General features: G+C 40.8%; 3 protein-coding genes across 9 annotated transcripts; all 3 read right to left on the bottom strand.

Moving 5' to 3' along the window:
- Nucleotides 1–39,509: 39,509 nt before the first annotated feature.
- PPEF2 (protein phosphatase with EF-hand domain 2) lies at nt 39,510–71,886 on the bottom strand. 4 transcript variants are annotated; one of them, XM_042984369.1, is made up of 17 exons: nt 71,088–71,886; nt 68,281–68,415; nt 63,455–63,582; nt 63,247–63,304; nt 61,854–62,029; nt 60,421–60,535; nt 57,798–57,844; nt 56,630–56,796; nt 56,128–56,164; nt 55,888–56,037; nt 51,967–52,350; nt 49,995–50,180; nt 48,748–48,890; nt 45,345–45,451; nt 43,873–44,036; nt 43,061–43,148; nt 39,510–40,193 (listed from the first exon to the last, which is right to left on the bottom strand). In XM_042984369.1, exons 2-17 carry the CDS (start codon nt 68,333–68,335, stop codon nt 39,955–39,957), a joined length of 2,244 nt encoding a protein of 747 aa, XP_042840303.1. In that variant the 5' UTR covers nt 68,336–68,415; nt 71,088–71,886; the 3' UTR covers nt 39,510–39,954. The 4 variants fall into 4 exon arrangements, with proteins under 4 accessions (XP_042840303.1, XP_042840302.1, XP_042840304.1 ...); XM_042984368.1 differs by lacking the exon at nt 71,088–71,886 and having other exon boundaries at nt 68,281–69,870; XM_042984370.1 differs by lacking the exon at nt 71,088–71,886 and having other exon boundaries at nt 63,461–63,582; nt 68,281–69,870.
- Nucleotides 71,887–79,566: 7,680 nt separating this feature from the next.
- NAAA (N-acylethanolamine acid amidase) lies at nt 79,567–109,775 on the bottom strand. Of its 3 annotated transcripts, XR_006216940.1 has the most exons (12): nt 109,542–109,775; nt 108,694–108,858; nt 106,391–106,517; nt 102,244–102,334; nt 98,908–98,984; nt 94,359–94,531; nt 94,154–94,216; nt 92,876–92,942; nt 92,186–92,214; nt 88,401–88,478; nt 87,016–87,070; nt 86,565–86,612 (listed from the first exon to the last, which is right to left on the bottom strand). XR_006216940.1 is itself a non-coding variant. In XM_007086982.3 (11 exons), exons 1-10 carry the CDS (start codon nt 109,742–109,744, stop codon nt 88,403–88,405), a joined length of 1,071 nt encoding a protein of 356 aa, XP_007087044.3. In that variant the 5' UTR covers nt 109,745–109,775; the 3' UTR covers nt 87,122–87,800; nt 88,401–88,402. The 3 variants fall into 3 exon arrangements, 2 of the variants coding, with proteins under 2 accessions (XP_042840301.1, XP_007087044.3); XM_007086982.3 differs by lacking the exons at nt 86,565–86,612; nt 87,016–87,070 and adding an exon at nt 87,122–87,800; XM_042984367.1 differs by lacking the exons at nt 86,565–86,612; nt 87,016–87,070; nt 88,401–88,478 and adding an exon at nt 79,567–80,031.
- Nucleotides 109,776–116,598: 6,823 nt separating this feature from the next.
- On the bottom strand, nt 116,599–143,374 carry SDAD1 (SDA1 domain containing 1). 2 transcript variants are annotated; one of them, XR_006216939.1, is made up of 23 exons: nt 143,149–143,374; nt 141,368–141,472; nt 140,766–140,864; nt 138,000–138,110; nt 136,329–136,400; nt 136,149–136,249; nt 134,437–134,494; nt 133,746–133,820; nt 132,268–132,369; nt 131,642–131,711; nt 130,917–131,020; nt 128,849–128,906; nt 127,709–127,767; nt 127,035–127,111; nt 126,767–126,864; nt 126,389–126,465; nt 125,804–125,930; nt 124,438–124,532; nt 124,112–124,302; nt 123,918–124,002; nt 121,842–122,003; nt 121,187–121,367; nt 116,599–117,998 (listed from the first exon to the last, which is right to left on the bottom strand). XR_006216939.1 is itself a non-coding variant. In XM_042984366.1 (22 exons), exons 1-22 carry the CDS (start codon nt 143,236–143,238, stop codon nt 117,951–117,953), a joined length of 2,064 nt encoding a protein of 687 aa, XP_042840300.1. In that variant the 5' UTR covers nt 143,239–143,374; the 3' UTR covers nt 116,599–117,950. The 2 variants fall into 2 exon arrangements, 1 of the variants encoding a protein (XP_042840300.1); XM_042984366.1 differs by lacking the exon at nt 121,187–121,367.
- Nucleotides 143,375–144,179: the final 805 nt, after the last annotated feature.

Genomic DNA, 144,179 nt, shown 5'->3' with positions numbered 1-144,179 from the left:
ACAGGTCTCCCGGCATCTGTTTCTAACTCAGTTCTTTGGAGTCAGAAAAGGTAATGTGTATGTGTAAATCATTTACCATTTACATGGTGCTTTCTTGAAATAGCCTGAGCAGTGGTTCTCAGGTACAGCCAGGCCAAATTCGACTTTGATTTATTTGGAACTTTCCCAGGAGTTGCCCACCATTTTGGACCATCATATCACCAATGGCCGCACTTCCCGTCATTTGCATTTGTGCCTGTTGTATTCATGGTGATCTGCCTGGAAGCACAAGGAGCTGACAAATACTGTGTCTTCTAACAGAGTCATGCCTGAGCGTCTACATATTGAGATGTCTATTATTTCATAATACCTCACCCTCTCTTTTGTTCTGCTTTATAGTATAGTCAGAGCATTAAATTAGTTTTTTGAAGGTAAGCATATGGACAGATGGTTTTTATTTATGCATTTCATTACTGGAGACTCACCTGAGCATTATAAAATATTTGTGCTTAAAAGGAGCATAGGATCTGATAAGCCTGGAGAAGGGAAACCAAGCTAAAGAGAATCTGGGAGCTAAAAAGACTGCAGTGCTGTCTGGACTTTCTGCTCTGGAGGTGGATCTTTCTCCTAAGCATCTCCTCCTCCAGGGGCATCTCTGCTGATTCCCACTTTAGAGACCGAAGCAGAGGAAGAACCAGGATGGGTATTAGCCCCGTGACAGCAGCTAGTCCTGGGCAAGTGTCCTGAGGAGGGAATATGGCTCTTTGGCCACCAAAGAACGAGAAGGGAGAAAATGAGGAGCAAAGAGACGTGCTGAGAAAAGGCAGCAGTTGAGAGAGGCAGGAAATACCTGGTAGGCCCAGGGGGGCAGAGGAAGCCTAATGCTCTGTACAGGGGACTGGATATAATGGGGGCAGAAACACACATAGGCACCTAGGCTGGTTCCAGGTCATTTGCTGCCAAGTCTGAGGCCACTGGTGAATGTTGTCCTGGTTAAGGTCAGTGTGGATCCAAGTGCAGAGCTTGGCTTCCACGAAATAAAGTATCTGTTTGCTCCCACCTCCCTGGTAATGATAGCTAATAAGGGGCACCTGGGTGGCTTGGTCAGTTGAGCGTCAGACTTGGTTTCAGTTCAGGTCATGATCTCACAGTTGTGAGTCTGAGCCCCACATCAGGTTCTGCCCTGACAGTGCAGAGCCTGCTTGGGATTCTCTTTCTCCCTCTCTCTGCCCCTCCCCTGTCCGCTCCTATTCTGTCTCTCAAAATAAATAAACTTGAGAAAAATAATAAAAGTAGCTAATACTAAAAATAACGTACACTGTATCTCACACTTGCCATGCTGCAGACACTGTTCCAAGTTCTTTAACTGTATTTGTTCCCTCTTCACAGCAGCGCCCGGAGGTAGGAACTATTTCCATTTCTATTTTACAGATGAGGAAACTGAGGCACAGCGAAGTTAAATAATTTGGCCAAAGTCCTAGCTGTGAAATGAAGATCAGGATTCCCACCCAAGTTCTTAGGCTTCTATGGACTGTGTTGTGCTCCCCCAAAATTCATATGTTGAAGCCTTACCCCTCCATGTGATAATATTTACAGGTGGGTCTTTGGGAGATCATTTGATTTTGATGAGGTCTTAAGGGTGGGGTCCTCATGATAAGATTAATGCCTTATAAGAAGAGACTGGAGAGCTTGCTTGCTCTTGCTTTCTCTCTGCCATGTGAAGATACAAGGAGGAGGCACCCTGGTCTCAAATTTCCCAGCCTCCAGACCCGTGAGCTAAAAGGCTGCTGTTTAATTTTTTTTAATGTTTCTTTCATTTTATTTATTTATTTTTTTTTTTTGAGAGAGGGCGGGGGGAGCGGCTGAGAGAGAGAGAGAGGGAGACACAGAATCCGAAGCAGGCTCAGGGCTCCGAGCTGTCAGCACAGAGCCGGATGCGGGGCTTAAACTCACAAATGGAGAGATGATGTCCTGAGCCGCAGTCAGGCGCTTAACGGACTGAACCACCCAGGCGCCCCTAAATGGCTGTTGTTTAATCCACCCAGCCAATGGTATTGTGCTATAGGAGCCCATGCTAAGACACAGGACCTCCATACTGCTCCCAAGGCTCCCTGAAGGCCCCTTGGTTCTGTGTGTGACACACAGTTCAAGGTGTTGGGACACCTCCACACTTGGGAGCCAGTGTTCTGTCATGGACAATGACACTGACTACTTTCACTTTCCTATGAGGTCAAGGTTCTTCCTCTTGCACACTCCTGACCAGCACTCCCCATATTGGGCCATTCCCCACCCACCATTCAGTCACCTGTATTGAGGAGGGATAGCTGGACTGACTCTTTATAAACAGATTAAACTGCTACTCTGTAGTACTGTCTCAGAAATATTAACCTCCAAAGATTACCTCTCCATCTCTCCCTATTATACAGTGTCTGATATTCCACCTTTTCAGAGTCATTCCTTTTGCTTAAATTACTGCCTCTCCTAATCAATTCAATTCAATAACCATTCATTGAGCACTGTGCAAGATGGCCAGGACAAACAGATGAAAAATATTATCTTTTATAGTGAACGCTTATCAGGCCTGCCGATTATACTGGTCCCTCTGAAGAAAAAGCAGCCTGGCTGGTATGGCCACATTATAAGGGACCAGCTCAGAATGCTCTGTATCAGGGGAGAATTAAGCACTCATGTTTGGTCAGGGACAACAGGAAGTGAAACTAGGTCTGCTTGGAGAGACAACAGAGAGAATATATTCCCTGGGTCCCCAAATCTAGAGAACTACCAGAATTCTAGAGATTTCCCCCAGAAATCTAGAGAACCACCTAGTTAGGCTAAGTGAGGAGGTATGTCATGATAATACAATTTTTAAAAAATAATAACAATGAAACAAATCCTTACTAAACTCATTACAGACGAAGCAGTGCACTGTCTCATTTGATCCATGCAACAGTGTTACAAAATAGGTTTTAAAAGCCAGTAAATGTTTAAATAAGTAACTGGTAAATGTTTAAATTACCTGTCTTAATTTTTTTAAAAAAGCTTGGCTGGGATGACTTTAGCAACGCTACAGTAAACAATCTAAGATCTCCTTTCCATCCAATAGATCCTAATTTTTAAAACAGATCTTACAGGTATATGACTGTTTTTGTTTTCTTCAGCTCTCCCATTAAACTACACGTTCTTCTCGAGTCCAACAAAGGGAAAAACATACATTATGACTACAGTCTTATCATTTCAAGTTTCAGACAACAAAGAAACCTAAGGAAAAATCTTTCCTAGCTATAAACATTGCTGATTCTGTCTCTGCTTTTTCCTTTCAGCAAAACTGCTTAGGGGTAGACCATTAGGGAGAAATCACTAGAAGCCTAGCAGGAATTCATTAACAGAGTTGTTTACCTCAGGTCTCTGGTGATTGTTTGTTTGTTTTCCCATAAGCATAATGTATAAAAAAAAGTTTTGGGGCACCTGGGTGGCTCAGTCGGTTAAGCGTCCGACTTTGGCTCAGGTCATGATCTCGCGGTTTGTGAGTTCAACCCCCGCGTCCGGCTCTGTGCTGACAGCTAGGAGCCTGGAGCCTGCTTCGGATTCGGTGTCTCCTTCTCTCTCTGCCCTTCCCCAACTTGTGCTCTGTCTCTCTTTGTCCCTCAAAAAATAAATAAGTGTAAAAAAAATTTAAAAAAGTTTTTAGCATGTCCCATAGATGCATATATAAATAACATTTATTTATCATTTAATTATTTATCATTTGTAAGCATGCTCTGCTGCATTATACTATGGACATTCTAGGACTCACTAAAACCAAGTTTTAAAGTATGGGATTTAAAATGTAAAACTCCTGAAATCTTGTTCTGTTCTAACGGGTTTGTTGTCCACTCCCAGGATGCTAACACCACTTTACCCTAGTGACCATTTCATGCCACACCCACCAGCAATAGCTTCAGCTGCATCTAATGCCTGAGGGTTCACGATACCCAGAACGAATCAATAAATCAGAGGGTGGACGCTTCCCTGCAGACCCTTCAGCACTTACCTGCTGCCACCGGAGTGTTCTAAGACAAGCAGAAGATTCGATCAGGAGGCGATACCTACGAGGAATGCCCTTAACCCCACGGAATGCTCCTGCTAAGGAATTCTGTGGTTATGTGTGCTTTCTGTGCAGGAGGCCTTATAAAACATGTCAGAGAGGGCGCAACAGTCTGTTTTCAGGATGTGTTTGTGAGAGAATTGCTTACCCCTGGCTTTGCAGCCAACCGCATTGCCCTTCGTGGCACATAATTACACAGAGGCTGGAGGGGAGTGTGTACTTCTGGAGCCGGGCGGGGCCAGGGCCTGTGGCATACATATCGGGGGGCAAATTCCTGACTACCAGAGAACCCCTGAAACAACCAGAACCGATCCTGTAGACGAGACAACATTTGAAACGCTGTGTGTGTCGGTTTTAGTTTTTTCAATCGACTGATTGAAAACTTGTGATTGTTGTCACAGAAAAATATAAGGCAGATGTCTAGTTCTAATTAAGAACCTAAGTGATACCACATCTTCTGTGCTGGCCTTTGTCTCAGACATTATTTTGTTATTCCGAGATTTAAAATCTGGATGGTGTTAATTGTAACAATTCTCCCATTTCAGGAAGTAAACAACACTTGCTCCTCACTTCCTATGTTGCTGCCAACAAATGCCAGAAAACACAAAATGTTATGCTTGGTGGGCACCCAGAAATGCACCAGAAAGTGTACACATATCCCTCCTGCAAAGGAAGCTCATACGCCAGAGGCCAGAGCTTTCTAGAGAGCAAATTTGGATCCTGCACGACTATGCAGAAGTACTCTGATTGCTAGCAGAGGAAGCTGGGGAAACTTCTAGCCAGTCTTGCTTTAGCAGATTTTCCAGCACACTCTCACACACCGTCAAGCCACAACAGACTGTGCCAGTCAGGGGGTCCTGCAGTCACTGTCCCCACCTCCCCCTCCCACAGCTGGAGACCCCCTCCACCCAGTGGGAGACCCCCTCCACCCAGCGGGAGACCCCCTCCACCCAGCTGTGCTCTGCAGGGTCTCCCGGCTAAGCCAGCCTCTGCAGGAGCAGTGAGAAGAGGCACACAGCTATGCTCCTGAGAACCCACAGAGAGCAGTGGTTCTCAAACCTTGCTGCACGTTAGAGCCGTCCCAGGCATTTTAAAAATACTGATATCATGGTTCCTCCCACAACCAAAATGTCCAACTCAGTTGGTCTAGGACAAGATTTTCATATATGTTTCTAAAGGTCCTCAGATAATTTCGTGTATTTTTTTAAAGGTCCCCCGATAATTCTAAGGTGGAGGTGGGGCTGGAAAGTTCTGGGTAGACATTTCCCTCCAGGAACCAGCTGTCGAGATAAATGTAACTGTATCCTTTTTTTTTTTTTTTTTCTTATCAGAGCACTTTTTATTCCAGCATATACTATTACTTTGCCCTTCTATTTTTCTATACTTCACATGAGGAATATTTTCAATTCCTTTAATCCGTGTTGCTTCATTATAAGTCAGTATACGAGTCTAGTAGTTTCTTTTTTTTTTAATTTAAATCCAAGTTAGTTAACATACAGTGTAATGATTTCAGGAATAGAATTTAGTGACTCATCCCCTACATATAACACCCAGTGCTCATCCCAACAAGTGTCCTCCTTAATGCCCCTTGTCCATTTAGCCCATCTCCCCACCCCAAACCCCTCCAGCATCCCTCAGTTTGTTCTCTGTATTTAAGAGCCTCTTATGGTTTATCTTCCTCTCTGTTTTTATGTCGTTTTTGCTTCCCTTCCCCTATGTTAATCTGTTTTGTATTGTAAATTCCACATATGAGTGAAATCATATGATATTTGTCTTTCTCTGAGTGACTTATCTCGCTTAGCATAATACACTCTAGCTCCATCCATGTCGTTGCATATGACAAGATTTCATTCTTTTTGATTGCTGAGTAATAGTCCATTGTATATATTTTTTTTCCATGAAATTTATTGTCAAATTGGTTTCCATACAACACCCAGTGCTCATCCCAAAAGGTGCCCTCCTCAATACCCATCACCCACCCTACCCTCCCTCCCACCCCCCATCAACCCTCAGTTTGTTCTCAGTTTTTAACAGTCTCTTATGCTTTGGCTCTCTCCCACTCTAACCTCTTTTTTTTTTTTTCCTTCCCCTCCCCCATGGGTTTCTGTTACGTTTCTCAGGATCCACATAAGAGTGAAACCATATGGTATCTGTCTTTCTCTGTATGGCTTATTTCACTTAGCATCACACTCTCCAGTTCCATCCACGTTGCTACAAAAGGCCATATTTCATTTTTTCTCATTGCCATGTAGTATTCCATTGTGTATATAAACCACAATTTCTTTATCCATTCATCAGTTGAAGGACATTTAGGCTCTTTCCATAATTTGGCTATTGTTGAGAGTGCTGCTATAAACATTGGGGTACAAGTGCCCCTATGCATCAGTACTCCTGTATCCCTTGGATAAATTCCTAGCAGTGCTATTGCTGGGTCATAGGGTAGGTCTATTTTTAATTTTCTGAGGAACCTCCACACTGCTTTCCAGAGCGGCTGCACCATTTGCATTCCCACCAACAGTGCAAGAGGGTTCCCGTTTCTCCACATCCTCTCCAGCATCTATAGTCTCCTGATTTGTTCATTTTGGCCACTCTGACTGGCGTGAGGTGATATATGAGTGTGGTTTTGATTTGTATTTCCCTGATAAGGAGCGACGTTGAACATCTTTTCATGTGCCTATTGGCCACCCGGATGTCTTCTTTAGAGAAGTGTCTATTCATGTTTTCTGCCCATTTCTTCACTGGGTTATTTGTTTTTCGGGTGTGGAGTTTGGTGAGCTCTTTATAGATTTTGGATACTAGCCCTTTGTCCGATATGTCATTTGCAAATATCTTTTCCCATTCCGTTGGTTGCCTTTTAGTTTTGTTGGTTGTTTCCTTTGCTGTGCAGAAGCTTTTTATCTTCATAAGGTCCCAGTAATTCACTTTTGCTTTTAATTCCCTTGCCTTTGGGGATGTGCCGAGTAAGAGATTGCTACGGCTGAGGTCAGAGAGGTCTTTTCCTGCTTTCTCCTCTAAGGTTTTGATGGTTTCCTGTCTCACATTCAGGTCCTTTATCCATTTTGAGTTTATTTTTGTGAATGGTGTGAGAAAGTGGTCTAGTTTCAACCTTCTGCATGTTGCTGTCCAGTTCTCCCAGGACCATTTGTTAAAGAGACTGTCTTTTTTCCATTGGACGTTCTTTCCTGCTTTGTCAAAGATGAGTTGGCCATACGTTTGTGGGTCTAGTTCTCGGGTTTCTATTCTATTCCATTGGTCTATGTGTCTGTTTTTGTGCCAATACCATGCTGTCTTGATGATGACAGCTTTGTAGTAGAGGCTAAAGTCTGGGATTGTGATGCCTCCTGCTTTGGTCTTCTTCTTCAAAATTACTTTGGCTATTCGGGGCCTTTTGTGGTTCCATATGAATTTTAGGATTGCTTGTTCTAGTTTCAAGAAGAATGCTGGTGCAATTTTGATTGGGATTGCATTGAATGTGTAGATAGCTTTGGGTAGTATTGACATTTTGACAATATTTATTCTTCCAATCCATGAGCAGGGAATGTCTTTCCATTTCTTTAAATCTTCTTCAATTACCTTCATAAGCTTTCTATAGTTTTCAGCATACAGATCTTTGACATCTTTGGTTAGATTTATCCCTAGGTATTTTATGCTTCTTGGTGCAATTGTGAATGGGATCAGTTTCTTTATTTGTCTTTCTGTTGCTTCATTGTTAGTGTATAAGAATGCAACTGATTTCTGTACATTGATTTTGTATCCTGCAACTTTGCTGAATTCATGTATCAGTTCTAGCAGACTTTTGGTGGAGTCTGTCGGATTTTCCATGTATAATATCATGTCATCTGCAAAAAGCGAAAACTTGACTTCATCTTTGCCAATTTTGATGCCTTTGATTTCCTTTTGTTGTCTGATTGCTGGCTGATGCTAGAACTTCCAGCACTATGTTAAACAACAGCGGTGAGAGTGGGCATCCCTGTCGTGTTCCTGATCTCAGGGAAAAAGCTCTCAGTTTTTCCCCGTTGAGGATGATGTTAGCTGTGGGCTTTTCATAAATGGCTTTTATGATGTTTAAGTATGTTCCTTCTATCCCGACTTTCTCAAGGGTTTTTATTAAGAAACGGTGCTGGATTTTGTCAAAGGCCTTTTCTGCATCGATTGACAGGATCATATGGTTCTTCTCTTTTTTTTTGTTAATGTGATGTATCACGTTGATCGATTTGCGAATGTTGAACCAGCCCTGCATCCCAGGAATGAATCCCACTTGATCATGGTGAATAATTCTTTTTATATGCCGTTGAATTCGATTTGCTAGTATCTTATTGAGAATTTTTGCATCCATATTCATCAGGGATATTGGCCTGTAGTTCTCTTTTTTTACTGGGTCTCTGTCTGGTTTAGGAATCAAAGTAATACTGGCTTCATAGAATGAGTCTGGAAGTTTTCCTTCCCTTTCTATTTCTTGGAATAGCTTGAGAAGGAGGTATTATCTCTGCTTTAAACGTCTGGTAGAACTCCCCTGGGAAGCCATCTGGTCCTGGACTCTTATTTGTTGGGAGATTTTTGATAACCGATTCAATTTCTTCGCTGGTTATGGGTCTGTTCAAGCTTTCTATTTCCTCCTGATTGAGTTTTGGAAGAGTGTGGGTGTTTAGGAATTTGTCCATTTCTTCCAGGTTGTCCAATTTGTTGGCATATAATTTTTCATAGTATTCCCTGATAATTGTTTGTATCTCTGAGGGATTGGTTGTAATCATTCCATTTCCATTCATGATTTTATCTATTTGGGTCATCTCCCTTTTCTTTTTGAGAAGCCTGGCTAGAGGTTTGTCAATTTTGTTTATTTTTTCAAAAAACCAACTCTTGGTTTCGTTGATCTGCTCTACCGTTTTTTTAGATTCTATATTGTTTATTTCTGCTCTGATCTTTATTATTTCTCTTCTTCTGCTGGGTTTAGGCTGCCTTTGCTGTTCTGCTTCTATTTCCTTTAGGTGTGCTGTTAGATTTTGTATTTGGGATTTTTCTTGTTTCTTGAGATAGGCCTGGATTGCAATATATTTTCCTCTCAGGACTGCCTTCGCTGCGTCCCAAAGCGTTTGGATTGTTGTATTTTCATTTTCGTTTGTTTCCATATATTTTTTAATTTCTTCTCTAATTGCCTGGTTGACCCACTCATTCGTTAGTAGGGTGTTCTTTAACCTCCATGCTTTTGGAGGTTTTCCAGACTTTTTCCTGTGGTTGATTTCAACCTTCATAGCATTGTGGTCTGAAAGTATGCATGGTATAATTTCAATTCTTGTGAACTTATGAAGGGCTGATTTGTGACCCAGTATATGATCTATCTTGGAGAATGTTCCATGTGCACTTGAGAAGAAAGTCTATTCTGTTGCTTTGGGATGCAGAGTTCTAAATATATCTATCAAGTCCATCTGATCCAATGTATCATTCAGGGTCCTTGTTTCTTTATTGACTGTGTGTCTAGATGATCTATCCATTTCTGTAAGTGGGGTGTTAAAGTCCCCTGCAATGACCACATTCTTATCAATAAGGTTGCTTATGTTTATGAGTAATTGTTTTATATATCTGGGGGCTCCGGTATTCGGCGCATAGACATTTATAATTGTTAGCTCTTCCTGATGGATAGACCCTGTAATTATTATATAATGCCCTTCTTCATCTCTTGTTACAGCCTTTAATTTAAAGTCTAGTTTGTCTGATAGAAGTATGGCTACTCCAGCTTTCTTTTGGCTTCCAGTAGCATGATAAATAGTTCTCCATCCCCTCACTCTCAATCTAAAGGTGTCCTCAGATCTAAAATGAGTCTCTTGTAGACAGCAAATAGATGGGTCTTGTTTTTTTATCCATTCTGATACTCTGTGTCTTTTGGTTGGTGCATTTAATCCATTTACATTCAGTGTTATTATAGAAAGATATGGGTTTAGAGTCATTGTGATGTCTGTATGTTTTATGCTTGTAGTGATGTCTCTGGTAGTTTGTCTCACAGGATCCCCCTTAGGATCTCTTGTAGGGCTGGTTTAGTGGTGACAAATTCCTTCAGTTTTTGTTTGTTTGGGAAGACCTTTATCTCTCCTTCTATTCTAAATGACAGACTTGCTGGATAAAGGATTCTCGGCTGCATATTTTTTCTGTTTAGCACACTGAAGATATCGTGCCAATCCTTTCTGGCCTGCCATGTTTCAAAAGAGAGATCAGTCACGAGTCTTATAGGTCTCCCTTTATATGTGAGGGCACGTTTATCCCTTGCCGCTTTCAGAATTTTCTCTTTATCCTTGTATTTTGCCAGTTTCACTATGTTGTGCAGATATGTTGTGCAGAAGATCGATTCAAGTTACGTCTGAAGGGAGTTCTCTGTTCCTCTTGGATTTCAATGCCTTTTTCCTTCCCCAGTTCAGGGAAGTTCTCAGCTATAATTTCTTCAAGTACCCCTTCAGCACCTTTCCCTCTCTCTTCCTCCTCTGGGATACCAATTATGCGTATATTATTTCTTTTTAGTGTATCACTTAGTTCTCTAATTTTCCCCTCATACTCCTGGATTTTTTTATCTCTCTTTCTCTCAGCTTCCTCTTTTTCCATAACTTTATCTTCTAGTTCACCTATTCTCTCCTCTGCCTCTTCAATCCGAGCTGTCGTCGTTTCCATTTTGTTTTGCATTTCGTTTAAAGCGCTTTTCAGCTCCTCGTGACTGTTCCTTAGTCCCTTGATCTCTGTAGCAAGAGATTCTCTGCCGTCCTCTATACTGTTTTCAAGCCCAGCAATTAATTTTATGACTATTATTCTAAATTCACTTTCTGTTATATTATTTAAATCCTTTTTGATCAGCTCATTGGCTGTTGTTATTTCCTGGAGATTCTTCTGAGGGGAATTCTTCCGTTTGGTCATTTTGGATAGTCCCTGGAGTGGTGAGGACCTGCAGGGCACTTCCCCTGTGCTGTGGTGTATAACTGGAGTTGGTGGGCAGGGCCGCAGTCCAACCTGATGTCTGCCCCCAGCCCACCGCTGGGGCCACAGTCAGACTGGTGTGTGCCTTCTCTTCCCCTCTCCTAGGGGTGGGATTCACTGTGGGGTGGCGTGGCCCGTCTGTGCTACTTGCACACTGCCAGGCTTGTGGTGCTGGGGATCTGGCGTATTAGCTGGGGTGGGTAGGCAAGGTGCACGGGGGCAGGAGGGGCAGGCTTAGCTCGCTTCTCCTTAGGTGATCCACTTCAGGAGGGGCCCTGTGGCAGCGGGAGGGAGTCAGATCCGCTGCCGGAGGTTTGGCTCCGCAGAAGCACAGAGTTGGGTGTTTGCGCGGAGCGAGCAAGTTCCCTGGCAGGAACTGGTTCCCTTTGGGATTTTGGCTGGGGGATGGGCGGGGGAGATGGCGCTGGCGAGCGCCTTTGTTCCGCGCCAAGCTGAGCTCTGCTGTCCGGGGGCTCAGCAGCTCTCCCTCCCTTTGTCCTCCAGCCTTCCCGCTTTCTGAGCAGAGCTGTTAACTTATGACCTCCCAGACGCTAAGTCGCGCTTGCTGTCGGAACAGACTCCATCCGGCCCCTCCGCTTTTGCAAGCCAGACACGGGGGCTCTGCTTGACCGGCAGGCTGCCCCTCTGCCCCGGCTCCCTCCCGCCAGTCCGTGGAGCGCACACCGCCTCGCCGCCCTTCCTACCCTCTTCCGCGGGCCTCTCGTCTGCGCTTGGCTCCGGAGACTCCATTCTGCTAATCCTCTGGCGGTTTTCTGGGTTATTTAGGCAGGTGTAGGTGGAATCTAAGTGATCAGCAGGACGCGCGGTGAGCCCAGCATCCTCCTACGCTGCCATCTTCCCTCCAGCTCCTCCATTGTATATATTTTTATATACCACATCATCTTTCTCCATTCATCAAATGTAACTGTATCTTTAATTAGCCATGTAAATATTTGTTTTATTAAGTACTTTTTTTGTTCTCAGTACTTTGGTCATGAAACTGTAATTCATAGCCTTTAAGGTACCTGCTATACATCCAAATGTATTTTGTTGTTTCTAATAGCACCCTCCTAGGTATAGCAAATACTGCTTCGTCAAAGCAGTGAGATCCCATGAGGACAGAGGCCCAAGCTTCTTCTGTTTCCCCAGGGCCTAGAACCCAAGGAGAAACTCAAAACTTATTTGTTGGAGGGGTAGATGAATGAACAGACAAAGCTGAGACCATATATTGGACAACTAAAGTCAAATATACTGAATGATAGAATCTGGTTGAAACCTATCTTTACGTATGAGATGAGATTTGATGTGAGTCTAATCAGATAAGTGATAACAAAGGTACATGTCAGGTCCCGTTCTTCAGCCCAAGGGCACAGGTACAGAAGACACCAAACACGTTTTCAGAAATGCATGAAAGGAACTTAGTGGTTACTCCAAAAGGTAGTTCCAGTCCCAGATCATATTAATAGATGTGGGGTCTAGAATGTTGGAGGCCATCATTCCATTTTTGTCATTTTCCAGATCACATCTGCAGTGTTATGTGAATTTCTGAAATCCAACATCGAGTGTGGGAACAATGTGAAAACTAGAGTATATTTGGAAAAGACTCCTGGGATATGGGGAGAAACTGAACCATGTCATAAGGAGAATGGCTGGAGAACTGGCGAATTTTTGCTTGGAGAAACTTGGGACTATGAGACTTACCTGTTTAAATGAAGAGTTATCATTGGGAAGATAGGCTAGATTTATTGAATGTGACCCCCAAAGAATTGGGCTAGGACCAAATTTTAGCCCCATACAAAGAATAACTTTTCCCAGATCAAAGCTACCCCAAAAAGGATTATGGAGTGGGCTCTCTTCCTCTGTTGCTGGAAGTATTCTGGTACATGTCTCTATGTCAGTGGTGTTGTGGAGGGCTGCTGAGGGTCTTGTTTAAATGCCGATGCTGGTTCAGTTCACCTGGAGTGGAGACTGCTCTCTTCTGCATTTCTAGCAAGCTCCCAGGTAGTGTTGACTCAATGGCTTTCAAGGTCATTTCTAAGCCCGAGACTCTTGTTTTTGTAAAATAGACACATGTTCTCTCCTACATGAACTCCATTTCCCTTGACTTCTAGGTGTGGTCCTGTTGCAACCACTTGTGAAGAGAGGCCTTTGGGAAACCTCCCTAATGAAGCCAAAGTCCCCTGGGAATGCCATATAATGATATAATGATTTTTTTCCACATGGAGGAACAGAAGGGAATAAAAGTCATTGTTCTTAATTAAGAGCTACGAAGGTTACTGTTCTCTTTCCTGAAAAACGAACTACATGTTTGCACAGATGGAGAATATGAGTAACCTCTGTAAAATCTTTCTTGTTCCTTTTTGCTCTGTATATCTTTATAGACAGATCAGGGAGAAACTTGTAACTTTGCCTCCCAAATAAGGCAAAAGGAAATTTTAAATTCATTTCGCCCTGGCTTCATCGATTTCTGTCCTAATTAAAAGGGTCAGAACACACTCTCTTTTTGCTGGAAACATACCAGTAGCCTCTTCAAGGGCTTGGGCAAAAGCTGAGGACAGAATCCTTCTGTCACCCACCACCTCCCCACGTCTGGCAGACACAGCAGCCGGCATGCCCTCCCCAATATTGTTTTTCCTTTTCCCCCTGGTTACGGAGCCTCTGATTCTTAGCTAGGCACGTGACTTCCCAGAGGAAAAAAGATCCTAGTGCCTAAATTCCTTTACTTTTTTTCCTGACCCCTTTTTCAAATGCCAATAATGATAGAAGATAACGTTCCACTTGAGAACTACAGAGTGATATAAACATCTTTAATGAAGCATTGCCATTTTATCCAGGATATTAAAAAGAGTACACTGTGGTACAAGGAACAGCGAGATAGTGCTCTTTGTTCTTCAGCTGTGGTATCAAATGACTGGGGGAAGAAGAAGCTGTGTTTGCCCCTGGAATTCCTGCAGAAGTTCATGATCATGAATCTCCCCGTCTATCAGGGGTATAAGGGTTGGGATTCAAAGGAGTGATTGGTGGAAATGGTATCATGGGGACTGGAGTAGTTTGTCTGCTCATTGGTGGCTTCCTCTGATAAAGCAAAAATCAAGACAAAAATGTATTTATAAGAACTCAATATATTAACATAACATAGCTGTTACCTATGTAACAAAAAATATCTTAAAATTTATATAGTTAAGGAGGGAAGAATTTTCAACTAACACCAACGGGTTTTTTCAGTTCCATTAACTTATTACCAACTTCCTTTACTTCTCCGTGTGTGCGGAATTTAAAATGTTTTTATTTTTCAATTTTTTTTTAACGTTTATTTATTTTTGAGACAGAGAGAGAGCATGAACAGGGGAGGGACAGAGAGAGAGGGAGACACAGAATCTGAAACAGGCTCCAGGCTCTGAGCGGTCAGCACAGAGCCCGACGCGGGGCTCGAACTCACGGACCGTGAGATCATGACCTGAGCCGAAATCGGACGCTTAACGACCAAGCCACCCAGGCGCCCCTAAAATGTTTTTAAATCAGTGGAATTTAAAATGTTTTTATTTAACCTTTTTTTTAAAAAAAATATTTATTTTTGAGAGAATGCAAGCAGGAAAGGGTCAGAGAGAGGGGACAGAGGATCCGCAGTGGGCTTTGCACTGACAGCAGAGAGCCTGATGCGGGGCTCAAACTCACAAACTGTGAGATCATGACCTGAGTTGAAGTTGGACGCTCAAAGGACTGAGCCACCCAGGCGCCCCTTTATTTGATTGTTAAAAAGAAAATCAAGTATTCTCTTTCCAACCGGGTTGTTCCAGCTAATCCCCCCAAGGAGAACAACTAGAAATTGTACTAAGCATTTCTGAAGCTTGCCGATTTCTAAGGAAGGGAAGTTTCATGGACTCAAGATTGGCAAGAATCTCAAGAAGGCATTTTCTCTACTCTTCTCAAGGCAATCGACAATGCCAAAAGTAGTGATAAAAGGCTGAGAAGCTGAGCAGAACTTTTGACAGGGATGGGTGATAAAAGTTAAAGTTCAGGAGCTGCCAGAGAAAAGGCAACTTAGTAAGCAACCAAGTTTGTGGTTGGAAACCCAGGGACCTCACCCTGGGGGTAAAAGTGAACCAGGGGGACTTGATCTAGTTATCTTAGTCTCCCATTGGAATGAGCTGGTCTGTGAGGGTCATGCCCATAGCTACATGCCCAAGAGAAACAAAAGTAAATCCTCTCTGGAGAAAGACAACTTCATCCAGAACCTCAAGTTGTGTCTACAACTTTTACAAACAATGTTTACTGCTGAATCAAAAATAACCAGGCTTAAAAAAAAAAAAAAAAAAAAGGATCCAAAGTCAGTGTTGTGGGGCAACAAGACTCAACTGACAAGGAAAACAAAAAAGTAGATAATAGAAACACCCCCTCAGGAGATCCAAAAAAAGTGAAGTTACTGGACACTGAGCCTGGGTGGCTCAGTGCATTAAGCTTCCAACCCTTGATTTTGGCTCAGATCATGATCTCATGGTTCGTGGGTTTGAGTCCCAGGTTGGGCTCTGTGCTGGTAGCACAGAGCTTGCTTAGGATTCTCTCCCTCCCTCTGTCTCTGCCCCTCCCCCCATTTGCAATCTCTTTCTGGTAAATAAATAAATATTAAAAAAAAATAACTATGATTAAAGTACTCAAGGAATTAAAAGTTAAGATGGTGACGTTGGCATCAAATGGACATTTTAGAACTGAAAAATATATAATAGCTGAAATTAAGAATTAAATTGAGGGACTCCTGGATGGCTCAGTTGATTGAGTATTCCACTCTTGATTTCAGCTCAGGCCATGATGCCAGGGTTGTGGTATCGAGCCCTGCATCGGGCTTCATGCTGAACATGGAGCCTGCTTAAGATTGTCTCTTTCTTTCCCTCTGCTCCTCTCCCTCACTTGCACTCTCTCTAAAAAATAATAATAATAATAATAAAATTTTTAAAAAGAATTCAATTAATATTTTAATATCCATTTAAATACAATTGAAGAACAGAATTAGCGAACAGAAGATAGATTAGAAGAAAATATTCATACTGAGCAAAAGAAAGGGATGGAAAATATAGAAAATAGCATAAGAGACGTATGAGAGCCAAGGAAAGGTTGGATGTGTATCTGGAGTTTGAGTACAAAGAGAATAGTACAGATGGAAACTTTGATCAGATAATGGCTAATAATTTTGAAAAAACGTTGAAAGATTCAATAAGCACCAAGGAAGGTAAACACAAACAACTACACATCACAGTAAGACTTCTGAAAACCAGAAATGAAAAACAGAGTTTTAGAGATATTTTAAAAATCAAAGCTATGTGGATTTTAAATGAATGTTTTCTTTCTTAAAACAATTTCTTTCTCAAATATTTTTAGGAGGAAACATGCAATGGCAGGTTGAGAGAACTGTTAGCTTATTATCTTCAACATTTTCAAGAAATTATAACACATTTCAAACGGATTCACAAGTTTTAGTTCTTTCATTAATTAGCAATTCTGTTAGTATTTCTGTAACATTCTCAGTTTCCAAATGATTTAAAGTTTTATTAAAAATAAGATATAAGTGGGAAATTAGCCAGTAGTGTGATGACAAAACTCTCAAATACATTCACATTTCCTAGTTTTTCCCCTTATTTTCCTGAACCTTCACCTTCAGTCTCCTTTCAAGTCTCGATAATGACACAAAAGTCACGAATGAAAACTTACACAGATATTCAAGAGTTCATATAAGCTCTGAAGGTACTGCAAGAGAAAACAAAGTTACATGGCATTTCACTGTTAGGCAATTTTGTTTTAGTTCAAATATATTTTTGAAAGTTCTGGGAAAAAATGAGACACTTCTAAGAAGAAATCACAAAATTGCTTGATGGTCTGTGAATAATAAAGGTCTGTGAATAATAAAGAAGCTTGTTGTAACGTAAACTGGACAATCACACAGAAGAGAAGTCAGTTAGGAGTTAGCTGAGATGAATAATGGTACAGAAATGTTCCAGATTTTAACTCTGCTGAAAATATGACCGGAGGCCCTAGAGACACCGTGATTTATCTCTGCCTTTCTAGTCAGACTACAAAGGAAAGGGAGATTGAAAGCCAAAGTGGGGAGCAGAGAGCTGTGTGCTTTGGCAGTTCTCTCTGAGCAAACACCTGAGCTTTCAAAGATACTCCATGCATCTTTAGGAAGCAAGCAATATACCAAGAGGCCACAATCTATAGACCCAAACCTATGCTAAAGACAATTACTGAAAATAAGTATAAATTTATCTCTGAACTTGCTTGGCCAAAGAAGTAGAAATTTGTCAGTTGAGGGGCGCCTGGGTGGCGCAGTCGGTTAAGCGTCCGGCTTCAGCCAGGTCACGATCTCGCGGTCCGTGAGTTCGAGCCCCGAGTCGGGCTCTGGGCTGATGGCTCGGAGCCTGGAGCCTGTTTCCGATTCTGTGTCTCCCTCTCTCTCTGCCCCTCCCCCGTTCATGCTCTGTCTCTCTCTGTCCCAAAAATAAATAAAAAACGTTGAAAAAAAAAATTTTAGAAATTTGTCAGTTGAGATAAAGTCCTCTAAAGGGAATTAATACATGTAACTTTTTATGAGGAGTTTTGAATATTATAATGATGTATTTAAATTAGTTGACAGAAGGAAGCAGTAATAGTCTATATAGGATAATTCTCGATGGATCCTCTGAAAAGTAAAGATATGTTAAGTTGCAAAACAAGATATTCTGGCAGTTTCTGGCTTCTAATTGATCCTATTTTAACCGGATTGTGCTAAACTTGAACACGTTTCACGATTTATGTTATCCCCTAATTTGCAAAAGAATTTAAACAAGTCGTATATTGAGAAGGGTGTTGTTCACCTGGACAAGAGATGGCTCTTGGCTCATGCTGCTAACTTCCACGGACCTGGAGAGGGTCTATTTCTCTGGAGATGACTCTCTCAGCTGGTAGGGACTGCCTACAGACTGCCTACTCCCAGCTATGACAGTCAGGCTCTTTCCTATGCTTTCCCTTAGGTTTTTAGTTTTTACCTTGGAGAAAAATCTTACAATCATACTTTAAGTTCCTGAAAACGTTACTTCTTGAAAATATCAAATATTTTCTCCCTATTCATATCTTTGTGGAGACATCAAACATTCCTAATTCATGTGGTTTTGTTTTGTTCTGTTTTGTTTTTTAAAGAGCAATTACCTTCCAGTTTAAGACAGGATGATAGGGAATTCCAGAATGAAATTCTCGTACCTGTGAAAATGGAGAGGCAGAGTGTGGAGACTGAAGAAATAGTTACGAGAGCAACAGTAACAAATCAGGACGGTTAGACTCTGAGTTCCCTAAAGGCAGGGACTGCGTTCTGTCATTTATGGCATAGTTGCCCTGTCTTGTGGATATTCAGGAAAATTTTGTTTTTAGACTGAGTGAATGAATCTTGCATATGTTAACATCAGTCACTGATCCTTTTCAATACCAGGAATATTATCTTAGATCATCCTCTCAGCCTGCTGACGTCTTTGTTTACAATAACAACATGAGCTGTAGTCTTGCTTAACTGCTTAATTGGCTCGGGGTGGTCTCAGTTTATCAAGGGCTTCTCCAGAGCAACCACAGCTGGATACTGCCCCCAGTGCACTCCGTTGAGCCTTGCTTCCCAAACTTGGCAGCTCCGTGAAATAATCACCTGGGGAGTTTATAATAATCCTGATGCCTGGGTCATGCCCCAGGCCAATTAAGTCAGGTTTTGGGGGGTGGGACCCAGATATCAGGACTTTTTAAAGTTTCCCAAGCCATTCCAAAGTGCAGCCACCATTGAGAATGACTGCTCTCCTTTGGGGCCAGGAGAGCTTGCCCATTATGCTTGACTGAAGTCTCTTGCTTTTCTAACAGGGTCTCTTAAAATAGGTTGGGGGCGCCAGGGTGGCTCAGTCAGTTAAGCATCCGACTTCGGCTCAGGTCATGATCTCAAGGTTCGTGAGTTTGAGTCCCATGTCGGGCTCCGTGCTGACAGCTCAGAGCCTGCAGACTGGTTCGGATTCTGTGTCCCCCTCTCTCTGCTCCTCCCCTGTTTGTGCTCTCTCTCTCAAAAATAAATAAACATTGAAAAAAAAATTTTTTTAATAGGTTAAAAGACCTGCTTTCAGCTCCAAAAAAACTTGAAATGGTGATCGTAGCTTTGACTCCACTGATAGGTTTTTGTTTCGTTTGTTTTTGTTTTAGGATTGAGTATAACCAAAAGTTCAGGATGCCTAAACCAAGGCTGATTTGCAGAATAGACATTAAAAAGTTACTTACTGGTCTACAGTGAGCTGTGGCCAAAAAGAAAGCGATCAGGAACACCACCTTCATCTTTCAGTTCTATCTACAAGTAAAACAAGAGAATTATTTATTTTCTTTTTTTTTTAAGTTTATTTATTTATATTGAGAGAGAACATGCACAGAAGTGCAGGGGAAGGGCAGAGAGAGAGAGAGAGAGAGAGGAGAGAATCCCAAGCAGGCTCCACACTGTCAGCACGGAGCCCGATGTGGGGCTCGAACTCACAGACTGTGAAATCATGACCTGAGCCGAAGCTGGATGCTAAACCAACTGAGCTACCCAGCGCCCTGAGAATTATTTCTTACCTAGAAAATAGGAAGCCCTTTCCTGCTCAGCTAGCATGACACTGGATCAGGAAAGGATACACAGATTAGAGACTCTGGAGAATATTAAACAAGTGGAATACAGATTATGATTTAAGCATCTTAAGAATGGTGTGTGCCCCCATTCAGGATCTATATCAGACACAAACACATATCCACAGACACTCACGCATGCATGCAAGTACAGTATATAACATTTAATGCTTAGTAGGAATATTTTCCCATTAAGTTTAAAATAACATTGGTTTATTCTAATAACTGCTTATAAAAACAGGGTTTTTTTTTTAAATTTTAGTGGTTATTCCAGGTTTTTTTTTTAAGTTTATTTATTTATTTTGAGAGAGAGAGAGAGAGAGCACGGGGGAGGGGCAGAGAGAGAGGAAGAGAGAGATCCCAAGCAGGCTTCTCACTGTCAGCACAGAGCCCCATGGGGGCTTGAACTCTAACAGTGAGATCATGACCTGAGTGGATTGCGTAACCAATGCAGCCACGCAGGCTCATTCTTACAATGACATTTCCTTCTTACAATGACTTTGATAAGTAGATATCGTTAGTGTGATACCCATTTTGAAGTGGGTATTTGTCCTGTTTACACCCATATATCACGATGTAGATTGTTCACTTGATATGTTAGTAAATTCCCATAGTAAGTTCTGTTTTCTCCTGTATCATGGCAACTTTTATTTCAATCATTTTCATTTTTTATGAAAACAAGAAAAATTCCAAAGTGTTAATAATACACCTTTTGGGGCACCTGGATGGCTCAGTCAGTGGAGCGTCCAGCTCTTGATTTCGGCTCAGGTGATGATTCCAGGGTTGTGGGATCAAGCTTCGTGTCAGACTCCATGCTGAGCTTGGAGCCTGCTTAAGATTCTCTCCCTCTGCTCCTCTCCCTTCCCCTCCCCCCAGCCACTCATGCTCTCTCTCTCTCTCTCTCTAAAATGAAAAAAAAAAAAAAACCAAAAAACCAATAATAGGACTTTCAAAAGCAATACAAAATACCTTCTTTTTATTGTTCTGAGGGAAGAGAAGAGAGATCAGGGATTCAGAAGAGAAATATAATTGCTATATCTCTCCATAAGGAGAACACTATAATTTTCATCAAGAATATATTAAGCGACGGGGTGCCTGGGTGGCTCAGTTGGTTGAGCGTCCAACTTTGGCTCAGGTCATGATCTCACAGTTTATGAGTTCGAGCCCTGTGTCGGGCTCTGTGCTGACAGCTCAGAACCTGGAGCCTGCTTCAGATTCTGTGTCTCCCTCTCTCTCTGCCCCTCCCCCACTCATGCTCTGTCGCTCTCTCTCTCAAAAATAAATAAACATTAAAAAAAGTTAAAAAAAAAGAAATGTCATTCTTGGTAAATGCTTATTATAAAAATTCTGTCATTTGAAATTCTTTTTACAAAGAAGGCTATAAATGTAATTTGAAAACAAATCAAGACAGAATAACCACACCTACCAATAATCTTAGATCAGCAAAATATCATAAGAGAATATACCTTGAACAAAACTGCCAACAGTTGACTAAAAATTCCATCTTCAACATTAAACAGTATTTGAAATGGGAACAGAGCCTTCAAGAGGATGATATGAGGACTAAGTTTATGTAAATATTATTGCCTACTAGGAAGACTTGCATCCTTCATGCTCCCCTCTTTTTTTTTTTTTAATTTTTTTTTAACGTTTATTTATTTTTGAGACAGAGAGAGACAGAGCATGAACGGGGGAGGGGCAGAGAGAGAGGGAGACACAAAATCGGAAGCAGGCTCCAGGTTCTGAGCCATCAGCCCAACGCCAGATGTGGGGCTCGAACTCACGGACCGTGAGATCGTGACCTAAGCTGAAGTCAGACGCTTAACCGACTGAGCCACCCAGGCGCCCCCATTCTCCCCTCTTAAAACTGTTCCCATTTTTCCTTATATACATTGCGAAAAATACTGCAAATGCACATTTGCAAAATGACTTTAAAAAGTTCACTTATGCAGAATTTGTGTCACTGTTCTTTTTCTGCAATGTGTTTTCAGTCACGATTTTAAAATCCTAATATAACCCAGAACAAACATCAGAGTAACATATTTCAAGTAAATATACCACGTGATTATATAAGACAATATTTACAGAATCAAATAAAAACATACACCATGACTATAAAAGGGAATTAAAATGTTATTGTCAATACATTAAACTGAATTCTTAATTCTCAAATTTTCCAGTCATCCGTAGCTTTTAGAATATAATATAGTTTATAATTAAAAGGGTATTATAGTTTATAATTAAAAGGGTATTACCTTGTACACCAGAAAAAACTGAAATGTCCAATATCACTAAGATGACCTTGAAGCCTTGCTTTCACATGATCTGGGTAATCAGAAGATATTTATATATGTAGATATTAATGACGTGTAATTAATGACGTGAGCACATTAAGAAAGTGAGTTCTGATGATCCTTATTTACATAGGGATAGGACAGGTATTTCCCTTGGAAACCAATACCTCATTCTTTATGGGGCTAAGACCCTTGTTTCCGATCATAATATATCCTTGTGGTTATTCATGACACATGAAGAATTCTTTCAGGAGAATCTAGGGTTTTGTTAATGAGCAATGAGGATGAATAATCGCAACGACTAGTAAAGTACCATCATGTATTAGTAGTTTGGTTAGGAGATACACCTTGACGATATCTCCTTAAAAGATTTAAAATAAATCCACTGAAATCCGTATGCATCATGCGTTTGCAGAGGAAGTCTTGTTCCACCATCTCATTCACTGGGGAGACAGAGGCTTTTGACCTGGGTAACCCCTGGGTCATTGATGTGTTTTCTGTCTGTGTTTTCTGAGTGGATCTAGACTGGTATTATAAACCACTGGATGCTTACTGGCTAAGGCTGGCACACAGGTAAGTTTTCCTGAGCTTAGGAGACATGACTAAGGCAAGAAGCTGTTTTGTAAAAAATGTTATTAAAAAAAAAGAAGCTGTTCTGCATTGCTAATCTATGTTTTCTTCAAAATAAAAAGATAAAGGTGTACTTAGTTTCTGAACAAAATTCATTTCATCTCATAAAAACAATGTAGGCCCCTCTGAAAATTTGGACTGCATAGAAAAGAGCTCAAATTCAGCAATTTCACTCCTATGTATATTCAAGAGAATTAAAAATTACACATCTATATAAAAACTGGTAAGCAAAGGTTCACAGCGGCATTATTCATAATAACCAAAAAAGCGGAAACAACCCAAATGCCCATCAACTGATGAATAGGTAAACAATTTGTGGTATAGCCCCAAAATGGAGTATTATTTGGCAAGAAGAAGGAATGGCACAATATAGTCAAAAGGCTGAAAGAAAAACACTTCCAACCAAGAATACTCTACCTGGCAAAGTGATTCAGAACTGAAGGACAGATAAAGAGGTTTTCAGAGAAGCAAAAGCTAAAAGAGTTTATCACCACAAAATGAGCCTTATGAGAAATGTTTATCCCAAGGTGAAGAGAATTTGCTGAGTAATATTCAGGAGACCACTTTAGAGTAAAGATCATTCTGATGCTGATATTCCAAGGATGACTTTGGATCATGAAATAGACTCCTTCTCTCCACTTCCAAGGTGAATGATGCCAAATTACTACATTTTCTGCTCTTCAATTCCAGATCTCTCATTGCTTTATTATTTATTTATTATTATTATTTATATTATATTATTATTTTAATATAAATAATATATTGATATATAATGTAATATATAATATAACATATAATGTATAAATATTATTACATTTACATTTATATTATATTATTATTATTATTATATATTATATATTTATTATTTATTATTTATTATTTATCTTTATAAGAAATCCCCACCCCCAACAGCTTACTTGAGTTAATGAGATAGTCCCTTTCAACCAAAAGACCCCGGGCAAAAAGGCTATTTTAAAAATTTGGTAACTCAATTTATTTAAGTTCTTTTTTAAAAAATGTTTATTTATTTGTTTATTTACTTATTTTGTTAGTTAGTTACAGGTTTAGAGCGTGAGCAGGGGAGGGGCAGAGAGAGAGAGGGAGAGAGAGAATCCCAAGCAGTTTCTGCACTGTCAGTGGCCCAACACAGGGCTCGAACCCACAAACCATGAGATCATGACCTGAGCCAAAATCAAGAGTTGGATGCTTCACCGAGTCACCCAGGCGCCCAGCTTATTTAAATTCTTAAACATCCAGACTACTGATACGTTTTCTGACAGAGACTATAGCGAATAAATATACTATTGTATTAACTAATCCCCAGATGGATTATATCTAAAGAGACATTTATTGATTAGGAAGGGCTCATAACTAAATTATTCTCCGGGTAAAACTGGGAAAGTGAAACATAGAGACAATGCACATTTCTGAGAGAATAAACTCAAATCACCTGGAGGTCTTGGTCTCCACTGAGGTGGAAGGTGGAGGTAGGGATGACAATGCACATAGGGGAAAACCATGAGGATTTCAGTAGGACATTGAGGCTGAGACCGAGATGTGGGATATGGAGAGAGTCTTTGACATCCAACAGTTGTTCCCAAGTGATAGTCCAAGAACAAGCTGCCTCAGATTTATCTGGGAAGCTTTCACTAGCTGTCGAGGGGGGCAGAATTATGGTTCTTCCCAAAGATCTCCAGACCCTAATCCCTTGAACATGGGAATATGTTTCCTTATGTGGCAAAAGGGAGTTTGCAGCTGTGATTTAGTTGAGGACTTGAGATGCTGAGGTTATCCTGCAGTATCCAGATGGGCTAAATGTCATCATAAAGTGGAGGAGGGAGGCAGGAGAGGAGGTCAGAGTGAAGTGGTGTCAGGAGGGCTCCCCCTGCCATTGCTGCCTCTGCAGCTGAGGAAGGGGCTGTGAGCCAAGGAATGTGAACAGCAAAAGGCATGGAAACCAATTCTCCCCTAGCCTCTAGAAAGGAAGGCAGCTCAGCGGAGACCTTGATTTTAGCCCCAGTGATACTTAGGTTGGATTTCTGACCTACAGAACGGGAAGGTAATAAATTCGTGTTGTGTTAAGCCACTGAGTGTGGTAGTTTGTTACGGCCGCAATAGGAAATGAACACACCATCTACATCCCATCCTCGGTGATTCTGATTCAGCATTTCTTACAAGACTGATACTTGTCCAGGTTTGGAGGGTCTTGCCTCTAAGCTTTAAATATGTCTTTAAATCCACTTAGGAGAACGGATTTAGGGAATGCAACTGGTGTGCTTTGACATCTTATCTTTTGAGATCTCATTTTTCTAAAGCATGTCCAGTTTTCCTGATGGAGGAGAGTTTGAGCGTGGCAGAGGGACCCGGAAATCCAGAAATCAAGTTCTGTGTAGTCTCATTTTAAGTGAATTTGGCAAATGCGTTATTGCTTCACGGAGTTCTGTCATGTTTGCTTTCTACTTCATGCTATGGTTAATTACAAACTTACCTCTCGTCTAGGGTGAAGAGATTAAGTTTTGAAGTTCTCTTTTCCAGTTAAGACCCTTTTTATTTCACCAGTGTCTGGGTGGCCCAGTCGGTTAAGCGTCCAACTTCAGCTCAGGCCATGATCTCATGGTTTGTGGGTTCAAGTCCCGCATAGGGCTCTCTGCTGTCAGTGGAGAGCCCGCTTCCAAACTTCTCTCTCTCTGCTCTTCCCTTGTTCGTTCACGTGTGTGCTCTCTCTCTCAAAAATAAAAATAAACATTAAAAGAACAAAAAACCCTTTTTATTTCAAAATTCGATGTGTGCCGCCAGTATTTGGTAAGCATTTCCTGTGAGCGAGGCCTACCAAACCCTCCTTCCCTCCAGGTCCTTCCCCTCAGGGACAGGTCAGCAATCCAGGGGTTCCCAAGGTGGCAGTTGGCCCTTGATTCTGTGCTCTTACCTCAGAGCAAATCATCCTCACTATGGGGGTAAACACACTTACAACGTAATTAGTGGTTAAACCTGCTGCTTAGCTCAGACACAAGTGCTCATGTTTTATCGTTAAAAAATCTTGGAGTCTTATGTTTTGATGATTATAGTTCCAGCCTCTTTGTCTTCAACAACAATCTTTGCTCTGATTAAAGTAAAAATAAAACAGAAACCCTCTAAGGTAGAGGTTGTCAATGTGACCACACATTAGACTTACTTTCTTTTTTAATAATTAAAAAAAAAATGTTTATTTATTTATGAGAGAGAAAGACAGAGTGCGAACAGAGGAGGGGCAGAGAGAGAGGGAGACTCAGAATCCACAGAAGGCTCCAGGCTCTGAGCTGTCAGCACAAAGTCTGACGTGGGGCTCGAACCGATGAACCATGAGATCATGACCTGAGCCAAAGTCAGATGCTCAATGGACTGAGCCACCCAGGCACCCCTAGACTTACTTTTTAAAATAATTATTGATGCCCAGGTTCTACCCCCACACATTCTGATTCAGGTGATCTAGGATGGGGCCCAGGCATCAATATGTTGATTTTTCTTTTGCACTCTTCCCTTCACAGATGATTTTAATGTGGAGAACCTCTGTTTTCTTTTTTTTTCTTTTTTTTTTTAATTTTTTTTTTAACGTTTTATTTATTTTTGAGACAGAGAGAGACAGAGCATGAACGGGGGAGGGGCAGAGAGAGAGGGAGACACAGAATCGGAAGCAGGCTCCAGGCTCTGAGCCGTCAGCCCAGAGCCCAATGCAGGGCTCGAACTCACGGACCGCGAGATCGTGACCCGAGCTGAAGTCGGATGCTTAACCGACTGAGCCACCCAGGCGCCCCAGAACCTCTGTTTTCTAAGGGACTTGAACCCTGGGGTGCTTGTCCTGCCTCCTTTCTTTTGAGATTTGAACACCCCTGAGAATTCCTGCTGCTGGTGGTTGTAATAAGGTATATTATTGGAGGAGCCAGCAGCAGGCCCCCTGGGCTCAGCAACATGGTTCCTTCTAGGATTGAGAAAGCTGACGGGCAACTTCCTCTTTTAAATGGAGTTGAGGATTGCTCAGTGATCATGCACTTGTTCCCAGCGGCTCAGGAAATGGTTACATTACTGCAGGTTCCTCCAAGGAAAGATGTACAATAATGGCAGCCCAAAGTTTCAATTTGCATGAACTTCTGGCACAGGAAACAGCTGTTAGCTCATGCACTCACTAGGGCCGTATTTGTAGCTCTCCCGAGAAGAAGAATCTCCAGCTAGCTTAAGTCGGACACACTTGGAGACCTGATGTTTTGGGGGTGACACTGATGGTTCAGCTCGCACAGCGTAGCCGGGAGATCCCAGCTCTGTCTTCACTTGCAGATAGGCAGCAACGACAACTAAACAGAGACAAGAATTCCAGCAAATGCTGTCATGTTCCACACCGACAGATACGACAAAGCTATTTCCCATGTGTCTTATCGGTAAAATGGTAAATACAGAGAAAATGTTTGAAATGCTTCCTACCAGACCGGGAGAAAGGCAGGCACCCAGTGGGTGAAGCCGATGTTCCCTATTTGGGCTGCAGGGCCCATCATTAATGAGTCTGAAGCACAAACAGAAATGGGGAAGACAAGGCTTAAGTTGATGTGGGAAGCGTTTGCTTGGGAGATTTGGCCTAAAAAAGGCGGCAAAGCAGGAAAAAGTGAAGAGGCCCTCTGGTCAGATCCTGTCTGCCTGTATAGAGAGAAGCCCTGATTTGCTATAGAACTACTACCAAGATCAAGGTGCTGTCTGCAGATGAGGAAGAATTGCATTTGTTCTGTCTATGGTACCATGTGCTGTTACTGTGGGAATCACAGAGGCAAGTGATATAGAAATGCCTTATGTAAACTGTAAAGTGCAGTATGAATCTGATGTCAGTGGTTTATTATCTAGAGGATGTTTGCTACTCAAAGTGTGGACTTCAAACCAGATCAGCAGCCTAGGAGCTCGCTAGAAATGCCACTGAATGTGCGTGTGTGTGTGTTTCTTTTTTTAAGTTCTTAAATACTGTCAATGCCAGTAACAAAATTTGCCATGCTATCCCATGTTTAAACGCACAGTTCAGTGGCATTAGAGACATTCACATGGTTGTGCAACCTTACCACTCCATTCCAGAACTTTTCCAGCTTCCCAAACTGAAACTTTATACCCTGAATATGCTTTTAAACAAGGTCTCCAGGCGATTCATATGCACATAGAAATATAAGAAGCAGTGGTCTAGGGGACTTCTGGCAGTAGATCCTGTGATAAGCTTAATTATAGTTTACTATTCAGTGGACACTATGCTAAGCCTCCTTTATCTCATTTACATTGCATCTCTAATCTTCCAGCAACTTTATGAAGTAGGTAGTATCATAAACCCCACTTTACAGATAGGAAAACATTTAAGCATCTTACTCAAGTTTGCACAGCAGGTAAGGGTTGGAGTTGGGATATCACTTAGCATCTGTGATTCCAGAGTGTATATTTTTTTTTCCCTCTGGGCTTCCTCTGTGCACAGAAAGATCCCTTCTGGGTGCTTGCATTCGAGAATGTGTGTTGAGGAAGAAAGGTGCCTGGACAAGTAGAGAAAAGAAATAAAATAAGATGTCACGCAAGTAAATCTTTATTTCCACGGTTTCACACAATTCTACATCTACTACAGAGATTTGGAGGATCTGGGACTCTGCTTTTGCAACATTATTTTATCTTGTCTCTCCAGAAAGTTTACTTTCTTAACCAAGATTTTCTTCCCTTTCTGAGGCATTTCAACTGATTCTGTTTGTCTCTTCTCAGAACCTTCTGGACGAAACAGGAAGTTGCTGCCGGGGAATTCTGTACTGGGTAGAAATGGCGTGGCCAGACTCACTGCTCTCCTACCTTAAGCCCCACAGTTTCAGGGCTCAGCATGACTCAGGGGTGTAAACTCTGGAAGGTCTGACCTGGCATGTGACTCAGGAATTCTGATCGGTCTCCCTTGCTCATATCTGAAACTGAGAAGCTTACAAAACCCAAAAGCTTTTATGATCATAAAAGATAAATTCCCTATAAGGAAGAAAAAGACCATGGAAAATTCCACGGGAAATATCTGAAATTGTCTTACTCTTTGTCAGCAGTAAGGAGGTCAGATGTGGCCAGATAGACCCCATGGCTGTATAGCTGGACAAAGCCTGTCCCTCCAGGAAGTGAACACTCAGAGGATGCCTCTGGTCATTAAAAGTTGTTCGAGAACCACATAAACTAAGACCCAGTTTTCTTCTTCTTCTTCTTCTTTTTTTAGTGTTTATTTATTTCTGAGACAGAGAGAGACAGAGCATGAGTGGGGGAGGGGCAGAGAGAGAGGGAGACACAAAATCCGAAGCAGGCTCCAGGTTCTGAGCTGTCAGCACAGAGCCTGATGTGGGGCTTGAACTCACAAACCGTGAGATCATGACCTGAGCCAAAGTCGGTCGCTCAACTGACTGAGCCACCCAGGTGCCCCAAGACCCAGTCTTCTTAATGATTGTTCATCACTGTTCTAATTGATCACAGATCAATTAGACAAGTGGTTCTCAACCCTGGATGCACAGTAGAATCAATCACTTGTGAAGTTCAAAAAAATTAAAAAACCCTACACCAGGACCCACACCTAGAGATTCTGACTCAATTGGCCTGGGGTAATGTGTATCTAGGCTTGAGAAACATTGAATTAGACAAAGCAGAGCTAATGTTCTATCATCTTTTTTTTAAGTTTGTTTATTTATTTTGAGAGAGAGAGAGTGAGGGAGAGGCCGAAAGAGAGAGAAGGAGAGAGAGAATCCCAAGAAGGCTTTGTGCTGTCAGTGCAGAGCCCAACTCTGGGCTCGATCCCACGACCCTGGGATCATGACCTGAGCCAAAACCAAGAGTCAGATTCTTAACCGACTGAGCCACTCAGGTGTCCCTGTGCTATCATCTTTGTATCTGTAGTGCCTAACACAGCATCTGGTACCCCATAAATGTTTCCAGAACATGTGCATGAATAAAGGAACTAGTGTTATCACATAAATGACTATTAGTACTTGGTTTAGTATTTTATGGGTTTCAAAACACTCTTTTATATGTGTCTCTTATTTAAGTCTCATGACTCCCTGGAAAATATTGTAGAATGCCCCTTTTATAGATGAGGAAAGTGAGGCTTAATGAGATGAGGTGACTCCCCTTCCCCCAATTCCACAAAACTAATAAATTATGTTTATTTAACTCTTGTCCACTCAGAAGTTTAATGACTATGATGGTTCTTCTCTAGCTCCAATTGTGCCCTAGAAATTCTGCCTGATTGTTTGCTTTGGCAGGTATGTAATCTGTTCCTTCTACCTTAACACTGATGTCTAATTTTAAACAATGCTTCTTAGAGAAAAATTCAAACAAAGTAAGTAAAGAGAACAGTATAATTAACTCTCATGTAATCATCAACCAGCCTCAATAATGGTCAACTCAGGACCGGTGTGATTTCATCCATACTCTCACCCACTGCTTCCTATTTTGAGACATATCCCCGTAAATATTTCAGAATGTTTCCCTAAGGATTTGAAAACAAAATAATCTCAAAATCGTCATCAATCCTAAAAAATTAATAGTAATCCCTTAATGTCATCACATATCTGGTCAGTATTCACACATCTCAGAGTGTCTCTTTTTATTTATTTTTTTTACAGTTTCTTTGATTAGAGATCCAAATAAATCCTGTTCATTGCAATTACTTGATATGGCTCTTAATCCTCTTTTAATCTGAGGGTTTCCCTTTCATCTCTTTTTGTTTTGTCTCCTTGTGATTTATTTGTTGAAGAAACCATGTCATTTGTCCTACAGGGTCCCCATCCTGGATTTTGCTTGACTACAAACTCCTGTCATTTAACACATTCCTCTGGGCCATTTAGTTCCTGTAATTAAAAAAAATTTTTTTTAATGTTTATTTTTATTTTTGAGAGAGAGAGAGAGAGAGAGAGAGAGAGAGACAGATTGTGAGTGGGGGAGGGGCAGAGCAAGAGGGAGACACAGAATCTGAAGCAGGTTCCAGGCTCTGAGCTATCAGCACAGAGCCCAATGTGGGGCTTCATCCTATGACCCATGGATCATAATCTGAGCTGCAATCAAGAGTCCAGGGTTCCACCAACTGAGCCACCCAAGTGCCCCTAGGGCTTGGAGCTCCTGTAATTTAGTAGGTACCAGAAGTTTGATCAAATTCAGGTTGGATTTTTTGTTTTCTCAAAACTCCTTTCTAGGTTCTGGAAGGGTTTTGCCTGAAAGTAAAACCAACTGTCAAGGTTGGGCAGCCAACACACATAAATTCATGGCTCTGAATTATCTGCAGGATGGCGGCCACGGTGGTGTGGGTCCAGGTTTAGCCCAGTCTCCCCCCATCCCATGTCCTGACTTCACCTATCTGCATTCCTGTCTTTCCCTTCCACTTGGCGCCAGGGGTTCTACGGGAGGCTTCCCTTCCTGGAAGTCAGCGTCTTCCTGAGACCAGATTACAGTGCTATTTCTAGCTGGTTGGTGATGAGGGATCAACATTTTCTAGCAGCGACTCAGAGTACTTGCTCAGAGTGACATCTAGTGGCTTTAAAAGTATAATTTATTGAGGTATAGAGGCTCTTTTTTGAAGGGACATTAAACTGTAGGTTAGTTTTTAAATACGTATTTTTATTGTATTTCTTCCCGTTCCAAAAGTATCTTATGAGGATAAGAAAACCTCAAAGGATACTGTAATAATAGCCTTGGGATAAGATTTGTTTCCAAAATTTTACTCACAACTTTCCTGGTGCACTATGTGAATAGAAAGTGAAAGTCCCACATGAACACACACCCCAGGAGTGCCACAGCTAATGGTAAATGGTATTCTCTTTAATGGTTGCATGGTATTTAGTAGAACTGGGTGAGGAGGTGCATAATTTATTTATCCCATCCGTCATTAATAGACTTTGGGGTAGATTTAAGGTTTGGGGTTTTTTTTTATTCTTTTTTTTTTTTATGTTCATTTATTTATTTTTGAGAGAGAGAGTGTGAATGGTGAGAGAGGGCAGAGAGAGGGAGAGAATCCTAAGCAGGCTCTGCACTGTCAGGGCAGAGCCTGACGTGGGTTTGATCCCACATATCATGAGATCATGACCTAAGCCGAAATCAAGAGTCTGACGGAAGTGACTGAGCCACCCAGGCGCCCCTTTTTTTCCTATTACAAGCAATGTTGCCACCAACATTTCTTCTACTCTTAAGGGTGTTTCTGAAGATAGTCATCTAGAAGTGGAATTATTAGGTCAAAGAGAATGAGCGTTTTTTCACCAACTTATGCCTTTACCAACAGTGTCTGAAGGTGCCTGTTTTCCTACGTGCTCACAACACCACCATGATATTATTTAAGTAAAATTCTATGTGTCGCTTGTTTCTTAACTCTTTTTGCTTAAAAAAAAAAGACTTTTTGTTGCCATGACTAGGTTGGGTTCAGTGTGACCCAGGTTTCTCTGATCTTTCTAGGGACATTTCATGTTGAATTTGTAACCTGATGTGGATTCCAACTTCAAAACAAGGATAGTTTTGGCCCTTATTAATATTCACTAACTCAAATGGTATTTATGGAGTGCCTAGTGTGTGCCTGGCCGTTTGCCAGAGACACAATGGTGACTAGGACATGAAATCTGCTTTGTATTATTGAGGAGCCAATGAAGGCTGGCATGTAAGCCAATCACTGCTGTGAGTGCTTGATTCAGACTCTTCTGTAAGGAACCCAGATTTGAGACTTCAGAGGTGGGCACAGGCTAGATCATAGAGTTTGGACTGATGTTTCTCAAGGCTGATGTTTCTCAAACTCTGGACACTTTAATTTTTTTAAAAGAAATCATTATCAGGGCACCTGGGTGGCTCAGTCAGTTAAGCATCCGACTTCGACTCAGGTCATGATCTCACAGTTTGTGAGTTTGAGCCCCACGTTGGGTTCTGTGCTGACAGCTCAGAGCCTGGAGCCTGCTTCAGACCCTGTGTCTCCCTCTCTCTCTGCCCCTCCCCTGCTCATGCTCTGTCTCTCTCTCAAAAGTAAGTAAACATTAAAAAAAAAATAAAATAAATAAAATAAATCATTACCTCAGTACTCTACTGTAATTGAAAAGCCAAAATCATTTGCCATGAATATAAGATACCAGAGAAACAATTTTTTTTTTTAATTTTTTTTTCAACGTTTTTTATTTATTTTTGGGACAGAGAGAGACAGAGCATGAACGGGGGAGGGGCAGAGAGAGAGGGAGACACAGAATCGGAAACAGGCTCCAGGCTCCGAGCCATCAGCCCAGAGCCTGACGCGGGGCTCGAACTCACGGACCGCGAGATCGTGACCTGGCTGAAGTCGGACACTTAACCGACTGCGCCACCCAGGCGCCCCCAGAGAAACAAATTTAGTAAAAAGGAAACAAAATCCAAATGAGTACATTTGAACTGTTTAAACATTTTTTTAAAAATAAAATACAATAATCTAATCTGTTTGCAAAAAAAAATGCATGCCTAAGATTATCTGCTTTGGGGAAAAAAATAAAATGGTTTATAATCAGTAAGTAATAAAAAGATTCAGCTCTGTATCCTTTATTTTAAGACTAAGATGATAGTTATGTGAAGATAATTCTGCTCCTGTTTTTGTGCTAATTCACCACCAAAATCTCAGCACACTCTGTAGGTATTTAGGGCTACTCCCTGTCTCCTAACGAGCAGGATCATGAGGAGCTCAGATGACCTCCCAGGCCCACAGCCAAGAGCTGAAATCCAAATCTTCTGACTCCAGATTCTCAGACTAGGCTGTTTGACGCAAGGGAAAACTTCCTAGCACATACATCTCTCCAAAAACGGAAGCAGACAGCCTCTAGGAGTGAGGACTACCTCCCCGGAACATTCCAGCAGACACCGGCCATGAAGTGTTTTTGAGGTTGTACTCAGCATCTGAAGTCCCTTATAATTCACAAGAGTCTCTGAGTCTATAACTGGGAAACAGTCCAAAACAATAACCCAGAGATTGAGGACTTTAGCCTTTATTTTGATCATTAAAATACAGATAAAAGAAGGTTTTGAGTACTGTGGAAATAAACACTCAAATTTTAAAGCAATGATTGTTAAAGATTTATGGCACGTTAAATGCATGTGTGTTCTATGTCCAGCAACAGTAGTATTTAAAAAACAACAAACCCCCAAAAGACTTATTTATGAACTGAAGACACATCGAAAATCTCAAAATAGAAAAAGACTTTCCTATTAGTATATTCTTAGAAAACAATGTTTGGGGGAAGTGTGAGCATTTTCTAAAATTATCCTTCCATATTTTGATTAACATGATGAAATTTTAATTCTTTGGATAGTCAATGTGTTGGGTAATTTGTTGGGTTATTTATTGCAATTATCCCAAAAGTTAGTGGTTTTAAACCACAATAACTATTTATTGTATTTCACAATTCTGGGGGTTAACAGTGCTCAGCAGGGTGATTCTTCTGCTCCATCTGTTATCAGCTGGGGCTGCCATTGGCTGGGCTGGAATATCCAGCAAACCTAACTTTGTTGAGTTATGGGTGTGTCCCTAGTGGTCTTTGGCTATGGTATTGACAGCACAAAACGTTTTTGGATTTGGTTTAAATTACTCATTTCTGCTAACGTTTAAGAACTACCATTTGTCAAGGTGTCTGAGTGGCCCAGTCAGTTAAGAGTCTGGCTTCAGTTCAGCTCGTGATCTCACGGTTTGTGAGTTCAAGTCTCGCATTGGACTCTGTGCTGACAGCTCAGAGCCTGGAGCCTGTTTTGGATTCTGTGTCTCCCTCTCTTTCTGCTCCCCTCCTCCTCATGTTCTCACTCTCAAAAATAAATAAACATCAAAAAAATTCTTTTTAAAGAACTATCATTTGTCAAATTTTGGTGCAGTATCAAAGAAGATTGTTTGATTACACACAATTATCTGAAAGGGCTATTAAAATACTCCATCCTTTTTCAGTTACATATCTATAGGAGGCTAGATTTTTCTTGTATACTTCAACCAACAAAACACATCACAGCAGATTGCAGAAGCAGGTATGATAATCCAACTGTCTTCTATTAAGCATACATTGAAAAGATTCTCAAATATGTAAAACAATGCCACTCTTCTCACTATTTTTTTTGTTTTGTGATAGTTAATCTTCTTTAAAATGTTATTTCTTATCAATTTATTGGTTTTGATAACTCAGTATAGTTAAGTAAGATTAGAAAGCTGGATGATAGGAACATAGGATCTCTCTGCATTATTTAACTTCTTATAGTTTATAATTAGTTCAAAATAAAAAGTTTAAAAATATGTTACTTAACATTTAATAGATATATTGTTATTTTTAATAAGTATCTTATTTTTCAGTTTCAGTTTTTAATACAGTAAATGTCAACAGATATAACCCACATAAGAAAAAGCTCTTTGGGATCTTCAATAATTTTTAACAGTGTAAAAGGACCCTGTGATCAACAACTTTGATAATCACTGCAATATAGGTAACGGAGAAGGTGAGGAGACTGGCAAGAAATAATATCGCTTAGACTAGGGAGATAGCCATGGAGGAGTAAGAGAAGGTTCAATTCTGGATGTGTTTTGAAGGCGGAGTCAACAAGATTTGCTGATGGACTGGATGTGGGAAATAAGAAAAAGAAATCAAGTTTTTGTTTTTGTTGCTTTTTGCGTAAGGAAATTGGCAGGATGAAACTGACACGTAATCAGATCGCAAAGATCATATAAGAGGAACAGATTTTGGGGGTAATATAAAGAGCTTGTTTTGTAAATGTTAAGTGTTGAATGCCCATTAAACCTCCAAGTGAATTATCTGTTTGGTCTGTCTCCATCAGTCTGTGAACACTACGTGGGGATATTTGCAATTTCCTCATCTTAGATCTAAATTGTTAGGTTTCTGAATTGGCCTCTCATACCTACAGTTAATGTAAAAAGCAGGTAAAGTCTTACCAAGTAATCACCCTTCACTATTGCAGGATAAACCAGTTAGTTCAGCAGGACTCAAGCCTGGCTGCAGGTAGAATCACCTGGGGGAACATTTATAACATACCCATAGCATGGCCTCTTAACCCAGAGATTTTGATTTAATCCATCTGGAGCAGGGCCACAGGAATCCTTTGTTTTAAAAGCTCCCTAAATTATTTTAATTAGCAGTTAAGGCCACATGACTGGATAAGAGGCATGATTTTGCTATTTCTTCCTAGCACAATTTAAAAATTCCTTTTAAATTGAAACTCCCTTGAAACCAACTCCCTATTAATCCACTATGCTAATCAAGAAAGGAAATTTTTAGCAGCACTATCAACAATAGCCAAAGTATGGAAAGAGCCCAAATGTCCATTGATGGATGAATGGATAAAGAAGATGTGGTATATATATACAATGGAGTATTACTCAGCAACAAAAAGAATGAAATCTTGCCATTTGCAACTAGGTGGATGGAACTGGAGGGTATTATGCTAAGTGAAATTAGTCAGAGAAAGACAAAAATCATATGACTTCACTCATATGAGGACTTTAAGACACAAAACAGATGAACATAAGGGAAGGGAAACAAAAATATAAAAACAGGGAGGGGGACAAAACATAAGAGACTCTTAAATATGGAGAACAAACAGAGGGTTGCTGGAGGGGTTGGGGGAGGGGAGGATGGGCTAAATGGGTAAGGGGCATTAAGGAATCTACTCCTGAGATCGTTGTTGCACTATATGCTAACTTGGATGTAAATTAAAAAAAACCAAAAAACAGTCGTATCTTAAACTCACTAAGTTGTGCACATTAAATATGTACAGCTTTTTGTATGTCAATCATTCGTCAATAAAGTGGTTTAAAAAAAAAAGAAAGGAAATTTTTTTCTGAGCCTTGAGTGTGCACATAAGACTTGCCCACTGAGGGACAGTGCACCAGAAGGGTGTAAGGCAGCAAATAGTGAGCACCCCTGAAGAAGGAGCCAGGGCAACTGCTTCCCAGAAAACTGGTTAGAATGAGAATAGCCTGATAGGACTCTGTGACTGCTATCTATACTCAAGAAAGGACTTTCGGGTTTAACAATCAACCCATTTTGGATCAACAAGCCAAGGACTTGTCTAAACTGACCCATCACTTGTGAAACTTTTTGGCTTTTGCCTTCATAAGCCCCTTTGTTTGGAGAGTGATCATCTCCATGGGCCATTCTCTGGCATATATCCCTATATACGAGCAAATCCCCAAAGCTCTATTTCATTGTCGCTGAGTTAGTCTTTGCTTCTTTTCTGAGATATTCTCTTGAAGCCTCAGAATATTTGAAGTGGGGGATGTCATGAAATGACACGAAGATAGCAAACCCTTGATTTGTTGATTCCAACTGTTTGCACAAACGTGTCAGACAGATATAAACATGAATTCACTAGTATGCTGGATCTCTTAGTTACTAATTCACACAAGATAAATAAATGGGTCGTATGTATTCACTAAACTATGTTAACTTTTCTTTGGACTGGACTCACTAATGGAAATGCAGACTTTTCTAGAGTAGTGGAATAAGAAAATACAAAGTTTTCCAAGAAGCAAGTTATGTTAATTTTCTATGGTGTGCAGCAAATGACCATAAACTTAATGGCTTAAAACAACACACACGTATTATATAATGGTTTTCGTGGGCCAGGAGTCTGGGTGTGGCCTCACTGCATCCTTAACTCAAGGTCTCACATGCGTGCCACCAAGGTGTTGGCCAGCTGCATTTCCATCTGGAGGGTCAATTACATTTGGAAGAATCTCCTCCCAAGCTAAAATTTGTTTCCTTAGAGCTCCGTGTTTGAATACCCTGGCTTTTTGTAGTCACTGGTTGGAAGCCACCTGTAGGTCCTATAAGCCACGCGTAGTTCCTCACCATGCGGGTTCCTTCAATATAGCCAGTTACTTCATCAGGCCGGCAAGGAGAATCTTTTGTTCCAGTCTACTAACAAAAAGTTTTATAGAATGTACTGTAATCACAGGATTAACCCTCATCATATTTGCCATATTCTCTTGGTTAGAAGCAAGTCACAGGTCCTGCCTGCATTCACTGGGAAGCACTACACAAAGGCATGAACACTAGGAGGCAGGAAATCATTGAGGGCAGGGATCACTGTAGACAGTTTGCTACACACAAAAAAGGACAGGAGAACCAGGACTTGCTTACAGTCAAACCAAACAGACGATATGGTCCTGGGAAAACTGGAAAGAATGCTGGATGGAGCAGGGATCATGGGTTCTAGTCCTGGCTGTGTCATTAACTAGATCATTTATCCAGCTAATCTTTTGGACTCAGTTTCCTTACTTTAAAAATAAAATGAGGTGGGGGAGATACTATATAAGAAATGCATTGAAATACCATCATTCACCTTTAGCAAAAATTACAAATGATCTCACTCAAAGCTCGTGAGTTTATGGGTATGCTCAGTCCTAAAAAGCAAGATGCCATTAAAATGTTCACATCTGGGGACGCCTGGGTGGCTCAACCGGTTAAGCATCTGACTCTTGATTTTGGCTCAGGTCAAGGATCTCACAGTTCGTGATCCAAGCTGAGCCTGCTCAGGATTCTCTCTCTCCCTCTCTCTCTGCCCCTTCCCTGCTCTCACTCTCTCTCAAAATAAATAAATAAAACTTAAAAAAAAAAATGTTCACACCTGTGTCAGCATGGGGAAACCAGCTATTTGTTTAAACGTTATTTCTCAGTATATCTGACAAGGTTAACATTTGAATTGGTAGACTGAGTAAAGCAGATTGCCCCCCCCTAATGTGGGTGGACCTCATCTTTCTCATTGTAGGCCTGGATAGAATAAAAGGCTGAATAAAAGAGAATTCTCTCTCTCTGCTTGACTTTTTTTTAAGCTGAGACATCTTTCCTCTCCTGCCTTTGGATTCAGACTCAGACTGTTACTTAAATCATTGGCCCTCCTGGTACTGAGGCCGTTGGACTTGGGCTGGAACCACACCATCAGCTCTCCCGCATCTCCAGCTTGCCGACTGCAGGTCTTGGGATTTGTCAGCCTCCATAATCATGTGAGCCAACTCCTTAGGGTAAATCTAAGACTAATACAATGCCCTTTGACAAAGTAATCCATTCCTGGGATTTTATCTTAAGAAAATGTAGAATTCAAAAGACTTTTGTAAAACAAGCTATACGCAGAAAGTTATTAACCATGGTATTATTTATAATAATGGAAAACTAAAAACAATGCACGTGATTAACAGTTGGAAAATGGCTATAGTTCACCCATCTGGAAGAAAATTATGCAGCCATTAAACTAATAATCATGAGTACTATGTAGCAACACAGGTAAGTATTTACAATTAGGTATGAATTTATTTTTTAAAAAAGCAAAACATTAAATTATACAAAAACTATAGTTACAACAAGAAAAAGTAATAATGAAAACAATCCATATGTTTCAGTCATGGGATTGCATAAACAATTTTTCATAATTTTCCTTTATCAATGAGCCATTTTTCGGTGGCCTGAGTGGCTCAATCAGTTAAGCGTCCAACTCTTGGCTCAGGTAGTGATCATGGTCCCCAGGTTCAGGCCCCACATAGGGTTTCGTGCTGACAGTGCAGAGCCTGCTTAGGATTCTCTCTCCCTTTCTCTCTGCCCCTCTCCCACTCATACTCACTCTCTTTCTCAAAATAAGTAAATAAGCATTTAATTAAAAAAAAATAAGGGGTACCTGGGTGCCTCAGTCAGTTAAGCATCTGACTTCAGCTCAGGTCATGATTTCCTGGTTCATGAGTTCAGCCCTGCATCAGGCTCTCTGCTGTCAGCATGGAGCCTGCTTGGGGTCCTCTGTCCCCATCACTCCCTGCCCCTCCCCCACTCTCCCTCTCTCAAAAATAAATAAACATTAAAAAAAATAAGACCTTCTTCTTCTTCTTCTTCTTCTTCTTCTTCTTCTTCTTCTTCTTCTCCTTCTCCTCCTTCTCCTCCTCCTTCTCCTTCTTCTTTAAAGTAGGCTTCATGCCCAGCGCATTGCCCAATATGGGACTTGAACTCATGACCCTGAGTTGCTTAAGTGAGCCACCGGGGTGTCCCTCAATACAACATTTTTAAAACAATAAGTTAAAGGTATAAAATGAAAACAATGAGGGGGTTGAATTATCAGTGGTTCTTAACTGGGGTGGACTTCAGAATTTAAAAATATTTATACTTGGGTCTTACCTTGTGAAACTTCTGAGACAAGGATGGGTTACCTATATATTTAAACACACACACACACCCCACACACACCCAAATAGGTGATTCTGATGCACACTGGTAGGCAAATTCTCAGCATAAAAGTCCACATATCTATGGAGAATAAAGGAGCTATTCCAGCGACAAGTGCAGTATTGGTTATGAGGCACCGTGGGCAATGAACACCAGGCTGCTCTTAGTGTGTGCCTGGTTAGCTGCAGCCATTGTCATTAGTGTTTGTGGTTTGTGGGCAATCTGAGGCATTGCCCTCTGAGCAGGATTGCTCCACAAGACGGAAGGCCTCCAGGAATTCATTGATGTCGATGTGGCCATCCTTGTTGAAGTCAATGCTCCGTGCAAGGTCACAGATGCAGTCATCTGTGATGTTGATGTTCATATGAGAGCTGAACAGCTTCCAAGTATGCCTGAATTCGTCCAGTGAGATGAACCCTTACCAAAGAGAGGAAGTCACTTCAGTGAGTCAGTCTAGTTTTCTTTTTTTTTCTATTTTTTTTTTAAAGTTTATTTATTTTTGGGACACAGAGACAGAGCATGGGTGGGGGAGGGGCAGAGAGAGAGGGAGACAAAGAATCCAAAGCAGGCTCCAGGCTCTGAGCTGTTAGCACAGAGCGCGATGCGGGGCTCGAACTCACAAATCATGAGATCGTGACCTGGGCTGAAGTCAGAAGTTTAACTGACTGAGCCACTCAGCTGCCTTGCATGAGTCAATTTAGTTCTCAATGTTCATTTCCTCTGACATTCTTACAAGGAAACCTGCTCCTTACTGTTAAACAGGCAAAGATACCCAAGGTCTTGTAGCTAGTTTAAATTCCCAAGGGAGTGGCATAAAACCAATTGATCACCCCTGGGAGCAATTTTGTTTCCCTTCCTCTGGAAACATTTTTGATGTGGTATCTAGTAGGTAAATGCCAGGGATGCTGGTAAATATCCTACAGTAGTCATGATGGACCCCAAAACAATTACTCGGGTTAACCTTTCAGTAGTGCCACTGCTGAGAAACCATGCATTAAATCATCCCAAACATATAATTTATTTTGCTTATAAAAAGCTTTTGGAGGGGCGCCTGGGTGGCTCAGTCGGTTAAGCGTCCGACTTCGGCTCAGGTCACGATCTCACAGTCTGTGAGTTCAAGCCCCGCGTCGGGCTCTGGGCTGATGGCTCAGAGCCTGGAGCCTGCTTCTGATTCTGTGTCTCCCTCTCTCTCTGCCCCTCCCCCATTCATGCTCTGTCTCTCTCTGTCTCAAAAATAAATAAAAACGTTAAAAAAAAAATTAAAAAAAAAAGCTTTTGGACCCATACACCTATGGTCAATTGACTTTTTTTTACAAGGGTTCCAAGATCATTCAGTGGAGAAAGAATTGTTTTTTCAATATCCTCATGTAAAGGAATGAAGCTAGACCCCCTATCTCGCACTACCAGCGAGAATTAACTCAAAAAAGGGGCGGCTGGGTGGCTCAGTTGGTTAAACATCCTACTTTGGCTCAGGTCATGATCTCATGGTTCATGAGTTCGAGCCCCATGTTGGGCTCTGTGCTGACAGCTCAGAGCCTGGAGCCTGCTTCGGATTCTGTGTCTCCCTCTCTCTGCCCCCCCCCCCCCCAACACACACTCTGTCTCTCTCTTAAAAATAAATGAATAAAAAAAATTTTCTTTAAATTAACTCAAAATGGATAAAAGACTTAACTGGAAGAGCTAAAACTTTAAAACTCTTAGAAAAAACCATAGGTGTAAATCTTTGTGACCTTGGATTACATAATGGTTTCTTAGATATGACACCGAAAGCACAAACAACAACAAATAAATTTGACTTTTTTTTAATCAAAAAATTTTGTGCATCAAAGGGAACTACCAAAAAAGTGAAAGGACAACCTATAAAGTTGGAGAAAATATTTGCAAACCATAGATATGATAATGGCATATATATATACATATATATATATATCAACAACAAAAAGATGAATAATTAAAAAAAATAGGCAAAGGATTTGAGCAGACATTTCTCCAGAGAATATATACAATTTTCCAATAAGCACATGAAAAGATGCTCAATGTCATGGGTAATTGAGGAAATGCAGATCAAAACCATGAAATACTGCACACTCAGTAGTATGGCTATAAAAAAGGGTGGGAAGTAACAAGTCCTGGTGAGGATGTGGAGAAATTGGAACCCTCAAACATTAGCAGGAATGTAAAATGCTTTAGTCACTGTAGAAAACGGTTTGGCAGTTCCCCAAAAAGTAAAACATAGTTTTATGATATGATTCAGCAATTGTACTCTTAGGAACATATTCAAGGGAGTATAAAACCATATGTTCACATAAAAAGTTGTACATAAATGTTCACAGTACCATCATGCATAACAGCCCAAAAGTGGAAACAATCTAAATGTCTATCAACTGTTAAATGGATAAACAAAATGTGGCATATCCATACAATGGAATATGGTCCAGCTATAAAGAAGAACGAAGAACTTATATATGCTACAACATGGATGAACCTTGAAAACATTATGCAAAGTGAAAGAAGCCAGACACCAAAGGCCACATACACTGTGTCATTCCATTTATACAAAATGTCCAGACGAGGCAAATCCTTAGAGACAAAAAGTGGATTAATGGTTGCCAGGGCTGGTGTAGAAGGGACAGGGATGGAGAGTGACTGATAATGGGTATGGGTTTCTTTTTAGGGTGATGAAAGGCTTTATAGTTAGATAGTGATGATGGTTACACAACCTTATAAACATACCAAGAATCAGTGAACTGAATATTTTAAATGGGCACATTATATGGTTTGTGAATTACATCAAAAAACAGGTGGAGAAAGAGTAATGACAATGAAAAAAGCCTTTGGACCACTGGGGGGGAAAGGTGAGGGTATATAAGACCTTCCTATACATTTTTTCATAATTTCTTGTGAATCTGTAATTACCAAAATCAGAAATTTAAAAAGAATATGTTGGGAGTGAGATTGTAAAAAGCCTTTCTGCTCTAGACACTTTTCATTACTTCATGACTATCTTTGATGTGACTATAGGGATATTACATCTTCTAACCACTCTTTTTCCTGAGAAGTTCTCATTCAGTTTGTCTTCATTCTTTTCTGCCCTACCCCTCTTCTATATGGATTGCTCGTATTGTTCAAACACTTTTCTAGTTTCTGCCATTTATAAGCATAATAATTATTTACTTTGTTCCCAAAGTGCTTGAGGAGAGAGCTAAATAGCCAGAAAGGAGACTGAGGCTGGGAGGTAAAGATTTGCTATGGGTCAGAAGTGATAGGATAATACATGCCTTTACCTGAATGATCACTGTCTATGATCCTAAAAATGGTCTCCAGGTTGGATCGGTTTCGATACAGTGTTTCCAGCAAACTTGACTGTATGTTCTACAAAAGAAAAGACATTTTTCTTTCTATATCTTATTGTTTAGGCTTGTCCTAATATATAAGGAACACACAATCGACCCTGACAATAAGATACGGTTGAAAAAACTGAAGATATTTTATCCCCAACCCTTTCAGACTACCAAATAGCCCAAGGGTTTAAGAAGTACCTAGACCATGATGAAACTGTTCTAATATTGACCATGGGGATGGTTGCACATACCAGTGAATATACAAAAAACAAACAAACAACGAATTATACACTTTGAATGGATGAATTATATGGTATGTGACTTATACTGAAATAAAGCCATTTAAAAAAGTACTTAGCCCAAGGCCTCACGTACATTAAACATTCAATATGGATTTATTGAATAAATCCTTCTCTTTATTTTAGTGGGAGAAGCAGCATAATGCCAAGGAAGTCAGCAGACCTGGGTCTGAGTCCCAGTTCTACAATTTAGAAGCTTCATGAGAGCTGTTCTCATAGGTATAATGGTACTGATAATACTAGCCTCACGGGGTAGGTATTTTGAGGATAAACTGAGGCAGCATATGTAAGTTGCTTAACACAAAATGTGACATATAGAAACCCAACAAATAGTTCCTTTTTCTCATCCATCTTCTTTTTTGGGCTCTCAATATTTGACTATTTCTGATTCAAAGCTCTCCATAAGGAGACTCATGGCCCACAGTGTGCCTTCACCCACCATTTTCACACCATTACCTCACGGTTCAGTTGTTCTTTGGCCAAATCCTCCAGCCAGGACTTGTACTCTAATGTGTTATCCGTTGAGCTGTTCACCAGCTGTGGCCTCAGCATCCGCCATGGCAGTCCTAGATGCAACACAGACTCCACGGCTTCTGCCCAGTCACTAAAGGTAATTAAACCTACAGGAAAGAGCTAATTTGTTGACTTGTCACTTATAAGTCTAGTGTCCTGCCCAGAGTGCATGCCTTTCTATCCTGACATACTTCTTGCTGTCTGTAGGTAATAGAAATAATGGGCACTCTCACTATTTTTGTTGGTCAAGGTCGAGTACACTGGAAACTAGGGTTGCAAGATAAAATACAGAATGCTCAATTAAATATGAATTTCAGACAGACCACAAAGTATATGGCTCAAATATTGCACGGGACATTATTAGACCTTAAAATTGTTTGTTGCCTATCTATAATTTAAATTTAATTAGTTACCCTGTTTTTATTTGCTAACCCTGGGAAAACAATTGAAAAGTCACACAACACTCCCATAAATAATATCCTAAACTTTACACACACGCACACACAGCATTGGTTTTTGTTATGTATATGAATAGATATTATACATATATACGTATATATGTATATACATATACAGATATTATACATGATTATATATATGAACAGATATATACATTATATATATATATACAGCATTCGTTGTTGATATGTATATGAACACATATTGCTATGTATTTATGACTGTTACTAATTTTCTAATAAGGCTATGTGTGGTCAATGTATATTAGACATTCCATTAAGTTGAGCAAAGACAAAATTTCTAGCTTTAATAACAGAGCACAGAACAGATACGTACACACTAAATAACAAGAAGCCAAATCACTAACCTTTTTTGCAAATCTTGGATATGTTCTTCTAACCTTCCAAACCTATTGCTTTTTGCTTAGTTCTGGCCTTGTCACCCTCCCCTTGACTCCATTTATTTTTACCATCTCCATCTATATTTAGCTACATTCACATTCTGTTAAAAGCTTGGAATTATAAAATTTAGAAAAGATAACTGGAACATTAAGCTGAATAAAATGAAGAAAGTAGTCAAAGAATGTCCTTTGCTTATCTTAGTTCATTATTATTTAATTTTTTTAATGTTTATTTGTTTCTTAGAGAGAGAAGGACAGAGTATGAGTGGAGGAGGGGCAGAGACTAAGAGGGAAACACCGAATCCAAAGCAGGCTCCAGCTGTGAGCTCTCAGCACAGAGCCCGATGAGGGGCTTGAACTCACAAATCAAGAGATCATGACCTAAGCCAAAGTCAGGGCTTAACCAACTAAGCCACCCAGGTGCCCCAATTAGTTACCACTAATTCAACAAATATTGATTTGATAACTTCTGCAAGACAGATTTGTTGTTGTTGTTGTTGTTGTTGTCGTTGTTGAGCTTCCTTCTTCTATGAATATTTTATTTTCTGAGTCTTACCAGTTTTATCTGCATCATGCTTCTTAAATTCACCAAGAAGATCTGAGGAATGAGCAAATAACTTTTCCCGCAGAGCTCTCAGAGCTGACTCCTCTACTCTGCTAATCCTGGGACAGGAGATGAAAAGAAACATTTTTAAAAAGTTAACATAGAGGAAATAGTGAGGGGTTTTGTTTTGTTTTTACCACATTCCTCCTCTCTCTTTCTTAATGTCTCAACCTTCCTAGAACTCAGTTTCGGGGAGAAGAGCTCAGTTTTTGAACAAAGAGTTTCATCTCTTATTTCTCCCCACTGCCCTCCCACTCCTCCGTGCCATGGACAAATAGGACCTGCTGTGTCCTATCCAGTACAGAAGAGTGGTTACAGCAAAACTTCTGGAAAAAGACCACCTTTGTGGTAAAGTTAGCTACCTGCACTGCACCTCAGTTTCCTCAAGGGAAAAATAGGGATAAAAATGGTACCTACCTCGGGCCACCTGGGTGGCTCAGTTGGTTAAGCGTCCAACTCTTGATTTCTGCTCAGGTCATGATCTCACTGTTTGTGAGTTTGAGCCCCGCATTGGGCTCTGTGCTGACAGCATGGAGCCTGCTTGGGATTCTCTCTCTCTTTCTCTCTCTGCCCCTCCCCTGCTCTCTCTTTCTCTCTCTCAAAATAAATGAATAAATAAACATTTCTTAAAAATGTACCTACCTCACAGGATTATTGTGAAGATTAAAAAAGTAAATTCATATAAAGCACTTAGAAGAAAGCCCAGCACATTGAAAGCACTCAGTAAATGGTATCTTCTAATATAATCATATGCATTCCTTATAATTTATTATTATGTTAAATAGGCACAAGGCCAGATTTTGAATAACAAAATAACATTAATTTAGTTTTCTCATTCTTATTGGATCAAAAGGGTAATTCTGGGCATAGCACTTTGCCCAAGTAAGTGTTCAATAAATATCTGTAGTTGAATCAATAAAAAGATACAAAGAGATAAAGGTAAATATATACTTTGTCATGCCTCATTTATAGCCATTCTATAAATTATGACCGGATATCCTGTCTTTTCAACGGCTAAAAGTTACACACACACATGTGAGCACATACACGTGCACACACACACACAGAGTTTTAATCATGCTTGATGAAAATTTTCCTTGCAGTTTAAGGTGGTTATTGTAATAGACCTTAAGTGGACTCCACCAGACCCCTAGTAGAGTGTGAAGTGCCCAAAACTCATCCCAAATCGTATGGGTACGTGAATTTATTTGTTTTTTTTCTGGAGGGAGTTCACTGTTTCATCAAAGGTTAAAAGCAGTATGGGACTCCCTTCTCTCCAAAAGTTAACAAACCACTGGTCTGGCAAAGCATTTAAACTATCTTCTACTAACTTGCAGTCATCAATCATTATCATACAGGGATGTAGTATAGTGATGCTCTCGGGAGCTGTCTAGATGTATAAGGCTCTTGGTTTCTACATCAAGCCAGAAACATTGAACACTAACTAAGTGCAGAGATCTGCATGGTTATCTTAATCCTCCAACACCCACTGAAGTAGGTCTGATTATTATCCCATTACAAAGTCAGTAATCCAAGGTCACATAGCTGATACAGGGTAGGACCAGGAATCAATCTTGACCTATTATTGTGAGACATGGGTGTAAACCCAAAGTAAATGGATTCTGAATGAGGGCTCTTCTAAGAAAAAGACATGATCTTGAGTTTATGGACATTGAGACATCAATCATAGATGGTCAGAGACATCTAACGTGTCCACTGCACTCCAGGGAGTTGAAGTTGACGGACAAGTGACTTCTGGGTAAATTGGATGATGTTTACTTGCTTTAATATAATCAATGAATATTTCAAAGAGCTCTTTTTTTTTTAATTTTTTAAAATGTTTATTTTAAACATTTAAAACATTTAAACATTTTAATGTTTAAACATTTTAAACATTTAAACATCTGTCTCTGAGAGAGACAGAGAGACAGAGCACAAGCAGGTGAGAGGCAGAGAGACAGGGAGACACAGAATCCGAAGCAGGCTCCAGGCTCTGAGCTGTCAGCACAGAGCCCAACACGGCTTGAACCCACAACCATGAGATCATGACTTGAGTTGAAGCTAGATGCTTAAATGACAGACACTCAGGTGCCCCTCAAAGAGCTCTTTGATTACATTACTAAAACATACTCTCTATAGGATTCCCTACAGTGACTTCATTTGTAGTGATTCCATATGTACCTAAACCATATGGAATTGTGGTGTTCCAGTTGCCTGGGGCCCACCCCTGGAGATTCCAATTTGGTGGGGCTGCGGAGGCTAGGGCGGCTGATTTTTTTGTAAAGCTCCACAGATGATTCTGCTGCACAGGGGGTTTGACTATCACTTAATGAGTTTAAATTTTCATATAAAACTTCTTGAGTGAGGCTGGCCTTGATTTTTTTAAATAACTTAAGTGTTTAATAACTCTTCATATTTAGTAACTCAAGAGTGATTTAAAATAATGCACTTTTATAGCACTCACACAAGGCAGATGGTAAATATTAGTATGTTCTCTTTCCAGGGTTTATGTCAAACTTGTTTTGATTTCTAATTAGTTCCTCTGATAATTAGAGAAGCTTGCTCAGTAGCACTAAAACTGTATCTGTTGGCAGCTTATATACTCTGGGGCCATCTTCCTGGTAGGAGGCAATCCTGCGTGTCTGTTAAGTATGTGATTTCTGAAATAAGACTGCCTGTATCAAGGCTTGCCTTCACTGTGTTATTAGCTGTGTGACCATGGGCTAGCTGATTTCATCTGTGTTCTTTAACGATCTCTTCTATAAAACTGAAATTAGTATGAATTTCGTAAGTCCATTGTTAGATACTACATATAACTTCTTTATAATAGCACTTAGTGTGTGGTAAGCTCACAACTAAGGTTAGAATTCAGAAGCATCTCAACAGAAGCCATTTAAGAAATATTATATGCTTCCTTCCCAGGGAGAAAACGGCATTGCTAACAAATGTGTGAACTGAAACCCATCTGTCAAATCCCTTGAAAGCAAAGAACCTTCGGCTCTGGCTTAGGGAGTAACACAAACCCTTTAAAGATGAGAGAAAACAGAAGAGTGGTCCTGGAAAGACTTAGTGGCCTGGTACATGGACTTTACCCAAGATGTGCCCATTGAGAATAACTCCTGCGGGAAACAAATTTGTTACTCCCATTCATGATGGGTCAGTACAGATCTTCAAGTGTATGGAGGAGAAGGAAGAGGCCCCTGCTAGAATGTCTATTGTAGACCTTACTACTAACAGAGCTACATTTTGAATTTTCACTTAGAATGTGGATAAATGTAATGATGTTTGACATTTCAAAGGCTCCACAAACACCGTCATTCTGGTTTTCGGAAAATCATTCATTAAAAAGTCTTGCCTTTGCCTCATGGTCAGCATGTGGGTCACCTTGTTAGCTTGATACTGCACGATGTACGGGGTCAGGGCTGGCCCCAGTTTGACATAGGCCCCTCTGTTACTGCCGACTTCATAGTAGTTGGAAGCAGAAAAGATGGTTAACACCTAAATCAAAACAGAGAGAGAAAGGCGTTCAGGTTCGCTGAAGAACTCTTGACTCTCAATCTGATAGGGCCCAACCCAACTTCAGGAGCTGCTCTTCTTTCTTGACCTCGCCTACAGATCTTTTAAATTTTTTTTAAAGTCATCAATGCTGGTAGGGCAGGAGTGGTGGCTCCAGTAATAGCAACTTGGATTCTGATAGGACATCCACAACATGTTTTCTTCACATTTTTATCCCAAGTACAATAGCAGGGGTAACAGAAAACACTTCATTTGGTTCAACTTAGAGGCAAGCTGGAACAGATAAATTAGGAAGGGTCATTACAATTGGCAAGCCAGTTATCAAAGCTGGTGTGAGGCCTCAAAGTAGAGTTTCCTACAGAGTACTGTGCCTCCTGAGATGCTCTGTGGAAAAAGTTTCCATTGTCAATACATTGGGAAATGGTAGACAGTGTATCTCTTCTTGGAGATTTACAAGGAATATAGGAAACTAATGGTTCTCAGAAGTCCTGCAGTAGAGAAACTTGTATAACTGTTTAACCAAACATTTCTCAGATTAGTTGATCTTTTTTTTCCCCCACATGGAAAGCTGTTATTCTCCTGTAGAGTTAGTTTTTGTGGGAATACTCTCATCCTAGTGGCATTGGGCTAGGCTAACATTGTAGGATTAAGATGTCCAAAGATCAGACAGGACGTTAACTACACTCCTGAGAAGACAAACAATCCTGAATCCCTGCCTGGGGCACAGTGCAGAAATCCTGTTACCCTGTACTGTTGTTTGAAATATGTGCCAGTGAGCAGCGTGACTTACAGAATAGAGATATGCCTGGGAAAGCACCAGGCCATATTTCTAGCCACAAGATGGGACAATATCTGCCCCTTTTTCTCCTCTCAGGGTATTGGTGAGTGGTGGTAGCAATCGAATTTTGAGGTTTAAAGAGGCGATGAGAGCCAAGGATAAATAACAGTAAAGGACCTAGTCGCTTTGAGCAAGTGACTAACAAATATAAGACACAGTGGATTGTGGGAAAGCAGGAGCCTGAGCTCATCCAGGCCTGGGAGGAGCAATATGGACTACTCGTGGGCTTCTGCAGATGGCCCACCCACCTTGCGGCTGTGGCAGAACTCATAGCCTTCAGGTTTGCACTCGTGTGAGCGGATCAGGAATTGCAGGTTGTATTTCTGTAGCAACCGTTCTGTCACATTGGGTCCAAAATAACAGCCTCCTCCTCGAACAGTGTTGGCCTTACAGCCCTCCTGAGCCATGGGATCACTCCACAGTATATCTACCACCTGGAGAGACCAAGAGATGGTTTCTTTCCTAAAATCTAGACAGAGATTCAGAGTCATTCCTATGAGAAGAGGAGGGGGAAGAGGAAGAGAAGGAAAAGGAGTAACAGGAGGAGGAAGAAAGGAAGAGGATACAGATATTTGAATAAAAATAAGGGAATAATTTTTTGCATAATCAATGTTTGACATATGTTTATATTTTGAATCCCTGAGGTTTCAGAATCTTTTTATTATTCATGGAATGAGCGTGGGTATGTGCATATTGTTTGACAAGCTTGTACCCACTTTCTTGGAAGTAAGTCTCACGTGAAAGCTCAACACGTAAAACAGATTAAAAGGGAACTGCTCTGGTAGATGCTTTGATCAGAGCCAGTTGTCTTCAGTGAGCCCCAGTGCTCCAGGCTCCTGGACATTTGCCCCAAAGAGAAGGCAGACATCTGGGCCTGGCAATACAATCTCTCCTCCAGCATTCACAGGTATCAGGTGTGGTCCTGAGAATGTGCAATCAAATGCTTCATTTCTTAAAGTAATGTCAGCATTAAAAAAAAAATTTTGTTTGATGTTTATTTTTGAGAGAAAGAGAACACAAGTGGGGGAGAGGCAGAGAGAGAGGGAGACACAGAATCCGAAGCAGGCTCCAGCCTCTGAACTGTCAGCACAGGGCCCAACGTGGGGCTCGAACTCACGGACCAGGAGATCATGGCCTGAGCGGAAGTCGGACACTCAACCAACTGAACCACCCAGGCGCCCCTCAGCATTTGCAAATAAAAAATTAAAAAAATTATTTATTTATTTATTTATTTATTTATTTATTTATTTATTTATAAATTTCCATTCTAAGTTGATGTTGAAGCCCAGATCGATAGTGCAGGGAGAACGTAGCCTAAACTCACCATCTCTCTCTCTGAGGTTTCCAGCCTCAGAGTCAGCTGTGACTCCTCTTTCTCGCCACCCTCCATCTGGTCAATCAGCCCGTTCTGCTAATTTCAGCTCTAAAATAATTCTGAATTCCTTTTCTTTACTGGATGAACCAATAAAAAAAAAAAAAAAACCTGCCATTTTTATAGGTCAAAAATGGTCGAACACCAGCAAGTTCACATCGTTCTGCTAACACTACTACACAAACTCACCACATGGATTACAAGCTTCCCTGCCACAGTCTTGCCCCAGTGAAATGTGCCCTGCATTTGGCTGCCAGAGTCATAGTTAGGCAAACACCATGAGTGCCTACTCTGTATTTGTTTTCCTTCTTCTTCCTTGTTAACAGAACTCTGATGAGGTGTTTGAGGTGGCACTGTGCCTAGCAAAATATGTGCTTTCCCAGCGTCCCTTGCAGCAAGGGGTGGCCATAGGACACATCTCTGGAGATCTTAGAAAAGCCTTTATTTGCCTGATAACAGAGAAGGACAGAAGTTGCTGACCTAACCCTTTTGGCCTTGAGCTACAATGGCCATCTTTCTGACACACGCAACACAAAACATCATAAAATAGCACCCAGTAAATCATGGCTTACCTTCCTACCCCAACGATGCTAGGTCACTAAACCAAATTTGCTCAGGCAATAGAGTCCATCGGCCACATCACCCTGTGCTCTTTCAAACTCTAAAACATATGAGCCATTAAGCAAATACTAATGTTCTTCTGGGGGTGTTCTAACCACAGGGGGAGAGTGAAGGAGGTGGGAAAAAATACCCCGAATTTACATGGAGGGAAGAGGCTTGTTCTGTTTTTTAAAAGCCCCTCCGGAAGACGGCCACATTCCAGGGGGCAGCACCCGGTCACAACCCACCTGCCTCCACTCCTCCTGCGTGGGCTCCAGCGGCTCCTCTGCTCCTGAATCCGCTTCTGGCGTGCACGGCGAGGCCTCTTCTTTCCCCCAGCTCACCGGGAAGCCTGCTTGCTGCCGGCACCTGTCCAGCTCCAGGTCCACGGAGCGCCGCACCTGCCGGGCTAGCTCCTTCGCGTCCCGGGGGGCGCCGCAGGGAATGCTGGATGAGCGGCCGGCTCTGTGCGCCTGGAGGGAGCCCAGGCGAAGGGGCGAAGCGGGGAGAGAGCGGCTCTGGGGGAGAAACCACGGGGTGGGTCTCCCTGCGGAGCTCTTCTGGTTGGCTTCCTCCTTCTTCACCTGTTTCCCGTTCTCCTTTCTCGTTTTGTGCCTCATGGTGGAAACAATCTAAAAATGTCCAGAGAAGACAAAGATGTTGAGTTGTTCTTGGGGCAAGAACAGGGAAGGACACTCAGAGAGGGTCAGCAGAACCTGAATGATATTTCGACAGGCATCGAGATTGAGTAGAACGGAACAGAGGTGTTCTCTAACTTTGGATAAGCACTGGATGACTTCCCAGGCAGCCCCAGCCCCTGGCCATAGAGAGTGAAAGGCCACCAAATGTAAACAGAGTCATAACCCCCTCTCCTTCTCATCGTGTTGCAACTCATAGTGAGGGCCAGACCGTCAGTCCCCTTTTGACCCCCAGATAACTTTATTTCAAGGAAGTTATTAATCTATCCCCCAGAGGCATCCCTAACTTTGATTATTAAGGAGAATAATCGTGTTACTATGTATCGGGCCCTTGGTAAATAGGTGCTATCCTGGGTACTTATCATGAATTCACTGATTAGCTCTCAGGTCGCCACCATGAGATTGCATCCTCATTTTTAGTTTTACGTGAATTAACCGATTAGCCTTCACACTCCTTTGAGACAGCATCCTCATTTATAGTACAGATAAGAAAACTGAGGTGCAGAGATACTAAAACATTACCAGGACTGAACCCAGAAATCTGACTCCAGAGCTCGTACTTTGTGTTTTCCTCCCAAGTGGTTCCTGGACTTGGTACAAATGGCCTTGTCACCCCTCCCCAGAGCTTTGCAAACTACTGGGAAGTCAGCTTTTTGCTAAGCTCCAGAAAGCAAACTGTTCTTTAGCATTCTTTCCCCAAACTTCCTACTTCTCCTGTTTACATAATTAAATGTGATTCTTCCCATGAGATCATCTGCTTTATCGTGACTTGCTGTCTCTACCTCCATACATAGACATAGACGCAGCAGAACAGAATATTTGAATTAAAAAAAAAAATATAAGGTGCCAGACATCACGCAGACTAAGAGCTGGTTTTAGGTCCCGTGGGCACCTTCTCTTCCACAAAGAACACGAAAGGGTTGAGATTATGGAGAAGAAGAAAGGGGATTTATAATGAAGGTTTTGGAGGAAGCTGTTGAAAACGTTGCAGGCGTCCCCTCCCCCACCTCTTCCAAGGAGTTATCCTTTCCCCCTTCCAACACTGAGTTTTTGGGTGCAGGGACACAGAACTCATCTTTTAGTCACCAGACCCCAAAGGGCCATAGGCAGACCTTGACAAATAGGACTTGAATCCAGAAACCTTGGGCTTTGAACTGGATGCAATCATTGGATGAGACCTGAGTGTAGACTCCATTGGGGAGGGGATGAGCGGGGTGTGCATGAAAATGTGGGGAGCAACAGGGGCAGACTAAGGTAGTGTGTGGCTACCCTACCATCTGTCTACTCTTCTTCCTTAGCAATAGAAACCCAGATTCTTACAGATACCACCTAGAATGAGGACTACACTTGCCAACCTGCCTTTCAGCTAGATGTTAACATATGACAAAATTCTGAACAGAAATATGAACAAAAATTCTGTATACAACTGAGTGTCCTTAGAGGGAAGAAACATGCCTTTCTTCTACTTTCTAAGTTATGCTGCTAGAATATGGTTGTGATGGCTGGAGCTCAAGTAGCCACGTTGGGCCATGATGTAGCATGGTAGAGCAACAAGAGAGCAGAACACTGGGCCTCTAGTGACTTTGTGGTATTACTACCAGCCCTGGACTGCTTGCTTCCAGTGTTTATTTACAGAAGGAAGAAATAATCACAAGGCATTGTTGTTTGAAGTTTTCTGTCACTTCAGCCAAATGTAGTTAATACTATTTCCACTTATTGAGTATAAATTTTGTAAGGCACATGCACATATATTTTCATTTAATCCTCACAACATCTATGATACAATCATTCACTCTCCTATTGTATAGATTCAGAAACTGAGGTTACAGTAGGTTAAATAACTTTTTCAAGGAATTATAACTATAAGTAGCAGGAAAAGAATTTTTATCCATTTCTAGCCTATCCAACCACTCACCATACCTACTCAAGGAAAAAAGAACACAGTTCCATACTTCAGTATCTGTGTGTCAGAGACTACCATTCTCCCCCATCTCTTTTCCCCTTCTTTGTCATAGGAATGGAAACCCTAGCTTTTGTGCTAGGCATGTGGCCAGCCAGCCAGAAGGCTGCATTTCCAGCCTCCCTTCCAGCAAGGAGTAGTCATGTAACTACTTTCTGAACAATGGGATGAGAGCAGAAGAGATGTATACAACTTCTTTCCTGTGTCTTTAAAGGGCAGGGATATTCTTCCCCTCTTCCTCCCTCTATCCTATTGCTTGGAATACAGATGTGGTGGCAGGCCATCTTGGCCTATAAGATGAGGGCTCAGGAAAGACACGCTAAGGACCGCAGAATAACAAGACATAAGGAGGCTTGGTTCTTGGATAACCTAGTAAAACACAGCTGCCATATCAGCCAAGTGCTGCATGTTCCCAGATTCAAATCCAGTCTGTCTGATTCCAAAGCCATGCTCTTTCATTTATGTCTAATATCACAAAGACTTGTATATTAATTAGAGTTGCCCAGAGCACACTAGCTTGTGTAGTAATTGCTCAGGCAAATGTTGTCAAAGATGTCGTAGTAGGGATTCCTGTGTTTTGGAAAGGGCAGCTGGGAGTTCAGAAGCCATAAGACACCATTCAATTGTTAAAAATCTATGATTAAAAGAAAATAGAATTCTTGTTTTCTAAATTTTTACTTCCAAAGTGAAACAGAAAATAGAGACATATTAATATGGGAGTATAATGCATTCTGTCTCTCACTCCCTCCTCCTGCTGGTTATTGTAAATTTCTTTAGGGCAGGCACCACCTCTGGTTATCTTTGTATCACCCCTACCACTTCCTTTGCACATAGTAAGCACTTTAACCATAGTTGTTGAGTTTAATTCGAAATTGATCATCGTTTTTCTGTCTGCCAATAGCATCCTCCCTGAATGAAGCATGCACTTAAAACCTTTGTTGAGTTTAACTGAGTTATTTGAGAGGTAGAGGCTCTTCAGGTACACTGAATGGGGGTGTTTATTAGAACTGTCTAGGTCAGGGATAGCAAATAGATGGCTCTAGCTGCCACTCCCCACTATCATGTCCATAGAAACATCACTAATGGATCGTAGCACACTTGCTCCTTGAGCCCAGATGTATATTCCTTGTTTGTTTAATCTTTTAATGTTTATTGATTTTTTAGAGAGAAAGAGAGAGAGAGACAGAGCGCAAGTGGGAGAGGGGCAGAGAGAGAGGGAGAACAGAATTTGAAGCTGGCTTCAGGCTCTGAGCTGTCAGCACAGAGCTCAAACCTACGAACCTTGAGATCATGACCAGAGCTGAAGTCAGACACTTAACCAACTGAGCCACTGAGGCGCCCCTCATGGCATCCTTAACAGCCCTTATTAAGTCACCTGGAGTCAGCATGCAAAATGACATTGACTTTATGTAGGCAGTGACTGGGTTAAATTATTATGAACTGGGTTGTTATTATTATGAACTGGGTTAAATTATGGTGAAATATGCACTATTTCATTACTTGGCCAGTACCTTGTGCCTGTCTAGTTTAGCCAAGAGCTCCAGGTCGGTCATGTCTGACACTCCGCCATGAAGAATCAGGACCTTCTCATCAACCAGAGTGGCCAGAGGAAGCCAACAGAAAACATCTTTCAGTATTTTTAGTATTTTCTTGCCATGTGTCTGAAAAATGATATTAAGAAGATAATAATTTTCAAGTGATACACTTAACTTATCTGAACTAAGAAAAACTTGCTTTTAAAGGCAGCATACCTTATATTTATGCATCACTTCCTTGGTAAAGCCGTATCTAGATTTAGAAGCAAAACTAGATATTAAATTTAATGACAACACTTATGGTATAATTGAATTTTTATAAGAATTCATATACTATATACATATACTCAAATATATAGAAAAGAGACTGAGGAATAATTGCTAAATGTTTACAATTATAGCATTAACTCTGGGTCAAGAAATTAGGGGATATTTTAACGTTCTTCCTTTTGTTTATCTGTATTTCTTAGTTTTTCTACAGTGAGTTTTATTGTTCATATGATAAAGAGTACGGATATGTGGAAAAACATTTAATGGTTTTATTAAAAGTAGGATAATATGTAGGTTTGTAAGAAATATTTTAATGTTACATATTGTGTATTCCTTTAAAAAATTGGAAAACTACTTGAAAAGGTACCTAACAAATAAGAAGTTCTAACAAAGTAACTTTTCAATCACAAGTAAACATCAAATACCCAAGTGTGTTTGAGTTTGTTACCGTAAGTTCACCAAATGGTCCTCATGGTTTCCTCGATTAAGATGGAACTCTTTTGGGTAAACCAACATGAAGGCAAAAAGAACCATCAGGATCTCTACTGAATCCTTGCCTCGATCAACGAAGTCACCATTGAAGACGTAGGCCCTCTCTGGTGACGGGAGGCCATTCTTCCCAAAAAGAAGACAAGTCCAAGAAGTGGCAACAAAGGAAGGGAATAGGAAATCAGGTCAAGCCAATGGGCATTTGACAGTTACGTCAGATCGAACACCAATTCTGTGCTTTCTGGCTCTTCTCCAAATGTGAATTGTCAATAAAAGATGGAAGTATTTTTTTATTGGTCTTATATTTTCTTTCTAGCGTGCTCATCAAAATAAGTGCTTTATACAAAGCCAGAGTTTTGCCATATGGTATGTGCAAAGGACACCAAGCTTGTGATCCAAAAGCCAGTTTTAAATTCTGGCCACAATATCTTTAGTAATAATAACAATAGCTGTCAGTTTCCTCAGGATTAAAGGATACAATAAGTGGGAAAATGCTTGGGGAAGCACAGTATATATGTAAAGTAATATTACATTAATAGGACATTCATGTATGCTGTTACACGTTCTACATTTTATAACTAAAAATGGATAGGAAAATAGCTTTCAGTTGCTTTGATAATCAATAATTTTCTTTATTTGGAAAAAAAATCAATCACTAAGTAAGGATTCTTTCTCTTTGTTAACCTCAGACTTTTAAAACAGTTTACAAAAATATACTAAAATATAATATAGTACTGACTTTTATATTATATATTTGCTACTATGTATTATTTTTTAATGACTTAAAGTAATATTTTTGAGCGCCTGGGTGGCTCAGTTGGTTAAGCATCCGACTTCGGCTCAGGTCATGATCTCACGGTTCGTGGGTTTGAGCCCCACATCGGGCTCTGTGCTAACAGCTCAGAGCCTGGAGCCTACTTCAGATTCTGCATCTCCCTCTCTCTCTGCTTCTCCTCTACTCACACTCTGTCTCTCTCTCTCTCAAAAATAAATAAACATAAAAGAAAATGTTTTAAAAATAAAAAGATAAAGTAATATTTAAAAAATCCAAGCAATACTTAAGCATTTTGTTAATAGATACTTCCAAAATAAGCCTCAGAGCAAGACAGGATCTTAAACATTCATACCTTATGAAATATAAATATTAAGTCATCCAACTGGCCATGTAAATCTCCTAACAAAGACAGAAAAAGAATATCAGTTTTCACTGGTCCTTACCACTGTGTCTCATTTTTACTATAAAAAGGAAAATACCCAGAAAAATCTGACAAAGTTATGGTTACTTTTTTCCATATGTAAGACAGGGATAAATATTAACTTCCCTTGTTGCAGGGATAGCTAATATTGAAAGAAGAAAACACAGTATCTTTTCTCTACATGATTATCATAAATAAACAGTAAATGAAGCAAAAATAGGACAGAACAGTGCAGGGATGCAAACTCAGGTGAGAACTGGAGAGATTTTGTCCCATCTGAAGTAGGAAGCCACTATTTATGGGCCAGTGTTAGGAGATTTTTCAAGAGGTGTTGGAAATGTCAATTTTAATATGAATTCTCCAATTTTCAAATGTTGGAAATTTATTAAAAAAATATTTTTCTGGGGCTCCTGGGTGGCTCAGTTGTTTAAGCATCCAACTTCAGCTCAGGTCATGATCTCATGGTTCATGGGTTCGAGCCCCACATCAGGCTCTGTGCTAACAGCTCAGAGCCTAGAGCCTGCTTCAGATTCTGTGTCTCCCTCTGTCTCTATCCCTCCCCTGCTTGCGCACACATGTGCGCTCTCTCTCTCTCTGTCTCTCAAAAATAAAAAAACATTTAAAAAATTTTTTAAAATTTTTTTCTGTCAGAATGGCTAGAATTAACAACTCAAGAAAACAACAGATGTTGGTGAGGATGCGGAAAAAGAGGAACCCTCTTTTGCACTGCTGGTGGGAATGCAAACTGGTGCAACCACTCTGGAAAACAGTATGGAAGTTCCTCAAAAAATTAAAAATAGAACTACCCTACGAGCCAGCAATTGCACTACTAGGCATCTAGCCAAAGAATACAAAAATACTGTTTTGAAGGGGCACATGCACCCCAATGTTTATAACAGCACTATCAACAATAGCCAAATTATGGAAAGAGCCCAAATGTCTATTGATGAACGGATAAAGAAGAGGTGGTATACACACACACACACACACACACACACACACACATGCACACACACGCATACAATGGAATACTACCTGGTGATGAAAAAGAATGAAATCTTGCCATTTGCAACAATGTGGATAGAACTAGAGTGTATAATGCTAAGCAAAATAAGTCAGTCAGAGAAAGATAGCATATGATTTAAATCGTATGTGTAATTTGAGAAACACAACAGATGAACATAGGAGAACGGAAGCAAAAATAAGATAAAAACAGGGAGGGAGGCAAATCATAAGAGACTCTTAAATACAAAGAACAAACTGAGGGTTGCTGGAGGGGGGTGGGGCGATGGGCTGAATGGGTGATGGGCATTAAGGAGGGCACTTTTTGGGATGACCACTGGGTGTCATAGGTAAGAGATAAATCACTGGGTTCTACTCCTGAAGCCAAGACTACACTGTATGTTAACTGACTTGAATTTTTTAAAAAAGATTTTAATTAAAAAATAATAATAATTTTAAAAATTTAAGGGGCACCTTGTGGCTCAGTTGGTTAAGCATCTGACTCTTAATTTTGGCTCAGGTCGTGATCTCATGGTTTGTGAGATTGAGCCCCATGACGGGGTCTGGGCTGATGGCTTGGAGCCTGCTTGGAACTCTCTCTCTCTCTCTCTCTCTCTCTCTCTCTCTCTCTCTCTCAAAATAAGTAAATAAACTTTCAAAAATAATTAAAAAATAAAATAAATAAAAATTTAAGAATATTTCAGGGCAAACAAGACCTAGCTGCAGGTTGCACGTGGCCCTCGAGGTGCCAGTTTACAATCCCGGCTGTGCGACAGTCTGCACCCCCTAAGTGAAGATGTGGGACCTCAGTCTGTAACAGATGTCTATTTTTTTAAAATTAAATTTAATTAATTTATTTTGAAAGAGAGAGAGAGCAGGGGAGGGGCAGAGAGAGAGAGGGAGAGAGACAGAGAGAGACAGAGAGAGAAAGAGAGAGAAAGAGAGAGAGAGAGAGAGAGAGAGAGAGAGAGAGAGAGAGACAATCCCAAGCAGGCTCCGCGCTGTCAGCACAAAGCCTGATGCAAGGCTCGAATTCACAAACCATGAGATCATGACGTGAGCTGATCTCACGTCATCAATCAAGAGTCAGACGCTTAACTGACTGAGCCACCCAGGTGCCCCTATAACAGGTGTTTAAACTTTACCGAAAACATAAGGATATGGAAAGAATCATCATGGACAGTATTTCTCTCTGGAAGAAGAATACGTGTGGACGGAAGGAATAATTTGCTAGGCATTAGGGCCTGCTGCTCAAGGCACAAGAAATAAACTGTCTTCTGACAAGGGAGGATCTGGCTATTTGCAGGGATTGTGTTCTGAGTGAAAGCATGAGTTTGGAGTCAAATCTGAATTGTTTGGGGAAATAAAGCAGAGTCTGGGCCCTCTTGCCCCATAATCCTTCACTGCACTGCCTCTACTCCAGTAAGCATGGAGCAAATAAGCAAGCTCTCAGCGAGAATCACATCTCCCGCCAGCCCCGCCCTTCCTCTTCCCCATCACAAGCGTTTTCTTGTTTGTGTCTAGCGTGGGAAGCCATTTCTGACTGACTCACCGCACACTGTGATCTCCTCGCTGTAACAGGTGGAGACCCGGTTGATGTTTGGCAGTTGTATCAGGTGTTTCCTGGTTTCATGCAAAAGATTCAAGACATAGCGAGCATGGAGCTGCTACTAGGAGGAAGAGGGGAGAGGGAACAAAACAACACTGATATTCATGCAGCAAAATGGGCCTCGCCTTTACTGTCTAATGATCCCAATCACCCAAGACCCCAAGACCCTGGTAAAGTGCCCCTGCGACCCTATGCATGGATCCTTTCTTTTTCACCCATCTTCTGCCCTTGTTTCTGCTTTTCAACATCTCCCAATATTGAACTAATTTCCTCTTTCCTTCCTTGCCTTCCGCTTGGGAGAAATGCATGCTTGTCTCAGAGAGGTGTGAAGAAGTGCACGCATGTCAATGGTACTAAGTGATCCTGACATCCTGGAGGAAACTACCCCAACGTCTCCTGTGGTGAATTATCTTCTTATGAAAGAGACGAAGAGCTGGAGTCTGGCAGAGAACCAGAATGTGACCACTTCTTACCGCCTCTGCCTCTACCACCAGGGTTTGGAGCCACTCTCATGTTTTGCCTGGACTGTTGTAGGACCTTAACTGATCATCCTGCTTCAGCCCTTGCTCCCTATGTTCCATTCAGAAAACAGAATGATTATTTTAAAAAGCAAGCCAGATTATATCATTTCTATGCCCAATGTCTCCCCATCTCTTTGAGAAGATTAAAAGTCCACCCACCCTCCTCTCTGCCTCCATCCCCTAACACTCTTCCCCGACCTCCTCCTCACCAGCCACAATGGCCTTCCTGAGGTCCCTGAGCCATCCAGGCAAGGTCCTGCCTCCCGGACTTTCCATTTGTTCCCTCTGCCTGAAACATTTTTCTGGAGGCATCCACATGGTGCGTTTCTTCACCATCTTCAACCTTTGCTCAGAAATCACCTTATCCATGGTGCTTTCTAAGACTACTCCATAAATTGCCATCTCTCCTACCCAGAACTTAGTTTATTCTCTTACATAGCTCTTATCTCCTTCTAATATACTGCAGAATCTGCTTATTTGTTGTTATTTATTTATCTACTGTCTGTCTCTCCTCTAGAATGTTAGCCCTGTGAGAGCAGGAATTGGTGTCTGTCTTGCTCATTGCTATATCCCCAGTGCCCAGAACAGTGTCTGTACATAGCAGTGCTCAGTAATTATCAGTGGGATGAATCAACAAAGAAATGTTACATGATGAGGAGGAGAAGTTTTCAGTGCATAAAAACTGGCTTATTGACTACAAGGTCCTGGCTAAGCAAAGGGGGCATGGAATCTCTCTAGTGGATCAATGACACTAACACCCTAAATCCAGGGCTATTCCTTCTGTGTTGGGTCTGGTCTCCCTCTCCATATTCCACAAAGTTGGGTCGTGACCCAGGTTTCCCAGGGTGAGCTTACCTGTTTCAGTCTGAAAGCTTCCACCAGGGCAGTTGCGTGATCAGGAAGGAGTGGGAAGGAGAGGCGTGGTCCCGTGTAATTGTCAGGGACTTCTATAGATTCATAGTCACCGAATTTCTCCATCTCAGAGTCCTGGGGGAATCTGTCCTCGGTGAACATGCGGTCCAGGAAGTCCCCTGGTTAGGACAGAAAGGGTAGGACAGCGTATGTTCAGATGTGCAGTCCATGGGCAATACAAAACAGATACAAAACAGTCTTTCTCTGGACCATACTTTTTTGAGAGAGAGAGAGAGAGAGAGAGAGAGAGAGAGAGAGAGAATTCTAAGCAGGCTTCACCCTGTCAGCACAGAGCCTGATTCAGGGCTTGAACTCATAAATTGTGAGATCAAGACCTGAGCTGAGATCAAGAGTCAGATGCTTAACTGACTGAGCCACCCAGGTGCCCCAATTTTACTTTTATTTTAAAAGACTGAGATTTGGGGCGCCTGGGTGGCTCAGTCTGTTAAGCGACTGACTTCGGCTCAGGTCATGATCTCACAGTCCGTGAGTCCGAGCCCTGCGTCAGGCTCTGTGCTGACAGCTCAGAGCCTGGAGCCTGCTTCGGATTCTGCATCTCCCTCTCTCTCCGCCCCTCCCCTGCTCATGCTCTCTCCCTCTGTCTCTCAAAAAATAAATAAATGTTAAAAAAATGTTAAAAGGCTGAGATTTGTCAGACTTAGAACAGAAATTTAGCAGCTGAGGCTTGTAAGCAGAAGGAAAGGGAAAAACCTTGGTGAAACAAAAAAGCTCACAGGCATTTCTGGTGCTGTCAGTCAGTGTGCCAGAAGCCATCAGACCTTTCAAGGTCCTTCAGGCAAGGGCCAACCATCAGCCTCTGCATCTCTGGCCTGGGAGCTTTCTTCCTGGGTCCACAGAGGGCCCTGCTTGGCAGGCCAGAAATGCTGTGGAATTAACGACGCTTCCTATCCATCCCTCCCAGCAGCCTTCAACTAATGAGTCTCAGGAGTTGACACAGGAAGACTCTAGTTCTCTCTGCCTTCAGGTGGGATCATTCCAAGGCAAGTGTTCTGCACTATTTCCCAGGCACCTTTTGTTGCTGGCTTAGTAGCCCCCACCCCTGCCTCTGCCTCTTTATAAGCTGCCTTCCCTTCCCTGAATTCCTTCCCCAGTCCCTACCCACCACCCGACTGTTTTCCCGTATTTAACAAACAAACTCCTTGCACTCAAATTCTTGTCTCCAGGTGTGATTCTGGGAGAACCCAGAAGCTGCCATTTATCTGTCAGCCTCCTCACTCATTCCCTGGCCGTCACGGGATCTATGCCCCCTGTGTCTCCCCCGCTCAGTCTGATATCTACAACCCTGAGGCCCTCCTGTATGGCAGCTCATACTCACTCTCATGGTTGCTGCTGGGGGTGAAGTGATCCACAAGGTAGCTGAAGAAATCATGGAGCTGCAGAAGAGTCGAAGACTTGGCTTTAGAGATGGGCGCAAAGAGAACCAGGAGGGGTCCGGGTCAGCTGCACCCTCTGGGCACCTGGCCCTTGCTGCCCATGTGCTGGAAGGCAGAGCTCGAGTGACTGGGGCCCACATCCCGCCGCACCTTGACCTGGTCTTGCTGTCCCGCATACTCTATAGACTGGAAGATGCGCCAGGTGCAGTGCCGCCTCATCTCCAGGCGCGCCGTGTAGCGTCGGTACCATCTCTGGATTAGGGCTGCCGCCTTGAAGGCTGTGACACAGATGGAGAAGACAGCCTGTGAGCTGGGACTCCGTGGGCCAGGGCGGAGGTGAAGGGCACCGCTCCTGTTGTCATCTGGGGACAGGATGGTGGGGAAAGCACTACCCATTGCCCCTGGGAGGAAGGATTTGCCTCACCGCTGGCTGGGGGGCTCTCTTCCCCACTCCCTCCCCCACCCCACCTTCATTCTCACCTAGTGGTTATACTAATATCACTGTAGGTTTACTGGAACTCCTACTGTCTGCTGAAAACTCTTATGTGTGAGAGGTGGAAAGGTTGGATTGCCAGGATCATTGAGAGATCTAAACTGGACAGGTTGCAAGCATGAGGCATACTTGAAGGGTGGGATAATACAGGGGTAGAGGGTGGGGAGGACATTTTGACATTCTAACAACAGACTGGATATCAAAAGATCTGGGTTCTAGGCCTGGAAATGCCCTGACCAGCTATGTGGCCTCAGGAGAATTACCTTCCTGGGACTCAGTGTCCTCATCTGAAAAGGGAATGGGCTCCCTATGACTGGGGAAAACAAACAATGGGCAAACACACAAATTACTACCTACAATGTCAGGTGGCAGTAAGTGCTTGCTGGGTTCTATGCTTGCGATCTCACCCCCCTCACCCACTATCAAATCTGCAGGCCGCCTTTGGGCTTCTCTTTTTGCCAGGGCCTGTGCTAGGTGACCGTGTTCCACAGGGTGGCATGAGTAGGTTTACTTCCTCCTAAGAGCTTTAGGACCCACGGTCAAGTCCTACTGCCAGAGAACAGCTGTTCACATAAATAACTAGATTCTTCTTAAGCTCCTGGGCCTGAATGTGCCACTGGTGATGAATGGAGTATTCATGGATAAAGCAGGATTAAAAAGGAAACCCTGCAGGTTAATTCAGGTCAACCTCGTGAACAGTAGACAGATTGATTTAATATATTTAGCTTGCATTAGAGAGCTAGTAGAATTCTGGCTGATTTCCTTACAAGGAAGGTTGATGGTAGAGTGAGAAAAGAGAACCAGGGGGAAACTTAAGCAAAGCTGAATTTGATTTCCTCTGATAAAAAATGTCAAACTGTAGCTACTTCTCAAAGGCCCTTACCAAATGCTAAGGCTGAAGCTCTACCGATTGAATTCTGTAAATCCATGCTCAGAACCGTGAATGAAATGTCTGGAGTAAGAGCTACAGACCCTCCAGGAACTAATGGGAAGCACAGATACGTGGGCCTCGCTCACCCTAAACCTACAGCATTAGAATTTCTACAGGGATCTTCAGGTTTAACCAGCCCCACATGTGGTTCTTACATGCAGTGAAATGTAAGCAATACTGAGGGGTATCGTGGCCACCAAGGTTCTGTGAAAATGTTGTTTGCTAACACGTTGCTTCAACATTTAAAGGCAAAGGCTGCCAACTAGACATACTTCTATCCTCAGTCTTGCTTGACTCCTTAGGGCAGGGAGGACACCCGATGGCTCTTTCTCACTCTTTTTTTCTCCCTCTCAGTCCTGGCAGGGATCTGGGTTAACTGAGATAGGGGCTGAGAAGTGCAGGATAGTCTAAGTCCCTCTGCCCTCTCCTTTCCAACAGCACAATACAACATGCTTGGGCTCCTCTTACTCCAGCTTTGTGTAGACTAGATCTGAGGGTACAAGACACCTACCTGTTAAAACCCCCTATTAACAACAAGGCAACTACATGAAGAGAGACAGAGGTCAAAGGTCACCAAGGCACCAGTGAGTGAATCAAAAGCTGACTTAGAAGTAGAACCTCCTTGGGGCACCTGGGTGGCTTAGTCAGTTAAGCATCTGGATCTTGATCTCAGCTCAGGTCACCATCTCGTGGTTTGTGAGCTAGAGCCCTACATCAGTCCCTGTGCTGAACGTGTGGAGCCTGCTTGGGATCCTCTCTCTCTCCCTCTTTCTCTGCCCCTCCACTGCTCTCTCTCTCTCTCTCTCTTCCCAAATAAATACGTTGACAAAGAAAGAAAGAAAGAAAGAAAGAAAGAAAGAAAGAGAAAGAAAGAAAGAAAGAAAGAAAGAAAGAAAGAAAGAAAGAAAGAAAGGGAAAGAGAACCATCGGGTGTCTGGCTGGCTCAGTCAGTACAGCATGCACAGTACAGCATGCAACTTTTGATCTTGGGGTTGTGAGTTCAAGCCCTACATTGGGTGTAGTGACTACTTTAAAAATAAAATTTTGAAAAAAATTCAAAAAGAAGTAGAGCCTCCAGCTCCAGCTTCCCACAGAATCATGGGCAAACCACCCAACTGGGCCCTCTGCAAATTCCTGACCCACAAAATTATGAGCAGATAAAATGATTGTCTCCAGCCACCAAGTTCTCCGATAGTTTGTTATGCTGCAACAGATAATTGGGACAGGAATCATATAAATGCTTTTCAAAGTTATAAAACAAATTTAAAACAAAATGAAAACAAAATGAAAAAAAAATGAAACAAAAGAAAAAAAAGAAAAAAAATGAAAAAAATAAATACATAAAATAAAACAAAATGAAAAATCAATCTCCAAAGATTAAAAGCAAAAGTTAAACAAGTGAATCTAACCTTATATAAGTTAGAAACACAGAAAGGAGTTACTTCAAATGACTTAAGAATTCAGTAATTTGTATGTCCCTAGTGGATATATATCCAAAGGACAAAATGAACTACAAAGAAATCTTAAGAAATGTTCAGGGGCACCTGGGTGGATCAGTCATTTGAGCATCTGACTTCGGCTCAGCTCATGACCTCATGGTTCACGAGTTCCAGCCCCACACTGGGCCTGCTGCTGTCAGCACAGAGTGGAAGATCCTCTGTCTCCCTCCTCTCTGACCCACCCCTGCTCACACTCTCTCTCAAAAATAGATAAATATTAAAAAAAAGAATTTTTAGTAATCACATTGTTTATACTAGTATTGTTATTATTCGGAAACTATTATTTATACATGGTAGGATAAAGTAAATAATACTATTTTAATGCTGTTAGGGAAAAAAGATTAAAAAAAATTTTTTTAATGTTTATTTTGAGAGAGAGAGGCGGGGGGTGGGGTGAGGAGGGGCAGAGAAAGAGGGAGACACAGAACCTGAAGCAGGCTCCAGGCTCTGGACTCTCAGCACAGAGCCCAATGTGGGGATCAAACTCAGAAACCATGAGATCATGACCTGAGCCGAAGTCGGACTTAGTCAGTCTTAACTGACTGAGCTACCCGGACACCCCATGGACAAAAGATTTTTAATAAAGAGCTATATATAAATAATAACATCAAGGTTGTTAAGTAAAAATACTGTGTTCCTAAATATAAATTAGTCATGCTGGGGTTTTTTCTAAATAATACATATTTCTGTATCTGTTCATTGAAAAATTATAGAAAGATATAGGCCAACTGGAAGCAAGGGGACACCCCACACCCTAAAGAAGAAGTTACTCCAGGGCCAAAAATGTGCAAGATGAGCCTGGGACATATTGCCAAACTAGAAAGTAAGGAAGCCACGAGCTTACAGACGTGCGTCAGCCCATATAAACAAAGTGTTGTCATGATTTCCTTTGCTTTCCTCCTACGTCTTTGGCTGCCTGTCTTCAGTCTCCTTTGCTGACTTATCCTCTTCCACCTGGTGCTTAGGCCCTGGAGTCCTTCATGGCTCTGTCCTAGGCCCAGGTCTCTGATCCATCTTTACTCTCCCTCTAGGCTACTTCAGAGACCCCCATGGCCTCAACCACCATGCAACACTCTGATGTTTTCCAATGTTTATCTCTCCAGCCCAACCTCACCTCCAAAATCCAGATGTGAATACGCAGCTGCCTACTCAGTCCTTCCACCTGCATATCTCACGGCCACCTCAACCCCAGCATAAACTCACCATCTTCTCTCTAGTCAAAGTTGCTTCTCCTCCCACTATCTTTACGTCAGGAATTGGCATTATTGACTGCCCGGTTTTGCTGGCCGGAAAACTGGAAGTCATTTTTGATCCACCCTTCTCCCTCACTCCATACATCTACTCAGTTGGGCCCTGTCAGTTCCACCTCCTAACTATTGTTAGAATTCACCTTCTCTCCATCTCTGCTGCCAATAACTCGGGACTAAGGCAGCAGCATCTCTTGCTTAGATGACTTTAGTAGCTTTCAGACTGTTCCTTCTTCTACTTTTACTCTCTCCCTTCCTTCTTCACAGAAGCCAGAGGTCTTTTGATACATAAATCTTAATATGAACTCCGTATTTTGAATTCATCAATGGTTCTTCATGCCCTTAAGATAAGATTTAAAATCCTATAGACCCTGAGTGATCTGGGCTTTGCCTACCTCGGCAGCCTCATGTTATGCTGTTCTCCATCTTGTTCACTTCAGACAATTCAGTTCCTCAAACATGCCTCACTTCTTTCTAGCTCATGATCTTTGTACATACTGAACCCTCTACCTGAAATGCTCTTTCATCTACTTTTTGCCCAACTTTATTTCAGTCACTTGTACATGTATAATTTGGGATAAACCCTTGTGGACAACACTCATTGCTTCAGGTCAAATATAGTTCACCAACTCCTAAGATATTCAGCTGACATTCTGGTGATCTTGTCACAAGGAGGAGAAGCTGATTTTCAAGGGTTGCCTGAGGAGAAATAAAATGGTTTCCTTATTCTATTCTGAGAAACCCCTCCCCATGCAATGTAGATTTGGGGATACTCACAGCTAGTTTGGAAGGTGGGAAACACATACCTTTCTCTGCATTCTGGAAAGCAAAATGATGTTGGGTTGAGGTACCACTTCCCATAGTGTATGTACAAGGTTTCTGCAGGACACAGACAGCAGGTCTGAGGGAGCAATTGTTTGCTGACAAAAGGAAGAGGGAGTCTGAAATAAGGGAATTCAGGCAGAGTATTAGTTCAGATAGACCAAGTAATCTACGGACCTCATCTCCCACATCATAAAAAATGTGGGACTATCATATGACAGCACCCTCCCCACCTCGGTGATGTCGGTGCATGAGATGTTCCCCCCTGCAAATTCCCTCCATGTGTCATCTCACATCTCTCCCATGTTCCCAGCCTTTCTACTAGCTTTTTCCTTTTCAATTTAGAAGCGTACTGACGTCTCTTTTCTTATAATCTCAAAGCACTTCACCACCACAACCACCGCCACCATCATTATCATCATTATCATTATCCTTTGACTCCTATATCCCTCTAGCTATAAGCCAGCCTCCCTTTTCTTCTCATTCATATTTCTCTTAAGTAGACTACATATTTTCTGCCTAATCCCTCTTAAAACCAGTTTTTACATCTTCTCTATTGATCAAAACTTTTCATGCTGGTGTCTCTAATGCCTTTGTCTTTTTAGTCCTTACTTTGCCCAAATAGCAAAGCCATGTGCCTCCACAAGTCCCACCTTGATCAAAATTCTACTCCTTGAGTTTCCACGATGCCAGATTCCCTCGCGTTTGCTCCTTCCTCTCTGACTACTCTTCCTCCTTCTTGAGCTGACTTTCCACTGTCAATCCTTTAAATATCAATTTTTATTTGTATTCTAGTCTCAAACGTCAGGTCTTCTCACTTGGAACATACTTCCTGGATGATTGAATGAATATTCACACATTCAACTATTACCTTCTACTGCTCAAATCTATATCTCCATCACGGATCATGCATATACCTCAGCCCCATATACTCAGCTTCCAGCTAACCTTTCACTGGGGTGCCTCAGACTCCATGTACCACAAACAGAACTCATCTTCCCAAAAGCCTACTCCTCAAGCCTCATCTCTCTTCTCTGCTTTCCTCAAACTGCTCTTTGACCACCATGACCTATGTGTTTTTGTTCTGACCTGGAATGTTCTTCCTCTCCCATTCCTCTTGGCTAACTTGGCTAACTTTACTCATTCCTTAAGGCTCACTTTGGGCATCACTTTAGGGAAGCCAGTTTGACAGGCCCCTCCTGTGAGTTCTTGAATAACCTATTCACATCTCCATTACTGCGGTAAGATATTATACTTCCCTATTTTGTGTCTCTCTACCATCAAACTACCAGTTGCTTGAGAGCAAAGGCTGTGTGTGAGCAAATTCATCATTATATATCTAGAAATTAGCGTGGGCTTGGCATGTGGCAGAGATTCAATAGATATTAATTGAATAAATTTATTTATTTTTACCGTTTATTTATTTATTAGCACATTCATTTTTACACAATAAAGATCAATCTTTTCCTAGCTCTTCTTCAGGAAGCAATCTGAGATGTACTGACTTAATGTTGAGAGTGGATTCCACTTTTTTTTTTTTTTACTGTTTATTTTTGAGAGAGATAGAATGAGTGGGAGAGAGGCAGAGAGAGAGGGACATAGAGAATCCCACACAGGCTCTACACTACCAGCTCAGAGCCTGACACAGGGCTCAAACTCACAAACCATGAGATGATGACCTGAGCCAAAGTCAGACGCTTAACTGACTGAGCCACCCAGGTGCCTATGGATTCCATTTCTATATTTTTCCCCCTAACCTCACATCTACCCTACTCTACTTCCTCTATTTTTAAAGGTTATTGTCTTGGGGATTGTCAAAAAGTTGTTATCTTTTCCCTTGCAAATCAAAGAAAAGTCTCACCTTGCTTGTGTTGGTTAGCTTACTTTGACTAAATGATCAAAGACAAAAAGACTATGATCTCTTTTGTGTGTGTGTGCAAAATGATTCCCAGATGTAAGAGATACCATAAAACCAGAACCTGAGTATGGGTCAAACTGAATAGCCATCATGACCAAATCAACCCAACTTTCTCCAGATAACTTGCACAGTTTTAGAGCTAAAAGGGGTAACAGTAATGACTGAGTCCACCAGTGACTCACTTACAACTTGTTTTGATCATTGGTAACTTGCCTGTAGAGCCATGTTGTGTCCTAAAGTGTTTCTGTTTTGGAAGCATACAGGTGCAGGTGAGAATTTCAGATCAGCTTCTCACTAGACCTTGGTCGCTTAACCTCTCATAGACTCAGTTTTCTCCTCTGTATATATGAGAGTAATAAATAATGTATTTAAAGTGTTCTCAGTATATGGTAGAATCTCAATACATGTTGATAGATTGGATCTGATATATTTATTTTACAATATCAAAAACCAAAAACATGCCCCTGGCTCAGATTTAGGAAGCAGAAAAAGACATACTATCTCAATACAGCATTGTTATAAACTGTATGTGTCCCCCATAAATTCACAAATTGACTTTCTAACTCCCAGTGTGATGTTATTTGGAGGTGGAGCTTTTGGGAGGTTATTAGGTTTAGGTGAGGTCATGAGGGTGGTAACCACATGATGGGATTAGTGTCCTTATAAAAAAAAACAAGAGGAAGAAAGATTAGATCGATCTGTGTGTGTGTGTGTGTGTGTGTGTGTGTGTGTGTGTCATGTGAGAAAGGTGGTGGCCATCTGCAAGCCAAGAAGAGAGCACACAACACAAATCAAATCTGCTGGCATCTTGATCCTGGACTACTGAGCCTCCAGAACTGTGATAAATAAATGTATGTTGTTTAAGCCACTCACCTGTGGTATTTTGTTCCAGCACCCCTAGCTGACCAAGACAAGCAGAAACCAATAGGATGGATACTGATTATTTCTGGGTCAAAGATGGTTATTATTAAATTATTCCTCTTTTGCCCTTCAGGCACCTTGTTTCTTATGAGTTTATAGATCCAAAAATGGTGGCAGAATAAGACAACTTTGTCTATCACCTACCCTATAAAAAAAAGCCATTGAGATAGAAGTATGATGTTGCCATGGAGTGAGAGAGGAATAACTATCAGGGACCAATAAACTATTCGAAATAACCTGCAGGGATGAAAGAAATGAAGGCTCTCCTCAGGCAGCACATCCAGTTATAATTAATTCTGGTCATCAAGGACAAAAAGGATGTGCCTTCATATATCGTGGAAGGGGACAGGGAGTACCCAGATATCAGGACGGGACTCCGTGATCTCATCTGTTTCTTGTCTGTGAATTGGTGGTAGTAACTCCATTACACGGTTATGACAAGGGGAAGATGAGGTTTTATGTGAAGAGAACTTTGCAAATGTTTGTCATTGCCATTAAAAACCATAGATGAGGAACCTTTTTAAATGACACTCTCAGAATCTCTTAAAATATCTCTCTCCCCAAAATAATAAGCACCTTAAATATTTTATCAGCACAGAATTAGCAAAATACATCATGGGACATTAAAAGGGAAATGGAATAGCATTCAGCCATGACAAAGAACACAGCAAATCAGTATGTAATGGCATGAAAATATCCCCAAGATACATCAATGCATGAAGAAAAGCAAATTGCAGAGTAGCATGCCTAATATGATCTCATCTATATAAAAAAAGTATCAGTAAGTATACAATCAAATAGCATACACCAAATTGTTAATAGTGATTATCTCTGCAGAATGGGCTTGTGTGATAAACTTTCATTTTTAACTTACTCTATTATAACTTTGATAATTAAAAATCAAGAAATCATATTTTTCAAAAAAATGTCCATATAAGAAAGAAATTAAAAAGTGGTTCTGACTAAATAGGTATTACCTATGGCTGTCTTAAGAGAAGAAACTGATATCATTTACAGACCTGTAAAGGACATTCTAAAAGTAAGGAGTAGAAAGGAGAACTAAAATAATTCTCAAGGGAAAAAAGGAAAGCTTCGTAAAACCAAACATGAAAAATGAGCTTGATGTAGACTCAGACTGTTGAACTGACACCTTTTGGTAATGACTAATTACTTTTCCTGCTGGTGATCACTCCGGTGAGCCATCTTCTCAGGTAAATAGCACATGTACATCATATGGGTGAGACCCCTGTCCTTCTAGGATTTGCCTTAGCACCATCCATATTTGACATTATCATTTAAAAAAAAAAATGTTGGTAATTGTTTATCTTCCCCCAAATGAACCTCAAAATACACATAGCAAATACCCTCCCTGGGTGAGTTGATAATAGGGGCTTTCTCTTACCTCTATCCTCAAATCAAACCTGTATTATTTCCCGTGTAAGAACACACATTTGTTGCCCTCCTTTCTGTGCTTTAGGTGAGAAAGAAAGCTCTTACCTTCTTTGGTATTCTTTACTACAACACACAAGGAGGCAGAAACCTCTTTAACACACAGGTGTGACCCCCCATCCTGTCTTCTGAGTTGGCTGAGGGATCCCTGGCTGATGTAGTTTCTTCCAGGCCTGTAAGTGTGATAAGGCCCACGCCCAGCCTGGCATACGTTGTCCCAGAAAGGCAGCGGTGACATCCACAGCCGTGGCCAAGCCTTCAGGGCTCCCCACCTCACATCAGTAGGCACCTCTTGACCTCCATCAGATCAGGCCTGTGAGGAGGATGTGAAGGGAGAGATGGCATAGTCAGGGTGACTCCCTCACACGTAGGCCCCACTCCTGAAGACAGTCTCTCCTCTGCTCTCTCCCGCCCTGGCCCCACGTCTAAGCCTTCTTACTCCCCTGGATTAGGAGGCTGTGTTTCTCAAGCCGCATCTGCGTAGCCTGAGCTCCTTAACCCAGAAACAGAGGAGTTCTGACAGCACGGGGCCTGGGGCTCAGAGCAGGTCTGGCACACAGGGGTCTCTGCTGTCCCACGGGAGTCCCACAGGAGACTAGGCACTCTTTCTCATGGCTGGCTTTCCTCTGTTCACAAAACATGATAGAAACACCTTGCCTTTTCCTGTTTACTTCTCCTACTCTTGCTGACTTTCCTTAGGATATAACATAAACTATTAATATACTGAAATATTAATCACTATTCCCAGGCAATTTACGTTTTCAGTTAATCTAAGATGCTTATGTGTATGCTGGTAGGTACTAACTATGCCATTGGAATCTGCAAAGAAATTTACATTTTGTTTATCTGCATCCATTTTGTAGGTCAAGCTTGTTGTTATGCTATTCAAATCCTCTTTATCCTTATGGATTCTTCCCGATCTGCTCATCTTTGAAAAAAATGTTTCGAAGATTTCTGTGATAAGTACAGAGTTAGCAATTTATCCTTGTATTTCTGAATCTTTGCATTATAGTTTTTGTAGCTCTGTAGTAAAATATATATTGAATCATATAAAATTGCCATTATATATTTATATAATTATAATACATGAAGGCATATGGATGTTTTATTTTCTTGCTATAGGGTGGTTTATCAAAATAAAATATCACTCTGCCAAAATCCATTTTGGCTTGAATTCTCTTTTGTCTGATACTGGTATTTTCACATTGACTCACTTTTGTTAGCGATTGACTGCTAACATTTTTTCCCCCCAAATTCGCTAAAAGTCAAAAGACTGATAAAATCCTAGGGGTGCCTGAGTGGCTTATTCAGTTAAGTGTCTGGCTCTTGATTTTGGCTCTGATCATGATCCCACAGTTCATAGGATGGAGCCCTGCACTGGGCTCTGTGCTGACAGCACGGAGCCTGCTTGGGATTCTCTCTCTCCCTCTCTGCCCCTCCCCCACTATCTCTCTCTCTCTCAAAATAAATAATTTAAAAAATAAAGGTAAAATTAAAAAAACTTTAAAAAAGATTGATAAAATCCTGTATTATTGACAGTATGAGAAAAGGAGCCTCTCCATACACTGCTGATGGGAATGTAAATTCACTTTGTTGTAGTTAAGCTAGATTGAATTTTAATTGTGATTTATTAAAGTATGAATTTAAATAATTTATTTTTAGCTGAAAATAGTACATTCTTTTAAAAATATTTTTTGGGGCGCCTGGGTGGCTCAGTCGGTTGAGTGTCCGACTTCGGCTCAGGTCACGATCTTGCGGTCCATGAGTTCAAGCCCTGCGTCAGGCTCTGGGCTGATGGCTCGGAGCCTGGAGCCTGCTTCTGGTTCTGTGTCTCCCTCTCTCTCTGCCCCTCCCCCGTTCATGCTCTGTCTCTCTCTGTCTCAAAAATAAATAAATGTTAAAAAAAAAAATTAAAAAAAATATTTTTTATCTGAATACCGTTGACGAGCAATGTTAAATTAGTTTTAGGTGTGCAACATAGTGATTCAACTTCTCTATACGTTGTGCTCACCACAAGTGCTGCTACCATCTGTCCCCATACAACACTATTACAATACCGTTGACTATATTCCCTATATTGTGCCTCCTCCTTTCATGACTCATTCATTCCATAACTAGAAACCTGCATCTCTTACTCCCGTTTACCCATTTTGCCCATCTTCCACACCTTTCCTCTCTGGCAACCATCAGTTTGTTCTCAATATTTATAGTCTGATTCTGATTTTTGTTTATTTGTTTTGTTTTTTATATATGATGGAAATCATATGGTATTTGTCTTTCTCAATATGACTTATTCCACTTAGTCCAATACCTTTGGTTCATCTATGTTGTTTCAAATGGCACAATCTCATTCTTTTTTTATGGCTCTGTAATATTCTGTCATATATATATATATGTGTGTGTGTGTGTGTGTATACACATATATGTATATATATATGTGTGTGTGTATATATATATATACACATATATGTATATATATATGTGTGTGTGTGTGTGTGTATGTATATATATATATATATATATATATATATATATATACACACTTATCTTCCTTGCCCATTCGTCTATCCATAGACACTTAGGTTGCTCCCACATCTTGTTTATTGTCAATAATATTGCAATAAATATAGGGGTAAATATATCTTTACAAATTAGTGTTTTCATTTTCTTTTGGGTAAATACCCAACAGTGGAATTATTGGATTATATGGTATTTCTATTTTTTTATTTTTTTAGGGACCTCCACAATGTTTTCCACCGTGGCTGTACCAATTTACATTCCCAACAACAGGGTACAGGGGCTCCTTTTTCTCTACATTCTCACCAATGCTTGTTATTTCTTCTTTTTGATTTTAGACATTCTGATAGATGTGAGGTCATGTCTCATTATGGTTTTGATTTGCAGTTCTCTGATTATTAGTGATGCTGAGCATCATTTCATGTGTCTGTTGCCCATCTGGATGTCCTTTTTGGAAAAATGTCTATTCAGGTCTTCTGCCCATTTTTTTTTAATGGGGGGGGGGTGGGGAGGAGAGTAAATGCAAGTGGGGGATGGGGCAGAGGTAGAGAGAGAATCTCAAGTAGGGTCCACACCCATCATGGAGCTGGCCACAGGGCTCAATCCCACAATGGTGAGATCATGACCTGAGCCAAAATCAAGAGTCAGACGCTTAACTGAGCTACCTAGGTCCCCCAGGTCTTCTGCCCATTTTTTAATTGGATTGTTTTTTTGGTGTTGAGTTGTATAAGTTATTTTTATATTTTGGATGTTAACCCCTTATCAGATATATCATTTGAAAATATCTTCTCCTATTCAGTGAGTTGTTTTTTTGTTTTGTTGATCGTTTCCTTTGCTGTGCAGATTTTTATTTTGATGTGGTCCCGATAATTTATTTTTTGTTTTTGTTTCCCTTGCTTTGAGAGAGAGATCTAGAGAAAAAAAGTTGCTATGGCCGATGTCAAAGCAGTTACTGCCAACGTTGTCTTCCAGGATCTTTATAGTTTCAGGTCTCACATTAAGGTCTTTAAATCCATTTCGAATTTATTTTTGTGTATGGTGTAAAAAAAGTGGGCCAGTTTCATTCTTTTGCATGTAGCTGTCCAGTTTTCCCAGCACCATTTATGGAAGAGAATGTCTTTTCCCTGTAAGTATATTCTTTTTTTTTTTTTAAGTTTTACTATTTTGAGAGAGAAAGAGACAGTGTGAGCAAGGGAGGGGTAGAGAGAGAGGGAGAGAGAGAGAATTCCAAGCAGACTCTGCACTGTCAGCACAAAGCTTGACACGGGGCTTAAACCCATGAAACCGTGAGATCATGACCTGAGCCGAAACTGAGTCAGACACTTCTGAGTCACCCAGGCGCCCCACCCATTAGTATATTAGTATATTCTTACCTCCTTTGTCATAGATTAATTGACCAAATAAGTGTGTATCTATTTCTGGGCTCTCTATTCTGTGCCATTGATCTATGTGTCTATTTTTGTGCCAGCACCATACTGTTTTGTTAACTGCAGGTTTGTAGTACATCTTGAAATCTGCAATTGTGATACCTCCAGCTTTGTTCTTCTTTCTCAAGATCACTGTGGCTGTTTGGGGTCTTCTGTGATTCTATAAAAATTCTAGTATTATTTGTTCTAGTTCTGTGAAAAATGCTGTTTTCAATTCATTTACAAATGAATATGTAATGAAATGCTGTTTTCAATTCATTACAAATGTAATATGTAAACCCTTTGATCCAGAAATTCCACTTTTAAGTATTCTATAGAAATATACACCCACACACCTGTTGGGATGAGCACTGGGTGTTGTATGGAAACCAATTTGACAATAAATTTCATATTAAAACAAATACACCCACATAAAGTATATAAGGACTTTCATTACCATATTGTTTATGATCATGAAAAACTGGAAACTGGAAAAACTGGAAATTTATGGAAAATCCATAAATTGAAGAATGGGTAAACAAGTTTTTGTATATTCTTTTTTTTTTCAACTTTTTTTTTTTTTTTTTTTTTTGGGGGACAGAGAGAGACAGAGCATGAACGGGGGAGGGGCAGAGAGAGAGGGAGACACAGAATCGGAAACAGGCTCCAGGCTCCGAGCCATCAGCCCAGAGCCTGACGTGGGGCTGGAACTCACGGACCACGAGACCGTGACCTGGCTGAAGTCGGACGCTTAACCGACTGAGCCACCCAGGCGCCCCAAGTTTTTGTATATTCTTACAGGGGAATCCTATGTAGTCATTTAAAAAAATATAGCTCAGTATCCTCTGTCATGAAAAGATGTTCATATGTTTTGTTATGTGAACATGGCAAGTTGCTGAAATATATCATCTAACCTCATTTTGAAAAAAAATTTGTTTTGTGAATCATGTTTTCTAGTTTCTGGATTGACTTTGACATCTTGGGACCTTGCTGTCCCAAGCAAGGCAATGCCCTTCCCAGGGTCAGCTGATTCTGGCCTATGGCAAAGGACTGTGAACTAGCTTTTCATATGCAGTCCACCCATAACAGAGTCCACATTCCCCAACCATGGCCTTTAAGAGATTTTACACCCAGGAACACTATTCCCCTGCTCTCAATACCCAGAGCCACTACCCAGACAACTTAGGGTAGTTCCTATACCCTAGAGCTGATGAAATTATTCAAAATGGCCAATCCTAGACCTGTCTAACCTGCTCACCCTGTGTGAACACACATTCCTTCCCTCAAAACCCACAAAAAGGCTCTTACTTACACAGTTTCTCCATTCTCTCTACCTGTGACCAATCTTGGTATTCTTTCCTGTGGCCCTGTAGGCACCTGCTGTGTCCTCTTCTTCTTGGGAACTGTAAGTAACATACTATCTAGTAGCAAATCATCCCCTGATCTGTTAGCCTCACCAGATATGAATAAAATCTACATTTAAAAATATATATGCATTGGGGTGCCTGGGTGGTTCAATCAGTTAAGCCACAGAGTCTTGATTTCAGCCCAGGTCATGATCTCACAGTTCATGAGTTCAAGCCCTGCATCAGGCTCTGCACTCACAGTGCAGAGCCTGATTGGGGTTCTTTCTGTCCCTCTCTCTCTGCCTCTCCCCCGCTCATGCTCTCTCAAAAACAAATAAACATTAAAAAAATTAAAATTAAAACTATATATACATTGAGATTGTGATCAAGATGGCAGAGCAACATGGGAATCTTCAGCTTGTCTCGTCCCTAAAACGCAACTAGATTAGCACCAAACCATTTTGCACACCTCAGAAATTGATCTGAGGATTAACACAACAATCTGCATAACTTGAGCCACAGAACTCAGAAGGCACATGGTGTGGAGAGGTGAACAGGGAAAGAGAAAAACCGTGGAGGGTAGGGGGCTATTTCCGCAGAGAAAGGACAGAGAAAGGGGGAGAGTGCGCTCATCAAGAGAGTGCAGGGAAACACTCCCCCAAAAGTTGCTGGAGAGAAAGAGAAAGTGAAAACACTTTCAGGGAACTGAACAAGAAATCTGTTCCCCCAAAACACTGATGGGAAGAAAGGAGAGGGTTTCAATACCACCAGGATTCTATAAACAGTGGAGCACAGAGTCTGAAGTTCCGGAGCCCAGTGCCTGGCAGTGCTCTGATGAGAAAGGAGGGTGAATCCCCAGGAGCAGGCAGCAGGTTCTGATGGGTCCATGTGCCACACAGGGAGATACGGTTCCCCTGCTTGGAGTGCATTTGGTGCAGGTCATATGGCCTCCCCACGGGCAAAAGTCCGAGTGGACCCCAGAGCGCAGCCACATTTGCTGGTATTAGGACAAAGACACCAGAGGGTGGTGAAACTTAGTGCTGGCTGTGTGTTGTGATTTGCCATAATCTCTGAATCTCTGCTGCTGTGCTATCACATGAACATTTTCTGGGGCAAGCCAGCACCAGGCCATTGCTCAGTGAGATCCTCCCCCAGAGTTGGTGTGGGTCCAAGCCACATTGGTCTCTGAAGTATGGGGATTTGAAACACAACCCCATCTGAGATGCAACTCTGGAGGGAGGTGTTGCCTGGCAGGTGACAGCTTGTACCTGGAAAAGACAGAGGCGGGGAGTGGACGGAGGCCTGAGACAAATGAGGAGTGCTTGACTGCAGGTTGGTGACAGCACAAAGTTCCTGTGCCAGAGACTAGGGAGTTGGATGAGGCCATTTCCACCTCTCATGTTCATGTGTGCTACACTGATCCACCCCAGTAAGCTAAGAAGAGCCCCCTAGTGGAGAATGGAGCCATTACACCAAGCCCTGCCCAACTGCGCCCTCCAAGCACATCCCCTATAAGACCAGCACAAGTCCCTCCACCTGCTTAGTGTACAGACTCTCGAGTGCTTCATAGTTTCAATTATGGGGGAAACTGGATATAACTTCATTTGGGTTTTATTGTTTGCTGGTTCATTTATTAGTTCATTTTTTTTTTTTGCTTCTCTTTTTGTTTAAATTGAAAAGATAAAGTTATTAATAGTAGAAAAAAATAAGGTCATATTTGTTCTATCTAACACTGAAATAATTCTGTTGCACTTTCACCATGTAACAGGATGCTAAGTGAGATTTTTCCCATCTCACTTTTGGCTAGGTTCCTTAGACAACAGGTACCAACTACTCCTAAGGTCCAAGGTGGTGGTATGGTGAAAATACACATATTTGATTTTGTCCCAGGTTCCTGACACAGAGCTTCAAAAACCCTTGGATTTCCTAAGTCTCTGTTTGTCATGCAAGTCCCTTTGGACCATAGCAGAGTTTATACTAGCAAATTTTCTCATGGGGGTGGGAGGGGGGCTGGGCAGTGCAGCTAGATAGCTTCACGACAGAAAGTCTGGCTGCCAGAGAAACGAACCCCATGACTGGAAGTTAGAATTTTCAGTCCCACTCTCCACAACCTGTAGGGAGGAGAAGGGGACTAGAGATTAAGTTCAATGATGTGGCCAATGAGCTACTCCAGCATGCCTATGGAAAAAAACAAAAAACAAAAACCTTAGATAATAACTCTCAACAGTGAGGCTTGGAGATCTTACCAGTTAATGAACATACTGATATGCTGGGTAAGTGGCATGCCTGGAGAGGGCATGGAAGCTCTGGGCTCAGGACTCCTCCAGACTCTGCCATCCTAAGTATCAGTCTATTTGACTGTTCATTTGTATCCTAATAAAACTGTCACTGTAAATAAAATAAAATAAAGTAAAAAGTAAATTAAAACAAAAAAGTAATAAAAAATAAATTACAAAAACAAATAAAATAAATTTAAAAATTATACATATATATGTATGTAATTATACATCTATGTATAATTTTTAATTTATTTTATTTCTATTTTATTATATATTTTATATAATATACTCATATATTATATATTAATGTTTATATTTATTATATATTTATAAATTTTATAAATATTTATATATTATATATTTATAAATAGTATAGATTTATATTTATATTATAATATTTATATATTATATATTTTATATATTATATATATTTTTTATTATATATAGAGAGAGAGAGTGAGGGAGAGAGACAGAGAACAGAGAGGGAGATAGGGAGAGTTATCTCTAGGGAATGCTACTGAGAAGAGCGCAATCTATAACTGGGGAAGACAGGTACAGGATTATACTTTGTACTGTTTGATTAATTTTTATAGGAGGTATATGTTACTCGTATACTTAAAATATTTTCAAAATCAACTCTCTCCACCTCCTATGCAACCACTGCAGGCCAAGCCATGTCAATTTTCTAAAAACACTTTTTATTAAAATGTTTTTCAGCATTTTAAAAAATTTATTGTGACAAGAACACTTAATATGAGCTCAACCCTCTTAACAAATTTTTAGGTGTAAAATACAGTATCATTAAGTTACCATAATATAGTATATAGGCACAATGGTGTACATTGGGTCTCTAGAACTTACTCAAATTGCAGAACTTCCCCCTAGCCTTGGCTTCTTTGAGTCTATTTTTTTAATCTATCTATCTATCTATCTATCTATCTATCTATCTATCTATCTAATCTATGTATCTATCATCTAACATCTTTATTTTTTTAATTTAAATCTAAACTAGTTAACATATAATGTAATAATGATTTCAGAAATAGAACTTAGTGATTCGTCACTTACACATAACACCAAGTGCTCATCCCAACAAGTGTCTTCCTTAATGCCCATCACCCATTTAGCACATCACCCATCCAACACCCCGCCAGCAACCCTGTTTGTTCTCCGTATTTAAGTGTCTCTTATGGTTTGTCTCCCTCTCTATTTTTATATTATTTTTGCTTCCCTTCCCCTATGTTCATCTGTTTTGTTTCTTAAATTCCACATGTGAGTGAAATCATGATATTTCTCTTTCTCTGAGTGACTTATTTAGCTTAGCATAATACTCTATTCCATCCATGTTGTTGCAAATGGCAAGATTTCATTCTTTTTGATGGCCAAGTAATATTCCATTGTATATGTATACCACATCTTCTTTATCCATTCATCTGTCGATGGACATTTGGGCTCTTTCCATACCTTAGCTACTGTCAATAGTGCTGCTGTAAACATTGGAGTTCATGTGCCCCTTTGAATCAGCATTTTTGTATCCTTTGGATAAATACCCAGTGGTGCAATTGCTGGATTATAGGGTAGTTCTATTTTTAATTGTTTGAGGAACCTCCATATTGTTTTCCAGATGGCTGCACCAGTTTGCATTCCCACCAGCAGTGCAAAAGTGTTCCTCTTTCTCTGCATCCACGCCAACATCTGTCATTGCCTGAGTTGTTAATGTTAGCCATTCTGATAGGTGTGAGGTGGTATCTCACTGCGGTTTTCATTTGTATTTCCCTGATGATGAGTGATGTTGAGCATCTTTTTATGTGTCTGTTAGCCATCTGGATGTCTTCTTTGGAAAAGTGTCTATTCATGTTTTTTGCCCATTTCTTCACTGGATTATTTGGGGATTTTTGGTGTTGAGTTTGCTAAGTTCTTTATAGATTTTGGATACTATCCCTTTATCTGATATGTCATTTGTAAATATCTTCTCCCATTCTGTCATTGCCTTTCAGTTTTGTTGTTTCCTTTACGGTGCGGAAGCTTTTTATCTTGATGAGGTTCCAACAGTTCATCTTTGCTTTTGTTTCCCTTGACTCTGGAGACATGTCAAGTAAGAAGTTGCTGTGACTGAGGTCAAAGAGGTTGTTGCCTGTTTTCTCCTCTAGGAGATTGTTAATTCTTTCAAGGAACCAGCTCCTGGTTTCATTGATCTGTTCTGTTCTGTTTGTTTGTTTGTTGTTTTAAATATCATTGATTTCTGCTCTAATCTTTATTATTTCCCTTCTGCTGGTTTTGGGCTTTATTTGATGTTATTTTTCCAGCTCTTCTAGGTGTAAGGTTAGGTTGTGTATTTAAGGCCTCTCTTCCTTCTTTAGGAAAGCCTGGATTGCTATATACTTCCCTCTTATGACTGCCTTGCTGCATCCCAGAGGTTTTGGGATGTCGTGTTTTCATTTTCATTGCCTTCCATGTACTTTTTTAATTTCCTCTTTAATTTCTTGGTTAACCCAATCATTCTTTAGTAGGGTGTTCTTATCTCCAAGTATTCATGGTCTTTCCAAACTTTTTCTTGTGGTTGATTTTGAGTTTCATAGCATTGTGGTCTGAAAATATGCTAAGTATGATCTCAATCTTTTTGTACTTGTTGAGGGCTGATTTGTGACCCAGTATGTGATCTATTCTGGAAAATGTTCCATGTGCACTCAAGAAGAATGTGTATTCTGCTGCTGTAGGATGAAATGTTCTGAATGTATCTGTTAAGTCCATCTGGTCCAGTGTGTCATTCAAAGCCACTGTTTCCTTGCTGATTTTATGCTTAGATATTCTGTCCATTGCTGTTAGTGGGGCATTGAAATCCCCCACTATTGTGGTATTATTATCAATGACTTTCTTTATGTTTGTGATTAGTTGATTTATATATTTGGGCATTTCCACATTGGGGGCATAAATACTTACAATTGTTAGATCTTCTTGGTGGATAGACCCCCTTAATTATGATATAATGCCCTTCTTCATCATTTGTTACAGTATTTATTTTAAAATCTAGTTTGTCTGATATAAATATGGCTGCTCCAGCTTTCTTTTGACAACCATTAACATGATAGATCATTCTCTATTACCTTACTTTCAACCTGCAGGAGTGTTTAGGTCTAAAATGGGTCTCTTGTAAACAGTATATCCGTTCTGATACACTATGTCTTTTGATTGGAGCATTTAGTCCACTGACATTTAGAGTGAGTAATGAAAGATATTAATTTATTGCCATTGTGTGGCCTATAGAGTTGGTGTTGTTCTCTGGCCCTTTCTAGTATTTGTTGTTTTTGGTCTTTTGTTTTGTTTCATTTTCTCTCCACTCAAAGCGTCCCCCTTAAAATTTATTGCAGGGCTGGTTTAATGGTCCCAAACTCCTTTAGTTTTTGTTTGTCTGGGAAACTCTTTATCTCTCCTTCTATTTTGCATGACAGCCTTGCCGGATAAAGAATTCTTGGCTGCATATTTTTCTCATTCAGCACATTGAATATATCCTGCCACTCCTTTCTGGCCTGCCAAGTTTCTGTGGATAGGCCTGCTGTGAATCTGATCTATCTTCCCTTACAGGTTAAGGACTTTTTTTTTCCCTTGATGCTTTCATAATTCTTACCTTGTCTGTGTATTTTGTGAATTTGACTATGATATGCCTTGTTGATGGTTGGTTTTTGTTGAATCTAATGGGAGTTCTCTGTGCTTCTTGGAGTTTGATGTCTGTGTTCTTTCCCAGATTAGGGAAGTTTTCTACTATAATTTGCTCACATAAACCTTCTGCCTCTTTTTCTCTATAAGTATATTTTAGATCTCTTATAGAGGGGCGCATGGGTGGTTCAGTCAGCTGAGCATCCAACTCTTGGTTTTGGCTCAGGTCATGATCTCATGGTTCAAGAGTTCGAGCCCTGCATCGGGCTCTGTGCAGACAGTGTGGAGCCTGCTTGGGACTCTCTCTCTTCCCCTCTCTCTCTCAAAATAAATAAATAAACTTAAGAAAGAAGGGTAACTTTGGGCACCTGAGTGGCTCAGTTGGTTAAGTGTCCAACTCCTGATTTCAGCTCAGATCATGATCTCCCAGTTCATGAGTTTGAGCCCTGCTTCAGGCTCTGCACTGACAGGGGAAAGTCTGCTTGGGATTCTCTGTCTCCCTCTCTCTGCCCCTCCCCTGCTTATGTTGTCTCCTTCTCTGAAAAATAAATAAACTTAAAAATATATATATCTTATAGAGGAGGAAAAACGTTCTTTTCCTACCCTCTTAGGATTCCTGGGTCTGACAATTAAACTGAGAAAGACAAATTAACAGGAGATAACCATATAAATTTGTTCAATATAATTTCACACGACACGGGAGCTTTCATAAGGAAATGAAGACCCAAAGAGATGGATCTGTGCATTTTTATGGGAGGTTTGATGAAGAGTAGGCAGATGTGGCAGAATATGATAATTCCTTCAAATTAAAATATCCAATATGCCAACATGCCATATTTTGGGGTAGTGTGTCCTGAAACCCATCAACCTCAGATAAGTGGGATATACAATATTTGTCCTTCTGTGACTAGCTTATTTCACTTAGTGTAATGTCCTTAAGGTTGATCCATCTGTCACAGATGGCAGGATTTCCCTCTTTTTTGAAGGCTGAATAATATTCCATTGTATGTACATATCACATTTTCTTTATCCATTCATCTGTCCATGAACATTAAGGTTGTTTCCACATCTTGCAATCCATCTTAATTTCTTAACTGTTCTAATAAAATGTCAAGCTAACTGATTTTCACCTTTCCATTATCAGCCTCCATCAATGCACTTTCCATAACTACACAGAATGAACTTAAAAAAAAAATGCTCATCAACTCTTTGATTTCTAGATTCTTTGGAGGGATAAATATCCTGAAAAAACATTCCCACTACAAAACTAAAAATGATAAACAAGCATCTTTCTTAAATGCTGAATACTTAGGTGAGCTAGCAAGTAAGGAGGTAAAATCAGAGGGGATAAAGGGCATATCTAGAGAATGGGAAATAATGAGGAAAATTGCAGGGGGAAAGCAGGCACATTAGTCATGGTGGCCCTCAGGACAGTTTCTGGTCCCAGGAACTTAGAACCTCAGGTTCTTTGACAATTGCCTTGGAAGGTGGGGGATAAAGAACACGGACTTGGGGGCACCTGGGTGGCTCAGTCGGTTGAGCATCCGACTTCAGCTCAGGTCATGATCTCGCGGTCCGTGAGTTCGAGCCCCATGTCAGGCTCTGTGCTGACCGCTCAGAGCCTGGAGCCTGTTTCAGATTCTGCGTCTCCCTCTCTCTCTGACTCTCCCCCGTTCATGCTCTGTCTCTCTCTGTCTCAAAAATAAATAAACGTTAAAAAAAAAATTAAAAAAAAAAAAGAACACGGACTTGGACACACACAAGGTACAGTTAGAGTATCAACCTGCACAGGGGCCAGGCTCTCCTGTGTGAATGTGTAACCACAGGCCTGTCTTCATACAATATAAATTGAGCCTTCAGTTTATACTGAGTGTTCTAAGAAACCACATGTTGAGAAATTAGCACATCCTCTGTGGGTGGTGCACCATCAACCCCGGCCTTCAGTATTTCCAGAGGAACACAATCCAAAACTAGAGAACACCACAAAAACTTCCATGAGAGAGAGTCAGTGAAAACAAACAGTGAAGCTGGACATCTGAGGACTTGATGATGGAATTGAGAAGCAGAATATAAAATAAGTATGGATTAAGAAGTTTTTAAAAAAAAGACCAAAGCAAAGAACAGATACTACTATCCAATAAAGATCCGAGCAGGTTTAAAAAAGTAGCAAATAGCCCATCTAAAATACAAGTATTATCCTTAAGGGGCACCTGGCTAGCTCAGTCAGTAAAGCATGAGACTCTTGATCTCGGGGTTGTGAGTTTGAGCCCCACGCTGGGCCTAGAGATTACTAAAAAATAAAATATTTTTAAAGTAAATATATTATCCTTGATATTAAAAGCAACAGATCCACTAAAAAATATTTCTGATTTTACAGAAAAAAATAAAGACATTACCTGGACTATGTCATCAAGAGAGAAATCTGCCACCTCACTCTTCTTCCTTCCCCCCCCACCCCCCACCAAAATACCAGAGGGATGAGACAGAGGGTAGAAGCCATGATAATACACACACTTGAGACTTAAGGAGAGGAGAGAAGATGCAAAACAATGTAGGAGAGCAACAGAGAGCTGGTAACTGAGCACTTTCCAAAACTGAATAAATTTGAAATTTGAAGAGCATAACAAATCCCAAGTAGGCAAAATAAGAAGAAATCTATATCTAGACACGTTGTAGTGAAACCACACGGCACAAGGAACACAGGTCTTAACACGAACCAGACATTTGGTTTACTTAAAACACTTTAATGCTGAAAAGTCCTCTCTGCCTCCATGTTGCCTGGTTAACATTAGGGTATTCGTCAAATTTCCATCCAAAGATCAGAGTCTACAGTTGAGAAAACAAGAACAGAAGTGACTGAGTAGAAATTTGTAGTCTCAATCACAACTTGACATGTCTGGCAAGAAAACTACCCTTGATGTTTGGTATTAAAAAGGGCACTGGATGATGGAAATTTAACAACAGTGATGCAACTCTGGCCAAGAAGATACATAAATATTGTGTGCTGCTAACGAGGTGGGCAGTATGGTGATGCAGCGGTGACCCAAGCCTGGCTAACACTTCCCTGCAGCCATTCCATTTTCCTTCGTTCCTGCTGGAACACTAAACAGGAACATCCAATTGATTCATTGTTCATGCATTTTAACCTTTTCTGACTTCATCCTCAGAGAAGTTTCTTTCTTATACATACGAAAAAAAAAAAGTCAAATTCTACAACACAGCTACGCACCCCTCTCAGTCCTCGCGCTTAAATAACATCTCCCAGAGCTGCTTCCTCAGGACAGCTGTCCAGAACCACACAACGTCAGGGGTAAGAATGTAGAGAGAACACAATATTCAGTATCTTGGAAGACAATTTTATTCTTCTTGCTGACATCCCTTGCAACATTTTATTAACTAGTGAAAAGTGACAATCAGACATAATTTTGTTTTCAAACTGCTTTCAAAAAGCAGTAAGAAAGTAGCTATTTAGAAAAAGGAGGCCCATCCGTCTGCTTAAAGAAACATTAGACAAATTATGAAAAGTGAGAATCCCATCACATTGGAAATACATGATCAAAGCTCAGGCTAACGAACATTCAAACAGGCTCTCTTCAAACCACATTTCTCCATTTCTTTTCGAATAATCTTTTTTTCTCAGACTCTTCCAGAAGCACTTCATAATAAGCAAAGATGTCTTGCCAGCTCATTTCTTCATAAGCTGAGGTATGACAACATTGCCACATGTTGTGCTAAGAAGCTGGAACTAAAGCCCAAGGATAGGGCTTGACCTCTGAGACCAACTATCTTTGAGACAAAGCTTAGAGAGGGTCAAGGCAAATGATGAAGGGAAGTGAATGCAAGCCTATTACCCACTTTACCAAAACCAGCTCCAGAGGGGCCTTCCTGCCCCCCACTTCACAAGATTGAAAAGTTTAATGAGGAAAGAACCTGTATTGTTCCTAAAATAATACAATCCTTTTACTTTGTTTTTTAACGTACAGCTCTTCGAGAATTTCGTTTTTAAGAAATCATCTGTAAGGGAAGAAGAATACATGTACTTAACTCAAACACTGGTTTTTAACACCCCCATGATAAGCAAATGACTAAAACATCAGGCCAGGTTTACAAGCTCCAGACAACCCTTGCATTAGGGAAAACTGGGTTTGGTTTCAGGGACAGCAGAAAGGACTCCTGCTTTCTCATGTCCCTCCCCTCACCTATGGGCTCACCATTGCCTGAAATAAACTCTGCAGGTGTCCTTTGCCTTCATTATCTGTCTTCTCAGGTTGAAAATGTGCTGGGCCTGCCTCACTATCACTCTTTCCAGATACTGTGTAAGTGAAGAGATAACACTTTGCCCTGAGAATAGGTTTTAATAAGGGACAAAGGACACCGGGCAAGACTAGATTAGCTCTCATACAAACAATTCAAAATAAATACCTAAGAGTGACGCGAGTCTGACACAAATGACAATCATTTGCCAGATGTCTGTCAGAACATATCCCATACGTACAAATGTTAAAGATGTCACCATGTTCTGTGAGAAATACCAGCACACACCCACAGACGTCGCCAACAACAAACTAGCAAAACTTTCACAGCATGGTGGAATCCACTCTTCTGCTTACTTACTTTTAACCCAGGTTTCTGATCCTCGTCATGTATTTCTCTGGGTTAGCAGCACTCATTACTGTAGTATAAATTGTATAGCTGAAAATGATGAGAGGAATTTTTATATACATATAATTTCCTCTAATATTCCAAAGAGGAAAAAAAAAAACACCAAGCCCTTCCCTAATTGTCCCCATTGTCCTCAGGACCCAAGACAATAATACAAATAGAAGCCCATATATGTCAGAATATTTAAAATTTATAACGCAAGTGATCACACAGTGTCCTTCCTATTTTGACAATACTATGGAAGGCCAAGTTCAAATTTAAAATGCTCAGACTCCTCAGAGTTCCACACTGTGGCAGTGAGGGATGCCAGCTCTTGTGGCCCTCACCCCTTGCTCTGCCCGATCCCACAAGTGGCACGTATGTGGACACCTCAGCCTTTGCATTCAGGCTTCAAGCATGACCCCAGGGAAAAGCCATCCCTTGGCCACCCACCAAGCACAGATATCCACAGTGGCTGCACACTGCCATCAGGAGAACACCACCCAGGACAGTGGACCACACAGGCCTGGAGCTCTTTGGGCTGAGAATTCCAGGGTACTAGGTAGTTGGGCCAGACTAGCTGGGCAAATGCTCCTGGCCAGTGGACTCCTTACATCAAGTGACGGTCAGAGGAAGGCCAGAGTGGAGCCTCTAAATCTCAGGGATCACATCTTACCCAGATCTAAGGATGCAAAGTGCAATGTCATTTACTCAACATACTGCACAGCAAGAGACCTGAACAACATGAGCACACATGCATGCATGCACACACATAATAGGACCCCTTTCCCTGACTCCCTTCATCATCTACCTCTTGTCCCAATCACCAGCTGAGATGCATGCTCAAAGCATTTGGAGCTGGGTTGTTGCAGAACTATTGGCCCTGGGGCCCACAGATAAATTGTACACCTGGCTGAAGACAGCACTATGAGTGCATGCAGAGCTAGTCCAAGGGAATTCAGCAGCTTATTTGCTTTGGCCATAATTCTATTCTCCATCACTACTTTATTTATTTATTTATTTATTTATTTATTTATTTATTTATTTATTTATAAGTTTATTTATTTGTTTTGAGAGAGACAGAGACAACACAAGTGGGAGAGGGGCAGAGAGGGAGACAGAGAATCCCAAGCAGGCTCTGCACTGTCAGCACAGAGCCTGATGTGGGGCTCGAACTCATGGAACAGTGAGATCGTGACATGAGCTGAAACCAAGAGTCAGATGCTTAACCGGCTGAGCCACCCAGGAGCCCCTCCTTCACTACTTTAATATTTTCTCTGCTTACAGCCACCTCAGAGGATGGAGATCGATTGCAAGTGGGTGTGATTTTGTAGCACAGCACAAGGTGGCAGCATAGAGCTAACGGCTTCTGTTCAGACTTCTTTCTGTTAACTTTACACAGGGAAGAGCTTCCACTGCCAGGAATCATTCTAAGCAAAGGGCCTGAGAGTCAGTGATCTGTGTTAATTCTGGCTCAATGGTGGTTATTCTTTAAATGCAGGTCCTCTCGGGTTTTCAGTTATACAACAGAGAAAAATGTTCCTTGGTTAACTGTTTACAATTTCTAATTCTATTTTGACAAAATATTTCCTAAGCCATTTAAACATTGATAGCCTTTAACTCAGTAACTCTACTCTGAATTCTGGGAATTCAACCAGGGAAAAGAATCCAAAGGTGGGGCGGTGGGGAAGGGGGATGTACAAATACATGTATTTCATAATTTTAATAGGGGAAAAACTAACAACTAGAGAATGCTTAACTCAACTACACTATATTCAGTTGGCTATGGGGCACATGTTTAAAATGACCAGGGCTGTTCATGGCATGAGCAATGTTTTTTAAAAATAAATATAATTTTATTTTTATTTTATTTTATTTTATTATAATAGTAATTTTTATTATATTTTATTATCATAATAGTATTTTATTATAATAATTTTTTAAAGATATAGTTATCATTTATATAATTATTTTTAAAACCATAAGAACACCCAAAAAAGAATACCCTATTTTACAAACAAATATTAGAAGGGCAAAATTGTGCCCTACTGGAAGGGATACAGTCAGCTGTAGGTTGGAGCTGGCTCCTACAGGCTGGTGAGGGCCAATTGTTAAACATGTAGGACATTCAGGAGCCCATCATAAGCTTGAAATACGCTATGTGGGAGTATTGACACCAGGAAGTCAATTAATGCTACAATTCATGGGGGTCTTTGGTTTGTTTTTTGGCCACCCCAAACCCGCTCCAACCCAAAAGCTAGTTTACTAGCATAACCCTGGGTATCACCTATTACCCAAATGGTTCATTTACTGGAGTGGTAAATTACTGGCTAATTTGTTTTTCTGTATTGGCTGTTAGAATATTGCTGACAGAATAAATTTTTTAGTGTTAATCTTTTTATCAGGCCCTATTTACAGAAAAAACTTCCAAGGGACAATTTGAAGACATATTCCTATTATGATACAAAATGAACCACCAGTTTTAAAAATATCATCACAGCTAAGGAATCTTAAAAGTACCTGTATACAAAAGTTATTCTAGAGGCCATCAGGAAAAGTATTTTGTATTCGTGTAAAGGAGGATCATTTCAAAGAAAAAAAAAATCACTTTATAGGTTTTGCCTGTATTAGGCTATTTCCTGAAGAGGACCATTTTGATATTCTTGCCTTGGAGAAAGCAAATAAAATAACGATGGGAGGGTAGGAAATGCTGGGTTTGGGAATTTATTGAAGTAAAAGGAGATAAAACTGTTTTGACTTGCAGATGCTTCCTCTTTCATTTCATTAAATTAAGCCCCACCTCACTAAGCAAAAAAAAAAGTGTCTGCACCCCCATGAGCTAGTCCTGGGTGAGGGTAAGACAATAAAGCATCACCTTGAATGGTGATAAAAAGTAGGCTGTTGGTCTAGCCAGCTTTGCTGTGATGGAGACAGTGGACCTTCAGAGTTTCCTGTGTAAGTCTTGTGGCTGCCTCTCAGATTTAATGAAGAGCTTCCTGTGACAGTGGCAGCTACGGCCCAGAGTTTCACTTCAGAAGACTATGTGGGTAAAACCCTGGGTTGTTAGACCCAAGAAGCCAGTGCTCACAGGATGCTACTATCAAGGGCACAGGCTAACAAAGAAACAATAGCATAGATGCTAATTTATCTGTGGACTGAGCCATGGTGGTAACAGAAAGTTTTAGGAAGTTAAAGGGAAGCCAACAGCGTCTACAGTTTAGTTTAGTTTTTTTTTTTTTTTTTAACTTTTAGTTTATTTATTTTGAGAGAGAGAGAATCCCAAGTAAGCTCCGTGCTGTCAGCGCAGAGTCCAAAGCAGGGTTCAATCCCATGAACCATGAGATCATGATCTGAGCAGAGATCAAGAGTCAGATGCTTAACTGACTGACACACCCAGGTGCCCCTAAAGTTTAGTTTTAACAGAGTGAAATTATGGCGCTCATAACCAGTGAAGGCAGTCCCAACTACCAGACTGACTCAGGATGAACACATCTCTGCCCTCTTCCTTCCGGATCCCTCTATCCTCTTTACCTTTGTTTTTCTTTATGGACTTCTCACCTGACTTATGATATATTTGTTTACCTCCCCCTCCCCACCTCCTCCCTACTTCCCCCCAGTAAAATGCTAGTTCCATGAGAGCAGACAACTTGTTTGATTCACTGCTGTGTCCACAGCACCTAGAAAGCCTGACTTGTAGAGGCCCCCAGAACCCCCATTCTGGGGTGACGTATGAACAGATGTGTTTAAGTGTCACTTACTTGTTACAAACCGGAAACACTGACAAAACCTGCACAGGAAACAATCATATTACAAAGACTATTAAAAAGGTAGAAGAAATACATGTAGAATATCCCTAGGAAGAATAAAAGCACTTAGCACTCTAGCATGTCTTGGGGTCTACAGAGTTAGACTTTTGAATCCTTTCTCCCTTTAAACAGTGAACATATATACAACTGTGTCTTTTTTTAATTTTTATTATTATTTTTTTAATTTTTTTATTACTTTAAAAAATTTTTTAACGTTTATTTATTATTGAGAGACAGAGAGAGACAGAGCGTGAGCAGGGGAAGGGCAGAGGGAGAGGGAGACACAGAATCTGAAGCAGGTTCCAGGCTCTGAGCTGTCAGCACAGAGCCCAATGAGGGACTTGAACTCACAAGCTGTGAGATCATGACCTGAGCTGAAGTCGGAGGCTCAGCAGACTGAGCCACCCAGGCACCCCCAACTGTGTCTTTTTTTAACATGCAGAAACACTTGGGTGAAGATGAATACTTTTTAGCCTATACTGACGCAAGTTCACAAAATGTCATCTTTTTTTTTTTTTAATTCATCTGGCTTTTAAAAAATGTTTTCAACCAGGTGAAACTGACTCCAACACTTTAATCACTATTAACAAAGACAACAAACATCCAGGGTAAAAGCTGGACATCACGCCCCCTGGAAGTTACCTGGAAGAGCGTCTCCAGGCTGAGGTTTTCCTGGCCTGTGGCATTAAGCGCTTTCATGGCAGGCGTCCTGTAAGGAGAATGTTCAGAGGTTACTGGGCACCTCAGGTAACCCTGAATCCCACCAGCTCTCATACCAGGAGGCTCAAGATAAGGCCTGACTGCATGATCTCCTTTCACCAAAAAAAGGTTCCAGCCCTCAAACATGCTTCCTGCCTAATCTCAGACCACCATGGCAAAATTAATTCAACAGCCAGGCCTACTGGTACCATCTGCTCAAGGAAGCTGGGATGGTGAAAATGTGTTGCATAAATAGTTGTCCCAAACACATGGGGCAGTAAAGCCAGGGGGAAATACATAACTACCTGCTCTTTGGGGATGCAATGACTTACAAAACTTTCTAAATGAGAAGGGCCAAAGAAAGCCCCTAACTGGTTTATTTATTTCATTAAGGGACATGTTTTCCTTCCAAAAAAGGCTTACATAGAAAAACCACGAACCTTGTTCTGTCCTTTCCTTTTACACATGAGTAGAGAGAGTCTCAAGAGGCAACCCAGTGAGTCATTAAGAGAGCTGGTGATGGAACACAGGCCTCCTGACCCTGAGGCCAGGGCAAGTCTTACCCTCCAACACCCAACCAACCGCTAAGACCCTCCACTACACATTACACTCTCCCATCCTGGCCAAGACACTGGTGAGGGGGCCCAGGTACACGTTCTGGGAGGGGACAGCACCTGCAGTCCTCTCCAGTTCTTGTCATAAAAATGGCACATCTGGGGTGCATGGGTGGCTCAGTCGGTTAAACATCCCACTTCGGCTCAGGTCATGATCTCATGGTTCGTGAGTTCAAACCCCACATTGGGATCTCTGCTGTCAGCAGGGAGTCTGCTGTCCCCCCCACCCCCCACCTCTACCCCTTTCCTGCTCTCTCTCTCAAAAATAATAAACTTTTTTTTTTAAAGGACACATTCTGTTAAAAAAAAATAAAAAAAAAGGGGGGGAGCTTGGGTTGCTCAGTCGGCTAAGCGTCCAACTTCCTCTCAGGTCATGATCTCGCAGTCTGTGTGTTCGAGCCCTGCGTCGGGCTCTGTGCTGACAGCTCAGAGCCTGGAGCCTGTTTCAGATTCTGTGTCTCCCTTTCTCTCTGACCCTCCCCTATTCATGCTCTGTCTCTCTCTGTCTCAAAAATAAATAAATGTTAAAAAAAAAAAAAAAAAAAAAAGGACACATTCTCCTGACCCCAAGAAAGCACTGTAAAGCAGAAAGTGTATAGATGCCTACCTTCGGTCATCTTTCTCAGGTGCTGGCTTCCAGTGGTCATAATTTGTCTCAACTCGGAACCACCTACAACAAAGCACATCATCTTGTCTTACCCAAGGTCATCTGGCACACAGCTGAAGAAGAAATATATGAAAACAAAAAGAATACCTCTAGTTTCATCAATTAAAAAAATTCTTGATACAAAATGAGTTCTCATTCTACTCACGCTCCATTTAAAGGATCTAGAGGCCAAATGTCTGCGGGGCCATTTCTGTTCCTCGTGATGACCATTCCTTCCCGAGGGGACGCACCACCAACAATATAATAAACACAAGCAATAAGGGGTGTGTTGGCCAATTTATAAACAGCTGCGTCAAAGTTTTCCGACTCACTCAGGGTCTGAACAAAGAGACAAACCCACATTAGCATCACCACACACGGCAGTTATCTGCCACACCAACTGATGGACAAATGGGCCAAAGCACATTCTCCTGATATATTAAGCCATGGCTACCATCTTAACCCACTCTGACCTCCTCCTCCTCCTGTCATCAGGGCTCCTGCGAGGTCATCAGTGGGCAGCCAACAGCAGCAGGATTTTTTCTCACAACTGGAAAGACCTGCTGACAAGTTCTAGGCCTGGCTCACCAAACACGGGCTGTGTGCTTTCTAGGCAGGTCACCTTCACAAAGTCTCCCCATGTTTCCTCACCCACTTGTTCTTTCAACAGGTACTTCTGAATACCTACTGTGTGCTAGGCACAGTGCTGGTGTGGGGAACAGAGCAGTGAATATGACTGACCAAACCTTGTTCACTCCAAACTTCCAAGGATGACAGGAAAGTCAATGGGCAGTGCTGACACAAGGTAAGAAGTGTCAACATAGGAGAAGGAGTTGCTACAAAAGCCATAGCAGGGGACCCAGCCTCACCCAGGGCATCAAGGGAGTATTCCAGGGAGGTATTGCACAATCTGAGGCCAAAGGGACAAATGGAAGTCAGGCTGGCGGAAAGTCATAGTTGTGGGGTTGGGCAGATCTAGCTTGATGGAAGAGTTGGCAAAGTCTTGGAGATGAAAGATAGCATGCTGCATCAGAGCAGGGTGTGCTGATACTCCTACCCCCGGGGGGTTCGTGAAGACTTCCAAAGGTCTGTGGCATGGACCATTAAGGGGATCACTTTCCATATCTTCAGCTTCCATAGGTGCTCCTTGCTTAAGCCGATCTGCTCAAGAACGGTCCTGTGGTATGGGGCCTGCCCTTCCCACCTGCATCTCCAAAATCACTCTGTACCATTTTTGGAAAGTACGTTTTCTGCTCACCCATCCCGAATATGGCCAAGGCACTGTGTCAGGGGTGGGGGTGGGGGTAAAGTCAAACAAAAGAACTATTCAAAATATTAGTGTCTGCAAAGGTGCCATCATTCAGCACCATAAACCATCAAGTCACGGCAGGGTTTTGTGGACTTTCCCCTGCCGTACACACATTCCTGCTAGGGTGAGGTATTTAGGCTTGAACTGGTTTGTTCTGAACTCAGCAAAATTCTAGCGAGGCAGTGATGGAACATTGTTTTATGTTGCCTATACCATCCCACGATTACTATCAAGTAATTCGTTGCCTCTAACAGAGTCCTACGAGAAAAAAAGCAAAGAACGTCAGTAAGAAACGCCGGTGGCAGTGGTGACTTACTTCATTCAGGTGGCAAAAGTCAGGATGAAACATGTACCTCATCTGTTTGGTTCAGGAAATGAAGGAAATGGTCACTGACTGCTAAAGGGTAATGAAAATGTTCTAAAATTGATTGTAGAGATGGTTGCACAACTCTGAATGTACTAAAAACCAGGAAGTTGTATACTTTAAGTAGATGAATTATACAGCAGGTGAATCGTACGGCATTGCACCTCAATTAAATACATCTACCTTATGACCCAGCAATTCTACTCTTAAGTACTTACTTAACTGAAATGGACATACGTGTTTACAAAAAGACTTGTACAAGATTTTCTACAGCAGGCTTACTCATAGTAGCCCAATACTGGAAACAGCCCAATGCCCATCAACTGGAAAATGAATAAATTGTGTCATATTCACACAACTGAATAATCTTCAGCAATAGAAAGAAATGAGCTAGTGATACAAACAACATGGATGAATTTGAAAAACATTAGGCTGAGTGAAAGAAAGAGTCCGTACTCCAGGATTTCATTTCTATGCGTTCTAGAACAGGCAAACTTGTCTGTGGTGATAGAGGTCAGTGTGGTTTCATTGACGGAGGGTGTCAGAAGAGGTTAGGAATTGGCTAGAATGGAGCAGGAGGGAAGTTTCCAGGGACTGGGGGATGTTCTGTACCTTGTTTTGTTGGTACTTACATGGATGGATAAACGAGTATGTACAGCTGTCAAAACACATTGAACCAAACCCTTAAGATCTGTGCATTTCACTGTATGTAAATTACATCTAAAACATTTAAAAATCATTTTGGTGTTTGGATTTCACCAGGTGGATGTAAATTCCAGTTTTATTTTTAAATGGCAACATTTACAATACACTGGATTTTTTGCAGCTTTTTAATCTTATGATGAAAAGTTTTAGAGGTCATCTTAAAAATGTGTGAAGGATGCATAGTTCGTCACCATTTTCAGGAAGTATCCAGGTAAGAAGTTGAGGAGCACTGCAAGTCCGGAGGGGCTAAGGTTATTTAAAGCAAGGGGAAGAAGGGCCAAAAAAGCTAAAGCTGGGCAGGACCAGATCTGTGCACCAGAGATGAGCTCCTGAAAATGTGTTTACTGTAGTGAAATTACAATTTATATGTGACCTGGAACTTTGCTGCTTAATAGGTCTTGTCAACCAGACTTTCTTTCTGTTGTATGCAGAACTACTTTCTTAACGCCTTTCTTTGCTTTGCTAATTCTGATATTTGCCCTCTAAAAGGAGGGCACATTGTTATCAGCAGAAAAGCATAATGTCATCTCTTATCTCAATCAGCTATTTAGATAAAACTACAGGCTAAAACTGTGGCCTACAACAAAGACTCTCTCCTTGACCAAACTAGCTAGGATCCTCTGAGCCCCCTTCTTGATAAGGCCTTAACCTTGGCCTATAAGGACTGAACAAACACTAACATAGTTTCTTTTATTTTTTTTCATGGTATTATTCTTGGCTTTATTTTATATTTTTATTATTATGTTTTAAAAATATAATTTACTGTCATATATATATATATATATATATATATATATATATACATACACATATATATGTATATAATTTATTGTCAAGTCAGCTAACATACAGTGTATACAGGGTGCTCTTGGTTTTGGGGGTAGATTCCTGTGATTCATCACTTACATACAACACCCAGTGCTCATCCCAACAAGTGCCCTCCTCAATGCCCATCACCCATTTTCCCCTCTCCCCTGCCCCCCCATCAACCCTCAGTTTGTTCTCTGTATTTAAGAGTCTCCTATAGCTTGCATCTCTGTGTGTTTATAACTGTTTTTTTCCCCTTCCCTTCCCCCATAGTCTTCTGTTCAGTTTCTCAAATTCTACATATGAGTGAAGACATGTGATAACTGTCTTTCTCTGACTGACTTATTTCACTTAGCATAATACCCTCCAGTTCCATCCACATTGTTGCAAATGGCAAGGTTTCATTACTCTTCATTGCTGAGTTGTATATATCCCGTTGTATATATACACTACATCTTATTTATCCACTCATCAGAAAATTAACATAGTTTCTAACAGCTCAAGGCTACATCCCTAAGGTGACCCTAGCCCCTCTTATAGCGCTGCCTGAGAAAATAAGGCTGCCCAAAGAATTTACTATTTGTTCCAGACAACACTTAAAACTAGGGCCCCTGTTGTCCAGTCTCTGCAGGAGGGTAGGAAGCTAACTTTGAAAAGCACCAGTTAGGAATCTCAGATAGGCTTCTCTTGGACAACCCCTCTCTTCCACTTTTTGTGTAAAGTTTCACTTCTCTGACTCTACTGAGCCCCTGTTGACACCCCTCTCAGTTTCCTCATTTTCCCTTTAAAACACCCAGTCACCTCTGTATAAGTCAAAGTTGAGTTCAGTTCACATTGGACACTTTTCCCTACTGCAACGGTATAGTATACTACTGATTAAAATCTATCTTGATCACTTATTTATGTCTTTAACTGACATATAACATTAATTTTTTTTAATGTTTATTCATTTTTTGAGAGAGAGAGAGAGAGAGACACAGAGCACAAGTGGGAGATGGGCAGAGGGAGAGGGAGACACGGAACCCAAAGAAGGCTCCAGGCTCGGAGCTGTCAGCACAGACATATAACATTGTATTTGGTTTCAGGCATACAATGTAATAATTCAATATTTGCATATATTGCAAAATGATCACCACAATAACTAACATCTGTCACTATACATAGTTACCAAATTTTTTTTCCCTTGTATGAGGACTTTTAAGATCTACCCTTAACAACTTTCAACTATTCAATACAGTATTATTAACTATAGTGGCCATGCTGCAGGTTGCATGCCCATGATTTATTTTATAATTGGAAATTTATAATTCATAACTACTCCTTTAATTAGTGTCCAGCCCTGTTTATCTTTGATACTTATTATCACAAAGTTTGATATGATTTTGTAATCCTTTTTATTTGAAAACCTTGATTATTCTTTTTAGGAGCTTTCTACATGAAAAATAATATTGTGAAATGACACAGAGCATTACAACATGCACACAGAGGATGAAGTTAGGGTGTGGTGGGCTCAACAGGGGAAGTACTCACAGTGCGGATAAGCCAGCTGACCAGGGAGTGTCTCTGAAAAAGGGCAGCGATCACATTCTCCCACCACCAGCCTTCATCTGCCGAGTTGAAGAAGGAACAATAAGTATATATATGAATTGTTGCCCACGTGCCACATTTTAAAGTTCCTTAAATCTTATTTCTTCCCCATAGTACAAGCTGATGAGAGAGAAAAGTTAGTGGATGAGAGTAATTTTATTGGTATGCAGTTTTCAAAGATAAAGCCCAAATTTCATGACACACATAAAAATATGTAATATATATGTTACATATTACACATATTACAAATTTCCAGGGATTTGGAAATGTTCTGTGTGTATGTACATGCATACATGAAATTCTGTATATATATACTTTATATATATATAATCTTTCATGCCTAGAAACAATGATAATTGTGTTAAAGGAAATAATTCTACTAATTATCCCAAGCAAAACAGAATTACGTAGCTATCAAGAGAAGTGGCTCAATAAGGGATTAGAATATATATCTTTCAGAACTTTAAGTTTGATTTGGGCTCACATTTTAAAAAGTATACAAATTTACAATCATTCTCCAAAATTATTTTTTTAACATCTTAAAAAATCATTGAGGATTTATTTCCTAAGAGAACTCTTCATTCAAGACATAAGCACTGATCATTTGCTATGTGCCATATTGTGATCTAGTCCAGATCCCTGGAATTTAACAGTGAAATTAGTGTGCTGTTAAGCAAACAAGATTTTGATAACTATTATAAAAGAAATAAAACAGAATAATATAATCATGAGTGATGAGGGAGGATTCTTTGAGGAATGTTAAAGATAGACTCTCTGTGTTGTAGACATTTGCTCTAAGACGGACAGAACATTCCAGATAGAAGGCTTGGTTGGCTGTCAGGGCCCTAAGGTGAGGACAAGCTTGGGAGATACCAGAAAAAGAAAAATGCTGGTGCCGTGAGGGAGAAGGAGACAGGCACAAAATAAGGTGTAGCAGGTGGCCACATAGAGTTTTGAGGGTAAGAGTCGGGACTCTGGATTTGTTATAAGTGAAATGGAAATTCATTACGGGTTTTGAACAGGGGAACAACCTGATCATGCCCTCTGTGGGGAAGAGAAAGAATTATAGGACAGTGAGAAGCAGTGAGACCACATGAACCTCGACTACAGCAGTTCAGGTGTGAACCTGAACGGCTAGCCGAGCAGTGGAGGTGGAGAAAATGGCCAGGGACAATCTAGTTTTGTTGGTAGAGCTGACAAGACCCAGAGAGTGAGGGATCAAAAAATCCTCCCGGTACAATCAGTGCAGTACAATTGCCATATCCTGAAGCATGGAAAACCAGGGGAGGAACAGATCTGGGTAGAGCCAGAGTGAGAGCAAGAAAAGGGGAAAAGAAAAAACAAGAGATTGGCTTAGCAAGTCAAGTGTGAGACACCTCGCACCTTGCCGAGAAGGCATCTCCAGTCTGGGGCTCAGAGGTCAGACCCAGAGATGTGACAATGACAACAAATGCATCCATGGCCCTTACTTTGTGCCAAGCATCGCTCTGGGTGCTTCACGTACATGAATCATTTCATCCTCACAGCAGCCACCATCATCCCTGGCTTTCCAGGGGAGGAAACTAAAGCACAGACAGGTTAAGCACCTTGGTTGTGGTCACCAAGCTAGCAAGGGACCGCACCAAGACAAACTGGGCAGGCTGGCTCTGGAGTCAGATCTTAACTGCCAGGTGGTTTGTTAAGCCTCCCCAAACTCTATTCCATTTGTTAGCCCCCCTCCTATCCATACCTTTTCCCATTATGGCACTCTCCATAATGTCCAGAAACCTGAGTATCTCACTTCTATTAACCAAGAGATGTTATCTTATTGTTCAGGAATTTTAACTCAATCTTAGCAGATTAAAATATAACTACTTTTCACTAAAATGATAAAATAAGTTTTGAAAAAGCAGTTTGACAGTATTTAGTTAAACTTACGTGTCACAAGAATAACTCAGTTATTTTTAAACTACTTGTACATTAGGTTCTACCAATCAGTTTGTTAAACAATTTGAGTCACAAGATGATGGAAACAAAGCCCAGCTTTTAAATAAATATACACTTGTTTACAGCCATTTTTACTAAGGTTTTACTAAGGTAGAACCTTAGTAACTGTCATGCTGTGCTTTGAGTACCACTGATTGAGAACCTGTCTCACTCATAAAAGACTTTTGGGAAAATGCTGAAGAAACCCATTAGGATAAAGAACTAACTACTGAGCATTGATAGACTCAACCAGCATCTTCCTGTTAGAGACTTATGTAAAAATGTAAGAACAGACCTAACTAAAGGAAACAACAACATGAAGTCAATCAGGGTTTCATCAGATGACCAACACTAAACTTTCTTTCTTCTTAGCTCAGCTGCAAGTTCCTGAGGACGGAGACATGAGTTTGTTGAACTGTGGGTTTCCCAGAGAACTGAATGAGATCCCCTGAGCCTTGGGGAACGGCAGTACAGTCATATAACAAACAGCAACTGGGCAGGACCCACGCGATCAGTTTGAGAAGCACCTCTCCTGCTTACCAGCTGTCACTTCACATCACAGCCTGTTTCTTCCTCCGCATAATGAATGGGGCTAAAAATATCAGCCCTGCCTATCTAACAGGACGGTTGTGAGGTCTACTGAGAAAACGTACAAGAAAATGCACAGTGAACTACAGAGTGCTTTATAGACGTTGCCTGTACAACAGCAACACATACCCTCTGGATTACCATGACAGCTTCCTAACAGTCTTCTGCTTCCACGTTAACCCAACACAATCCAGCTTCTAGATATCTAGCAGCCAAAGTGATAGTTAGAAATATAAATCAGATCTGTTCACGTCCTGGCCTAAAATTCTCCTCGGGCTTCCATTACACTTAAAATCCAAGCTCTTCGTCGTGACCCTCACCGCGGCCTCAGCCTTCATCTCCACCTCCAATGTCAGTCCCCCATGCTGTAACTACACTACCCTCTCTTGTTTCTAGAATCCGCCAGGGATGTTTTGTTCCTAGAATTTCCCCAGCTTCTGCAGACCTGGCTCCTGGATTCCATTACCTGTAATAACGGCCCAACCCCTTCCTTTGTTATCTATTACATCTTCTAGTTTTCCTTGCTTTGTAGCACTTAACACTACCTGAAATCATCTTCATTGCTTTTATGCACACTGTCTCTTTCCCCCAACTAGAATGGAAGTACCGGTTAGGTAGTGTAGTAGGTGTTTGTCCATACTTTCAGGTGGGGGAGCAAATGAAGCATACTTGGATAGAATTGACCAGGACTATGGCTGAAAACGCTCAGGGATTTGTTTTGATTACCTCGTTCATTGCCAGAAATTGTAAACTTGTGTGGACTCTGACCGGTCCATAATCCTACATAGCCAATAAACGTGGTTCCCGTGAATGCAACCTGAAATCAAGAGGTAAGGCATCACTTTGCCAATCCAGCCAAATACACACTGAAATCATCTGTTTTGTCTCACGCATGGATTTTTTTCTTATAAGTTCCAACATAATAAAATCTCTCAAAGAGCCTTTCGGAAGGTATAACCTTGGGATTCCATGAATAGAAGTCAATGGATCTGTGATCTTGAATATGGGAAAAAAAGGTGCAGCTTTATTTTCACCCATTCCTGAGATTTCCCTCCCTCAGTAAGGGATGCATGCCAACAAATCATGAGGTCATAGCAGTGCCTAGGATTCTGCCACCTGTAGACACTGCAGATATTTTCACATATATAATATAATAGTGTCATACCTATCTTGATATAATTACATATCCTGAAATACCACTCATACCTCTCACTACCCTGAAATTATGGTAGTTATTAGACACACTGCTAACATTTACTAATTAATGTGTTGAGAAAAATTTTTAAATGGCTTAAAAAATTTGTTTTAATGTTAAAATGGCTACATTTTAATGTAACTGGTTTTCTTTGTAATCCATGCATTTTATTTTATGTACTATAAGACATTCTGAGAAGGGATCACAGGCTTCACCAAAGGGGATCATACCCCAAAAAGACTGAGAAACTCCAACCCTGAAATGGCAAATGGGTTCTGATTAAAAACTTGTATTGATTTGATTATAAGAGATAAATATCATGCATCTTGTAAGCTCTGTGAGGTAAGGGGAAGTGAAACTGTTTGTAATAATCATATTTAAATTTTAAATATTAAAAAATTTATTTTATATGTATCTCTCATTTAATCCTCATGATTATCCCATGAATTATAGGGATCACTCCCACTTTAAATTTAGGTAATGAGTTCCAATGAGAAACAAACAGGCCTAGGTTAATATTTTTCCTTAGAAAGCTAAATCTTAAGGGGTGCCCAGTGGATCATTTGACTCTTGATCTCAGGATTGTGAGGTCAATCCCCACATTGGGCATGGAGCCTACTTTAAAAAAAAAAAAAGAAAAGAAAGAAAGCTGAATCTTAAGTCTGTAATTTTTAAAATTTCTTATTTCTATCTCATCTGGTTGGGGTTTTTTGGTTTTGTTTTTATTTTTTAATTATTTTTTAATATTTTATTTTATTTTTGAAACAGAGAGAGACAGAGCATGAATGGGGGAGGGTCAGAGAGAGAGGGAGACACAGAATCTGAAGCAGGCTCCAGGTTCTGAGCTGTCAGCACAGAGCCCGACGTGGGGCTTGAACTCAAGGACGGTGAGATCATGACCTGAGCCGAAGTAGGAAGTTCAACCTACTGAGTCACCCAGGCACCCCTATTTTTAAATTTTTTTTAACATTTATTCATTTTTGAGAGACAGAGCGTGAGCGAGGGAGGGGCAGAGAGAGCAAGGGAGAGACAGAATCCAAGGCAGCTCTAGGCTCTGAGCTGTCAGCACGGGGCCCCGGGGGAGGCGGGGGAGGGGGCTCGAACTCACTGACTGACCTGACCTGAGCCGAAGTCTGACGCTTAACCAACTGAGTCATCCAGGTGCCCCATCTACCTCATCTGGTTGTAAAATTAATTTATGATGGCTAAATTGCAAGGGAGAAATGCACTGGCCTTATAAATGACCTTTTCCAGACTCATTGAAGGTTTTCCATGAATTCTCCCCATTTCCATTCATGGCAGTAAAAGGGGAATAATCCTACCTCGCCACTAAAAGCCTTTACAAAACATAATTATATGAAGAAAAAAAGTAATTATATTGTCACTTCATTCACATGATACACTGACTCTCACATTAGTGTCACTCTTGAAGGGCTAAGCAAATTAAAGTTTGAAAATTAAAATCACATTGTAGTTTCCAAGGTATTTGATAATACATGATACACTCATGTAATTAAATGTAATACATTTTCCACTCATCTGGAAAATGAGGATGAAAATGTTGACTGTGGCTGCTCACAGGGCTGTGGTGAGGATCTAATGAGAAACGGTATGTGAAAATGATTTAAAAATTATGGCTTGGTTGATTAAGTGTCCCATTTCCACTCAGGTCATGATCTCACAGTGCATGAGTTCGAGCCCTGTATCAGGCTCTCCGCTCTCAGCACAGAGCCTGCTTCAGATCCTCTGTCCTCCCACCTCTCTCTCTGCCCTTCTCCCACTCTCTCTCTCTCAAAAATAAATAAACATTTTTTTAAATTATGAACAGACAAGAATAAGAGATTAATTATTTTGTGGATAACCTGTTCTTAATTTAGCAAAACAATTTCTTGGCCATGAGCCCCTAGCAGAAAGACAACGCTCAAGTGTAAACTGTTTGACTTGGTAATCACAACTTGAGCACTAAGAGTCGAGCCACACCTGCAGGCTGGTTCTCATGGGAGCTCCAGGATACATAGGAACAAACAAAGCAGTAACAGGGTGAATTCTAGAGGGAGCAATTGGAATAATCTATTTTTGCTGCATTTATTCCTTTGTCTAACTAGAATTTTTGCTCACTGTAAATAATGGAGAGAAGCAGAAAGTAGTCAATGAAAAGAATTATGGTCCCATCATCCAGTAATAACTGCTAACATTTTAGGGGCACTCGTTGGATCAATCGGTTAAGCATCCAACTCTTGATTTTGGCTCAGGTCATGATCTCAAGGTTCATGAATTCAAGTCCCGCATCAGGCTCTGCACTGATAGTGCAGAGCCTGCTTGGGATTCTCTCTCTCCCTCTCTCTCTCTGCACCTCTCCTGCTCTCTCTCTCTCTCTCTCTCAAAATAAATAAATAAACCTTAGAAAACATTTTAGTAGATTTGGAATTCAGTATGCATGTATATTGTCATTGTTACAACTTAAAAACATTTTTGAAGTAATTCTTCAGCTATAAATCAAATTGTTAACAGTGGTGAAGGAATGAAATGAAAAAATGAGAAACTTTCACTTGAAGTATTTCTGCATTTTTTTTTTGCCTTTTTTTCAGTTTATTCATTTATTCTGAGAGAGAGCACATGTACGTGCATGTACACGCAAGCAGGGAAGGGGCAGAGAGAGAGGGAGACACAGAATCCGAAGCAGGCTCCAGGCTCTGAGCTGTCAGCACAGAGCCTGATGTGGGGCTTGAACTCACAGACAGTGAGATCATGACCTGAGCCGAAGTCAGTCGCTTAACAGACTGAGCCACCCAGGCGCCCTGATCCAAGTATAACTTTTAAAGATCATACTTAAGAGAGTGCTGTGGGAGTACTTGTAGAGTGAAGGGCCATTTATTATTTGGCCACTATTTATCAATCATTTTCACATGCTTTGCAGACATTACTTCATGTAACCTTTATAACTACCTCCACAAAGTAATCATTAACCTCTCTGAGCTGTGTCTGCAAAATGGGTCTAAATAATTTCCTATGTTCTCAAAGGAAGAAGCAGAATTCAAACCAGATTCAGATTCAAATTCAGACTTCAAAGTTGGCTGTTTCTAGGCATTACATCACAGAGCCCCTCCCTATTCCAGAAGCAGTGTGAACAAAGAAAGAGCTGACTCAGCAGGGTAAGTGGACGAGGGATCATACCCCAATAGAGATTTCCCTAAGGAAAACTGGTTGACCTCTTTAAGTAGATGCTCAATAATCATAAATGACCCTTCTTCCTAGGAACATAATTGACACAGACCTCTTGCGGTTTTGTTTTTCCAGGAGTTTGATGTCTTTTGTATCTTTGTCTTTTCTTCTTCTTCTTTTTTTTAACATTTATTCATGTTTTTGAGAGCGAGAGAAAGACAGGGCGCAAGCGGGGGGATGCAGAGAGAAGACACACACAGAATCTGAAGCAGGCTCCAGGCTCTGAGCTGTCACCACAGAGCCTGATGCGGAGGCTCTCATGAGGCTCTCATGAACTCATGAGCAGCGAGATCATGACCCAAGGTGAAGTCGGACAGTTAACAGACAGCCACCCAGATGCCCCTGACGTCTTTTGTGTCTTACACGTTAACCAGCAGGCCATCCTAATGATTGCTGACTTTGGTTAGCAAGTCTCTCTGACTTCTGAATCTGAATCTTATACTGTACGAACTATACCTGTCCATTCTTTAAGAACTGCACATCCACGGTCAACTTGCGTAAGAAATTTCCAAAAGGATAATCTAGATTCCGGCCATGGTAAATGTGGCCATTGGAGTCTTGAGCCACAATACTGGTGCAGAATCTGAAAAAATAGAAAAGTACAGTATGAATGAAGGAGAAAAATAAGACAAAGGAAAATGAATTTTTCATTAAAAAGATAGATCCTTAAAGTAAAACAATTTTTCTCCTTGTAATAGATACACATGATATATGATCCTAATAGAAGAATATGGATCCAGAATTCAAGATGAAAAGCACAACTGGCACAATTCATCAGTGTTCATTTGGTGTTACTAGACCTTTGCCTTCAGCACAAATGGCATTGAAAACATACTGAAGGAGAATTTCATCCTAAATCTAAATTTGAAACTGACCCATTCTGGGCTCAACTGGACCCCTGAACTTCGCTTATTCCTCTGCTTGGCAGTGTGTGGTCTATTTAACATACCATTCAAAGTTAGTTCAAACTTACTTCTCTTCTATGAATTTCTCAGAGCAAGTACAATGGTCCTTAAACCATTCTGTGCTTGGTCTTTTCTCTGTCCCCTCGGGGCTCCCAGCACAGAGCTAATAAGAGAAAAGGATCCTTTAAGAACCCCCAGCCAGAGAGAAGTATTCTGAGGAAAAGAGGAAGAGCTTTGTTAAGATATCTAAATGTCCAATTCCTCTAAGAATATATAATGTAACTTAAATTACATACAGTGGAAAATACTTACACAGCATGCCCAATTCTGGGAAAAGATACGTATATCCACACAAACAAAACTGAGAGGAAGTACTCTGAAGGGCTTTTGGTCATTTCTAAGTAACAGGATTGTAGTTAATTTTCTTTATACTTTTCTGTATGTACTAATTTTCTATATTGATTACATATTACTTTTATAATAGGAGAAAATAAATGTTACTTAATTTTTTTGTTTGTTTAAAAAAGGAAGTTTGGGGGGGCGCCTAGATGGCTCAGTCAGTTAAGTGTCCAATTTTGGCTCAGGTCGTGATCCCACGGTTCATGGGTTCAAGCCCCATGTCCGGCTCTGTGCTGACAGCTCAGAGCCTGGAGCCTGCTTTGGATTCTGTGTCTCCCTCTGTCTTTGCTTCTCCCTGCTCAGCCTCTGTCTCTGTCTCTGTCTCTCTCTCAAAAATAAACATTAAAAAAAATTATGGGGTGCCTGAGGGCTCACTTGGCTGAGCGTCAGACTCGGGCCCAGGTCATGATCTCGTGGTTCACAAGTTCAAGCCCCAAATTGCACTCTGTACTGACGGTTCAGAGCCTGGAACCTGCTTCAGATTCTGTGTCTCCCTCTCACTCTCTGTCCCTCCTCAGCTCACACTCTGTCTCTCACTCTCTCTCAAATATTAAAAAAAAAAAAGCAAAAAAGTGTGTGTCTCATCTGTGTGTTTCCTTAAAGAGGGAGACACTCAGTGCTTCTTAACCTAACCTGCCTAGGTGTTCAGGGAAGATGCCAGAGGGCGGTAAAGCTTGGTTATCCCAAGAATACACTCCTCCCCACCCCACCCCATCATCGTATGGCAGTCAGAAGCCATTAAGTATGTTGCTAGATAAGGCTGGTCTGGTGGCAAAACAGTAAATCCTGAAGACAGAAACCAGGTCAATTCCAGGACCTCCTACTAAGCCAGGAAAGACTTAAGACTCTCCCTGAACTTGGTCTGGGATCAACCACACACTCTTAAGTGCTTTCACTTCTGTGTGCCATTTTATCATGCCCATCCTGTGAACCAAATACTGGATCTCACTATTAGCCAGAACAGTGTTCCCTGTGACCCTGACCCTGGAGGGTCCAGCCTCTGACAGAGGAGTCAGGATCTCTAACCATGACCAACACGGAGGGATAAATGCAGAGGGACAAATAAGGACTGGGATGACCCCCTGCATTATAAGGCTGCGGGGTCGCTTGGTTAGACAGTCTGGATGAGAGTGGGGTTAGTTGTAAAAACTTCCTGTTATAGTACCTGTTGAGCAGAGTTTGTAAAGTGGACTAATACTGGCTTGGTGGGGGTAGGAAACAGGGGCTTCAGTTCGAGGAAAAGTTCAATGCTGATTCAGAGAAGCGGCCTTCCTTCTCGAAGCCCATGATCTGCTGCTCAGATTTATCCAGAGGCAAAGAGGAAGCACTGGAGGTTTCAGGACAGCCCAGTCACCACCCTGTTTTTATCGCACTGGAAGTATGTCTCCTCCCGCCCAGATGTGACAGGAGTCCCCGGTGAATCCCAGTTAACCCACGCTAGCGCGGGACACTCACGCGGTGGTCTCGTAAACCAGGTTGAGAAGCAGGCAGTCGGCCAGGTCGCAGTTCAGGACTTCGCACATGCCCCGGATCTCATCTGCGAAGGGCTGGGGCAGGAAGGCAGCCAGCTCCCCGACCACCTTTCCAATCAACGGGTGGACCCACTTGGGGACCCTATTCCTAAAAACGAAGAACCGCAAGGGTGTTTGACCTGCTCAGGGGCCGAAGGGGTGTCAGTGTGTGTGTATCGGTGGTGGGGTGTTTCCTAAAGCTCTTATCGTTAGGGGTGAATGCTAGGTTCCTCCCTTTCCCAGAGGGCCCGACGGCCCAGGGTGCACATCACCCAACCCGCAGCATCCCGGAGGGAAAAAGAAAACTCGGAAAGGGAGATAGGGCGAGAGAGCGTGGTCCCCAAAGGGGCGGACTTGGGGGGCGAGCGAGCGTGGTCCCCAAAGGAGCGGACTTGGGAGGCTCGCGAGGCTTGCAAGGAAGGTGTGGGCTGAGCTCTCTACTCTGAGTTGAGCAAGCGGGTGACAACCTGAGCACCACCCTGATCCAGAATGGCTGGAGGAAGGGCGTACCACTGGTGACACCAAACTTGAAAGTCAAACCAGCCGCCTCGATCGTCCTCAAGCCTCCTCAAGCCCGACGCCTCCCAGAACAGCAGCAAATGCCAGTTCTCGTCCCCGCTGCCCTTGCACCCTGCTGAGGCCAGTGAGGAGGTTGGGGTGGAGGGCAAGACCGTCACGGAGGGGAGGGGTAAAGCGGCTCGGTTTACAGCCTGGTGGGCAGAGCGCGTGTGGGCTTGCGCACGCGGACCGGTGTCCCGAGGGTCCCCCCTGCGCCCGCGCGCCCGCGCTCACCCGAGAATGTGTGCCATCGCGGCGCGCACGAAGTCGAGGTCAAAGTGCCGCAGCACCGGCAGCCAGCGCAGCTCGGGCGCCACGTCCAGGCTCACGTTGAAGAGCGGCAGGGCTGGGGGCGAAGCAGCCGTCAACACCCCGACCCCGGCCAAAAGTAGAGGCAGCGCCAGCCCCGGGAGCGCACCCAGGCCCGCGGCTCGCATGGCTCAGGCTCCGGCGGCCGCCACTAGGACCGCTGCGGCCGGCGTGCCAGGCGCGCCGGGGTAAGAGCTGACGGAGGAGGGGCCGGGGCGGTGCCGAGAGCGCTGGAGGCGGAGTCCGCGCGCGGCCTGGCGGGCCTGGTCCCTCCCGACCGCGAACCGCAAAAGAGCTGTGGGCACCCCCTAGCATCCGCGCTTCCGGCCCCCCATTCCTCCAGCCGCGGCCCCGAGTCCCGCCGGGCCGGGCGCCAAACGCTGCAGGCTGCCGGCTTCTCACCCCTCTCCCCCGCCGCATCCCACCAACTCCGGCCTGGAGGGGCTGTAACATGATTTTCAGTAGTGAAGAGTTAGCGGGAAATCCTACGGTTGTAAAAAGGGATCTATCCCTCCCTCTCCGCCTTGCTTGCTTATATTTACATTCTTCAAAAGTTTATCTGGATTTAATAAGGGCTAGGAGAATTATTTTATGTTCAACACTCCCACGTCTTTTCAGTTAAAAATTTTTAAAAAGCTTAAAGTCAGTTAACATTTATGTGCCAAATGTTTTTGCTGACTCTGTCTGATTTAACCATAACAACAAGCCAGTGATAGGTTCTACTAACTCATCCCCATTTTCCTGATGAGGAATATGAGGCTTGGAGAGGTTAAGTAATTTTTCTGGATGTCACAGCATTGGTGGGCCTCCACTCCAAGCCAAGGTGTCAGAGTCCAAACTCCTTACCTTCATAATCATTAATCTCACCTCTCCGTTCCCAATATCTGAGAGACAGAAACCTTGTCTTAGGAAAATCACCTGATTCAGCAAGGCTGGGACATCATTATTATTAAAATTTTTTTTTATTTTAATGTTTTTATTTATTTTTGAGGAGAGACAGACTGCCAGCAGGGGAGGGGCAGAGAGAGAGGGAGACACAGAATTTGAAGCAGGCTCCAGGCTCTGAGCTGTCAGCACAGAGCCCCACCAGGGGCTCAAACTCATGAACCGTGAGATCGTGACCTGAGCTGAAGTCAGATGTTTAACCCACTGAGCCACCCAGGGACCCCTCAACTTCATGTCACTTTAAGGCTGATATTAAAAAGATAAAAATTAAAAAATACAAGACTTGTAGGGATGCCTGGGTGGCTCAGTTGGTTAAGCAGGACTCTTGATTTCTGCCCAGGGTCATGGGATCCAGTCCCGAGTCTGGCTCTGCTCTTAGTGTGGGACCTGCTTGAGATTCTCTCTCTCTCTCTCTCTCTCTCTCTCTCTCTCTCTCTCTCTCTCTCCCTCTCCCTCTCCCTCTCTCTCTCTAAATAAACATATTAACCCTCTTTCTGCTGCTTCTGTACTGTGCAGATTCCAGAGATGGTACACACTGATTTCATGGTTTATCTATGGATCAGAACCTACAGTTTAAAAAATACTTCTGTAGAGAATGAATGAAGGAAAATGATTATATCAGAAACATGAAGTATGATGTCTTTTTATAGCTGGTATCTCATTTCAGTTTAAAAGCAGTGTGGTAGTTTTCAAAAATAGCCACTTATTCTTCAGTACTCCTCCCTTCTAATGGTGGAGCCTATTTTCCCTCCTGGACTATGGGCTATACTTAATGACTTGCTTCTAATGAATACAGTACAGCTTTAGTGATGGTGTCGGACTCCAAAACTAGATCACAAAACACACTGCTGCTCCTCCTTGCACTGTTAGATTGCTCATTTTGCAGGAAGCCAGCTATCACGCCCTGAGAACACTAAAGCAACGCTGTAAAAGGTTCCTATCTTGAGGAACTGAGACCTTTACCAAGAGCCAGAGAGGAACTGAGTCTTCTTACTAATAACTATGAAAGTGCTATCTTAGAAGTGGATCCTCTAGCCCCCAGCTAAGCCACCCCCACACCCCTAATCCACAGAAACTATGGAACAATGTTCCTTGCTTTAGCTATTAAGTTTTGTGACAAATCGTTATGCAGCAGTAGATAACTAATACAGAGTTGGGTAACACAAGCAGAATGCCACCACCCTAACAACACCTTAAGATGTAGGCATGGCTTTGGGAGTGAGCAGTAGGTGGAAGCTGGAAGGACTGTGAGCAGTGTTAGTGAAAGCCTAAAGTTCCTGCAGTAGGCTATTAGAAGTCTGCTGGCCTTGAAGGAGACTGCCAGTAGTAGCTTCAGGGCAAGTGAGGAACATGTTACTGGCAACCAGAGAAAAGTGGTTGTTATACAGTGGCAGAACATTTAACAACACTGTCACCTACAGTGATGTGCAAGGTAGAACATGTAACTAAAGAACTGAGTAACCTAGCTAGATTTCTGGTCGGAATGTTGAAGTTGCCACCTACCTTCTTCTTGCTGGTTATAGGAAAATGCGAGAGGAGAGATGCCAGAAGGACTGTTACAGAGGATCCGGCAAAATGGTGCAGCCACTTTGGCAGTTTCTTACAAAACTAAACATACTCCTACCATATGACCCAGCGATTGTTCTCCTTGGTATTTATCCAAAGGAGCTGAAAACATGTCCATACAAAAACATGCATATAGATGTTTATAGCAGCTTTATTCATAATTGCCTAAACCTAGAAGCAATAAAGATGTCCTTCAGTAGGTAAATGGATAAACTCCCAGAAGATGGAATATTATTTAGCACTAAAAAGAAATGAACTATTGAAACCATGAAAAAACATGGAGGAAACATAAATACATATTACTAAATGAAAGAGGCCAATCTGAAAAAGGTATATACTGTTATGACTCCAGCTCTGTGATGTTCTGGAAAAGGCACACTCTAGTAAAAAAATCAGTGGTTGCCAGGGTTAGGAGGAAGAAGGGGATGAATAGGCAGAGATGATTTGGGAGGCAGTGAAACTACCCTCTATAGTACTGTAATGGTGGATAAATGTCATTATACATTTGTCCAAACCCACAGAATATATAAAACTAAGAGCGAACCCTAATGTAAGCTATGACTTGTGGGGATAATGATGCAGGTTCATTAACTGTAACGAACGTATAACTCTGGTGTACTCAGTTTTGTTGTGAACCTAAAACTGCTCTTAAAAATAGCCAATTTTTAAAAAAGGATCCAGGGGGTGCCTGGGTGGCTCAGTGAGTTAAGCATCGGAATTTAGCTCAGGTCATGATCTCACTGTTTGTGAGTTCAAGCCCCACATCAGGTGAGCTTAAGGACTCACTGCTTCTCTCTCTCCCTCTCTGCCCCCTCGCTCACTTGTGCCCTCTCTCAAAGAAAAAAAAAATGGTGCTGGAACAACTAGATAATCACATGCAAAAAGAAAAAAAATAGAAAAAAGAAAAGAGGATCCACGACTGGTTTTGAAAATTCCCAGACCCAAGGTATATATGGGAACTTAGTTTATCACAAAGATGGCACTGCCTATCTGTGGAGATATGTGTAGCATAAGTAACTGACAAAGAATTGATATCCAGAATATATAAAGATCTCCTGCAGATCAATAATAAAAAACCCAAAAAGTGGGACACCTGGGTGGCTCAGTTGGTTAAGTGTCTGACTTCGGCTCAGGTCATGATCTCATGGTTCATGGGTTCAAGCCCCGTGTAGGGCTCTATGCTGACAGCTCGGAGCCTGGAGCCTGCTTTGGATTCTGTGTCTCCCTCTCTCTGCTCCTCCCCTGCTTGCTCTCTCTCTCTCTCTCAAAAACAAATAAACATTAATAATAGTAATAAAAAAAACCCAAAAAGCTATAAAAAGAAAGAACCAAATCGCAAAAATCTACGTGAAGCAATCTCAACCTCTCTGGTAATCACTGAAATCTAAATTAAAAGAATACCGTTTTATAAACAAGAGTATTTCCTCTTGGGCTTTTATTATTCATTTTCTTACATGTGTAGTTTGATTATGCTGTAAATACTTTTGTATTTTGTTCTTTGCATTTATAATAAGCGTTTCCTATTATAAACATTTTTATAGCTTCAAAATATTTCATCATGTGGATAAATCAGTTTAACCATTTCTACACTGAGATTGGATTGACAAAACAATGAAAGCCAAATTTGCAGGGTAAGATTACCATATAAGTAGGGTCTTATACAAATGTATGGTATTTAAATAGTACAGAATTAGATGTGCCCTGTTCTTATCTACATTTTTTACTTTTAAACTTTATTTCTTTAGAGAGAGACAGAGCACAAGCAGGAGAGGGGCAGAGAGAGAGGAGACAGAGGATCCAAAGCAGGCTCTGCACTGACAGCAGAGAGACTGATGTGGGGCTTGAACTCATGAATGGTGAGATAATGACCTGAGCTGAAGTCTGACACTCAATTGACTGATCCCCCCCAGGCACCCCATCTACATTTTTATTTTTTTTTTTAATTAAAAAAAAATTTTTTTTTTTAACGTTTATTTATTTTTGAGACAGAGAGACAGAGCATGAACGGGGGAGGGTCAGAGAGAGGGAGACACAGAATCTGAAACAGGCTCCAGGCTCTGAGCTGTCAGCACAGAGCCCGACGCGGGGCTCGAACTCACGGACCGTGAGATCATGACCTGAGCCAAAGTCGGCCGCTTAACGGACTGAGCCACCCAGGCGCCCCCCCCATCTACATTTTTAAGTAAGTACTGACCAAAGACTGTACTAGGAGAGAAAACTTTATTTCCTTATAAAAGAGAAAAGGCTCCATGTCAGTGCCTTACTTTTCTATTCATTTTCAAGATCTTTAAAAAAAATCTCATAAAATACATTCTAAAAAAAAAAAAAAAAAGAATTTTTATTTTTATTTTTATACAATGAAAGAATGTCACTTGGTAGAACTTTATTATCCTTGGTAACACAGTTTAAATATGCTTATCTAAAATAGTTTGAAGAACAGAATATTCTAATTAAATATTCTGATTAATTCTGAGTCACCATGTGACACTTTAAGTAGATTATAAATTCTCAAAGAATTAGAATATGAGGTAATGAAAACAAAGTTTATGTTAACTATAACCTTCAAGAAATTATATACCACTTTTTTTTAATCTTTAGTTTTGAGAGAGAGAGAGATACAGAGTGCGAGTGGGGGAGGGGCAGAGAGAGAGGGAGACACAGAATCCGAAGCAAGCTCCAGGCTCTGAGCTGTCAGCACAGAGCCCAGACGCGGGGCTCGAACTCACGGACCGTGAGATCATGACCTGAGCCGAAGTCGGCCGCTTAACCAACTGCACCACCCAGGCGCCCCTATACCACCTTTTAAACTGTAACTTTTCCTTTATGATTCAGTAATTTATTTCTTATTGCTTTCCTGTTCATCATAAGCATCAGTTTGTTAGCAAATAGCCTTTCACCCTCCTGCCACCTGAACTTCCCCCTTTTTAGGATGCCCTCAGCCCTATGCTGTGCCTTTTTTGATAGTTCCATAAGCAGCTTGCATTAGATAGTCATTTTGTAAGCCTATTTCCTTAATCGGATCAAAGGTTTCTACATGGCACAAACATTGTGTTTGCCACCCATACCTCATGCATTTTACATTTTTTATATTTCAAACAAACTCTCCCCAAAATGGATGAATGGTAAAATAAATATTTATAGCAACTGTAATTGTTGTTTCATTTCAAGATTAAGCCAAAAATAAAAATAAAAACTTAATATCTATCTTTGATGAGAAATTTACCAAATGCTTATTTTGTGGCAAATATGCTAAGTGCTTGTAACATTCTCAAAATTGTCAAAACAATGAGGTGGGTGGTATTATACTTAGAGAAAACTGACAGGGAATAAATCATGTATTCAAATATTTGCTTGAGCACCTAACATACTGTGCACTGAACCAGCACTGGGATATGGCAGAGAACAGATTCTGCCTTTCGTGTAACTTGCTGAGATCACATGCAAAATATATCAGTATTCTAGATTTATACATCACTTTATATACATAGTATGAGCTTGGAAATGGGAGTTCATCCCTGAAATGGATCCATTCTTAGTACTGACAAAAAACTGACATTGAAAAGTTGAGGCTCAGACTCTGATGACCTCTTCAAGGTCAAAATGACTCTGGAAGGTCACTCTGCCTTCATGGACAGCATTGAACCTTGTAAGAATCTGATCTTCAGGTTCACAGAAAATATTCTCAAGGTAAAATTTACAAAATAAAAGGAATCAGATAGAATTAAGATACTTTGGGATTAGAGAAATAAGACTTTCACCTTTTTTTTTTTTTTAATGTTTATTTATTTTTGAGAGAGACATTTTTTTAAATGTTTATTTATTTTGAGAGAGGCTCTGTGGCACAGAGCCCAACGCGGGGCTCAAACCCACAAACCATGAGATCATTACCTGAGCCGAAGTTGGACGCTTAACTGACTGAGCCACCCAGGCGCCCCAAGACTTGCACCTTTTTAAACCAGGTATTTTTCTGTCTTGCATATAAACCTCAGTTAAGAGCAGGGTGAAGACACAATAGATAAGAAGTCAGAGCACAGAATGGATGTTTTGGCCTCCCGGCCTCTACGTTGGGTAGGAAAATCCAGAAGGATGAAACTTCCAGGCACAATCACAAGTCATGCAGCAAAGCTGTGAACCCTAACTGCTATGACAGTTTGAATTTTTTTTTTAAGTTTATTTATTTGAGAGAGACAGAGAGAGAGAGAATCTCTGCTGACAGTGCAGAGCCTGGGAGGGGCTCAAACTCACAAACCATGAGGCCACGACCTGAGCTGACATCTAGAGTCAGACACTTAACTGACTAAGCCACCCAGGTGACCCAGCCATTTTGAATTTTATTTACCTCTCTGGAGCTAGACACATGAGGAGACACCCAGTTCAAAAGTGCAAAGAAAAAGAAAGAAGGAAGGAAGGAAGGAAGGAAGGAAGGAAGGAAGGAAGGATGGAAGGGAGGGAGGAAGGAAGGAAAGGAGGAAGGAAGGAGAGTTAGAGATAGAAAAAAAGAGAAAGAAAGAAAGAGAAAGAGAAAAAGAAAGTGAGAAAGAGAGCAGTTTCAGGTCTGATATATTCAAATTTGGACTGGACACTTCCTGTCAAACACTGAAGCTGCCAAAGTTGACTCTGAGAGCCCCTCTCACCAGGCCAGTACAATTTGATCATTAAACTTCAAGATTTTCACAACTATCTCCAGTGACCTGGGGCATCTTTGGGGAAGGTCACGGAATTTCTTCCAAATAAAACCAAAAGTGAACTCAGAAAGTGAACAAGAGAAGTGGTTTTAGAAGCTACTTTCTAATTCTGGGTGGGCAGAAAATTGTCTTTTATTCTAAAGTAACATAGAACAATTTTCTCATCTACCACATCTTCCTATCTAAGAAATCTGAGGCAAAGGCACCAAACTATTTCCAAATGCAACAACTTGCAGAGAGAGACTGACCAGGGCTCTGTGTCCCCTGCAATCTACTCAAACATGCCCAGGGAAGGGAGACCAACACAGCACTCAACACACACAACGGAACCTATCTGACATTAGGAACCTTTTGCTGAGACAAAGCACAGTAGGCTGAAAATATTACAGCATGATGGCAGGCTAAAGAAACCAACCTGATTTCTTTTTCCTCTGTGGCGGCTCAAATGACAAACTAAAAAAACACTCCAAGATTACTATTTAGACTTAAGGCAATTTAAAAAGCGAGGTCTTAACCAAAAAGCCTATACCTGGCATTCAAAAAAATACTTACAGTTTTTTGGATGGACTAAAAGAGCTAAATTGTCTACATAAAATCTGTACAGCAAGGACCTGTTTTCAGCAGGTAAGCCTATATACAAGTAAGAATCTCTTACTCTTGTAACATTGTCCTGTTTTAAGAGAAAATGTAACTCCCATGCCCTGCAGAGTCCTCTATGACCCCAGAGAAGCAGGGACCTATCTCTACTAGAGAACTATTTACACTGTGCTATAAATACACATACAACACACATCGGCCCCCTCCTATGTCCCAAATAGGCTGTGAATGCCTTCTGTGAGGGGTTATGGCTCATTCATTTTTATATCTACAATGACAATTAGTAGGCACAAAACATTTTTTTTTTTGCATGAATGCCAAATGGAAATGAGTTTACACCACCACCACTACTGTTTACATTTCAAACATTCCCACCATTCCCCATCTCCAAAACAATAATGCCAAGTTGCTACCAAGTTTACTGTGTTTTTCACAATACAGTACTTTGGGACTTTTTAATGTAAACAATCATTCTTGATTAATTTTCAAAATAACGATACAAATGTAGCATTTTTCTTGGAATGGAAAACTTGCTTGGAGGTTACTTCATTCTTTTTCTCTTTTTCAAAAGTGCATCTCGTAATGCCAGCTGTAACATAAGAAAAAATATCTAAACATGGGAACTCTTGGGTACCCCATTATACTAATTTGGTTATATGGAGATGTACAACAATGGACTCCGGTCAACAAATCCTCCTGAGATGATTAAGTGTGTGTGTGTGTCTTGGGTGTGTGATACATACTATTTCACGAACTCTCAAGCACTATTCTTTGGTTCCTAGAAATTTTTAAGATGTCTTTTGAATTTCAACAAGGTATGTGTTTTTGTTTGTTTGCTTTATTAAAGCATGTTTGGGGGGTGGAAGTTACTCTACATCTTAAATGTTCAAGCTTTTTGGATTTTATGATTTTAAGGTATTGACTCCTTGCCTTTATTTATATCTGGGTCTTGGAATGTCTTTGTAGATAGAAGAGATCGAGGACAGATACTGAAGGTAGAAAAATTAACAAGTTCATTTTAGCCTAACTTTCATGGCTGAGGAGGTATTTCTCAGACTCATCTGTCTTATAGTCTCATCTGTAAAATATAAAATATAAGATCACAGTACCTGCTCATATTGTTGCACACTGAGTAACAGAGTTAAAAAATGGAAAGCTCTACAGTAAGAACTGTACATTAGCTAATGATGTTGTTGTAACCCAAGGTTACACAGACTTAATTCTGCTCATTAAACTTCGTAATAAAGCACAGGCTACTCGCTATTCTCACACGTATCTGTTTCCTTCTCCCTTCAAATGCCATCATTTGAAAAGTATATTCTCCCTCCTCTTCCTTTACCTTTCCTAAGGCTTCACTGGAAGATCCATCCTCCCCTCGTTCTCTGCCATGTGTTTCACCTGCCTTTTCTATTCTCACCTCTTTTTTACATATTCTATGAGAATATTCTAAAAATTTACAGGAAGACCTCATGTACACTTTCAAGCCATGTAAGATCCCTTTATTTAGAATAAAATATCACCAAGGGACAGAAGGGGTATGAAATGTGATGCTCCGTTCCCAGAGGAAGCTTGAGTGTGTAAAATAATAGAATATACATATTGGTCTCTGCCCCTCGTTCCTGGCATAGAGCTCCTCAAACTTTGGTAATTTCCTAAGTGATAAGAGCATCTCGTTTTAATATTTGTTTTTGACCCTCTCCCTGACACATAGCTCCCCAAACCCCTGTAAATTCCTAAGTGATAAGAGCCCTAGGAGCATCTTTTGTTCTAATGAGGCAACTAGGTGGGCTCCTGGATGGGGGCTGGTCCAAGAAAGACCAAGCCATGATTAGAAACTTGGAATTTTCAGGGCTCCTGGGTGGCTCAGTCAGGTAAGCAGCCAACTGCAGCTTGGGTCATGGTCTTGTAGTTTCGTGAGTTAGAGTCCCGCATCGGGCTCTGTGCTGACAGCTCAGAGCCTGGAGCCTCCTTGGATTCTGTGTCTCCCTCTCTCTCTGCCCCTTTCCCAGTAATGCTCTGTCTTCTTTCAAAAATAAATAAACATTAAAAAAAAAAAAATACCTTGGCATTTTCAGCAATCCCTGCCCTCCCAACATACAAACTTCTCCAGAGAAGAGAAAGAGGCTAGGTACAGAATGAATAATCAATCATACCTATGTGGTGAAGCCTTCAAAAAAAAAACCCTGTAGTGTGAGGTTCTGACAGCTTCCAGACTGGCGAACACATTCACACCAGGAGGGAGATGTACCCCAACTCCACAGGGACAGAAGCTTCTGCATTTGGGGCCCTCCCAGACCCTGCCCTATGTATCTCTTCATCTGGCTATTCATCTGTATCCTTTATCATATACTTTAATAAACTGGTAAACTTAAGTAACGGTTTTCCTGAGTCCTGAAAGCAGCTGTAGCAAATTAATCAAACCCAAGGAGGAGGTGACTAGTCAGAAACACTGGGCTTGAGACTGGTTTCTGAAGTGTGTGCATGTATGCATGTATGCATGCACGAGGTGAGGGAGGAACACTTGGGGAGGTGGTGAGTATAGTCTCATGGGGCTGAGCCCTTAACCTGTGGGATCTGACACTATTTCTAGGAAAACAATGTCAGAATTGAGTTAAATTGTAGGAAACTAGCCAGTACTGCAGAGAACTGCTTGTGTGGGGGAAAAAAAAATCACCACATATTTGGTGACCATAAATGTTAGAAGTGTTCTGTGTGAGTAGAAAAAAAACACACACAAAAGGTAAACTGAACTGAGCTTTTCTATTTTAGGGTCACAGGTCAGTTTTGGAGATGCTCTGAAGTTGCACTGCCCAATACAGTAACCCCTAACTGCATGTGGCTTTTGGACATTTGAAAAATAGCCAGTCCAAACTGAGATGTGCCACAAGTGTAAGACACACACTGGATATCAATTAGTTCAAAAACAAGAAGGTATAGTATCTCACTCATAATTTTTATATTGATTACATACTGAAATGATACTATTTCAGATATATTAGGTTAAATAAGATCTATTACTAAAATTAATTTCACCTTTTTCTTTTTACTTTTTTATTTTAAAATTATACATGTGGTCTGTATTGAGTTTCTATTGGGCAGTGCTGGTCTAGACTGAAGGAGAGAATAAGAAAATTAGGAACCTAGAGTTAAGTTTTATAACAGAGAGACCTTGAAAAAAATATAGAGCAAGGACACATAAACAGAAATTCAGATTAATTTTCGGTTCCAAATGGCAAGAAAATGGGAGAACAAGGAAAAAACATTCTTGAACCAACAAGTGCATATGTCCAATGAACTCTTAAATAAAAAATTCTTTAGTCTTTGAGAGAGGAGCTTCATGACTCAAGAGGTGCTAGCAAGGAACAAAACAAGGCTTCCAAATCAAGGCTTCCAAATCATGCCAAAAAAGGCTCAGTAAAACAACAGAGGAAGTAAGAAGCAGGGGAACACTGTCACAAAATGTAGCAAGGTCACAAAAACTGCATAATGAAAGAAGGAACAAACCATGGTGCAACTCAGTGATTCTATTTCCTCGACCCTCAAATCTTACAAAGGTCTGCTGAAGGATAAGCTAATGGACTGAATCAATTCAACCATGAATTTAAATTGAATTGGCAAAATTCAGGTATTTATAATCTGAAACTGCACCTTTCTTTTCACCTTGATTTCAACAACCTCTATTCAAAATGCTGGCACTTTGTTATTTACATGATGTTGTTGGACATAGTTTAGAACTAGAAAGATTAAATAAGCAGATAGGTAGATTTTAAATGGCACCTTAATTCAGTTGCTACTGCCTGGGTGGCCGCACAAATGAAACGCTGCCCTGGAAAGCTGCCCATTAACATGTCGGTCTGGCACGCTCATCTTTGGCTAGCAACTTAGGAACACTTGTTTCGTCCTAACTCGATTTCCTGGTGATCCTTCAGTATATATTTTAAATATACTCTGGTACACCCTCCGTAGAGAAAGAGACGAAAACATGAATTTGTTTTATTATAGCAAATAAAATAAGCAAGGCAACTGAGTCACACAGGACTACATATAAAAGACCCCAAATGGATAAAATGAAATCCCCAAAACCTGTAAACAAAAGTTTTACAAAAGGGCACATTAGGAAGGATCTTGATATTATGTTTCACAGATGCAATGTCAAGAATTTTAGCATAGGGATGATCTTACGGGCCATCTAGCTTCCACTCCTGCAGTTACAGAGGAGGAAAACAGACTCTCCTTTGGTCACACAGCTGAATCTCAGCCAAGTGAGGTGTAGGATTTACATGCCCTGACCACTTGTCACCTCTCCATGTTCTCTAATAATGCTCCCCATTAATCCTAACACAAGGTCCTAAAAGGCACAACTCTGTTTTGAGTAAAGAAGTGTTAAAATGACAACAGTATTCTAACCAATCAAGCTTCAAGTTGAACTCACCTGCTTTTCTCGGAAGGAACGTTTGTTCTTTGACCGGACATTATGGCTATACCGCATCATCATGAAGTTCTTCTGTTTTTTCTTCTCTTTATTTGTGGAACTAGAAAATGGGTTCATTTTGGTTTTCTTCCTCACAAATTCTTTTCGGTCTGTCTTCCCAGCCTATTAGCATACACAAAAAAACACTTCAAGAGTTATCTAATCCCCATATGTGTCTCCTCCGTGCCAGGCACTCTCCTGGGTGCCAAGGACAAAAAAGATTGATGTAACTCAGTCCTTGCTCTCCAGTGACTCAGTCCAGGGGAGAAATGACCATCATATATTGTAATGGGGCAAGGGAAGCTCAGTAGAAGAAAAGGTCATAATTCAGCTGGTCAGGTCAGAGAAGCTTCCTAGAAAGGGAGACGGGTAAACTGTTTATTATAGGATCAAGGCATTCATGGTGGGAGAAAGGAGGGGAAGGGTAGAGCATTTCAGGAAGGAGGGATAGAATACGAAAAGGTGGGGAAGAAAGAACATGGATTTTTTTTTTTTTCAGTTAAAAAGTTGTATTTTGTTTTTTTATAAATAACATTTAAAAAATATTTTTTAATGTTTATTTTTTTTCCAATATATGAAATTTATTGTCAAATTGGTTTCCATACAACACCCAGTGCTCATCCCAAAAGGTGCCCTCCTCAATACCCATCACCCACCCTCCCCTCCCTCCCACCCCCCATCAACCCTCAGTTTGTTCTCAGTTTTTAACAGTCTCTTTCTTATGCTTTGGCTCTCTCCCACTCTAACCTCTTTTTTTTTTTTTCCTTCCCCTCCCCCATGGGTTTCTGTTAAGTTTCTCAGGATCCACATAAGAGTGAAAACATAAGGTATCTGTCTTTCTCTGTATGGCTTACTTCACTTAGCATCACACTCTCCAGTTCCATCCACGTTGCTACAAAGGGCCATATTTCATTCTTTCTCATTGCCATGTAGTACTCCATTGTGTATATAAACCACAATTTCTTTATCCATTCATCAGTTGATGGACATTTAGGCTCTTTCCATAATTTGGCTATTGCTGAGAGTGCTGCTATAAACACTGGAGTACAAGTGTCCCTATGCATCAGTACTCCTGTATCCCTTGGGTAAATTCCTAGCAGTGCTATTGCTGGGTCATAGGGTAGGTCGATTTTTAATTTTCTGAGGAACCTCCACACTGTTTTCCAGAGTGGCTGCACTAATTTGCATTCCCACCAACAGTGCAATAGGGTTCCCGTTTCTCCACATCCTCTCCAGCATCTATAGTCTCCTGATTTGTTCATTTTGGCCACTCTGACTGGTGTGAGGTGATATCTGAGTGTGGTTTTGATTTGTATTTCTCTGATAAGGAGCGACGTTGAACATCTTTTCATCCGGATGAAATTTGGCCATCCGGATGTCTTCTTTAGAGAAGTGTCTATTAAGAACATGGATTTTTAAACTTATCTAATCAGGTTTCAGTACAAATGGGATGAATGCACAGGGTGACGTGGAATCTAATCAGGTTTCAGTACAATCAGGATGGCCATCCATTCATTTGGCCATCCGGATGTCTTCTTTAGAGAAGTGTCTATTAAGAACATGGATTTTTAAACTTATCTAATCAGGTTTCAGTACAAATGGGATGAATGCACAGGGTGACGTGGAACCAGTATGGGATGGTGCCTAAAACAAATGTATAGAAAAGAAAGCGGAAATAGTAGGCAGTAGGAAATGTTGGAAATGTGCCATCATAGCCACAGCACTTGCCGGAGGCTTTTCATTAGTGACTATTAAACATTCCCCTGCTTTCCTAATAGCTTGGATGCCTCCCAGATACCAGAACACGTAATATTGCCTTTCTGTATTCTACATCTTGTTTTTGATGGTGGTTACATGGTTATCTAGTTGTTAAAACTCATCTAACAGAACACCAAATATCTGTGCATTTTACTCTACGTTAATTATACCTTTATTTAAAACATCAAAATAAAACACTGCCGTTCTGTGGCTATTCACTTTATTTAATTTTTCAGCTTATTTGCTTTTTGTTTGAAGGGAATGATATGCCTCACTTACCATTGCCGTTGCTAGTCTTGTCTCCTTGTCAGACTTTGGTTTTTTATGAAGGCGTTCAATGTCCCGAAGAGAAAGTAACTCACCCCTGAGGTGAAGAACAAATACAATATGAAACAAGGGTGGAACTCCTTTCCCTAACACTTTCATCGTCACATGAGCTGACTGAAGAAGACTTGGTGTATGTGTCGTTTTACCTGGGCTCCTCATCACTATCTATTTCAATGTGTTTCCTCTTTTGGGCCTTCCCTGGTGCAGCGTCAAGTTCTTTCCTCATTTGGGCCATGCGGATTTTCTGGAAGTCTTCCTGAGTTAAAACTCGGCTAGTGCTAACGGCCGCAGCTTTGGCTCTCCGCTCATCCATGGGCATGCTGTTGAGCTTCTTGGACTTGAAAACACACAACAAAGGTTTAAAGAGCTACTAGCTCAAGTGAGAGCTTAGAACCCCAACAAGGCCCACCATGAATCAGGTGTTAATAAACATCCAAGTGATGTACTTGCACAAGGTAATTTTAGGACTTACGATTTCTTGCTGTTCTTCATCAGAAGAGTGGTGCACATCAACCCACTCACCATCGGCATCTGCCTCCTCACTGAGACTGGTGGTCTCCCACCCATCTGTGTGAGAAGCAGCACACTGTTAGTACTCAGGGGGAGTTGAAATAAATCAAGCAAAAGTAAGGTAATCAAAGTCAGTGGAGTTCTACTGACCAAGAATCAAGCAATATTTATTGTTAAATAAGCCACATCAATTTAATTACTTTATGGAATGCATAATAAACATTGACCATGATCTACCATGAGCTAAAATCTTATAATCATTTACCTCTCACAACTCAACAGAAGAGGAACAGACCATACAAGTTACCTGCCCCGAGCCACACTGCTAGAAAACACAGTCTACGATGAAATGAAAATCATGTCTAACTGTAGAGTCCATGATCTTTCCACCAACCCATGTCCATCAAAATTGCACCTGTACATTTATCTTGGCCACACAGCAAGTATCTGACAACTCATCTAAGCATATTTATATATGTTTTTAGAAACTAGTGAGCAACAATCATTCAGACAACTGAAGTCATAGACTCTGGATGTGAAGGAACCTGGTAGATACCTCAATGAAGAGATATTAGTTCTTAATGGAGTCACAGTAAGCTTTCAAAATCACAGACACTTGCAATTTTTCAGTTGTTCCCCATTAGAGTGTCTCAGCTCTTTGGTATAGCATATATACAACCACACCCGATAAGACCCCAATTCTATGTCTAGTCTGGTATCTTGCTATATCCCACCCTGTATCCTACATTAATAACAGTTTCCTAAATACTTCAGGGCTTTGCTCATGCAGAGCTATTTATGAAAAGCCTTCAAGAGCAGGAACCATATCATTCTTCTTCATATTGACAGTGGCTAGCTCCCAAGTAACGCTTTAAAAAGTTTTGTTAATGTAACAAATGAACTAACAGGAAGAAGATGGAACTCTAGCAACCAAGGTAATAAACACTAACTCTGGAAATCAAGTATTCTTCAAAAAGTTCACCAAGCGTTCTTTACCAAGGAGTCTTGGAGGACTGTTTATGACTAACCTTCATTATTTTTTTCTAGGCAAAAACCCAAAAGCCATTATCGTTCCCAAGTGCCCTGCATGATCTTGATAAGGAGCAGCTTCCCTGGAGGATATGAACAGACATCTACACTATAATGTAAGTTTCCTAAGTGCAGGAACGATGGATGCCCTTTGATCCCCAATGCTTGTAACAGTGCTTAGCACATAGTCCTTGCTCAATAAATATCTGCTGAATGAGTGTTCAATCAACATAAAGATTTCAAGGTCAATACAGTACAGGAGTGATTTTATCCTGGAAAATGGTAAAATGAAAATGAACCTTCATCGTTTTCAGCATTCTCTTCTTTTTCAACTTCTAGAACTTCTGCTCCTGGAATGTAATCTTTAGCATCTAATTCTCCATATTCTTGCACTCTTGCTTCTATGGAGGCCTCTGTAGGCTTACCCTAAAGGAAAGGAAATTGTTTTTAATAAGGTTCTTAGAAGGGCACTCAGGTGGCTTAATCATTTAAGTGTCTCTTAATTTCCACTCAGGTCATGATCTCACGGTTGTCAGATTGGGTTCCAAGTTGGGTTCTGCACTGACTGCACAGGGCCTGCTTGGGCTTCTCTCTCTCTCTCTCTCTCTCTCTCTCTGCCCTTCTACACATACATGGTCTCTCTCAAAATAAATAAATAAACTTATAAATATATATTTAAAAAAAGAGTCAGCATCAAAGAGCACATACCAACTACAAAATATTTAAGACAATGGTATTCAATCAATTGTATTCTGAGCTTAAAGAATACAATTAACCAATACTCATAGCCGAAGCATCACAAACACTAAAACTCATCCTGTAGGAAATTATTCTCCCCTTTTAAGACCCTGACCTTTAGATCGACATATGCATATTTCACCTACCCGGAATTTCTTTTGCAACATCTGAGGATTCAGTGTTCGGAAGAGCTGAATCAAAGTTCTAGCAGACATCATCACATCTGTAAAATAACACCTTTAATTAGAAACTCCAGAGCGGGGTGGCTCAGTCGGTTAAGCATCCGACTCTTGATTTCAGCTTAGGTCATGATCTCATGACTCACAGATTGAGTCCTATGTCAGTGCAGAGCCTGCTTGAGATTCTCTCTCCCTCTCGCTGCCCTCCCCCACTCACATGTGAGAGCATGTGCTCTCTCAAAAATAAATAATCATTTTTTAAAAAAGAAAACTCCAGAGCAAAGAGGCTACTGAGAAAAAAGAGTCACTCGATATTTGATCTACAGAGAATAACATGCAACTTACTCTTATCTTTGTGTGTTTTATACTGAGCCAGGTCTTGGAGAAGTTCTTCAGTCATGGCTAGAGGACATCGAGCTGTTATCTCTTTTATAGCATTGATTCTAGAAAAGGAAAATGAATTTAAAAAACCCAAACAGCAATCACAGATGGGTCAGTCTAAGGTTTCCTAAAAAAGACCAAATCAAAGGTACAGAAGTTGGGTTTTATAGGGCTTCTAGGGCCAACCGTACATTGAAAACATACCCACTTCCTGCAGGCACGTTCTACATACCCTACTGTCATGACCTCCCCAGAGTTCTTGTCGGTGACAAAATTGTTGGCCACAGTCATGAGCAATGACTGAATGATCTGAATTGGGAAAAAAAGGAAAGATGAGAGCTGATAAAATGTCTCCACCAACTCAAACACTTGAGGATTAAGGGACAACAGACGATTCACAGTGAAAAACCAGTCTTCCATCTTCATTTTGGGAGTAGGAAGGAATCAAGACTGAGGAAGACAGATAAAAGTATGTTGGGTTTCAGGCTTCTTGGTTATCCTCAGATTAAATTTTGCTTCCCTTCAATATTATTTTCCAATATGGATTTAAAAAATTGTTTTGACCCAGGACAATTCAATGCTATTTTTATCAAAGAAAGGAATGATCAGCTTTGAAAAATATTCACTATAAATTTATCGGTAACTCTTGATCTCCCAAGATTTGGCAATTAAAGTCAGAATTCTCAACAACTTCTCTAAAACAAACTTTGCTCTTCTATAGTAAAAATTTTTTTTCAGTTTCTATAACTAAACTTCTGTATTTATCTCCTTAAGAGTTAGTGTCTCTTCTTCTCACTTTGAAGAAAAGTGACACAGGGGAGCAGTAATCTCTGTGGGAATAGCCACCATGATATACTTAATAGTGGCACTGCTATGCAGACAGAAATAAGGTTTAAGAGTTCTCACCTCTGGGGGTACTAAGTGATGAGATGCTTGGGCAGCAAACAGAAGAATCTTTGTTACCTCTAAAAATGTAAGAGATCAGAAAGATCATAGTCAGTTTATTGCTCTGCCTCTCAGGACTAAGAGCAAACATGGGAAGCATATTCTGGCCCTTAATGCTACTGCTAAGTCTAGCTGGAACGCCCAACCCTCAGGTGTCTGCATGGCTCACTCTTTCACTTCCGTCAGGTCCTTGCTCAACAGCTGCCTTATCAAAATGTCTTTCCAGACATAATCTAATTAGAATCTACCGCAGTGCTCCCTATTATCTTAACTCTGCTTTCTTTTTACTCAAAAGACTTATCTTCACTTGGACACTGGACACATAGTACTCTCTGGATCTCCCTCCAGAATGCAAGCTCTACAAAGGTGAGGGCACTCTTTCATGCTCACTGTGAAATTCTGAGTGTCTAACTCAGTGCCCAGATTAGAAATCACTAAATGAATGAATGACTACGAACATAAATACATACACACACTCTCTTTGAAAGGGGCAGGCAGTATAAATTAGGCAAAAGAAAGAAGTGAGATGAATCCTAATTTGCCATGTATTTGCCTGGTCTTTTTTATTTCTATACTTTGCAGGACTGAAGTGAGGATCTGATGAGATGCTGTATGTAAAGCACTTTGCACAGTGCGTAGCACGGCACTGAGCTTGGCTCAGGTTAGATGTTCAACAAATGCTGGCTTCCTTCTTATCTTGGTTTAAGTTTAAAGGCAAAACAACCATCTCTTCTTTCCTGCTCTTATGTTGTTTTTATGTGCAAATATAGGAGGGCAATGATAACAATAAGATAAAATCCTGATATCTGTTACAAAGTTACAGTAGAAGGTCAGATTTCTTTTCTCACAATTTTCTACCTGAGTATTCATGGTATTACAAAAAGACTTGCTTTAAGAATCCAGTTTTTTGTTTTCCAAAAATAACTTTATTAAGTTGATGAGAACAATGAACCCACAGCAGATTGTGGGAAAGAAAACATAGGGGTTTCTCTCTCCTTCTCTGAAACACACTCCTAATTCTTTAATAATTCCAGAACAAAAGACTGGGATGGCTACTCTAACCCAAGGCCACCAAAGGAAAATGGCAAGTGGGAGGCTTACCTCTTTGGTGGGGCTGCAGAAATCTTTGCACAAAGGGATAGAAGTTGAAGAGAAAAAGCTGCAGAAAGAATGCACTGACTTTAATATTTACGTAACTGCAGCTGTAGAGTTTCATTTCTCCCTAACACAATTTTATCATCACGTTCAACTAACTGGGGATCATTTTTTACTTTTGATTTTTCTCAACAAGCATTCATGCCCCAAGACGATTTGACGTGCTGTATTACCCAAGGAAAGGGAGCCTATGCTGCTATCCTCATTATATCAAGAAAGAAGAAAGTATATGCAGAATAAACCAGAGGAGGGGAAAAGTCAACCCAATGTAACATTCTTCTACTTTTAAAACTGGTGTGGCTGCAGAACGAATTTTTTTTAAGTCTTCAAAGATAAAGAGGATTACCAGAAGGAAAAGCAATGATATTAAGGCTTCAAAGTAAGGGATAAAATAGTAATTCAAATCTGAATAGCGCCTGGTATAATTTCATCACCCAAACCCTACAGTTCTCATTTTATTACCGGACACCAGTCCAATAACACTGGAGGAATTACTCTGAGATCTATATTTTAGGGAGAAAGCACTAGCACTCTGGAGTCTACCTAAATGAAAGTGACAGGATCTAGTTATTAAAGCAACTGTATTCTTTTTTTAAAAAACAGCAGTACAGTTCACAAGCAATATTATATTAGTTTCAGGTGTACAACATAGTGATTTGATATTTAAATATATGAAAAAATGTTCACCAAACCAGCTGTAATCTTGAACTTCAGGAAGAGAAACTATGGAGATGGACTGCTCTTTCTCAAAGTTCATCATATCAGAATAAATTAATTATTTTTTTCTATTTAGCCACAGAGCAAAACCAAGACTGGACAAGTAACAAGGAAGATTTACGTTCAATATAAAAATGGACGCTCAATTACAGTCAGTTGTGAAACTCTAGTTATCATTTCTATCAAACCATGCTTAAGTTACACATCACTTCTGCTTTCCGATCAAGCTCAAATTCAGGTCTGACAGGAAATTTCTGCACAAACATAACATAAATTGACCTGGTAATCCTGCTGTTGGACTATAGCTCATGGAGAAAAAGCATTCTATTCACTAAAATGTTAAGTCTTAGGAAAAGGGAACAAGTGCTTTCATTCATGGGTACTTTCATCTTTAACAATGTATGTCGACACTGCTAGATTTTCAGTAAACCTGTTTTACTTTTTTTTCCTTAAAAAAAAAAAAAAACTTTTTGAAGAAAGTAACACATCCCATGATGTAGAGAGCAGTACATCTCAAGAGCAAAATGATAGGCAACAACCTCAATGGCCATTTCTTCAGTGGTCTAACTTTTTGGAAATCTCTCCTTTTCTACAACAGCAGTCTATGAGTATGTGTGAAGTTTCCATGTGTATACCATATGTATGTATGTATGTGTGTGTGCGTGTGTGTGTGTGTGTGTGTATATATATAAAATGTGTGTGTGTACACATATATGTGTGCATATGTATAAATGTGTGTGTGTGTATATATCTATACACACAATATATATGTGTATGTGTGTGTGTATGTATGTGTGTGTGTGTGTGTGTGTGTGTAGATCCACACACACAATACCACCAAGGAGCTCCTGTAATTTAATTCAGTATCAAATAAATGACAAGAGAATTCAACTCTGCAAACATGACAACCTCCTTACCAGAGTGGTCTGAAAGTCAGGAAAGCTATAAAGAGGTAAAAAAACTGCTAAATGTAGTAATAATCAATAAAAATATCCAGTTTACGTTGGCTCAGAAAAATGTATATGCAAAACAAATAGTAGAAACACAGAACACAAAACAGTCTGTCCATAAACTGAATATATGTACAATTTAACATCCGTACTTACTGATAAGAAAACAAAATGATAAAAACAGCTACTTTCAGAGTGAAAGATTTTATTCTTCTGTAAATTATATGGGTTTAAGTGGTTTTAAGAGATAAAAGTAAGCCACAGTTCTACCTTAATGGCTTTCCTTTTACCATGAATGATTCTACTTCTAATATTCACCAAAATGAGAAACATAATGGAATGCAAACCTCGTGAATTCCCACCAATCTGGAGATGAGGTTCATGAGCATCATTTTCACCTCAAACCTCTCCTTAGAGCTCTCTAGCTGCTTTAGTAGTTTTTCTGCAAAATCTGGAAAGGAGAGTGTCAGAGAAGTCCACTGTAAGTCCACAGTCTATACAACATTGTCTAACAGGTGTAGAGAAAGGTAGCGGTTAGATCAGTGACTGGTACAGTTGAACCTGAGAACACTCTGCTAAACCAGGATGGTAAGAACAGCAGTATGACGGAAGGTGAAGAGATTCACACACAGGTGAATATACTGTCAATGGTGCTCAAAGTCAAGTCTTAAGTCCCCCAAATTTTAGCATCAACATCTTGAATGACTGTTTGGAGCTCCACTTAACAGTTCGCTAGAGCGTGCCTCCCAAAGCGTGGTCTGCAGACCAGCAGTAGTGGGTCCACCTGGTAGCTTGCTAGAAACACAGAATCTCAGGCCCCACCCTAGACCTACTAAATCAGAATCTGCACCAACAAAAGACTATCAATTTTTCATTTAGTCAAGTACAATGTCCTAGCGCTATGTTGTTGTTAAAGACATGAAGCAAAGAGCTATTCTTCCACATTGGCTATATCCAACCAGTAACAACTAAACAATTACTGATTGTCTAGTAAGTGCCAGGGATCTTATATTCCCTGGTAACAGGCAGAGATAAGGCCAAAAAGGAACTTGGGAAGTCATAATTATAATACCTTGGGGATCATGAATCAAATGAATAGCTGAAAAGTTAAACACCTCTGGTTTTTTCTTCTTTTTTTGTTTCTGCAATAAAGTGAGAGGAAAAACATTTACATTACATCAGACTATTGGGGGCGGGGAACCCACAACAAATCTGTTCCAAAAACCTTTCTTTCAACTAGAACAAAAGGTGGTTTTTATCTTTTAACATTAAACCTCAGGAATGTTCCAGCAAATAGCACCTGTTAAGACTTAAAGGAATTTAGAAATATAAACAAAAAAACACAGAAGGGCCAAATTAATGAGTTTTCAGAATAACCAAATATAACAAAATTTAAAATGTATTTTATTTGTGTACTCTCCTGAGAAGGTAAGTTTAGCAAAAATACCCTAATATAGGTCATCTTGCTTAGGACAAGTGAAAAGTGAATTTAAGCAAATTAATTTATTCAAGGTATAGATTTTGCTAGAGTTGAAAACATTTAGTCACCTAAAAAACTAGTACTTAAAAATTCATTACACATTTCTAAGTCTTTCAGAAATGCTATTTCTTCGTTTCAAATTCTTAACAGCTTCCATTAAAAACCCCATATTCTATAGTCTAATCACTCCTACCACATTTTCCAGGTATGAGTCTCACCTTGAGCACTTTCATAGCCTTTTCCAACCTTTTCTTGTTTTTGGAACTTTTTTTCCCTGTGGCATATTGCACTAGCAGGTCTCTTGCTGTTGGTCCTTCATCCTGAAGAAGAGACTACTTTGTAAACAAGGAAAATCTGCACAGAAGCAAATGGTAAACCTTTCAAAGACTTCTGTGTACTTATGCTCTGCAACCACTATAAAAAATGAGCATGACTTAAAATTCAATAAAAAGTATCTGCTCATGTGTACAAACAGGTACATACAAAGATTTTCACTGCAACACTTATTTTTGCTTTTATATTTTGCTTTCAATTTTATCAAAGTATAGAATACAACTTTGTTTTTAATTGAAAGAAATTGGAAATAATATCATGAGGAAAATGCTTAAGCTATAATACATTCATATTCTGAAATATGTGAAGGTTAAAACAATGAGGTAGATCTGTATGTACTTAGAAGATCTAAATGCATCAGTATATCTATATATATGACACAAAGAAAGCAGTTGCAGAGTAATATATATGTTATTTATGTATATTTCAAAGACCTAATATACACATAAGACAATACACACACATCCTTATATAAATACACAGGAAACAGGATGGTTATCTGTGAAGATGGAACTAGGAAGTGGAAATAAGACAAGGTTAAGAAAACTTTTATTGTATCTAGAATATCTGAAATCTTTTACAATAAGAATATATTGTTCATACATTACTTAATAAAATAATTAAATGAATTAAAAGATCTTATTATAAATTCCAGTATTCTTATTACCAAAATGCTAAAATGGGAAAGGGTATTTTTTCTTAGAATTTCTTCTTTTTGATTTTAATAAAAAAATATTAAGTTTATTTATTCATTTTGAGAGAGCGAGTGAGTGCGCAACCAAGTGAGGGAGGGACAGAGAGGGAGAGAGAGAATCTTAAGCAGCCTCCACTCTGTTAATGCAGAGCCCAATGTGGGGCTGGAACTCACGAACCGTGAGATCACGATCTGAGCAAAAATCAAGAGTTGGACACTTAACCGACTGCACCACTCAGGCACCCCTAAAAAATATTTTTTAATAAAAAAATTTCACGACATCATAAATCTTGATTTTGCCTTTTAAAGATGCCATGATATTATTCCTCTCCTTCTCTGAATTCTCTATAATGTTGACATAATCTCAAAAAATATGCTGGCAGCAATTTCCATTCTAAGTTTATATAGTGAGATAAAGGTTAGCTTTGGAACTAAGAACAAGGCTGAATGAGTTTAACTTTTATTAGTTCTTTAGCCAATCTTAGTGAATGTAAGTGACAAATTCTAAACGATAAAATCTCAGCATGGCAGAACACAATAAAAGATAAAGGCGACATGTAAGTTTCTTTCTAACTTGAGCAGTCATGGATTTTACAATCTGTACTGAAAGCAAAAATGAAATCTGATAGACTGTAAACCTAAGAAAGCATCTACTGTTGAACGTATAACCTCAGACTCTGAGTCGCTGTCCTGTTTCTCCTCTTCATCTTTCCCAAGGAAAAATGTCAAAGCAGCAACTAATATCTAAAGACCAATCAGAGCAAAAGTCAGTGACTCACCCCAGCTTACAACAAAGAATAAATACTTTTGTTTACACATTATTCATGCACAGAACTAGGATCTGAAGGAACAAAATCAGACTGGTGGGATATGGGCTCATTTTTCTCAATTAAAACAATGTTTTAATAATGCTATTTGTCCTAAAAATATATATAATTTTAAAAAATCTTTAGATAAAAACATCCAGGCTCTACATAGTTGTTATCTTTCAAGTAGATTGCCAAGAATTTATTTCTATATCCAGCCACCAACCCACCCCCCACCACCAAAAAAGTGACATTGTAGCCCTTCTAACAGAAAGTCTAACATATTCTTAAATTTCTTTCAGCTGTGCTTTGGCCCAACAAAAGAACAGTCAAGAATTATAGGATGAAACAAAATAAACACTAAGGCATCATTTAGTACAAAGCATTTAAAGAACTCCTAACTTTATTTGCCGCCTCTAAAGGACAGATGAACCAGGGAAGCAGCCCAAGCACAAAGAGAGCATTACTAAGCACGAACTGCATGCCCTACGCTACCTCTTCCCCACACAGCCATCTCCTCCACTTTCCATCTGGAAATGACTACAGACACATACCTTAGTGACCTTAGAGAAACACGCGGTTGTTATCACATTGACAGTTTTGGCATCATTCCTGGGGTAAGACAAATGAAGGTTTTCAAAGTGAATTTTCATTCTACTGCATTTCATAGCATTGACAATGGCACAAAATAAACAATATATATTTCTTTCTTTTGTTTTTGAGAGAGAGATAGATCATGTGTGCAAACGCACGTAAGTGGGACAGGGACAGAGGGGAAGAGAGGGAGAATCTTAAGCCAGGGTCCACGCTCAACCCAGAGAATGATGGGTTCAATCCCGTGACCCTGGGATCATGACCTGGACAAAATTAAGAGCTGAATGCATAACTGAGCCACTCAGGTGCCCCTAAACAATAAAATATATTTCTGACAGGTTAGAATCCACAGTTTAAATAGTCATGGGTTACAAAGGAAGAAAAAAAAAGTCATAGATTGCTAAATGCTAAATAGTCAACCACAGGTGAACATTTAAACTTTAGCCCAGTCTTCTGTCAGAAAATTATGCAGCCATTTTTAAGATAGATTTTTTTTTGAAGAATTTTTAATGACATAGGAACCTATTTAAGATAAGTGAAATTAAAAAATGAATACAGGGGCGCTTTGGTGGCTCAGTCGGTTAAGTGTCCAACTTCGGCTCAGGTCATGATCTCATGGTTCATAAGTTCGAGCCCCACGTCAGGCTCTGTGCTGACAGCTCAGAGCCTGGAGCCTGCTTCAGATTCTGTGTCTTTCCCGCTCTCTGCCTCTCCCCTGCTTGCACTCTAAGAAATAAAATGAAAACATTTAAAAAAATTAAAAAAAAATGAATAGAAACTTATTAGTGTAGCAAAATTCCAACCATATTTAAAAATTCACATTAAAGAAAAGACAGGAGACAGTATCATAAACTGTTAACGGTGATCATCTCTGGGTGGTGAAACTATCAAAAAATTAAAAAAAAAACCTTTCTAGCTTCTCCAATTTTTTTTTGTTGCGATGAATATTACTTTTATAGTAAAATAAAAATTAGCAAATAAGAAAAGCAAAAAACATGAATCAGGAGCAATGTATCAATAAACCAAAGTTTACAGAACATGGTATTTCATACAGAGGATAAAGTGACTTAAAAATTTTCAGAGTGGCAAAGTAGAAATAGCACAGATTTGAGAGTCTGACATCCAAGTTTTTTTTTTTTTAATGTTTATTTATTTTGTGTGAGAGAGAGCAAGTGAGTGAGTAGGGGGAAGGGGCAGAGAGAGGGAGAGCGAGAATCCCAAGCAGGCTCTGTGCTGTCAGCGCAGGGCCCAACATGGGGTTTGATCTCACAAACCATGAGATCATGACCTGAGCAGAAATCAAAAGTCAGACACTTAACTGAGCCACCCAGGTACCCCCGATATCCAGGTTTTAATTTCAGCTCTGTCCTTGGCTAGCTACTAAGCTTAAACTCTATGAACTTTAGTTTTGTTACCTGTAAAATGGGGATAATTCCAGATAAGCTGAATTATGTTATTCTAAAGGTTGAACAAGGTAACGAGATATAGGTGCTCAAGAAATGGCAGCCAATGTTACTAGTTATTTGGATTGCTCTATATTTTTATTTCCAACTTAATTTATGACAGATATATTAAAGAGCTCAAGATCAAGAAAAATATTTGTGTATGTGCTCTGTAGTAATTCTAAATGAATATGAGTCTATTTCTCAAGAGACAATTACGTATATATTACCAGATGTTTCTTCTGTAGAGTTCAATCATCACATCCAAAGATATCTTGGCTGCAGTTGCATTGCTATCTCTTAACATGGTATACATGAAATTCTGCAACACCTAAAGAAAATGAGGAGAAGGAAGACTCAATACACTGCTGGTACAATGCTGCAAACATGGGAAACAAAAGGGTACTTACTATGTTCACTTTATTGTTCTTGTGTTTTGCATTTATATTCTTGATATCAGTGACAATATGTGTGTATAAAGTCTGAGGAAAAGAAACAAAAACACATACACGTTAACCAACGTTTCTAGTCTTGCCCATGAGTAATTCGGAAAAAAGTACAAATGTAGGGGAAAGTTTAATTTTATTCACTTTTCATTCTCTAACAAGACACCATAAACAAAACAAAAAGCAACAGCTAAAATGTAAAAGAAAGTTGCCCTGAAAAGTAAACATGGAGTTACCATATAACCCAACAATTACACTCCTAGTTACATATCCAAGAAAAAATGAAAATATATTTCCACACCTATGTCCACACAAATACTCACAGCAGCAGCATCCACAATAACCAAAAAGTGGAAACAACCCAATAGTCCATTAACTGATGAATGGACAAACAGAATGTGGTATACTCACATAATGGAATAAATTTGGTAACAAAAAGGAATGAAGTACCGATAAATGCAACAGCACAGATGAACCTTGAAAGCATTATGCTGAGTGAAAGAAGCCATACACATACACTACAATATTGTGTGATTCCATTCATATGAAATACCCGGAGTAGGTAAATCTGTAGAGACCGAAAGTAGACTGGTGGCTGCCTAGGCCTGACAGAGATGAGGAAATGGGAAGCTACTGCTAATGGGAGGAGTGTTTCTTTTTGAGGGGGGATAAAAATATTCTAAAATTGATTGTGTGATGGTTGCAAATTCTGCCAATATACTAAAAATCGTTGAACTGTACACTTTCAATAGATGAATCGTACGTGAATTATATCACAATAAAATTGTTACTTAAAAAAAGGAAAGTTGCTCCACTTACTTAGCCCCTAATGCATGCAAGATGATACTGGCAATACAAATATCACCTACACTTGGAAAAAATTTATTTATTTGAGAGAGCAAACAGCACAACCAGGAGAGAGAGGCAGAGGTAGAGACAGAATCTTAAGCAGGCTCCAAGCCCAGTGCAGAGTGCGCCACAGGGCTCAGCGTGCGCCTGGGATCATGACCTGAGCCGAAATCAAGAGTCATTTGCTCGACCTACTGAGTCACCTAAGGGGCCCTCCAGTTAATAAAATGTAAACTTAAATTTTTCTTTCGTAAATTTCTTTCACAAACCTTCAGCTTCTAGGCTGGCTTATACAAGCAAACACTAGTCATAGGGAAATATTTATAACAAAAAAAAGTAGTGTTTTGGGAGACCCGTTGGGGGTTGTTACAGCTATGAGTGTCCAGTCCATGCTCTGATTTAGTTAGTCAGTATAGTACAGTGGGAAAAGGCTTGGGTTCTGGAGCCATATTGCCTGGGTTTATACTCCTGCTTCCCCACTAACATGTCCCATGATTCTAGGATGTTACTCTCTCTTTGTGCGTTAGCCTTTTCATCTGTAAAATAACAGTAATAATGAACCTTCTCTCATTTTGTAAGTAAACAAATATATAAGAAGCTCTGGTAGCTGGCAAAAAGCAAGCACTCATTAAATGTTAGCTATTACCACCATATTGTATGCAAACAAGCATCAATTTTTTTCCTATTAAAATTATTAACTATACCAAGAATTCACTCTACAAGTTTAATGTTACGGCAAGGGAAAATGTGGAGATATAAGGGGGGGGAAGCAATTTTGCCCTTTACCTTTCGCAGAAGCTTATCATGGCAACGCAGAAGTTCAAAGAAGAGTTCTAGCAAACTTGATGGATTGATGAGATTCTTGTTTCTCAGCAAGATTAAAGCTTTGCAAAATGTCTAAGTAAGGAAAAGAAAACATACTATAAAATAATGATGATGAAATTAAAATGAGAAAATGGAGTACATATATCCCAAGAAAGTGTGATATCTTCTACTAACTAGGCACCATTTTGGGCATCAGAATAGTACAGTCAATAGTACAGTCTTTGCCCTCGCGCACCTTACACTGGGAGTGGGACAGACAAGCAAGGAAGCACCTAAACAGTTGTATCTCAGATAATGATACGTGTCATGAAGAAAGTAAAACAGGGTAATATAACTGATACACAGTGACTGACGGAGGGCTACTTAAGGAAGTGTCAAGATATGACAAACCCCTACGTGATCAATGAATGCACAGAAGTAAGAAAGGTGTGGTAACAAGAACAGAATAATCTGGAATCATCAACCTGGTTTGTGACCTTACAAGGCGTTCCTTGGAAGTATCATTAGTACCAAGAATTGCCCAACAGTACCTGCAGCACGGCTGCTTACCACCGACTTTCACGAGTACCCTTATCGCCCAAGGTTTGGTTTCTACCAACTGTTCTCCATTAATGGAACGAGTAATCCTTGGAGAATTGTTGATTCCAAGTCTTGGGGCAGGAAAAGCAGTAAAAAGGGGTTTGGAACTATTTCTGCCAGAATGTAAGGATGCTTTCAAAAATATCAGGGGCTTTGGTAAAAGGACTGAGAAGCTCCCACTGGCCAGGTGATAACAATTTGGACTAAAAATAATTAAGGCTTAAAAAAAGAAATGAACAAAAGGCATAAAAAGGTTACAGTGTCAAAGAAAGATAAAAAAGTCATTTTACTGATTTTATTAAATGAAAGTTAATATACATAGATATTTTGTTTCTTCCATTAAGAAACACAGTCAGTTCTAGCTGTGTAAGCAGGAAAGAGTGAACAAAAACTTGGGAATGACTCAAAAAGTCCTGGGGAAGAAACAAACACACTAGGTAGTAAGTCCAGTAATTGATAAGGACTGGTGGTTATCACCATCACCAATTAAAATGAGGATCTACCAGTTTGTTCCAAATGATTCCTTTAAAGAGGAATGCTAATTACACAGACTCAATCCTTTGTGTCTTAGCAAAGGAAATCTCTATTATTTTTTAAGCCTATTAATCATCATAAGAAATGACAAAGAAACATGCACACATTACTTATTTAACAACGCCTGCAGACCAGTTTAGTTGGTACTGTTAGACACACAAAACTTAAAGAAAATCTAATTATAGTACTTGGAAAGACACTAGGTCTCTATACTCAAAATCTCAAATCTGTATGATCTATAGGGACTCGAAAAGTTTCATGACATAAGTAAAAGTCTTTTGACTAATAGTTTGAGTTTGAAGTCTCTTGGGCTGTGCTGCCAGCCAAGTGAGAGCTGCCAAGTGAGAGTCATTCAGTTTGCAACCCAGAGCCTGAAACCTTGACTTGTCTGAGATGGTATTCTTTTTCTGTTGGGCCTAATCAAATTAATAAAATCCTAAAGAATTATAAAAATGGTAGAATTAGAAAAATCCTGGGAAAATGTAAGAGTAAGAAACAAAGCTGAATCTCTAGACTTAGCATTGTACAAGTTTTGGCAAAGGATATTAATATATTTTGTGATCATAATATTTGTGTTAAGTTCTACCTGCTGTAGAGTGTAGAGGTATCTGAAAAGCAGATGTATGAAATCTGAAAATGCCTTAGGCTGAGTTTCCTAGCAGCAGAGCCAGATTCATTGCAGTGATTTGTCCAGGCTATGCTCTCTTCTAGAAGGGAAGTAAAGGAAGCAGGACAGGGCAGAGAAAAGAAAAGCTGAGGAAGGATATGTCCTTGGCTGGAGACCAGCTTTAGTCCAATCACAGAGAAGTCCTGGAGCACAAATTGCAACATGAAGTTGGACCCACGTTGAGGGAAGAGCCAGGCTTTTGTATCTCTGGGTTAGTCAGGTACAACCTGTAGGCTGGGAGGGCAACCTCCCAGGTGCTAGGGCTCTCATTTAGCTGAAGACAAGACACCAGAGAGAGGGCAGCTGGGGGCCATCAGCAGCCCACATTCACCACCAGTGACGGAAATGGGAGCACTAGGCTGGTAAGGGGGATCTCAGCCAGGACACAATAACAACCACTACAGTGACAATGGGTTGAATGCTCCAACTGGCCAGTTAATGAATAAATTTATTAAATTCAGCATTACGGGAGTGCTCCTAGTCAATTCCAGCTTGGCATTGCCCAGTTGGAACTGAATTTTACTCAAACTCTTCAAATTAAAAAATAAGTGAATCAAAACCGTAAGCTAAATTAGGGCTCTTAATGCATTTGAGATTTGAATGACTAGAAGGAATGAACCACGTATTCAGAAGAGGTAAAAGAGCTTCCTGGCAGCGTTAGCATGCTGGAAGAACAGAAAGATCACAGAGAGGAGAGCAGCATTCTGCTACAGGAGACGAGGTCAAAAACACTGGCAAGAAGCAGATCATGTAGGGACTTATAGGCCATGTTAATAAGTTTGAGTTTTACTCTAAGTATAAATGAGAAGCCACAGAAAGATTTTAAGGAATTTGTGACACATTCTGATTTATGTTTTAAGATGTTTAGCTGAGGCTGTTCTCATTTAAACACATAATACATGCACATATAAACAACACAATTTATCAAATCCAAATACTAGACCCACCATTCGAAGATCTGGATCCAAGACAGTGTGATTGTAGGAAAGAAGATCTTTCAGCTCTTGAGGAAAGTTACTTAAATGTTCTGGATAGCAGTGACCAATCTGTAACAAAGCAAAGGCTCTTCTGAAGTTTCTTTTTCTCTCCTACAATTCATATGCACATATTTATGATGTTCTGAAAAAGGAGAGTAAAAGGCTATGTTTCATAGAAGTAGCTAGTTCCAAATCATTTCTTTTTTATTCTACATGCTAATCTCTCTGACCTCTTTCATTGTTCTTGCAGTATTAGTAAAATATGTGTGATGTTGTTTAAAATCTGCTCTTATGATGAATTTGAAAAAAAAAAACAGTCTGAAAGTTTTGCTTTGGTTGGTTCTGCAAAAAGCTCTAGTGAAATCTTCTAATTCAACTCAGGAAGAAAATAACATTTGTAAGAAACGGAAACAAAAAAATATTTTTTTTACATTAAGTTTCCATTCCTGAATGGAATAAGGTTGGGTACTACTGGAAAGATATTCTGCAAACTGTGAAACAACTGGTCTTTGTTTTAGAAATTGTTTGTTTTCAGAATTATTATTATTTGTTTTCAGAAATTATTATCTTACCTGTGCCATAAACATCACCAGCTCTGCCAGTTCTTTGCTGGGTTTATTTGGTTGTAATTTGAAAATCTCCACATTGGATTTGTAGTGATTATACTGCTGTAGAAACTGTAGGAAAACAAGATATAAGTTAGTCACCTCCTATTATATGACTTTTTCAGTAAAAAATGAGAAATTACTTAGTACTAAGACATCTCTGATAGTGGCACGGAGAAAAAGACATGGCAAAGGTGTCCAGAAACATCTTTTCCTTATCTGTACCCTTCAAAATAAGATTCCAAAAAAACTGATACATCAAATTTTTCTAAAGACCCTTTCCCTTATCATTAGAAATTTAGGTGGTATGGTGTAAAGAACATTAAAGCAAGAGTCAAAAACTCAGATTCTGGATCTATTCTGCCATTTATTATCCAAATGACCCTTACTACATTTTCTGTGCATATGAGCACTCGCAGCAGCAGAAAAATATTGGGTCAGAAAGTGTAAATTATATCACAACTATACAACTCTGCCGTCAAAATTACCATCTTCTTTTAAGGCACAAAAATAATGATAATAGCTTCCACTTACTCAGCAATTGTAATATGTCAAAGTCATTATGTGCATTTTCTCATTTAATTATGTTTAATTCTAACAACAACACAATCTAATGTTGGAACTTACCAGGCCTCAGTTCCATGCCCTACATCTACTCATCATTCCTAGACCACAGCTTTAAATTGTGAGTGTATGAGAGCGACACTATGAATATTTCTTTATATTAGCAGTCCTTACTGGTCCAGTGAACTCCAAATCCATAACTCCAACTGCCTGACATCTGTTGTCTCGATCTCTAATAGACATCTTAAACCTAGCATGGTCAAAAAACATAACTCTTGATTTCCCCAAACAAAACTCTTAGGTCCCCAGCTTTCTCCAAGAGCAGGGATCAAGAAAAGGAACTACCGCCCCTCCATGCTTCAGATAAGACCCTACTCTCTTGACTCCATACCGCCGTTGTGACAGGAGTATGGAAAGAGCCCCAGAACTCGGTGTGCTGCTGCTAAGATCTTTATCTCACTTCTCCCCCCTTCCTACCCGTGGCTCAGCCACTAATATATGCCTTAAGATGATGAGAACTAATATCATTACACCCTTTATGTTCATCAGTCACCACAATTATACAAGGCTCCCAGGACATCCCTTATTCCCCTCTAGTCCCCAGACCAAGAACTCTTCGGTGGGGTCAGGGCATTATATTTTTTAAAGTAGCCCAGTCATTCTGATGCTCTATTGAAACCTGTTTCTCTCCTAACACACTGCTACCTCGTTTTCTTCCGCCCAGCATTGCTGAGCCAGTAGGTGTCCTCTCTGCTCCTCGGTGCTACTTCCAGAGCACTGGCATCCCTCCAGACCAGTACCCTTTTCTGCACTTAACTGTCCCCACTGCCAGCTTTGAATCCTATGTCTGGAGGTCCATTTCCGGCTCTCAGAAACAGATGTTCGACCCAAGGCATTCTAACATACAATTCATCAAGTGTTACAGACTTCCTCAACTTAGGGGTTTCTGAAAGGAAAGGCTGATAAATCTGCATGGAAGTTGGAGGTTGGGGGGCGGGGCTATCTGTCTCTCCACCTCTGTGAGGTTGGGAGATAAACCCCTTTTCTTTCCTCCCGAGGGACTCCTGTACCTAGCAGGAGAACTTTGGGCGAACCAGGATCCCAGCTCCACTCCACTCCTTCCCCCTGCTACTGTCTAAACCAGTCACACCCCGGTCTGTAGCGGCGCCGCGTCGCACTCCCACCTCCTCGATGTAGGCCGGCGGATCCCGCTTGATCAGATTCTGTAACTGCGGCAAGTTGCTGGGCAGCTTGTTATTGTTTCTGTTAGACATGCTGGCTACTGACTGGATCCGCCAGGAGCAGTGTTAAGAAACCTCACACCGCCTGCCACCACCAACCGAATCAGCTACAGGTGGGAATCCTGCTTCCGAGTACGACCGGAAATAGCACATGGGACACTCGGTAGGCAGCGCCATCTTGGTTCTTAAAAAAAAAAAAAAAAAAGCCAGACTACGGGAGCCTCCGAGTGTCAAATTTACTCCCAGTCCCGAAATGCGCTGCAGTGGTTTACGCGAGGTTTTTGGGGGGCGTGGAGGGGGGGCTGGAGGGGACGTTTTCTACCCTTGGCCAAACACTCCTACTTAACGTTTTGAAATAATATGAAATGCAAAGATTTTTTTTTTTTTTACCACACATATTAGTTTATCTCGTCATTCAGACACTCCTATGAGATTGACACATGAGGATTAATCGTTTTTTAAATCCCACAGCCTAAAAAGCTTTTTCCTTTGGGAGTAGATAGCACTATCCTATTTTAGAGTTGCGGGGGTGGTGGGAAGGAGGGATGAGGAGAGACGCCTGGGTGGCTCAGTCGGTTGAGCCTCCGACTTTGGCTCAAGTCATGATCCAAAGGCCGGTGAGTTACAGCCCCGCGTGGGGCTTTGTGCTGACAGCTCGGAGCCTGAAGCCTGCTTGGGATTTTGTCTCCCTCTCTTTGCCCCTCCCCTGCGCGCGCTCTCCCTCTCTCTCTCCAAATAAACATAAAAGAAGATTAAAAAAAAAAAAAAAAAAAAAAAAGAGCAATGAGGAGCGTAAGTTATTTTTTTGGTATAACTTTAAATACTGTTTTTGTTTTGTTTTTGGTTGTTTCAACTCCCCCCTGACCTACACAAGGTAAAAGGGCAAGACCTGGATTAATTGTAACATGTTGATTAATTTTAAAATGCAAATTAATTTGTATTTAAAGGACCACCTTTATAATCTTTATAAGTAC

Source organism: Panthera tigris, chromosome B1 (genome assembly GCF_018350195.1).
Source record: "Panthera tigris isolate Pti1 chromosome B1, P.tigris_Pti1_mat1.1, whole genome shotgun sequence".
NCBI lineage: Eukaryota > Metazoa > Chordata > Mammalia > Carnivora > Felidae > Panthera > Panthera tigris.
The sequence above is the reverse complement of the archived record's forward strand: the minus strand, read 5'-3'. Positions and strand labels throughout refer to the sequence as shown.

Bases quoted from the DNA above. Each gene is read 5' to 3' on its own strand.
- NAAA (XM_007086982.3), bottom strand. From the start codon at position 109,744: ATGCGAGCCGCGGGCCTGGGTGCGCTCCCGGGGCTGGCGCTGCCTCTA. The intron at 102,335-106,390 runs GTATAGTTCGTA...TCTTGATTTCAG, and splicing joins AGTTCTTAAAGAATGGACAG to GTTGCATTCACGGGAACCAC. The intron at 88,479-92,185 runs GTAAGTGACACT...CATCATTTTCAG, and splicing joins GTGTTTCCGGTTTGTAACAA to CTATACAATTTATACTACAG.
- PPEF2 (XM_042984369.1), bottom strand. From the start codon at position 68,335: ATGGGAAGTGGTACCTCAACCCAACATCATTTTGCTTTCCAGAATGCA. The intron at 56,165-56,629 runs GTAACAAACTCA...TTCTAAATCTAG, and splicing joins GACCATTTGGTGAACTTACG to ATACGGCTTTACCAAGGAAG. The intron at 40,194-43,060 runs GTAAAGGCATGT...CTCTTTGGTAAG, and splicing joins CATAGACAGTGATCATTCAG to GGTTCATCTCACTGGACGAA.
- SDAD1 (XM_042984366.1), bottom strand. From the start codon at position 143,238: ATGTCTAACAGAAACAATAACAAGCTGCCCAGCAACTTGCCGCAGTTA. The intron at 136,250-136,328 runs GTAAGTACCCTT...CATTTTCTTTAG, and splicing joins AGAACAATAAAGTGAACATA to GTGTTGCAGAATTTCATGTA. The intron at 126,865-127,034 runs GTATGTAGAACG...TTCCTTTTCTAG, and splicing joins GGGGAGGTCATGACAGTAGG to AATCAATGCTATAAAAGAGA.